The sequence below is a fragment of the Mugil cephalus genome, chromosome 2 (genome assembly GCF_022458985.1).
Source record: "Mugil cephalus isolate CIBA_MC_2020 chromosome 2, CIBA_Mcephalus_1.1, whole genome shotgun sequence".
Taxonomy (NCBI): domain Eukaryota; kingdom Metazoa; phylum Chordata; class Actinopteri; order Mugiliformes; family Mugilidae; genus Mugil; species Mugil cephalus.
Window position 1 is genome coordinate 18,842,874 of NC_061771.1, and position 144,179 is coordinate 18,987,052.

General features: G+C 43.2%; 2 protein-coding genes across 8 annotated transcripts; both read left to right on the plus strand.

Moving 5' to 3' along the window:
* Nucleotides 1-1,620: 1,620 nt before the first annotated feature.
* On the plus strand, nucleotides 1,621-74,688 carry fat1a (FAT atypical cadherin 1a). Of its 7 annotated transcripts, XR_007112378.1 has the most exons (32): nucleotides 1,621-1,957; nucleotides 4,966-8,255; nucleotides 19,977-20,291; nucleotides 29,903-29,964; nucleotides 34,877-35,206; nucleotides 36,039-36,255; nucleotides 37,719-37,787; nucleotides 38,339-38,478; nucleotides 45,309-45,584; nucleotides 45,863-46,073; nucleotides 46,529-50,602; nucleotides 51,127-51,323; nucleotides 51,462-51,615; nucleotides 52,833-53,066; nucleotides 56,677-57,063; nucleotides 58,404-58,618; nucleotides 59,911-60,048; nucleotides 60,249-60,392; nucleotides 61,838-62,035; nucleotides 62,639-63,235; nucleotides 64,222-64,444; nucleotides 64,543-64,674; nucleotides 64,800-64,957; nucleotides 65,669-66,137; nucleotides 66,667-66,820; nucleotides 66,940-67,050; nucleotides 67,199-67,839; nucleotides 68,997-69,128; nucleotides 69,411-69,473; nucleotides 71,190-71,249; nucleotides 71,687-71,722; nucleotides 72,416-72,467. XR_007112378.1 is itself a non-coding variant. In XM_047579627.1 (30 exons), exons 2-30 carry the CDS (start codon nucleotides 4,994-4,996, stop codon nucleotides 73,078-73,080), a joined length of 13,941 nt encoding a protein of 4,646 aa, XP_047435583.1. In that variant the 5' UTR covers nucleotides 1,624-1,957; nucleotides 4,966-4,993; the 3' UTR covers nucleotides 73,081-74,688. The 7 variants fall into 7 exon arrangements, 5 of the variants coding, with proteins under 5 accessions (XP_047435583.1, XP_047435586.1, XP_047435587.1 ...); XR_007112379.1 differs by lacking the exon at nucleotides 71,190-71,249 and having other exon boundaries at nucleotides 72,416-72,521; XM_047579627.1 differs by lacking the exons at nucleotides 69,411-69,473; nucleotides 71,190-71,249 and having other exon boundaries at nucleotides 1,624-1,957; nucleotides 72,416-74,688.
* A 10,429-nt stretch (nucleotides 74,689-85,117) lies between these two features.
* Nucleotides 85,118-121,433, plus strand: mtnr1aa (melatonin receptor 1A a). Its single transcript, XM_047579707.1, has 2 exons — nucleotides 85,118-85,703; nucleotides 119,878-121,433. Exons 1-2 carry the CDS (start codon nucleotides 85,520-85,522, stop codon nucleotides 120,744-120,746), a joined length of 1,053 nt encoding a protein of 350 aa, XP_047435663.1. The 5' UTR covers nucleotides 85,118-85,519; the 3' UTR covers nucleotides 120,747-121,433.
* Nucleotides 121,434-144,179: the final 22,746 nt, after the last annotated feature.

Here is a 144,179-nt window from a genome sequence, read left to right on the forward strand (position 1 = left end):
GCGTGGTGCCTAGTGCCGGCAACTCTTCTGGGTTCACCTGGGGCCTTTCTTGGGTTTGCATATTCTCCTTGAGCCCGTCTGGGGTTTTTTCCTTTGCACTCCAGCTTCTTCCACATTCTGAACATGCACCTGTCTGGTAAATTGACTTAGTAGTAAGAGTATGAATGCTTGTTTGTGTTAAGCCTGTGATGCCCCATCCTTAGCTACACGACGGCTCCAGCGGCCCTCTAAGGATAAGCATTTATAGATGAGGAATAATAACTGGCGTATGAGTATATATTTGTTATTGTCTCCCTTTTTAATGTACCTCCCAGCAGATGAATAATACAATTAATCTACTTGAGGCACAAGTCGAGGGAGGTGTGCATATGTTCCCTGCTGCAAGCAATCTGCAACTCCCTAACTCCCTTCTCTGCTTAGGTTCTCAAAGACGTTTCAGTGCATCTTTTGAGAGGCTCAATTCCCTCCCCGGTTCCTACTGACTTCCTGTCGGTCTCTCTATCTAGTAGATTTCAGTCATTATTAAGGGGCTAAAGGAGTTGCCCAGTGTTTACATCCATAAGGTCTATGAGCCACTAGGACCTGACCCCCAGCAGCCAGGACTGCAAACACTTGTTGAGATCAAAGCGGTGGAAGGCGCCCTGGGCATCACCTGACCTGAATTCAATTAAAGCTTTACATGCAGGCAGATCAGAGGGGAGGCTAGGCGAGAGAGAAAGAGAAAAAAAAAAGCACATACCAAACATTGTCTAGGACAAAACTGTGGGAGAGAAAGAGACTAGTGGAGGGGAGAGATGAAACATTGCACACACCAAAGTTCAGCCCGTCTCACACACATGCACAGACCGAGCTCATAGGTCTCGTTCGTTTACTCAGCCTGTGGGCATATGTGACTTTAATGAGCCAGTGCTGAATGGACATTAGGCAGAGATTCTCACGCTGGAGAGCTGAGTCCAACAGCCCTCTCTGCTCTGCCATTTTTTGGCAGCCACTTCACAGCACGGTGTCGAGTTTAGTTGTTAACCACATGTTGGAGGCGCTGAATGAAGACATTCGCCGAGTGGATTCAGCGATCACCATTATAACACGGAGCAGAATTATAAACAGGATGAGTCGAGAATGTGATTAAAAAAAAATGCCTCGAGGTCGTTGCTCGTGTTGTGGACAGCTACGCTGAGCTATGTATGCGGGGAATGAGAAAGGAATCTGTGACATCTGAGCCGAGCTGGAGGTGTCACGGTCAGATCCCGGATGCCTTTGAGGAGATCTGATGCCCCTTCTTTCAGACTCTGCAGTGACTTTCATGTGCTTTGCCTTTAGGGAATGTGGATCCCTTAGTTTAAGTTTATGCTGTTGGATATTAAATACCTTAAGTTATATTGGAGCAGACATCTATTTTATTATTCATTAATTAGGCTCAATGGTATTTTTCTGCACCACAAATAACTGGATATGCAGGAAGCCAAAACAATACCAGGCTCAGAATGACAGAGATCACTTTCACCACCAGTTATTGATGTGTCTTCCTCTCACTCCGCCCCCCTACAGTAGTCGTGTTACTTTCCCTAAGGGAAGAACAGCAGGCAAGGAAATCACGGCTTTGACATTTCTTTACGATCCCCGTCGTCTCGCGCGCACCTATTAGGGCTGCAATATTTCCGATATCACCTGAAGGCAGCAGCGGCATGCCACTTCACCTGAACAGTTGTGGAGAAGAGGAGCGAGGTAAACCGTAGCCTACAGCTCTGCTGTGCCGAGCCACCATGTGCGAAGACGCTTGAGCGGAGGAAAAAAAAAAGGATTCTGGGAGAGACTGAACAGGAATAAAGAGACGGATCCGCAGGCACAGAAGCCTCCCTCGTCTGAGAGATGCTCGAAACAAATATTTACCCAAAACAGCCAGGATTTATGTGAAAGGAAGTTTGGAGTGACAGCCAGCGATTGTCTAGTTCGGCTGGTGAGTGCATTGAATGATATTATGAGGTTCTTGGATTAGTTTAAAACTAATTTAAAGGACTCTTGAAACTTTGGACTCAGCTCAAAGTATTTTATTGTCAGATGTCTGTAAAAAAAATGTTTATATCAGACTTGTGCCAAACTACCCAACGCGCGCAGTTGGGTACGCACGCGTTGCGCACTCTTTCCCCCTCTGTCTCTCACACACGCACGCAAACACACACACACACAGACACGCGCACACAAACACACAGGCACACGTAGACACACACACACACACACACACACTAGCAGGACAAGTTGTTAAGCTGAATGCAGCACAGGCTTTGTGCAGACGCACCGGCTGGATCACTGCAGTCCGGGAAAGAACAGTGAGACAGCGCCATCAATCGTATAGCAGTCACACTCCTGTTTGCATGTCGTGTAGAGGGAAGGTGGTGCGGCTACTGGTCTGAGAACAAGAGTCGGGATCCCAGTGTGTGTGGAGTGGGGGTTGCACGGGATCCGCGCGTTTGTGTCGAATCCGTTGGCCCCATAAAAAGTCACCACTGCCGGGACACTTCCAGTCTAACCAAGGACAGAGACGTTAGCGAGAGCGCTGAACTGATGTCAAAACACATAAAATGCAACAGCTCGCGTTGCCTTTGAAGTATTATTAGCCAGTTTATCATCATCCCCTAACTGTGGCTTCATTTGCAAGACAGAGGGGTTCGGGTCGACGACGCAATTACGGAGAAGAGAAAGGCGCGCATAAATGATTCCAATTAGTCAAAGTGAAAATGATATTGTTTGCTTATCATCAGCCGAGAGGTCATGCATAAAATAACCAGTCAGAGTAGATGCAGCTGGAGAGGTGATTGCTGGGTTAATTAATTTGGGAAGCAAAGGGTTTTGTCCTTTGTGTGGACGTTTTGCAAAAAAAAAAAAATGTCGCTGTGATTATTGAAATGATTAGTAGATAGAAAACATATACACTGGGGAAAAGGTCACATTAAAGAGCACAATTCTGGAGGTTAAAGTCCTAAATGATGGCAAACATATTGCAACAGTTAGTGCAAAAATAACAAATGAGTAGAAGCTCTTAGATGTACATGCATGGGGGTTTGGAAGTTTTAATAAACAGGCTATAGACCGCTTGTTACTGGAGCGGTAGCAGATAAATTAATACCGTAGTGATTTGCTACAGATCTGGGTATAAAAATGTCTAATGTGGCAACAGAACTGTCAATCCGAGTGAACCGGGTCGCGGGTCCGGAGAGGAAAGGTTGCATCCTACAACCAGCTCGTAAGTAGATCCGGACCTGCGCAGCGCGGAGAGATACCGCTCCGCTCCAGTGCGGGAGTGAAAGGGGAGGTAGTGTGGGAGAAGAGAGAGGCTGCCTGGTGGAGGCAGATGGAGTAGCGGAGAGGAGACAAGTCCACGTATTACCATGCCGACATTTGGACTACATAAACTACACGCAAAACCTCCAAATCTATGAGACTAATAATAGAAGAGGTACGTGAATCGTTATTTCTTTTCCTCCCGTAGCGCGCGTATCGTGTCAGAAAAAGTTGGAGATGGTTTAGCTGCGCTATTGTGAGCTGTGGGAAAGAGACTCAGCTTTCTGCGGCTCTTTGGAGAAGTTTAGCCCCGATTGAAGTGGAGTTGGATGTGCAGTTTTTGATTGCGCGCACATTTAGTCCATTTCAAGATTAGTTTTGGTGCAGTTTATTTTTGCTCGGAAAAGGTGCGGGTGTTTTTTTTTATTATTATCATTATTTTCTTGAAGCAAAATCTCAGCTCAGCACACGGCTGCCATCGTTTCAAGAAGTGAATGGCTCTAGTTGGGGGATGGGGCTAGAAACGAAATAGTCTCGAGGCACCTAACTTATTTTCTTCAACGTTCAACTTTTTTTTCTCTCTATGAAAAGGAGTCGCTGCTTAGAGTTTGCAAAAAGGGCGCAGTGTAGAAACAGCTCAACATTTCGTATTTGTAAATGAGGGGGAAAAAAACGCTACAAGTTAGTTTGAATTTTCCCTTTTTTTTTTTTTTTTTTTTTTTTTTTTTTTTTTTTTACAATGGTCGTCCAGGAGCAGATGGTTCTTTTGTACCTGCAGGCGATACTTTCAGATTTAAGTCGATTTAGGCTGGACTCCGTCACTTATTAACCCCGCATAACACATGAATAACTAAACCCCGGTCGGGTGGTTTTTGACACGCCAAAAGTAAATAATGTAAGGGTTTTATAGGAAGCCTTCGAAGCAGCGCCTCGCTTTTATTTGTCTTTGTAGGCTACGGACTCCCACGCAGAGCCACGGACGCTGTAAAGCGGTTGTAAACGAATGAATCGGCACATAAAAAAATAAAATAATAATAATAAAAAAAAAAACAGTTTCATGTTCTTTTATGACCCTGATTGCACCTTCTGCAAATACAGTCCTCGCGTTTGCTTCTTTTTGTGTCTTTCTCCTGTAAGTGTGAGAAAAGTCCAATATCATTCTGCACAAACTGCGGCTGCTGTATTCATCCTATTGAATTCCTCCTCCTGTGTAAAATCGCTGCCTTTTCATGCAAGAGAAAACTAAAGTATGTATGTTCTTCAACTTGGGAAATTAAAGTTTGACTTGTTAACGTCTCCTCTGAACTGGTTAAGGTGTTCGTGGGCTTCCTCGGTTCCCCATATTTGGCATTTGCCATTGTGCAAATGTGGCTCAGATCTTGTCACCTGACTCACTGCTTCATTTTGCTTCCACATGGAACCTATTTAGCCATTTATCAGCCGAGCCATCGCTTGTCGTGACATTTGAAGGAGTCTGGGAATGGGCACGGGGAAGAAAGGAACGCAGCGCTGTGGCTGTTTCCCCCTGTGGCTCAGACAGGGAGCGATAGTGGCAAATGATTATTTCACATTATTTGCAATTTTAATTCCATTGTAACGACCCCAGTTTATGTCATCTGTCAAATATTTTCATGCGATTACGACACTGAAAATCTAATTATTCGTGTTTTTCTGTTTTTTTTCCAGGTGGTTCTGTGAAGCTCAAGGTACGATAATGGGGAAGCGCTTGGCTCCGCTGCTTGTGCTGCTTGTGCAGCTCTTCTGTGGCTGTGCAGGGAAGCAAAGGGTGGCGCGGTCCCCCTCCATGCAGTTCACCCACTCTGTTTACAATGCCACCATATACGAGAACTCTGCTGCTAAGACTTACTTAGAGAGTCACACCAAGATGGGGATCTATATCACAGACCCGGCATGGGAGGTACGGTACAAAATCATCTCGGGAGACAATGAGAACTTATTCAAAGCAGAGGACTACATGCTGGGAGATTTCAGTTTTTTGCGGATAAGGACCAAAGGAGGCAGCACTGCCATTCTGAACCGGGAGGTGAAAGACCACTACGTGCTTACCGTCAAGGCGTCAGAGAGGAACACCAATTTAGAGTGTCGCACCAGAGTTAAGGTGCAGGTACTGGACACCAATGATCTGAGGCCTCTGTTCTCGCCGACATCCTACAGCATCTCTCTGCCAGAGAACACGGCCATACGCACGAGTGTGGCCAAGGTCACGGCAACTGATGCAGACATCGGTACGAATGGAGAATACTACTATAGTTTCCGAGAGTGGACTGACATGTTTGCGGTTCACCCGACGAGCGGCGTGGTGACACTGACCGGCAAACTGGACTACTCCGAGACAAAGCTGTACGAGCTGGAGATCCTTGCAGTCGACCGAGGGATGAAGCTGTATGGCAGCAGCGGTTTCAGTAGCATGGCCAAGCTCACGGTCAGAGTGGAGCAGGCCAATGAGCACGCGCCGGTAATTATTGCGGTAACCCTGGCCCCCTCCGACGCGGACCACGATCCCACGTATGCCATTGTGACGGTGGAAGACAACGACCAGGGACCAAACGGAGAGATAGCATCTTTGAGCATTGTGGCCGGCGACCCCCTGCAGCAGTTCAAGGCTGTAAGAACCAGTCCTGGGAGCAAGGAGTATAAAATAAAAGCAGTCAAAGAGGTTGACTGGGACAGCCAGCCTTTTGGATACAACCTCACTTTACAGGCGAAGGACAAAGGCAGCCCTCCTCAGTTTTCATCCGCTAAACTGGTGCATGTCACTTCTGCACTGTTCAAAGCGGGCCCTCCCATTTTCGAGAAGGCGGTGTACAGAGTCAATCTGAGTGAATTTGCCCCTATTCACACTCCTGTCACTATGGTAACAGCTGTGCCAAAGTATCCACAGCTAAAATATGCTTTCAGAAACAAAGCTGACAAGAACATGTTTACCATCAATCCGGACACGGGGTTAATCAGTACCGCCGGACCAATCAATGCTGACATTTCCTCCCAGTTCGTGCTAGATGTCATCACCAGTGACAAAAAAGCGGCGACCAAAGTGATCATTGACGTCGTCGATGTAAATAACAATGCACCTGAGTTCCAGCAGACATCTTACAAGGCCACTGTTGACGAGAACGTACCCATAGGGACCAGTGTGGTAACTGTTAAAGCCACTGATCTAGACAAAGGGGAGAATGGCTATGTGACCTACAGCATTACTAATGTGAGTCCCCAGCCGTTTGTCATCGACTACTTTACTGGTGTCATAAATACCTCAGAGGTCCTAGATTATGAGCTCATGCCTAGGATTTATAGTCTCAAAGTCAGGGCATCAGATTGGGGATCCCCTTTCCGGAGAGAGGTAGAGGCATCGGTCACCATAACATTAAATAACCTGAATGACAATAAGCCGTTGTTTGAAAATGTAGACTGTGAAGTAACTGTGCCGAGAGATCACGGCGTGGGAGAACAGATAACAACAGCATCTGCCATAGACGCTGATGAGCTGCAGCTTGTACGGTACTATATCAAAGCGGGAAATGATCTCGATCTGTTTGAACTGAACCCAAACTCTGGCATACTTTCACTGAAGCACACGCTGAGCGAGGGAGAGGCAGCTAAAGTCTCCTTTCATAGTTTACAAATCATTGCAACCGACGGTGAACAGGAGACTCGGCCCATGTACATGAACATATCCGTCGTCACGGCGCGCAAGCCCGTCCAGTTAAAGTGTGTCGAAACCGGAGTCGCTACGATGCTGGCTGAAAAGCTGCTGCAGGGCAGCAAAATCCACACGCAGACTGAGCCGGATGACAACTTTATGGACATTCACTCGGTCAACCGGTACACTCCTGAGTTTGAAGAGTCTTTTCCAAGTGCCATTGAAGTGAAAGAGGACCTCCCTGTTGGGGCCCGGATCGTCCATCTAAGTGCCACAGATGCAGACAGTGGCTTCAATGGGAAACTGGTCTATGTTATTTCAGGGGGAGACACAGAAAGCCGCTTCATAGTAGACATGGAAACTGGTTGGCTTTTGATTTATTCCCCTCTTGATCGGGAAACTAACGACCATTACACCCTCAACATCACCGTTTATGATCTCGGAATACCACAGAAATCTACATCTCGCCTCTTGGATGTTAAAGTTATCGACGCCAACGACAACAGCCCTCAGTTTTTGCAAGATTCGTACTCTGTAGAGATAAGCGAGAGCACACCTGCCGGGACTGAAATTATCCAGGTGGATTCAACAGACAAGGATCGGGGCGATAATGGAGTAGTCAAGTATTCAATTCTGGGAGGCACGGATCACTTCGCCATCAATGAGATAACTGGTGTGGTGACTGTGACAAAGCCATTGGATCGCGAGCTCCACCCATTTTACATCTTGAAGATTGCAGCACGTGACCAGGCAGTGAACGAGCCTCAATTAGTGTCCACGGTACCGCTCAAAATCACCTTGGAAGATGTAAATGACAATCCACCGAAATTCGTTCCGCCCAATTACCGTGTGAAAGTCAGGGAGGACCTTCCCATCGGTACGGTGATCATGTGGCTGGAGGCTCATGACCCCGACATTGGACCTTCCAGTCAGGTACGATACAGCCTCATTGACAACGGAGATGGGAATTTTGAAGTCGACAAACTCAGCGGAGCGTTGCGGATTGTTCAGAACCTAGATTATGAGACCAAGCAAGTTTATAATCTGACAGCGAAAGCTAAAGACAAAGGGAAGCCCATATCTTTGTCGTCCACCTGCTTCATTGAGGTGGACGTGGTGGATGTGAACGAGAACCTGTTCCGGCCTTTGTTCCGATCATTCGTCGAAAAGGGATTTATAAAAGAGGACGCACCTGTCGGGACGTCGGTGATGACTGTAACGGCTGAAGACGAGGACAGAGGACGAGATGGAGAGATTCGATATTCCATACGAGAGGGGTCTGGCCTGGGAATATTTTCCATTGATGAGGAAACTGGTGAGTCTTCTTTGTTCAACATCTGTCATCCATCTCTTCCCATCTGTGAGAAGTTGATTTCTGACATGTATCGTCTTTAAACACTGGCATAAGGAAAGTTTTATGCAGCCAGACTATATTCAGTTGTCTTCCACCGTGTGGAACAATGAGGTAAGAGTGTATTCTAGGAGAGGGGTGAAGTTCCTGATTCCATTCATTTTTCTTCTTCGGGAAAATTGACGGCAGGAGCAGATGGACCATCTGTCTCTCAGACCTGTGTAGACATTCCTGAGTAGTTACCGCGGTACAGAGAAGATTCTGAGTGATTTCACGTCCTCTGTTCCGCAGCCATGGTATCACTGTACAAATAAATACTCATTTATAAAGAAAGTTTCTATTTTGAAATGTTGATACCTATTTGACCAAACGTTTAGAGAAACTAATGGATTTTATAACAGGAACTGTATGGAACTGATGACAATGATATTCTTGTGGATTTCTTATTAGGTTGCAGAAAATATGTTAATACTTTTTCAGCTGCCCAGAATAATTTCAGCAGCTGACTCAAATTAGCTCAAAATAAGCAGTCTGGAATTCTGGGAGCTCATAGCCAAAACCTAACAATCACCTGAGCCGAATGTTTTGGACTTGGCTCTCTGCTCTCCTTTTGAAACTTGGAAACCACATTCTTGGGTGGCTTAATGTGACTTTTCCCCGTTCGAAATTAAATTTCTCTCTGCTCTATACATATTTAATGCCTAAATGAGGCAGTGAAACTCAATGCATAATACATTGATTTCTCTTGGCATGTGTAACCTCAAAGGTTCATATCTACATTAAAAAAAAAGCAGCAAATGTGATTTACCAGTCTGCCTCTGACTTTTGAGTCCTGTAAGGATTCCTAAATTTTTTGTAGGTTAATATTTATTGAGAATAAGATATAGGTGAATTATTCAGTAACTTGACAGCACGTCTCCTCAGTCAGGAAATACTTTCTTTAGCATGAGGAGACGAGCCTTTATGAAGGTTGCTTCCTCGTGGGCTGTTCATCAGCTGTGGTGCGTTTGCAATTGTTCCTGTGATAGAGGTTGGAGATCTGATTTGTAATATCTTTTTGTTTTATGAAGAGAGAGAACCTTGGATGTTTGATCTTCAGCTACTGCCTCTGTTTTCTTGCAAAGTTTTCCTATCTTGTTGTGTTTTTTTTTTTTTTTACTAATTTCCGCAATGGAAGTTACATTCAACTGGGACATGTGATGCATATTTAAAATGAACTGATGTCTTACTGTACAGTTTTTTATACCGTAGTAACATTTCACCAGGGCGTATGACGTATGACAGTTATTGGGAAGCTTGGCTGATTTTAAATGCTGTAACGTTATCACACTGCAAATGAATATACATGCATCACAAAATGACCACGTCCGTACCCCCAAATCATTCTCCCTTTTATCTTTTTCTTATGGATGTTTGGCTGGAGACTTGATAAGTCGCTTAATAATTTCGCCTTATTATGACCTTAAAAGTGCAAGCGTTTAGTGCATGTGAGCGTATCGGATAGGGATGCACTATTATCTGTATTGTGTCTTAACGTACTCACCGCTCAAATACAACCACATCTCATGTAACTTTACAACGACAGCATGTAGACCTCTCGTTTGCACTGCAGGAGTAACAAGAATGTCAGCAGCCGGCAGGAAACATTTTAGGGTAATCATGAGAAAAGTAAAGCTGATTGCAAACTACGCTCTGCTAAAATGTCAAGGCAAAAAAAAAAGAAATGGCTCCTTGAATACAAGCAATTTGAGAAAAAGTCTAAAGAACGAATGCAGAGCAGAGTTAAAGGAGTTTGTTAATACTAGCTGTGTTTCCATTACAGTTTTCCGCAAAATGAAAGCGATATTTCGGAAATTTTGATAAAGTACAATTGCGCTTTGTGATTCCATTGAAAGTCGTCGGAGCTCTAACTGTAAAGTACAGTAAAGTACTATAAGCTGTAAAGTCTCATCTCACAATATCCCATAATTCTTTAAATTCTCGTCATGCGAGACTTCACTTTGAGGAAATGGACTGGTCACATGACCCCCTGCGTCACCTCAGGTGACGGGGACTTCCATTACCCGTTTATTATTATTGCGACATGTAGGTTATTTCTCGGGGTGATGGGAACGCAACAACCGGCAGCGGGGAACAAGCAAGCTTGCAACTGCGCTCCAAAAGCTGTGCGACCTCATGAAAATGCCGTTCAAGAGCCTGTGGCAGAACGTTTCAGCTTCCAGCATCACCACAGATATTTGGACCAGCAGCAACGTCTGTCATCGGTTGAAGGATTGATGAGAAATTAGATTTGGTTTAAGTGCGCTTCTGGAGATACTTACGGGCCATCCAGGACAATAGTTTTTGGTGCAATGCGTGCTTACACAATCGTTTTCTTGTAGCCAATAGAGCAAACTACTCTGTTTGTGTTGATTGGTCTGAGCCCAGAATATTTTCAGCGTCGTGCAGCACAGTTCATGCAGTTAATAAAGTGTGTCTAATAGAGACAGGGCATTACTTATTGTGCCGGTAGTAAACACTGTGTAGGGCACACATCCTGAGAGCTTGGTTGGATCTTCTACTTAATCCCATAGGCCTATATTAAGTGATTATCTGGAGGTGCAATGATAGGATTGTCCGGGGCTGGGTCCTATCATTACGGATTACATCTGAGGTCAGTAGACAACTAAATACAGCCAAGGTGGTGATGCCCCTCCTATGATTTCATGAGATGGAGGGTGTGGTCCGTTGGGCTGCCATATGCGTTGAGAATATCATGCTTCCAAAAGGAAATATAAGCACGGGTGCACACACCGCACTATATACTGCAGCTGCATGTTGTGAATCGTAACCAGCATGTTTTTAAAAGGGTTTAAAATTAGAAAACAAATGGAAAAGCGGTGCGAGGAAAACTGCCAGGAGATACGCACCTTCAGTTTTGAAAAGTTTTATTTTTTTTTTCCAGTGGGAAAAAAAAAAAGGGAGGACAAAGTCTTTTCATCTTTCACTCTATGCCTGTAATCCTAAACCCATGCAACCCATTAAGAGTAATCTTTCTAATGCAGTGTTTTGCTAGCTCTGTCACCACTATTCTTTCAGCTGTCCATCTAATCATCTTATAGTAGTATTAACGTTACTGTTTTCACAAGGCATTGCTCTGGAAGGCATCGAGCTCTGTTGTGGTTGATGCAAGTAGACAAGTGAATCTTGTGTAGTATGTAACACATCTGAATGTTTAGAACCTGCAGAGAAGCCGTCTTTCTAAACCGACCTTCTAGGAGCAAATGATCTTTTTGAGAAATAGAAATAGAAATTCGAAAGTAGTTTCCATTATTACTTTTTATTGTACATATACATCAACTTGGCGAAAAAAAAAAAAAAAAAAAAAACCCACTCGGATTCAAACCACGTCTTCTTCTTTGGTTCAGTTTCCTCTCTGTCACACTGCTCGGAGTTGGAGTCCATGGCAACAGTTTGTCCAGACATTCTCTGTGTTATTAAAAGCTCTGTGGTCACTGGATCGGTGCCACCTTAATTTAAACGTACTCTTATCAAGAGGGCCCCTTCCCATGCTGGACTAACTTAGTCACTCCTCGCTTTACATGGCAGGCTTGCCAAAAGGCAGTTTTTCCCCAGAAGGAGACAAAAATCACTAGAAAAGACACAGAGCACTAAAAGCTTTTGGTTGACGTTTTATAATTAAGAAGTTCAGTAGAAAACAAAGGTCGCTGTTAGCTGTTTGTCCTGGTTTAAGGAATATGTCCACATGCGATGATAGAAAATACTTTCTCTAGAACCTTCTCTAGATCTGCAGAGGCTTTCCTGCCCTCAGTGTCTGGCTACTGTCTTACGTACTGGGGGCTGTAGAGGTCAACCGATATTGGTTTTCAAGGACTGCTGTCAATTTTGAAAAGGCAACTGTAGCAAATGGGTAATATAATGACTTTTTTCTTTGGGCTTTTTTTTCTCTTTGAAGGACCTTTTCTGCTAGGACTCTAAAATCTTTAAAGAGCTATTTGGGGAAAAAAAAAAAAGATGGCTCTGAGATGAATGCACATTGCTCACTTGATCGTACGACTGTAGAATAATCAGAAAGGACGCTGCACACAGTATGTGGGACAATACTGGAGAAAACTCCCACCCCTCCCAGGCTGAATTGTGCCCTGACAGAAGAATATAATCAGTAACTGTACAAAAAGGTGTAGCAGCACTACCGATAATTGCAGCCGCACTGAGTTGGAGACAAAAAAAAAAAGCATTCCTTGGAGGTTAACTTCCTGTTGAAACAGACCAGCAATAAAATGATCTTGTCACGATTATTAAAGCAAGTCTCCACTCCTCAAAGTGCAGCTGACTCAACCTGACACACCTACACCAGGCAAAAATCAACAGATAAAGAAGGCAGGGGACTTTTTTTTTTTTTTTTATCGCCAGTGAGTAATCATGTTTCAATTCTTTGCTTTGTCTGGAACAACAAAAGGGGATTGTTGAAATCTGGAATCGGTGTATTAATGAATCAAAAGCCTTGATAGACAGACGCAGAGGGAGAAAGACGTTAACAGGACGACTTCTTCAGCAGTAAACTGCACTCTTCAAGATCGTGCCCTTAAGAAAATCCCTGACCAAATCATTTGAGGTGCTTTGAGTTGTTTTTTGTTTTTTTTTATGTTGTCTTTAGTGAGTCGTCCACTTGCTAACAAACCCTGAACTCAGCTCACAGCTAAATTGGTGTCAGCTTTTCACCAAAGTATCTGTTCTTTTGACGTCCCTACTCAAAAAGGATTAAGTAATATGTGAGTGCTGAGATGAGTTAGAGTAGACGGGACTAACTTTGACAGCGGATGAGCTGTGAGCGAGCCGCGTCTCGGTTTGAAGTAAAATTATGGAGGTATACAAGGTGACCAGAGCAGGGCGTGTTGAATCTAGATGAGGCGCAGATGCTGATTGTCTAATGTATGCATTGCCCTTTCTTGTTGGATAAAATATGCATTGCCCTTTCACTTGAAGCTGTTCGCAGCCTCTGCTGTGAAAGCGTCCTTTGTGGAGGCAAATGAAACAGTTTGATGCATAATGACAAAAGTACTGTTCCGTTTCCACCAAAAAAACTCGGCGAGTCCTTCACTCCTTTTTCCATCGTCTTCGTGGCAAAGCAAACAGATCCTTTACATCCTTGTTCATGGTCGGCCTTTTGGCATCAATTACAGTTTTAAAAGTGGAAACTGTTGCCCTGTGTCCCTAATTTTCTATTCAGGGAGCTACATGTTGGAGATAAAAGTTGGACGGCGAAGTGGCACATGATTCCAAATAGTCTTTGCTTGAGTGCTGTTACTGTGGAGATGGGACCAGGAATGTGCAGCGGGACAAAGTTGATTGTAGGTTGCTAAATGAAAAACACACTTTCCCCAGTTAAATGTATGCTGTTCTCTCAGTCCATTAAATCTTTTTAAAGAAACCTACAGCTGCCTCGTGCGGAGGACATGCTTCATTGTGTGTTAATTCATGTCACGCTAACATTCAGCCATGAATTAGATCTGTAATTTTTTATACCTGTTGATGTGTATTGCACTTTTTTTTTTTTTTTTTAAGTTCTGTCTTTTGATATTGAGCCCTGAGGAACACTCCAATACAGTACGAGGAGTGGATTTGCTTAATTTCATAAAAATCAATGTTAGAATATTGATTTATTCTTCAGCCACCGCTGCTAAACAGAACACAGTCCTTAGGTGCAATGTTAAACCTAAAGTACTACGGACTGAGAAGCGTTTTGTAAACACTGGCGTCCTCCCTCCCCACAGACACATTTGAACGTCTCCACCATTGATTCCCTAAACTTAATTATCGACATGCTTTTATCCTGTTATTCAAGTTTCACTGACTATTTCGAGCATTTCGTGCTGTCTGGCACTTGACAGTCTTCACCACAAACACACTCGAGTGCAGTGAAGTGGGGTTGCAAAAATGGATGTGCCTGTTAACCAAAAACTCTCCTGACCGCGTTGGACGCTATTTAACATTTTACACTGGTTTTCTGATTTATTTGATTATCGTTCAGTACAGCAGCTATAACATAAATTAAGGATGTCACAGGACAATGTCAACATATTTAGGATTGTAAAAGGTGTAACATTGTGACCACCTTCCTCATATTGTGTAGTTCTTCCTTGTGTCTCCAAAAGAGTGAATGGACACCATGATGCTGTTAGTGGGTCCTATGGGTTTAGGGACGGGGCCTCTGGGGATCATCCCTCAGAATTTTGATCAGTTTGGGGTCTAGTGAATGTGGAGGCCAGGTCAACACCTTGTACTGTTTTGTGTGTCATCAAGGAGTGTCATTGCTATGGGGTGGGGGTGTCTGGTCTGGTCTAGGTGGGTGCTACAGGTCTAAGGAAGATCCACATGAGTGCCAGGACCAAAAGTTTCCCAGCAGAACACTGAATTGTCAGAAGAGGGTCAATGTTGTTTACTTCTTCTGTCAGTGGTTTTAATGTTGTGGCTGATCGTTATACGTTATGCAGTGAATTCAGCAGCTTGGGAAGTATGCTTCTCTTCTCAATAGATAGGTTAGGGTGAATATAACACTTTAAGTAAAAGACTTAACAGTGCAGAGTCAAACCAGCGTCAAAGGACTGTCCGGAAATCTGTTAGACGCGGAGTGAAAGCAGTGGAAGGCCGAGTCAGCGCATTGGTCAAGTCCTTTTGGTCGGATATTTTTCCGTTTTAAACAATAGGACAATTAGCTGTAAATCTTCTTGAATTATATTGCATCATTCATCATCATTCTCCCCCCAGATTTGTGGTCTGAAAGAGCAAACACGCCGTTCCATTGTGAACTTTGCACCGTGTGTTTTTAGCGAATTCATGAACCCATGATGCCAAATGGGGGATTGCGCTGGGACAAACTGTTACTGGATCTGGCCCATAATATGGAGCTATGACTCTGTTACATTTTGTTGTTGTTAAAATGTATGTCGTGACCGTAAGGAGATATTGAACTGCAGATTGGCTCGTCTTCTAGAGTTGTATGTGGGGAGAGTGCGTGATTCTCTGCTCATATTATGGTCTAATGGGATCTTTTTTCCTGAAAGTCCACAGTCTACAGTTGCAATACAGATGGATCAATATTGTTGCAGAACCAGAGAGAGAAGCGTTGTGTCGTGTGGTAAAAAAAAATCTAAAGTAATACAAAGAGTATTGAGTATTGCTCTTTATGAAGCCCTTAGAAATAACACGGTTCCCAGAAACAATGGGGCCTTTGTATCATCCGCTTAATCTCAAAAGCTATCTCAACTGGAATTAACGGCCTTTTAAAAAAAAATAATAAAAAATGGGGAAAGAAAATCCATTCAGTCATGCATCACAGATGTGTAACCACTTAATCAAAATGCATAGTTTTCCTGTTCCTGTGCTCAGTCCTATTCAGGAATGATTTCCATGTTTACTTTACACACGGATTAGGTTTGGGCTTTTTCATGGTTCATTGTCCCTCCTGCCTGTGCTGGTGTTTATACTGTAAGAACTTTCTTGACAGCCATTTTTTCTGCCACTACCAACAGTTTATAACATGCTCAGGGATGCGTGAAGTGGACACGGCTCTCTGGCTCAAGGGGCTCTAACAGTTTGTCCAGTCTGTTGAAGGAGATAAGATAGACATAGTTTTGTGTGATGTTGTATCATCATTATCAATGTTTTTGAGATACATTCCAGTGTCTTACAACCCCTGTGTGCCCTTCAATCAAAATGTAGGAATTGATGTCGCATAGCTGACAGAACTAGCTGATAAACCCACCGCAGGCTTGTCCACATCTCATTAGATTAGCGGGTAATTATAGTGTAACACAAATACAAACATATCAAGAGCAAAACGTCGTGCAAGTAACTTTTTGCTGTGGGTTAGCATCGTTTACACATATGCTAAAATGAACTACGAAATAATTAATTCGTCATTTACATCCATCTCTAAATAATTAATTCTCCATGTCTTCCAGAAATAAAGTATCACATCTACAGAACTGGCTTTTGATGCAGCGATGAGTTTTATTGGAGATGGTTGAGCGAGACGGCTGCAGAAGTTTTACTGGTTTAAATAAATTATTATACAAGCTAAAACACTGATATATTAAATTCACTTGCTAGTAGCCAGACACACATGTCTGAAATAAAGAAATTAAGAACAAAATGTTTGTGTTAATGTTTTAATATCTTTTTTCTTCTAATACTCTCCTTCTCATAGAGCTTTAAGTGGTGGTATTTTTAGACCATACACAAGCTCTTTCAAGTTTTCGACAGTTTCAGACGTTAATAAAATCAGACTTAATGTATTTAAAGTGCAGATCTTGCCCACAGATGTCTGGGAACTAAGGGATGATATGACATCAAGTTGCTGGGTAACAAAAAAGCTTAGTCTAGGACTCTGTATTACACTAGCCTCCACGACGAGGTGGTGGAATTTGAAGCATTTTGCCAAGGCTGTGGAAAAAGAAGGGGGTGGAGGGCACTGAGAAAGTTTATGTACGCATGTGAGCTAGAGGCCTGAGAAGGCTGAGGAATGTGGGGCAGGGGTGAGCAAAATTAATGGAGGTAGTTCAAAGAGAATCCCAAACTTTTTAGCGTCAGAATGAGCGAGGAAGCACAGAGTTTGTGTTGAATTCCCCGGAAAATAATCAGAGTTAGAGCCCAGAAGCATGAGACAAACGGGACTCTGTGAGACATAATCTTGTATTGACAGCAGTAACTAAATTTAAAACTTGCCAGTGGTCGGTTTCATGCAACTCGTCCCAAACAGTTTTCAAACTGTGGAAAACCGCGTCTTCACTTTTTAGATTAGAAACAATAAACTTATTGGTATTTGCAGAGGATGTTGGTTTAAGCACACATATACATAAAATACCTGCTGGTCTCGATAGCTGAACATCTGTTGGCTGTCTGCAGACTCGACCACACTGCCACTGTGCTTCAAGTAGCTTTGAAGAACAAAGCCGGAGGGAAGAGAAAAGAGCAAGGGGGGGGTGGAAATACGGAAAGCAAATCTGGCAGAGGCTGTTGCACAGTCTGTTTTTTTTTTTCTCGTGACCTAAGGGCACATTTTGCTTCTGCCTTACTGGATAGGCTAGGTATATAGGAAGGGTGTGGCAGTCGAATTCTTCAGATTCATCTTTCATGTGCTTTGTTAGCAACCATTCACCCAGAGGCCGTTGCAGATAGCTTTTCACATGCGCCGTTTCATACATTTCGGGTCAGTTTGATATAAAATATGAACAAAACGGAAGTGGAAAGTGTGGACAGTTGCTTTTGTTGCAGTGTTCTGAATGGCAAATACATGACGCTGTCGTCTGCATACTGGTAACTATGGGGCTGAGGACTGCGAGCTTAAAAAGCGTGACCCTGATGCCCTGGTGTCTGCCACTCAAATAGAGGAGCAGTCAAGCATGGGCATCTCCTTGGCCGAAGCACAAAAGATGCCTCATAGTTTCCCAATTGCCTCGTCTTCCCTTTTGTGCTTTGTCTTATTAGTACACGTGCATGAGCATGACTGCCTTCGCTCTGCTGCACCTCTCTCACCACTTTCACCTGCTTATTTATTCTCGTCTTTTAACATTTTTTATTTAATGTTCTTCCGCTGCCTCCCTACTACCTGAAACATTTATCATATCCTCTGGTGTCTCTGCGCAGGATGCCCCGCGTAATCCTTTCTTATTTATGTTGAACATTTGCAATTTCTTTCTTGTCAGCGTCGGTACAGCTGTAATTTAGTCACATTTTTTTCCGTTTCACACGCGATGATGTCATTCTCCCCGTTTCTCTGACTGTTTTTCGCTCTGCGACTCGGCTCTGAGCCGTTACTTTGTCCGTGCAAAAGTGTCTAATTTGCATTCTAGATACACTAGCCAATGTTTTCTTTGTCACTGGACTCTTGGCTTCAGGAAACGTTTGGGACCTACTTATTTTCCCATGGCTGACTACTTGCCTTGTTGCGAGCCCCGAGCTAAGTAGAGAGGCTCTAATGATGACTAATGACAAGAGAGGATCCCAGGAAGAAAATGCAGGGGAACTAAGGTAAAGCGGGGCTCGAGAATAAATGAACTGTGCCTCTGAACTCCCGTCGTAAATTTGAGAATTTTCTGACAAGTCATGTTGGGCGTTATCCCAAGGCAAGAAGCCAGCGTGCTCTCGGTAACACTCCCCTTCGTCGCAGTTCATCAGGTTACATTTGATGAACAAAAGCAACAGCAGCACAAAGGCATCCTATATAAACCGTTTGAAGCTCTGAAACGCTTCTCGGAGGTTTGGTGGAGGCTTCTTATCTGGGCCACCGGGAACTGGGGGTATATTATAGATTCAGACTCACTGCAGACGATACTCGGCGCTGACATGACTCATTTACTTTCATAAAACTCTATTGGAGTTATTAAGGTTTTACAGACATGGAAATCGCTCTCATTATACAGGTTGTCAAGGTTTCTGTAATCTGCAACTTATTTATGTGTTTATGTTGCCATTAAACTTAGCTCAAGTGTACAAGCTATCTGGATAATATTTTGTTGTTGCCATATCTGCAGCTCTTTGTTTTCCTCTATGAATCTTTTATTGTTTGCTCTGATTAACCCTGGCAAGGCACCGAAAGGGGAAAAATAAGTCATTGTGTATTATTGTTTTTCGCTCCGTGTTTTCGTTTGATTATCAGAAGGATGCGTTGCAGTCAACAGGAAGTCAACAACACAAACACGCAGAAGAACTTTGATTTTATGTTGCCGATAATTGAGGAAAATGTTGTCGTCATTATTCGTAACCTTTTCGCTGCCGCCCCTGAACCATTAGCGGGATCGCTGTTTGTTTACGGAATCATCGCTCGGCATCAGGTTTATTGTGACCCATTCGTGCTTGTGTAAAGTAAAAGCAGAATCAATCAAATGTAACACAACAAATAGAGGCCTGTAAAGCTTCTCACGAACGCAATAACACTTAGCCGTGCGCACACGTCCTTTACCCGAAAACTGGGACTCCCACCCCTGCTTAAGGACACACACTCACACTTATCCCTTCCTACAGTTCATTGTAACTACTCAGCACCTGGTGAGTGCTTTTAAGTGGGGTCAGATGTGGATGAAAAGCTCTAAAGCAAATTCACTTTCCTGTTAGCGAGTCCTCTGAAATAACTGAACTGCCAGCCAAGCATTTAAACATCTAAACTAGTCCTTTATCACTCCATCAAGTCGTTCCCGTGTCAAATAGAACCGCGTGTTTATTCAAATTCACGCATTTCACAAGTGCCATGTTTGCTTCGGGGGGCGCTTGCTCCAAACATGTTAATGCGTGTTTGTCAGTCCCATGTTTTCATATATAGTGTTATTTATTTTAGATTGCGGCATCCACCGAGCCACCACTTTTCAATTTAACCACTGTAAACTTATACAACTGGTGTATATGTGTCTGAAAGCTCCTCTGTTTGCTCAGCTGAAGGTTACAGCCCCCACATGGCAGTGAAATGTAAACAGGAGAGCGCCGGCTGGTCGTTGTTAAGATACCACCTTGACATGTTTCAGGCGAGGGGCCTTCGACCAGCCCCGACAACTGTCTGCTCAGGGCCGGCCGCTCTTCAAGCTTCTGTTCTCTTCATTGATTTGGGAGGTCGCTGGCAGTGACGTGAGACTCGGATGTTGCACGTGTAAAAGCGATCCCTAACATGAGTTCCTTTCGCGTCTTTTTAAGGTGTCATCCGGACGCAAGAGCTCCTGGACCACGAGACGACCCCTCACTACTGGCTGACGGTCTACGCGATGGACCGCGGTGTGGTGCCGCTCTCTGCCTTCGTCGAGGTCTACATCGAAGTTCAGGACGTCAACGACAACGCGCCGCAGACCTCCGAACCGGTCTACTACCCGTCCGTCATGGAGAACTCGCCCAAAGACGTCTCAATCATCCAGATAAACGCAGTGGATCCAGACGCCAAGGCCAGCGATAAGCTCACCTACAAGATCACCAGCGGCAATCCCCAGGGTTTCTTTGCCATCAACGCCAGAACAGGTAAGATTGCTGCTACTGGGGTGGAAATGAATGTCTCTGCAGATTCAATTTTACTGAGCGGGAAGTCGTGCGCTTATACTGTATTCCAGGTGATGTGTTCCCTTGAATGAATGTGGGCTGGTGGTAGAATCGTTACGAAGAAACCAACCTATAGGCTAAAGCTATGAAAGGCAGCCCTTTCCCCAACGTGCACCCAAATGATTAAATATTAACGGCAACACGATCTTACATTGCTAAGGTCACAACTCACGCTTTTCAAGTTAGCAGGGATCAGTGCAGATATCCTCCCAAACCCGAACAGCGAACGGGAATTTAGCTCGAAATACCGCATGTGCTCTCCTCATTTAAATGCATCAAGTACAGTAAATGAGGCAACGATTTAAAGATTGCTGTACATATTAAATACCCCTTTGAAACTCCGGGCCAGGATTATACTGATGTGCATGGCTGACGCAGGGTTTTCTGCGAGGTTCCTGTTTCCTTTGTTGTGCAAAGGAAGAGCAGTGTGAACACCGCTTTTCACCCAGAAGAGGAGTGGGTTGAGCCCACTGGGGCTTTTCCACTCTAACACTCAAAAGTGTGTTCTCATACGGTCCTCTGGAAATGGTGTGATGATTAATATTTCATTGGGTCCTTTCAGAGTTGCTGGAGCATGCTATGTTTAGTTGAACGGCAGAAAAGGAGGCTCGTAATAGGTGCAAAGTGAAGCTGCATGTACAGGCAGAGGTTTTCCGTCAATGCACAAAGTGATTCTTGTTCAGTCCTCATTCGTCATTTGTTCTGGGTTTTGTGTTCGAAATGGGAAATAATCCAAGCGCATCGGTTATTTTAACACAGATTGAAGGCGGCTAACGGCCTCTGAAAGGGCTAGTTACTCAGTTAGTTTGCTCTTTCTCACCTAGCTTACGCCCAGGGCTCTCTCTGCCCTGAAAGCAAACGATCCTTAGACTGAGCTGAGGAGCGGGCAGTGCAGCAGTTGCTCCGGTTCGTCTTCGCTAACGTGTGTGGTCCTGTTTCCCAAGGTAGTCGCATCAACAAGCTGGAGTTATTTTTGTTGGAAGTGGCAATGTGAATTTTCTGACCAAATAAGGATCCATCATGTAGCATGCCTTCCACACAAGACTCTCTGTAATGCGGGGTGCTTCCCAACGGAGAGGAAGAGAAAGAACAAATGAGAAGGAAGAAGGTCAACTTAAGGTATTCGCATACCGTGGCCCGTTGTTTTGTCTGCGTGTACGGCAAGATCAGCTTCCATATACAGATAAGAGAAGTCAGGGATGCGGTAAAAGGAAAATGTTCGTCTGTTAGTTATGACAAAGTAGTCATAGCTAACAGCCAAAGCAGAAGCTGAGTGGTGGAGAAAATATCCTAAAAATCTTAGATTTATTTTATACGCCTCTACAGACGCCATGATAAGACGTAGCCGGAAAGGAATGTTGACAGTAAAGAAGAAGCTATTGAACTGAGTGGGTATTTCGTTTTGCCGCGAGACTAGATTTCTTTTTTCTTGACCCGCCGAAGATGACCTTTGATGAATTCATCTAAATAATTTCTCGATTCAAGCCCAGATGCTGCCGTTTGCGGACTTTCATTTATGCCCACAGTAAACTCACAATGCGTCACTTATTTAGCCGATGAATAAAGTTTTCTTAGCCCGCATTCCTGCTCCGAAGCTTACAGCGTATTTACTGTACTGTCTGCTGCGGGAAAAACTTCCCCTTCATACCAGCACACACACACACACACACACACACAAAAAAAAATCATGCATCTTCATGTGTATCTTTTTCTTAACGATGATTAGAAGAAGGAGAGGAAGAGCTCACTGAATACAGAAATGGTTCAGCTGAAGCGGAAGGATGAGAACGATTCATGCATATCAAAGCAACGTTAAAACTTTAATCAGTGGGACACTAGAGCCTTCTGAGTCAGGTTCAACAAAGACGGGTTTAGACAAAAAAAAAATCTTCACTGAATCACTGCTCTGTTGCTTTGATTTTTTTTTTTCTTCTTCCGTGGTTTTGAAGACTGCCACTCTGAGTGAGGGTAGGTAGGTGGGGAGAGGAAACAGGGAACCAAGCGTAGCCGACTTCTAGAGGAGACTTTGAGTTTTACAGGGAGCAAAAAAAAAACAAAACACAACAACATATATTTTATTTACTTCCTGTGGCCTTCAACAAAGCCAAAAATAGCTTGATATCTCTCTACATTATCAACTCAATATGACGTTCTCGCCGCATATTACAGGTTTTTGTAAATGTTTAAATTTACAACATGCAAGTCTCTGTAATTACACGTTCTAAATATTGCATTGGAAGCAAAGGCCCTGTCTTGGCACGTCAACAAAGCTCCACGGAGGGGTGGGAAAAAGGGAAAAGACGCTTGGGCCTATGGTTTTTGTGTGCGTTGTGGAACTTCATAGGCGTGTGTCTCCGAGCTAACTAGCTAGCCTTCTGTCGTGGGCTACACTCTTGCGCTTCGCTTCCAGGCAGCCGGCTCGGCTTCAAACAAATACGAAGGCTTCGCTTGACGCCTTGGGTGGTGTTAGTTGCCCTTTTACCACACTGTCCCACACTGGCTCAGCAAAGCCTGGGATGAAAGGCTTAGACCTACTTTATTTCTGCCAGGTAAACAAGCCCTGCTGTTTTGGATGTTCCCTGGCTTTAATTTGTCATTAAAGTGCGGGGCCGGCTCTGCTCTCGAGCAGAAACTATTGCAGTCCCACCGCCTGAAAGCTTGAAAGCAGGGATTGAAAAGGAGAGAGAAAAGGCACACGGGGAGAAAATTGTGTCATTCGGTTCAGATATGAAGAGGGCCGCAGCAAATGGCATATTTTGTCGATTAGTCGACTAATCTATTGATTATTTTCCACATAATCGATGGCGTCAGCGGGTCGGTTCAGCCTTAGATGTGAACAATGTGTTTTAAATCAGCGTGTCACCAGTTAATTGTTTCGCTTTAAACAATGCCGACTCGCTGTCATAAAAGATGTCTGGCGGCGCTGAACTCATCTGTGGGCCACACCTGTTCCTGCCTCTGCAGACCTCATTTGGCGGCTAAGGTGAGTTAAACTTCCTGGATAATCAGCGGTTCACGTGGATGTGCATTTTTATGAGCTGTGTGTTAAATGTGATCTGGTCGTATCGCAGAGTGATCTAATGTTGTTTATCACCTGGGCGTGAGTCTGATATGAGCGGGGCGAGACGGCCAGTCTGCTGCCTATCTGCTTTTATTTCTCCGTATAAAACAGCTGCACTTTGAACCGGTTCACGTCAGGTAGTTGACATTTGTCGCCCACTTTTCTCCGGATGAATGAGCAACGATTATTAACCGGTGAATCACTCGCTCCCTCTCTCTCTCTCTCTCTCTCTTCTCTGAAATGACTTTGCGGACTTTGAACGGAGGTCCTATGCCAGGACATGCACGTGTTGGGGAAGGGCAACCGAGCCAAGTCCACAACGCACACTCATACAACACACACACCGCGCACAGGAAGCGCTCCATATCTAAACCAAGGAGAGACGGCAGGAGCTGCGATAGCTAGCTTATCTTACTGAATACTCATTACTCAACTTCCTGCTATACATACCCTACCTTTCTGTGTGTACTATTAGTACCTTCTAATGCTTCTCTAATTGCCCCAGTGTTGTCCATCGGCATTTAAGTGCAGATTATCATCAAGTCTGCGTTGTTTGTAATTTCACGCTCCACCCTTAAATAATGGCTCCTGTGCGATCATCACCAGACGATATTGTTTTGAAAAGCTGTCAGGAACATGCCTACGATCGGACAAGGCTGTCTATACATGATTGTTTTTGCCGTTTACGGCTGCTTTCATTCCAGTGGTTAAACTCAAATGAACAAAGACCCAGGTGAGGTCTCGCCGCCGCGCTGAAAGATCTCAGCCCATCCCCTTTTCTCCGCCTGAAGCCAGCGACTCACCGCCGTCATTAGAAAGGAGGGGGGAGGGGGGGCTCCGTAGGTAACGCTTTTGCAAGCTCGTGTGCCATCGACAGGTTTTATGCGCGTTCGTCATCCCCGGGGTCGAATGAAAAGGTAAATGGAAGCAGCCACTGGCGTCTGCAGCTGCGAGTCGTTCGCTTTTCCGCGGCGCTGGAACTTTCGGCAGCGCTTTCTCCGTCTGGGAAAGGGACAGCACAGACACACACACATGCACACACGGGCCGGAGTTATCAGTGGTCCACCAAAAGCCCCAACCACTATCAGGGGAAGTGAGATAGGAAATGGATACTTCCAACAACTTCCTGATGTTTCCGGTGATTTGAGGGCAAACTATTGTCAAAGCTGTCGAAAGAGATTATGGGAAGAAAAGGTGGACGGAGCCTTGACAGAAAAAAAGGTGGAAAGGAACTATTGCGGATTTTCGTCTTAAGACTTCAAAGGGTGGACATGGTGGCCTCTATTCCTTTTAAAGACATTATCTTTAAACAAATCCAATCTGAGACCTTTGTGGCACGATGTCTTTTTTTTTTTTTGTTATATAAATGTGGAACTCATGAACGCCACAGTCTTAGTACTGTGACTGTTAGTTGAGTTCTATGAACACAGATTAGAAAATTAAATTAAGCAAATTCCTCCGAAACCTCGTTGTGGAGAAGATTTTCTTAACATTCCTGTGAAAAGGGAAGGATGAGCTGACATTTGCTCATCTAATCGACTTCACAACAAGTCAACGGGAGAATGTTTTATTTAATGCGGACGACGGAGGCGGCCGACCTCATGAGCCTAAACGCGAGCGAAAACATCGAACCTAGCGGCCTGCTTTCCACACGCCGGCTATTAATACCATTTGTGTAATCGGCGCAGTTAATTTGATTTAGAGTTTGAGCCCTGCAGACGGAGACGCGCCGCTATCACTGTCACTGTTACAGTGAGGTTTGGGGAGGTCAGCCACAGCTCGCGGCCGTCAGACGTCTGACGTCGGATTAGACTCGGTTCCCGACATTAAGTCATCACCGCACAGTCCATTTACAATGGGGAGTGCTTCGGTTTGAATGTTTCATCGCTTAACGTGCTCCTAGTCGGGGGTTAAAGCGGAAATGTTCCGAGACACCTCTGTTTAATGGGCCGAGCCGCTCTTGCCCAGGCGCACGTCAAAAAGCCTGTTAGGGTGGTCTCACCCACTCAGGTGAACCTACACATGCAGCCTTCTCAGATGTGGAAGATGTAGAAAAAAAAAAAAAAGACAAGTATTAGGCTGCCGCTTCTAGGACTGCTGTCAGGGAACGTGCAGGCAGCTGTTACATGAAGAACACCTTGCAAAGGCCTTGTCACACCATAAGCTGGAACAGCAGGTTTCCTCTGCACATCTTCCTGAAATATATTTATAAATATATGGAGGCAAGCGTCTACTTGCAGGGCTAGACGCTGGTCTGTTTTAGTAAGTTCCTACCAGTTGTTTTGCCTGTACACGCCATGTATCTATGGCAATCGAATTATTCCCTTGAAGTGATTGGATTGGATTCTCTGCGTCGTGTATATATCAGGATTCCTACAGGACAAAATCGCCGGCCTTGGCTCCTCCACCGCGTCCGAATGTTCCATTCATTTACCACGAAGCACTGGAGAAACCTGAATCCCCGTAGCCCCAAGTCTTCCATGACGGGACTGTCTTTTGAGATTACTAATAAGCCTCGCAGCTGTGAGGTGCTGAGATATCTCAATCCCAGTGTAAACAGAGCGTTCCCCTCTCAATGCCATAGACTCATTTTCACAAAGACCCCGTGTATGTATGAATGTGTTTGGATTAACTTCCATGGTCCGTGTTGCTTGGGTTTGTTTAATTCCTGTGTGTTCCCGCAGAGGTTATTGGTTGGACTGCGCAGACTTTTAAATGCCATGCCAAGCGTTGCTTCTCCTTGCAATAAAACAGAGCTGTGAGCATCTCTTGTTCAGCAGGCCTTTGGCGACTCGGTTGTATCAAAAAGCCGACGCGCAGCTCCCACTAAAGCACCGGCCACAGTTTGGCTTTAATAGTCGGTATTTGAGATTTGGTATCGATGGCGTCCGCGATAGCGAGAACAGCTACGACGCACAGTGTTGCGTTAGGCACGAACGGGAGACACTTAAACCGCAGCGAGGGAGATAACGTCGAAGTGGCCGCCTGGGGCTGCAGAAACACAAGAACTGTGACGGTCCGTGTTCATTGTTTCCCTCGCAAAAGAAAAACGGCGTCAAATGCTGATTTGTCACAGTCCAGAGCCTCGGTGACACTAAATATTTCAAGGACTTTAAACCGCCGTTGCACCTTTCCAGCCGCTGCAGACTCCTGGCACATTCCTGATTGTCTGGAGCCTCAGCTAAATGTGTGTCACTCTGGAGACTGCTAATCACAGCGGCGATGCCCGAGTGCGAACCAGCCCCAAAAATGTCCTGAACTCCTTAACTCCCTTCAGGCCTCCATTTTGGAGCAGCGGTTCTAGCGCTGAAGGACATGGTTGAGAGTGCCACTGCTGCTTTGCTGTTGATTTTCTCCCCCTCTCAAAACAGCATGGCTATAATTACTGTCGGCCCAGCTCAGCCCACGCCTGGGGATGGCTTTTTGTGTGTTAGTGTGTGTGTGTGTGTGTGTGTGTGTGTGTGTGTGTGTGTGTGTGTGTGTGCGTGTGTGTGTTGTGACAAAGGCTGCGGCTTGGAAGTGCAGGCTACTCCGGTCAGCTCTGGCTCGCTAACCGGTCATTTTATAGTTCCTTAACATTTAGGTAGTGATAGGGAGGTATGCACCTTTATCGACCTGAACACCAATGCCAGCGCAGTCCTGCATAACCTGAGTAACGACGCTTGCAGGATGTATTTAAACGCATAACAATTTTTGAAAGTTGGGTTTTTTTTTTTCAATTTTTTTTTTGGAAAGAAGTTGTTATGATTCTGTTTTTCTGAAAGTGAAATCCATGCCTAAATATTAGAGTGGGTGGCAAGTCCTGTGGTCAGGGATGTGGCAGGGAGCTGGCAGCGCGTCAGACTTGACTGGAACAGAAGCAAACAAAATCTTTTTAAGCCACAACACAGCGTGCATCAAAATAGCCGGGCCCCGTTCGCAGCAGATGCGACGCACTTTCTCGCGTTTCAGACGTTTGAATTTTCTCTCAGACCTTGAACGGGATTAATGTTACATACAGAGTAGAGGATATAGAATAAATTCTGTAAAATTCTAAAACTGTTTTGGCACTGAAGTTTTAATGTCGTACCCAAGATCCCACCAAGACCGACAAGTTTAATATCTTGGACGATATTTCCACAAATTTCTGTCACTTCTTACACCAAATAACGAACTGGTAACAATAATAACCTTTAGCTGCAACCTTGGAAAAGAGAAACCTGTTGAAAACTGATTGCATTGTCTGTTGTTCACGCATTCAGAATAAACCTTCTGATAGGAAATGTTATCTGGAAGTGAAGCGCTCGCTGCTAAAGTCTCTCCAGACGCTGAGGTCTCATCAGGGTATTGTAATGAAATCTGAGCGCGCTGTACTTTAACTGTCGTTATTTTAACTTCAAACAAATAGACGCAGTTAAATACGAACACATTTCCTGCTTGCCATGTTTTGTGTTTTTTTATTATCTTGTGCTCCTTTTCGACCTTAAACATGTTTCCTGTCCTTATTTTGAGGTAGATGTGGTTGTGAAAGAGAAAGAGAGATTTCGCCGTGAACCAAAATACACACTCGTTCTGAACGTGCGCACATAAACAAAAGGAAACCACTAATATGCGGCCCTGTGTCATTAACCCATCTCCCAGCATTCCTGCTGCTGCAGCGTTGAGGTCTAAATTATGTTTGGTAAATGGGAGTTCTCAGAAGCCTTCGCAAGGCAGAACTGAAACCCCCATTTTTGTTTTTCATAGTGGGATCAGGATACAGCCCCCCACCATTTTTTATGCATTGATTTGCTTAAGTTGTGTTGCAGAGAAGCCTGCACAGCTCACATCGCATGCGCTGTCAGTCACGATCGCTTTCGCACTTCGCATTAGGCACTTGATTCGCAAAGAAGTTATAAATTAGAGACACCGCGCTCGGTCTGGTTAATGTTGTCATCTGTATTCTGCCGTACAATACACGCCCAGAGAGCAGAGCCACCTGACACAGCACGCCGGGGAGCTTCAAAGCATCGCCATCCATCATCCCCGGCCTCGCCGAAGCGTGTGAATAATTAGTCGGCGCGGCCTGTTTTGATGCGGCGCGGCTCGAGTGTTAGTTTTGATGATAGCGATCTGTAGCGCGCGAACTCATCCGAACATCCTCTGAAGTTTTGCCGTTCGTCGTGCGACGTGGCGAAGGGTTGTCCGTGCAGCTCGTTTAAACCGGTTTGCGAACGCGCAGACGTCGGCTGCAGCTTCGACAACTGCCGCTTTTTTCTCCTGACCATATACCGTCAAACCTATGTCCTTACAGCTCACTGCGAAGACTGAGTGAAGCCCAAGAAGAAGCAGGGGATGAAAAACAGGGAGCAAAAGCGCCTCGCTCGTTCGCCTCAATCGCCCGTGCTAGGGAGCGCTATTTCAGGACCTCTAAGTTGTGGCCTGCTATTCCCGTTGCAGGCATATGTGCCATTGATGGGTTTGGGTTTCGGAAATCCTTTGCTTTATGCTAATCAGGAGCAGTGTGGCAAGCAGACAGCTCTGGTGCGGTTGAAGCTGGCATGTCTACTCTGCACTCAGTGTCTCTGCAAAGTTGCAATTACACTGGGAGTGAGAACAGAATGCTGCCTATAATGTAGCAGAGAAGCTCTGCTCTGCTCGCTCCCCTCCCCCCTACCTCCCCCTCTTTTTTTCTCTTCTCCTTTCGTCCCTTGTTTGTGAACTTGATTGGAAATCAGATTAGCCAGGAACTCAAAGACTTTCTTGAGACGCTTTTACTTTTGCGAAAACGCCACTTAACAAAGTTCCCTCTGTGTGATACGTGTCACACAACATCTATCATCCTACTTAAACGGGAACCATAGAGCTCAAAAGAGAAGCACAAAAACTCTCCCAACTATCAGCAGGATCTGTTTTTTTTTTTTTTTCTCCGTTACAAAAAGTGCTCAGAGTTGCGGGTGATGTCTCGCCGGCTGTCTATTTATTCAGCTTGTGGAAAAACTGAAAGTAGGGTGTCAAGGCTATGCTGCTGTTTGGGCTCTATTTGCAGATCTTTGTGATATTTCACATATGTAAGACAGTATAATGGGCCGTCTGGCAGCTGCGAAGACCACAGGGAGAACACTCTTCACTCGTGGGTGTCTGGGCAGATAGCCGCCGGGGGTTCGGGTTATGTCACCCGACAGTTAGTGGCAAGATTGTTTTTCTTTCCCTTTTTTGTCAGTCTCATTTAGATGCAGGTTTCTAGTAATCTAGTTTGGTTGTTTTGAGTCTTGCACGTAAGGCGATTGTCTTTTTTTGTAACTTATTTAAAAAAAATAAGAGTCGTGGCCTATCATCATTTGGTTTACATTTGACGTGTATGCCTATCCAGTTATATTCACAATAAGCTTATTGTTTGGTATTATAGACTAGATATCTGGTCTGATCACTTTAATAAAGTTGGTTTGCCGTCTTTGTTTAAGTGGTGCATTCATTTATGTGTCCCGTTAATTTTCTGAATTGTCTTCCACAGGTCTGGTGACGACCACTTCAAGGAGGCTGGACCGAGAGCAGCAAGATGAGCACATTCTCGAGGTAAACGCTCCATTCGGCTGCTTTTTCGATCAGGCGGGAGGCAATAACGAGAAACACGTGTGAGGCTCTTTTATTTGTTTAGCAACGCGCTAATCAGAAACTTTCAAAGTCAGCACGTTGGGTTCCCAGATCAAGAAAAAAAAAACAAAAAAACGAATTTGAACGACAGATCTATTTTCCGTCTCTGAGGTTTGGCATTTCCAGGCATCTCTGGCTGAGTGCCAAGCGCTGCCAACAAATAAAGTCGTGTTGCAAATGCCAGAAAGGAGGAATACTTTCTCCTTGTGCTGATTTCCGGATGGGGTGGGAGGGGGAGGGGGGGGGGAAGATGGGAGGCGTGTGGGAGATCCTGGTGACTGTGCCTTTGTTCTTTCCCACTGTTCCGTCTCATGGATGGAGCGAGCTGGGACAGGAAACTGCTGTCAAACCAACAGGCCGACGTCTAAACTTGTGGGTTTTAATTGAGCTCGGCTCCGTGCTCTTCTGATGCTCCCCTCCCCCTCTCTCTCACCACACAGCCAAGGTTAATAATAGCCGCTTTTAATTGTGTTTCCGGTGCCGACGGGGACCAGATTGGACGCCTTTTAATTATTGTTAAAAGTTGCACAACTCGGTGATCTCTGGGTGATAGTTTCTACGGGAGCATATGGTGCCAGAGCGGTGTCGTATTTCATCCTGTGATTGTACATTCCACTGCACTAATTGCGTTACAGGACTGCGAGTAAATGATAGGGACAAAAGTGTGGAAAACTGGAAGAAAACGAGGGGAGAGCTGACGAGAGAATGGTGCTTTATCTGTTGAATTCAGGGAGACTAAAGGACACCGGGGTCAAAAACCCAAAGCTGCCCCCGTCCAGGGGTTTTGCTGTAAACGTAGAAATGCTTCTTCCGACATGTGGCTAAAAGCTGTTTAGCGTCTAGGTCGGAGGCGGTGTTTGTAGTCTTTAAAAAGGAAAAAAAGAAATTAATAATCACATTTGCACTTGAGCCGAGTTCATGAACGTTAATTTGTCTTATTCGACATCATGCTTTCACACAGACGCTTAATAACCGCATTAAACATTCAGCTCAAACCGTTTAAAGGCTTTAATGTCGAGCCAAATTCAGCACGCCTCTTCTTGCTAATATTCCCAAGTTTGTTTGTTACAGTATATTTATTGCTAAACTTTCGTCACATACTTTAACTTCAGTGGAAAAAGGAGACAGATCTAATAAAAAAAAAATAAAAATAACAAATTAAAAGTTTACTTGTACATTCCTTTTTAATTGGAGCACGGGCACGGATGAGAGAAGTTTTCAAGAAGTGTCTGAGTGAACGCAGCCTCAAAAGGCCTGCATAGCCGTGGCAACTTAAGAGGTTTGCGTCTGTTGGTAGTTGGGAATTGGGCAGGAAGCTCTTTATTGGGCCGCACGTCGGTGGAGCGGCGCAGACACCTTAACCCCGCAATTTGTCGCCCAGGTGCAAGCCGAGCAAATCAAGCCGAAGTCCTGACTAGTGCTGGAGATTTTTCTTTTTGCACAAGCCTGTCGTAGGAGAAGAGACAAAGCATGCGGGGATATGTGGAACATGTGGAGCAATTAAGGTGGGGGCTGTGTCAGCATTGTTTGCACCAAATGCCAAGAAAAGGTGGAGGGAGCACAGGGGGCCTTCTGCTTTTATGATGAGATGGATGGGGGTTGGTAGTCGAGAGAGAGAGAGAGAGAGAGCTAAAAGCAGAAAGGCAGTGGGGGAATTTGAGAGAAGGCAAAGCTGCTCTTGATGGTCTGAGTGTAGGCTCTAGCGGCAGGATCAGAGGCCTTCGTCTGTGGAAGGAGGGGGTGGGTAAATAGCAAAAGTGGGACATGCCAGGGCATGCTGAGGATTCAGGCCTGGGACTGCAGGGAACGCATAATGTAAAAGCAGAGGTGAAGGAGATCTTCGTGTCTGCTGTCTGGAGCCTATCCCAGCACGCCGTAGACGCAGCATGAAGAATTTGACAAAGACATTATATCCTACCAAGCCCCCCCCCTCTCTTTTCTATTGGGTGAGCGTCTAAAATGTCAAAAATAGCAACAGATCGGCATAACACGTTTCAGAGGCCCCCTTGTTTAAGAACAGGGAATAACAGCACACATTTTCAGATCACTCCCAGCTCCTCGCTCTCCTCGGCACAGCTGGCTTATCACAGCTGGAAATAGGTGTGAATGTTGGATTGTCATGGGGGGCGCTGATGGTATTAACCCGCCCTACATGCAGTTTGAACAGAAAATAAATCCTCCAGACCACCTCCAAATGTGGCCAGGGATCGGGTTTCTCAAATGCGATGTCAGTGCGTCCCGGGGGTGTTCACACCGCTTTTACTCTGGCCACTCACAATCGGATTCCCCAGATTGGATCTTAGTGCAAGTAAATGACACTCCATACCAGCAGGTGGCAGTATTGTGTGTTCATCTAGTCAGAAGGGGAAACTTGGATTAAATAGGAAGACATGAAAGATGTTTGTGTTCAGATGGAGATGAAAAAGAAGAATTGTCTGTGTGAAGGCTAGTTTGGAGTACGCATGTAGCCCGCGCCGGTACAAGTCATTTATACTTGTGAGCTCATGAGACTGACTCGCTCTGTAAAAACACCCCCAAACACTAGTTGGCGCTGTGTCTTTTTTTTTTTGCCAGTTGGGTAAGGTTTTGTTTCTACATCCTGCTTCACTTTCAACAATGTCGACTGAAACGTTTGGCCAAATGTTCCTGAAATTTGATGGGTTGTGTTCCATTTGTGTTGATCCGGAACAATCAAAAATAAATTGTGGGGATGGAGATGCGGCAGGAAATACTAAAGCGGAAACGCGCTACTGCCAAGCGGACCAACCGCAGGTCTGTGTCGCCGCTAGGGTTTGTTGTCTGTTGCCGTAGAAACGTCAAATCGACGCAGGCTAAAAAGTCTTCTTGACATCGATTTTTGTCTCCTGCTCTTGTCTCTTACCAATGGGCTTCACCGTCCCATCAGATGTCCAACTAGTACCAACGATGAGCCTGTTTGTTGTGGCCCTAATTCACCCCACTGTGACAGAAATGTTTATACAGTAACAAGCTAACAATATCAATAACAGTTTATTCTTACCATGGAAGATTTCATTACAGACACATCTTACATTGTCTTAAGGTAATTTCAGACTATCTTGGGTGCAGTTTGCCTTCTTGCCTCAGATAAAGTTTTTGAAATTGTTCTAAAGGGACGCATGCACACATTCACGCGTACAGTATATCAGTTTGACTTCATTTCAACGCTTCATATGAAACCTAGCATGTGCAAAGTAACCCTTTGGAATATAGACAGAGGGATTTCAGGAATGTAGCCGCGTAACCGCCAAATAACTCCTGTGATCATAATGAAAATCTTCATTACACGGCACAGGACAGGCATCAACACATCATTCCTCCGAGAGACATTCCCGCTCTGGTTTCTTGTCCTCCCATTTAATTAATTCTGCTCATGTGTCTGGCATGGACAGCTGCAGACACCGGGAGGAAAAACAAAAACACATTACTTTAGTAATTGAAACTATGGAACCGAATGGCGTGCGTCTGGCTCCGGACTCCTGACTGGTTTTAGTGAAGTACTTAGCAGATGGGTTTAAATGACTGTGACATTTGTTATGATGCCCTTCTGCACTCCTTTTGCGGCATGATGCTAGAAAAAAAAACCCCATCTCTGCCAGGGCGCAGACGCACAAACGCTCGAGCCGATTTTTCAAGGAACTCAATAAAAATGTTGTTTGTTCAGGTCAGCCTGTGGCATTTTCCATTTGATTAAGCTCCTCACTCCGGGCACCCGAATGTCCAAAGCCGCGCTGATGTGTTGCATCGTGGCGCAAATTAGAAAGCCTCGGCGTGCCACCGGTAACACTTTATTTCATGAATTCAGGTCCATTAATGATGCAGTTGTTCGATGCCGTCTTTTATAGTGGCTGCTTCTGGGGTTTAAAGAAGCCCCCGGCCTTTAGTTGAGAGCATGTTAATGTTTATTAGCAGTTCAAAATCTCAGTGTGTGAGATTAACACAGAGTCGGAGCAGCTGGAGCCAGCAGACTCAATAGGTGCAGCTAATTAAAAATAATTAGCTCTGGTGTGTTCTTCACGTCCAACAATGCAAGTATCTGTTATCATGATCACAAGCAAACTTATATACACACACACTCAGTAAATATACATGTTGTCATTAAACAAATTCTGAAATTGCTGAAATTCAGCATATTTTGCACAAGTTTTTTAAGAAGTCTTAAATGATTATACCAAGTACTTTAATGTTTTACTTCAAACAGCAAAGAGACAGGCATTTAAGTCGTGTAAACTTCCTCTCAACAAACATCTGCCTGACATTCAAAGACTTGTATTCGTTGGACGGTTGCTGCTCTTTTTTTTTTGTAGTACTTCAGGACTGTCTGCCTGGAGTGTTAGACACTATCATGTCCTCCTGCAATAAAGGAAAGTAGAACAGCGCGTTACTCTTGCCTACTGTTGTGTTTTTTTTTTTTTTAGCGAACAATGTGTTTCAGCATCACAAATGGAGCGGCTTTTAATCCTAGCTGTCAGTCAACACGCGGACAAAGAGGTGGAATGAAAGGGTGGTTCGTCCTTTTTTCCCTTTTTTTTCCTTTTTGGTATTAGTTTTAAGCTTTGCTCTTTGATGGATTTCCGAGTGTCTTGATCTTTAAAGAGTCCCTGGATAGTCGTGCATAATATTCATTAGGATTGATGACATTATTCGCCGCCTCCAGGTTCCAAAAACTACAATTGCGAAAGGAAACAATAGCGCCATTGAGTCTTGAAGGGGATAAGAGTTATTGAATGCAATTCAAAGTTCACCGCTCCGCCGGATAATATTTTTCCCTCGTTTAAGATAGCCTACTCAGTCTGGAGTCTCTGTCTCTCCTCAGGTCACCATCACCGATCACGGCGTTCCCGCCAAATCCACCACGGTCCGCGTCATCGTCCAGGTCCTCGACGACAACGACAACCGGCCCATGTTCCTGGAGAAGATCTACAAGATCCGGCTCCCCGAGCGGGAGAGGCCCGAGAGGGAAAGGGCCATGAAGAGAGACCCGGTGTATCGGGTGATTGCGTCAGACCGCGATGAGGGACCCAACGCTGAGATCTCTTACAGCATCGAGGAAGGAGACGAACATGGCAAGTTTTTCATCGAGCCCAAGACGGGCCAGGTGTCGTCCAAGAAGTTCTCTGCTGCTGGAGAATACGACATCCTTACAGTGAGTATCCAGTTCTTACGACTTCTCTCTACCCTCAGCAAGAGAGTCTCTGAGTGAGCGGCACATTTATTATTCTCCTCTTTAGTTTCCCACTCCCTTCTGTTCCTCTGCTCTTCCTTTTTTTAGTTTTTCAAAATGCAGTTTGTGAGAAAGACAAAATGCTAATTGGTCCACATGCATCATGTTGGACGACAAGTGTAGAGGAAAAATATTCGCAAAAGCGTCGACGACATGTTTTTACGTCCGTGTTCCAAGCACCAGCCAACAGCATCCAATTAGGACCAAGATATCACTGCACTTATGTTTCCTTTCTTTGCTCTGATTCTGCTGCTGTGCTGCCCTGGTTACCAAGAGCCAGATTTGTGCGCCATTGTTGCCACGTCACACTTTGGCCGCTATCAGTTTCACGGCATTGTGGCGGTTGTTGGTTGGGAAATCTTAGAATTAGTTCAATATCGGCGCATTATGTGTGCGAATAACCTCCGTCCGTCAGTCGTTCACCCTTCAGCCTTTTGTCATCGCACTTGGCTGTGATCGTTTTCTTAAATTTAAAGTTGTCCACAAGAGTTGTTTTTCCTGCTGAAAGAAGACACTGCTCACCACAGTTCACAGTACTGTACATTGAAGCCCTCACAAAAGAACACCACACAAAAGGTGTTTTGTTACCCAGAACTCCTGCCAGTGCGTGGAGCCCAGAGCGCGTAAATGCTGGTAGAATTAACTTGTGAAGAGTTTCAGGTAGATGAGCCGGAGAGTGGTACAGAAACTCATTTGCAACACAAGTGCCGCACAACACCGCGTAACACAAACTCTCACTCTCTGCCTCTGTCAGATTAAAGCGGTCGACAACGGACGCCCTCAGAAAACCTCCACTTGTCGTCTGCACATCGAGTGGATTGCCAAACCAGAAGTGCCGGCGGATGCGGCTCCCCTGCTGTTTGAGGAGTCCCCCTTCACCTTTTCTGTAATGGAAAACGACCCTGTGGCGCACATGGTGGGCGTTGTCGCCACCGAATCCTCCGATGTTCCCGTGTGGTTTGAAATTACAGGTACTTCCTCTTCCTCCACAGTTGTATATAGAAATGGCATGAGATTAGTATTAACATAAAATGTGTATGTGCTATTGCTATGGGCATATGGGACTTATAACATAGTTTTTTTAACTTTTACTAATTAACTAAAACATCGTTCCTATAAAACATAGGTCTTCAACAGGGGGGACCCTAGAGGGTCCGCAGAGGTACTGCAGGGGGGTCGCAAAATCTTTGGTTGATTAGACATTTTTATATATATTTAATTTCCCCCCACAAATTTAATTTTCCTTCAATACACATTAACAAGAATCCAACATATTTCACTAAAGGGATTAGGGATAGCTTAATATTGAATGCAAAATAATAATAATAATAATGTATATTTAAATAGCACTAGCCTGAGTTTAATATAGAACACATATAATACGTAGGGGGTCACTACTTAATCTCTCCATCAGTTTGGGGTCCTTGGCCTGAATAAACATTGACCTCTGCTGTAAAATGTATAATTTTATGCAATGGACCATTTGAAATTGCACAGGACAGCTAAACAGCAGCAACATCAAGTGTAAATTAGCCACAGCTAAGCTAACTACTGAAGCTAAAGTATTGTTGGTGGTTGTTCTAAATGAATCCATATTTATGTATCAACATGTTAATAATTAGTTATTTCAACATTACTTAATGAGGTTGTAGCAAAAAGAAGAAAGAAATAGACCTGGTTAGCTACTATTCTGTTAAAGCTAATTAGCTTAGCACAGTCGTTAACTTCCACCTCAGTTTTTAAGTGAGTGGGGAATTCATTCAGTGTGGTGATTTCAAAATGGAATATTTAATATTATTTACAGAATAAATAACAAGACACAAGTTTAAAAAAAACCCCACTTACTGAGAAGTGTAAATAATCAGTAAAGTTCAACAAAAAAGAAAAGTAAAAATACATTTTCCCATAAAGTTTGTGGCTCTGTGTTTGTTCTGTGGCAGCAGTGGGTTCCTAATAAGCCTATCTGGTCCAAAGTAAAGCTCTCTCTATTTTACTCTCCCGTCTGACAACTTACATCCAATTTTCTCAGTTTCGCTGCCTGTGATGATTCTGTTCTTTGAAGAGCAGCGTCTATAACGGAATAGCCTCATGAATCAGTAGGTCAGAATCAATAAATATTGATACCAGTTATTTCAGGCGAGGCAGCTGAGATGCCATGTACTCACTCACGGTTGTTATCCGCTTTGTTTTAAAGTGCTAAAACGTAATCCGTCTACTCTTTACTTACTGTAAAACTTTGTGCATGTGACTATTAAAAAAGAAAAAAAAACAACCTCCTTTTGGAAATGCCTGCCTCCCGTCCCTTCCTCCCAGCCTGTCTTAGGGTTAGTCCTCTAATCAATGTCTGACTGACGCATCTCTTTTCTTCTCTTTCTGCTCTTTTACTGCTTTCCTCTTTTCTCTGGAATGTTCTGTTTGGTTGGATTTTTGCAAGGCGGCATAGAGGATACTGAGATGTTTTACATCCTTCAAATGGCTTGTGACCACAACTGTACAGCAGAAGGTAGCTGCTGGAATCTCCTAATAGGCCATTCAGTCTTAAGAGATCATCCTACATTGTGTGTTGGTGCTGCCCGTCGGCTGTCGTTGACTCGTGTTGTGCCACGCGGTTGATGTTCTGCACCATTTTTTTTTTTTTTTCATTGTAACTTGTGACCTGATTAAGAATTTGATTAAGAGGGGCTGGAAAACTAACTTTGTGTGAATAAGAGCTCCATTTGTGTCCGCTGTTGCATGGTCTATCCCTGGGAGTCCAGAATGCTGTTGTGGGAGCTGGGGTAAAATGCATGAAATGTCTATTATGCAAAAAAAAAAAAAAAAAAAGGTTAGATAAACAACATTAATAACATCAATGTTGGTGTATCTGTTCATTGTTCATCATCTGTGCATCTTCCACATCAGCAGAGCAGAAAATTGATGTTTATATGTCCATCTCAGTGTCCCCATTTAGTGTTTATATAACCTTGCTGCATTGACACAATGAAGCAATGATGTGTCTCTAATCTTTAGTCTTTCCATGTTGTTTGTACAAAAAAAAAAAAAAATATTCCGCAGGTGGTAATTATGACAGCCGCTTTGACGTGGGCAAGGCCAGTGGAACCTTGATTGTAGCGCGGCCCCTGGACGCCGAGCAGAAATCAAATTACAACTTGACGGTGGAAGCCACAGATGGGACACGAACTGTCAGCACCCAGGTAATTGAAACACTAATGAAACGGTTGGAGGCTGATGAGGCAGTTGTCATGGTTCTGTTTTTCCTCGTGCGAGAAGAGACGATGCAGTGAGGAGGGTAATGAGTGAAGGAGTGGGCGCGCTGTCCTGCTCGCTGGGATGTGTTGATGTTGTGATTGGTGTCAACTGGCTGTGGAAAATTGGTATTTATAGGTCTGGGTCTAATTGTGTTAGGAAATCTTTTTACGCCTTACAGATTATTTAGCTGTGTGCGGCTTATAGTTTCAGCGTGGGCACTTTCAATCCAGACTCTTGTGTGCAAAAGTTTGACAGTTAGGAAATCACCAGAGCCTCTATATCTCACCAAATACAGCGTTATATTAATGTCGTAATCAAAGTGAAGAAGTTTTGCTAGGAGGTTCGGTGTGGACGAGAGATTGATATTAGTAGGGGCAATGTATGGGCTGCACAGGTCTTTTCTGGTTGCCTAGCAACTTTAAGTTCTAGAAACAAACAGTAACCAAGTGCATAAGTAACTATAACATTATAATAGTAACTATACTGTTACCAATTTCTCAGCCATCATATTGGTGGACAGAATCAGAATCTACCATTGTCTCATTTCTGATGTGTAGCTGCTTTGGTGATGGTGTTTTTTTGTTTTTTTTTTTTAAAAAAAAGGGAATTTTTGAACTTTTCCACCCACCCCCTCTGCTTTGTCTTTCCCAAAACCTGTGAGGCTCATATTCCGTTTCTCCGAGAGGAACAAATTGGCTCAGGCTTTTGTGAATGGCGCGAATAACTAAATATGGAACAAATATGTTGCTCCCCAGCTGACACCAGAGCTGAACCGCCCCGATAAAGGCTCTTAAAAGGGGACAAGTTGCCTGTGGTTTTTGTTTCGATGGTCATGCCTTGTCCATGAGATTATGAACATTTCTTACATGGTAGTTGGGGACGGAGATGGCGGCGTTCAAAATGTCGTGTCCTTTGTCCTCGGAGGGAGCGCTTCAGAGAACTGTAGCTGAAAAAGAATCTATTTGTTGTCACTCCGTATGAATAAAGCCTTTCATCATCTGGCTGCTGTGCTCCACTGAGCCTCGGATGAAGCGCCGCCTTTACTGGCATTTCGCAGCTCATCCGCGGAAGCAGCGCGTCCTTTAGTCGAGTGCAGAGTTCCTATTTTTCTCAGTCGTGATTTTCGCTTCCTGTAAAGCACTTTCTTAAAAGCCCTGGCAACAGACACTTATTTAAAAAGCCTCTCTGCAAACTGCATCCAGTGACATTTTAGGTCAAGTTAATCACATTCAAAGGTTAAACTATTCACAAGGTCTAATTCTCAGCGAAGGTTTCTTATTAGTGGCCCCAGCTGTACTGGTAGCAACCCTTTTAGATGTAGGGTGATACAATAAAATCTACCAATTATGAAAATAATCGATTTATAAAGCTTGCTTCACGCAGGGCCTGAGGATTTCCTGTATGGATCACAAAGGATAGCATTTGCACTTTGAGAAACTGCTGGATAATCAGCTTTAGAAATGATTATTTCATCACCACCAGCGTCATGCGCTGAACTGAAATAGGTCAAACAAGATGAATACAGCATGAAGTTTACTGACTTTTCCCCGCTGCCTGCAGGTTTTGAATGCGCATATTTGTGTACATGTTGCCGGAGCTGTGACTGATGTGTTCTCTTGCAGATGGTCGCTTGTGTGCATGAGTTTGTGCACCCAGCTGACCACTGCAGGTCAGCTGTTTTCTGTCGAGGGAACGGATTTACTGAATTTGTATGCTCTATAAACCACACTTTGTGATGTAGGCCATCCGCTTGGGGTGTGTTGACAGCCAAGTGGCGACTTGAAGGAGGCATACAGAGGCATTTGTAGAGACTGTGGCGAATTGGGCCAGCTGCAGATAAAGACCTCACTCAAAGTGGACAAATATTATCACAAACTGGCTTGAGTGGTTTTTACATTTTCAAAATCATATACCATAAAGCCCATGAGGGTGCTTTGACAACCCTCCCCACCAGGCCGGTTGCTTCTGGGCTGGTGTGAACACAGTAATTGCCTCCTGAGACCCTGCGTCCTCATATGTGGACGTTATGTTTTAGGTTTGTTGCAGCTTATTCTGCTTCATTTAGACCGGTTGTCCTCATTAAGGAGACGCTTTTGTCCGCCGTGTGCTGGTAACGAAGGGTCAATACACTTATTGATTTATGCTTATTAACTTTTATAGTTTGATATGACATGAAAATTTAACAAATTCACAGGTACTCGTTTGAGGACGTTGGGATTTCATCGTTTCCAATTCTGATTTTGCTTTAAAATAAACAGTTTTATATATTGGTTACACATTGGGGACTTAAATTGTAATATACAGTGAAATAATCCCTGTGTCCACATTTTTTTTTTCTAAAGATCTTAATCTTATCTTAAAGAAATTAAGATGTATTACAAAGAAATGCTCAGGGTCTCAGGAGGTGATATTATTCCAGCAACATGTCCGATCTAAAACTTGTTGATGCGGAATATTGTCAGGCTCCAGCAGTTAGTTGGGTTCGTCTACCAATAGAATAAAATTAAAATAAATAGCTGCTGCACATACTTTAATGTTCAACAAACGGTAACAATATACCAAACTTATATTTTCTCCTCCGTGCTAACCTGTATCGTGAACGATGTGATATCCGAAGTCTGAATTTTCCGAATTAGAATACAGAAGTTCTGAGTTTTCATGAATGCATCATGAGTGTTGTTGGAGAGTAAATTTATGAAGCTAGGAGAATGTGTTCTAACTGCACATAAATCACTTAAATAGTAATAATAATTATAACTAATATTGAATGTTTGGATGTAAATTTTGCAATTTTGAGTTAGAATATGATGTAACTGTTGCACTATAAAAATAGTTTTTGTGCATAAATTGAAACTGAATTAAATGTTTAAAAACTGAACGTGTGCTAGTAACTGGAACATGAGGCACAGAACAGATACAAATGCTTCAATTTCAACCATGACGGATTAGAAAATGTAGTGTCATTAGGGTTCACCAGAACTTTTCCTCGATTATTCTATGAACACGAACCAAATCACGCTTAAAACCAACATTTGTATCACAATACTCTGGAGCAAAATATAAGTGCACAAGCGTCCGGATCCCACCTCAGATACCGGTTGGATAAATTTCTGGAATTCAGCCGACGTCCAGAGGATTTAGAATACAGTGTGCTTCAGCACGTTTCAGTAAAGCCGTCGGAGTGTCCGGGCTATGTGCTTGTATTTGCTCTTTTTGCGGAGGGTTTAATAGGAACTGTCAACACACCTCTGGCTGGTAGGAAGTGCAGGGTTTTCGTGGGTGTGTCTAAGGTTTGTAAAAGGATGTGTCAAACCGCACTGAAATGTGTTCATTCACAAACTGAAAGCGGGTTCAGTCCTTTGCTATTTTTGGGTATTAGGTAATTCACCTAGTTGTACAATATTAACCATCAAACACTTGAAGCGGCCTTATAATTATTATGTGCGAAGATTATACTGAGTAATCATTTCCCCTCGTCTCTGCTCCTGCAAGACAGTGATTCTAGGAAGATTCGGTAGAAAAATAGATGAAAATGAGCCGTGAATGAAGTTCCCCTCTTTCGTATGTTGTTTACTCTCGAAAGCTTTTCACTGCAAATTAGATTTACCCCGTCAGACACACACACATTCAACACACCTAGCGAAAGCTCAAAAGTTGCCTTTATCTCTTCCTCAAATCAAAGTCATGTGGAAGCTGTGCTGCCAGACGTGCTGGCCTATTTTCTCTCTCCTAGGAATGTATTTTTTTTTTTTTTTTTTTTTTTACTCTTTTTGTTCTCCCTCATGTCTCTGTCTTTATATCGTTTTTAAATATTCACTTATTACTTTAGTGTCACGCAGAGATGATCGCTCTGTTCGGGTAGAATAAAGCGCTAAGAATTGTGCTGGACCTGTGTAGGTAGCGGTCTGTGTTAATCTGGTTTTGGGAACACGTTTGGGCGCTCGGTGCCAGCGGCCTCCCTTTGCCCAGAGCCTGCCACCTCGCAGGGGGGGGCTTCCTCTCCTACGTATGGCACAGGAGGACAATGGGCACAATGAAACCTCCCTTGTGCCCTGTTCTGGATACCACACAAAAGGTGTATTCAGAAGGCGCCGTATTAAACACACTATTGTTCTCAAACACCTTTTTTTTTCTTTTTTTTTTAATTGGAGGGACGAACTATGAGCTGAAACTAATTTTAAATCCAACCCTCCGGGGCTCCTATCAGTATGACTGATATCACTGGTGTCACTGGACTGTGGGAGGTCCTCGGAAAACAGTCAGCCATTCTGTTGTGTTTTCCATTTGACCGTCTCCGAAGGCGTCTCTGAAGGATCAGCTGATGTATACAAGGGGTGCCGCATTCCAGCCCGGGCACCTCATAGCCAGGAGCTGCGCCAGCGAGGCAGCCTCGGCACGCAGCCCAGCCTCCCCCACCCTCCTCTCCCTCCCCGTCTCTAGCTATATGACATCCTCCCTTGGCTGTGCAGAAGTACCTCAAGCTGTTCTGCTCGCAATCTGTTCCTTGCTCTCCTGTTTCTCATGTTATCTCATTCCACATTACAAAGACTCTTTATGTCTCACTTCAGTTTATTCTCTCATACTAGCATGTTTTCTTGCCTTCCGTGTCAGAGCGGAGTCGTCGTTGTTGTGTTTTTTTGTCCCCCCCAGCGCTCCTCTTCTTTTTTTGGATTTTTTTTTCTTCTCAAAGCCACAACTTTTATTTGCGTTTCTTTAATTCTCACCCACAGCCTGTGTTTTTCAAAACGCGACCGTTTCCCTGAGCTTTCTTTGGTTTTCTCACTGTCACTCATCTCTCTTACTCTCATCTCGCCCTCACAGCACTTTTTTTTTTTTATTTAGTTTTTTTTATTTTTTCTTTAGTATCTCCATCTGTCACGTCGGTGCCTCAGTCCCAGTCTTGTTCCTCCTCAGCATTCCCAGAAGAAGCCCGTACACAAAGACTACAGAGCTTTCCTCTACACCAGCATTTCTGCCGCAGTCAGGCTGTATCATGCTGCTTTGTGAGGTTTGGGGCCAAAGTCCCTTTGAAGTGTTAGTGGAGCCTCCTCGGAAAGGCAAAAACAAACTTGTGTGTATATTTGGGGTGTGACTGTACAGTTATGGACTTTTCATGCGTAAATGTAGATGCTGCTGACCGGGTCTCATTGCTTTCTGATTCTGGACGGCGCTATCGGCTCCGGGCCACCTTTTGCTCGCTATTCACAACGGCCGACGCGCTATCTGACGCTGGCCAGATTGAGACGCATAGTGCGGCTTCTTTGTGTGGACGTATGTGTGGAAGCATGTTTTATGAGCCTGCGCATGCGTGGGTGCGCATACGGGCATCTGTGTGTGTAAAAAAAGTAGATTGCGAGGCATCGGGGATCCGGCGGTGTATACGATGTCTGGCATGACATGAGAAGACGCGCTTGGAAATGAGACAGGCTGTCACGTCGCTTGTGGGCGCGGGGCCGCATAGCAGCCCCAGTTTTTCGGCTTTGAGTTAATGCCACATTAGAAAGGTGTATTTATTTTACATTGGACGTCCTGATTAGCGGTGTGACACGGGTTGCTCGTGATACATGGCTCGTGGCAAAGCGCCAGATCGCAGCGCTGACGAGCAGCATGCGGCCCCGCGCTCCCCCTGCAAGATGACATCTGCGAGTCTCATCAGCATTGCCAACATCACAGCACACAGCAGATTGTAAATGTTATCGGCCCTGTCAGGTTGAGTCTATATTTGTCCGTGATATAGGCTCACGGAGCTCCACAAACAGTATTATGACAACAAACAGTGGGCAGTTGTTCTCACCGGAGATCTGACACACTCTGGTCGGCTAGTGAGCTTTCACCAGGTCACAGCTAAGAACCCTCTTCAGTCCTTTGACCGTTTCCTTACGGGACATCACCCCCTGGTGTCTGGTATGCAGGTGTCTAATCTGGCCTGATCCCTTTGTTCCCCATGTTTGGCAACGGTAGAAGCCCCTCGCTGGTCCGGGAAGCAGAGATGGCATTCCAGCAGCTCTCCATAATCCTCTGTCGGAAGTCCAGTAGACGAGTGGCTGGTGTTGATAAAACATGCTCCCGGTGGAATTTTACAGTTTGGGGATGTTAGATTCTTTGTTGTGTACGGGGATAAAAACACAGTAGCTGCACTTTATTCGTTCCAAGAAGCAAAACTGGGATGTGTAGAGTCTGAATGTGAATATTTGTGTTTTTATTAATACACTAAAGTATGTGAGCTCTGTGTTTGTTTAGATGCATTGTGGTTATTCTGCATCGATTTCTCTTTTTTTTTCCACCATTACCAACATCAAGTGGCCATTCTGTTAAAAAAATAGCTTTCGCTGTCGTGTGTTGATTGAGTACGTGCCAGCACAGCGCTGCCTATTATTACAAAGCTTAGGAAAAGGATTTGACGTGTGTATAGTTGGTGTGCAGCAAAAGTGAGAGACGCTGAGACTTAAGAGGATGATTAGTATGTCTTTTAGGTGTCTTTTTTTTAGTCCTTCAGTGGAACATTTAGAACTCAACAAGTATTCTTCTCATAATTTAATTATATGTTTACCCATCTAACTTAGCCTTTTCCAGGTTGGTTACCTCTCGTTTACAAGTATTCTCTTCATGCTTTAAATGTTCAAGAGTAGTTTGGAAAACGGAATTTGTTTTGATTTTCCCCAGAAACATGACAACCCCCTCTCAAACAAAATTAGAAAAGACACGTACCTTCAAAAGGATTTTCACATGCACGATCTGGGAGCTGATTAACGGTGATCTTATTTTTCTCCTATAGGTGCTCATCCGTGTCATCGACACCAACAACCACCGGCCGCAGTTTTCTCAGCAGGTGTATGAGGTCAACGTCCCTGAGGACAGACCGGCGGGGACTGAGGTCCTGCAGATCAGTGCCGTGGACAGAGACGAGAAGAACAAGCTGACCTTCACGCTCCTGAGCAGCACTGATCCCTACAGCCTGAGGAAGTTCCGTCTCGACCCAGGAACTGGGACTCTGTACACCACCGAACATCTGGACCACGAGACCATGCACCGTCACGTCCTCACTGTCATGGTACGAATCGGGGAACGCGGACAAATTAGCAGCACTTATGAACTGAGTTTATTTTGGTATCGTTTGCTTTATTTGAAAATTATACATCCGTGAAATTAAGAAAAGTGTGTTCGTTTTGGAGCTCTTCAAAATATGAATAATTTGCAGTTTGATTATGCTCCTCTTCGGCAATGAATTATCCCTTGAGGGTCTCTCATGCCTTTCTCTCGTTTTTCTTCCCGTTTCTCCCACTTTTCCGTCTGTCTGCCTCCCTTTCCTTATAAATTTCTCTTTTCTAGGTTCGAGACCAGGACATTCCAGTCAAGAGGAACCTTGTGCGGGTTATTGTCAATGTGGATGACGCTAATGACAATGCACCCTGGTTTATAAGCACACCTTACTCTGGCCGTGTGTTCGAATCCGCCGCCATAGGCTCGGCCGTGCTCCAGGTCACAGCTCGCGACAAGGACAAGGGTGTTAACGCAGAGATTGTCTATAGTATCGAATCAGGTAAATCCTACTAAGTCCTTGTGCCACAGTTTCTCCTCTTTTTTTCTAATAGTAGAAAGCTGTCATTGTAAATGAAAGCAAATCAGCTCGTAAAAATGCATGAGTCATCATTCCCGCTGCCCACTGAGTTTTTGATCATGAATGAAATACTTTACAAAGAGTGGGAGAATATTGAAGACCTTGTGCAGAGGATCTCCAAGTACGTGGGAGATGGGCAGAGCCCTGTCAGAGTTTCCCACGATGGTTTTCTCCTACAATAGGCTGTTGAGGACATCTGCATGTTTAAAATGGCTGAGATAATTTAATGCGGTTGAATTGAAGCTTTGTTTTGAGTCAAACTTTGCAAAGCTGAAGTGGAAATAATCATTGAACATATCTTCTTTCTGGTACAAATTGTAAAAAAAAAAAAAGAAGAAAATATTATTTATTATGGATTTCTCCTTTTTGTCTTACAGGAAACGTTGCAAACTCCTTTGCTATTGACCCTGTTCTTGGGACTGTAACAGTGGCCAAAGAGCTTGATCGCAGCAGCAAGACAGCGTTCGAACTCACTGTCAAGGCATCTGATAGTGGACTACCCCCACTGTCCACTACAACCACTGTACACATCGTGGTAACAGTTTCTGACAACGCAGCCCCCAGATACACCGAGAAGGAGTTCTCTGCAGAAGTCAGTGAATCGGCTCATCCAGGAAGTTTCGTGAGCTCGGTCACAGCGGTCAGCCAGTCGTCCATTTTCTATCAGATAAAAGGAGGCAACATCAACAACGCCTTTGATGTAAACCCAAACTCAGGAGTGGTTGTGACACAGCAAGCTTTAGATTATGAGACCACCCCTGAATACAAGCTTATCATACAAGGCACCAACATGGCAGGACTTTCCAGCAATGCGACGCTTTTGATCCATATAAAGGACGAGAATGACAATGCTCCAGTTTTTGACCAGAGGGAATTCAAAGGAGTAATCAGCGAGTCGGCCCCTGTCAACAGTATTGTTCTGACCCGTGAAAACACCCCTTTTGTCATTCATGCCTCTGATGCTGATTGCGACCAAAATGCCATGCTCATTTATCAAATTGTTGAACCTTTTGCGCATAATTATTTCGCCATCGACTCGAGCACCGGAGCCATCAGAATCACAACGCCTTTGGATTATGAACAGAGGAGTGCTTTCCGCTTCACAGTCCAGGTCCACGATCTAGGAATGCCGCGACTGTTTGCGGAGACAGCCGCCAATGTTACCATTGAAGTAATTGATGTTAATGACTGCCCACCAGTTTTCAGCCAAGAGCTGTACGAGACAACCGTCATTGTGCCAACATATAAAGGGGTAGAAGTCATTCAAGTCAATGCGACAGACTCAGACTCTGGGCCCAACTCTAAACTCCTCTTCTCCATCTCTGAGGGAAATATTGGTGATAAATTTAAAATGGATCAAATCACAGGCACAATCTCCATACAGAATGTCACACAGCTCAGGAGTAGATATGAATTGAAAGTTAGGGCATCTGACGGTAGATTTGCCACTGTTGCAACAGTGAAGATCAATGTGAAGGAAAACAAGGAGAGCAAGTTAAAGTTCACCCGCACATCCTACAAAGCCTACATCCAAGAGAATTTGTCACAGAAGAAAACCCTCGCAGTCATCGCTGCTGTTGGGAACCAGGTCAATGAGCCTTTGTTCTATAAGATTTTGAATCCTGACAGCAGGTTTGAGATCAGCCGCACATCTGGAGTTCTCTCAACCACTGGGATCCCATTCGATCGTGAAGTGCAGGACACATTTGATGTTGTTGTTGAGGTCACCAAAGAAGATAAATCAGAAAATGGGGCTCATGTTTTAGTAACTGTGACTGTGGAAGATGTAAATGACAACAAGCCTATGTTTGTGAACCTTCCCTATCACGCCCTAGTCCAGATGGATGCAGAGGAAGGCCAGGTCATACGGCAGGTCACGGCAGTAGACAAAGACTTGGGCCCAAATGCAGCTATCCTTTATCAACTGAAGGAGCACCAGGACCACTTCCAAATCAGCCCCTCTGGTGAAATCTCACTCAAAAAGAAGTTCGATAAAGAATCACTAAACACAGACTATGTCGTCGTCGTTATTGCAAAGGATAGCGGCGATCCAGCTCTCTCGGCAGAAGTAGAAGTGCCAGTAACGGTGGTGAACAAAGCAATGCCTGTGTTTGAGAAACCTTTTTACAGCATCGAAATCCCTGAAAACATTCCAATACACTCGCCCGTGCTTCATGTGCAGGCCAATGATTCTGAAGGACCTCGTATCGTGTATACCATCTCCGAGGGAGACCCTTTCAAGCAGTTCTCAATCGATTTCAACACGGGTGTCATCCACGTGACTCAACCTTTGGACTTTGAGACGCACCCCGCCTATAAGTTAAATGTGAGAGCCACGGACTCTCTAACTGGAGCGCACGCCGAGGTGTTTGTGGATATCATACTGGAAGATATAAATGATAATGCCCCTGTGTTCTTGTCAAAGACCTACTACGCCAATATTTCTGAGGCCTGTGTTATTGGAACATCAGTTTTGCAGGTGGATGCCAAAGATTCTGATACAGGTAATAACCAGGAAGTGTTCTTCCAGTTGATTGAGGAAAGAGGGAAGAGTTCTGATTACTTTACCATTGACCGTGACACGGGAATAATCTCAACAGCTCAAGTTCTTGACCATGAAGAGAACCAGCAGCACAATCTGAGAGTCCGGGTAGTAGACGGAGGAGTTCCAGCCCTCTCAAGTGATGTCATCGTGACAGTAGATGTTACTGACCTGAATGACAACGCTCCGGTGTTTATAGAGCACACTTACCAAGCTACTGTCAGTGAATTGGCCCCACGTGGACACTTTATCAGCCAAGTCCAGGCATCCGATGCTGACAGCTCTGACATAAATAAGCTCGAGTTCTCAATTTTATCTGGAAATGAAGATCAGAACTTCGCCATCAACAAACACACCGGCGCTATTGTCATTTCCAACCACCGCAGGCCACACATGCAGCCTCTGTACAATCTCAATGTATCAGTGTCAGACGGCGTGTTCAGAAGCTCAGCCCTTGTCACGGTCACAGTCATGGGCGCCAACTTCCACAACCCCGCCTTCTCTCAGGACGACTATTTGGTGGAACTCGTCGAAAACTCCCCTGCTGGTACCTTGGTGGGAGAAGCAAAGGCGACGGATGACGACGAAGGCATTTACGGGCAAATAACATACCAGATTGTCAATGACTTTGCAAAAGACAAATTCTCTGTCAATGAAAATGGAGAAATCTTCACTCTGGAGAGCCTTGACCGTGAAAACACAATTGAGAAAGTAATTCCTATTTCTCTCATAGCTAAAGACGGTGGTGGCAAAGTAGGCTTTTCTGTCGTCAATGTCATCCTCACCGATGTCAATGACAATGCCCCACAGTTCAGGGCAGCTGAGTACAAAGCGACTATCGCATCCGATGTCCCAAGGGGAACCTCTGTGGTTAAAATTGCTGCTTCGGACATGGATGAAGGGAGCAATGCCGACATCCAGTATCTACTCGAAACAGATGTTGAAAATGTGAAGGAGAGCTTTGAAATCCACCCAACCTCTGGGGTCATTGTCACCAAAGAAAGCCTCATTGGGCTCGAAAATGAGCTCTATGCATTCTTTGTGAGGGCGAAGGACACCGGGAATCCACCCAAACATTCGGTCGTACAGGTTTACATCAGAATTGTCTCCTCAGATGCGCCAGTTCCCAAATTTTCTGAACCGCATTATCGTTACACGATTGCAGAGGACCTTCCCATCGGGACGGAGATAGACGTGATTCAGGCCGAGAGTGAGCAGCCGGTCATTTACAGCCTTGTGAGGGGGAACACTCCCGAGAGCAACGAGGATGAAGTTTTCGTCATAGATCGTGACAGCGGTGCCTTGAAACTTCAGAAGAGTCTCGACCACGAGGCGACCAAGTGGTACCAACTGACTTTGCTGGCCCAGGCCAGTCAGGAGAGTTATGAGATGGTTGCATCCGTAAACGTAAACATCCAGGTGAAAGACATCAACGACAACCAGCCTGTCTTCGAGTCGGACCCATACGAGGCTGTTGTTGTGGAAAACCTTCCAAGCGGAACTCAGGTCATTCAAGTCAAAGCCACCGACCACGACTCTGGAACCAACGGCCACGTCGTCTACAGCCTCGACCCCAAGGAGAACGCTCCGGAAATCTCTGAGCTGTTCGCCGTTAACAGCGAGACCGGATGGGTGACCACCTTAAAAGAGCTGGACCGGGAAAAAACGAGCAAATACACAATCGCCATCCAAGCCACGGACCAGGGCGACAAAGTCCAACACGTCACTGGCACGAAGGTGGAGGTGACGGTGGCGGATGTGAACGACAACCCGCCGCGCTTCACCGCAGAGATCTACAAAGGCACAGTCAGCGAGGACGACCCTCCCCCCAGCGGGGTGATAGCGATCCTCAGCACCACAGATGATGATTCTGAAGATATTAACAAACAAGTGAATTACTTCATCACGGGTGAGTGTTTTTTTTTAACGCGTGTGAAGCTGACAATTAGTAAGCCCAGAGTTTACACTCTACTCCTTTGTGTAATAGGTTTTCATAAACAGAGCTTAAGGGGGATTATATATTTATGCCACTCAATATGACGATAATATCTCATCTTTGAAACACTACACAGTTCTGTTATCTGTTAGCAGTCTGCCTAATCTGCTCAAGCTCCAGGCAAATATTTAAGTCATTATGTTGCAAAAAATGTATAATGATCTGAATAATGGCTTCAAATAAACTTGGGGGGAAATGCTTCCTTTGGTGCTAATTAGCAAACACGAATAGCTACGCCAAGTCTGGAAGTATCAAGAGGAATCAGAAATCGTGTGCACTTTACTTGGTTTGCAGGCTTGCTCGCGTACCAGTAACTGCTGGGTTTAGAAATCAGAATAAGTCTCGTGAAGTGGGAGTCGACACCGAAATTATATTTAGCGGAGTGCTTCCTGCTTCGTTAAAGTTAAAGCTGTGTTTTTCTATTTAACACCAAACAGGAGGGGACCCGCTCGGGCAATTTGCCATCGAACACATTCAGAATGAATGGAAGGTCGCTGTCAGGAAGCCCCTGGACCGTGAAGAGAAGGACAATTATCTCCTCAACATTACCGCCAGTGATGGCATCTTCACTGCCAAAGCCACGGTGGAGGTCAAGGTGCTGGATGCCAATGACAACAGCCCAGTGTGCGAAAAGGTAGACTCCGCTTTCTTGTCATTTCCTCACTCAATTTCAGTTCCTTGTGCTATTATTTGTTCACGGTACTTAAAGACATTTCATCCTCTTCTTCTTTTTTTTATTTCTTCCCTCCCTGCCTCTCTCTCTGTCCTCTAGTCTGTGTACAGTGAGCGTGTCCCAGAGGACTCCCCTGCTGGCAGGCTCATTTTGCAGGTTTCTGCCACAGACGCCGACATCCGCTCAAACGCCCAAATCTCTTACGAGCTCCAGGGAGCTGGATCCGAATTGTTCGTCATTGACTCCGACACAGGTGTGTAACCATGTGGTATTTGTTCAAATGCCGCTCTGCGTGTGAAGATGCTGCGTTGTCTTACGATTGCGAGTGATGTATGTTCTTATTGTTTTTTTTTTTTAACGTTATGAAGCCATCTGTGCCCACAGCCGCGGAGTTATATTCTATTCCAGCTGCGTTGGAGGTTATTTAGATTATTAGGGAGCAGTATGTGGGACGCTGTTGTCAAAGTCTTTCATGAAACTCTCTGCCTCATGCCACCAAATCAAAAAGGCAGCTCAGCGTGACAGGAGTCTTACATTCTACAGGAGAATTGTGATCCCTCGGCAAAATGTTATTGTTTTGTGTGAGCGCGTGGTTCCGCGTGTGAATTATTGTCAGCTGTGGAGGAGGCGAGACGCTCTTCTCGTTCCCAGTTGTTATTTACTCATTCATTTTTAAAGGAGCCAAGAACATTTCCCCGCAGAGCAACTGAAAGACCCAGAGCGCCACTAAAGTACAGCCGCACGCTTAAATTGGATTTATGGCTGCCGTACTTCTTACCTTCTTCTGGCAAATAATTTCTTTTGGGAGACCCTCTAAATCAGACACTCACATCTGGCTGCTGGGACGAGAAAAGGAAACACAGCGCTAGTTAATCAAAAATAACTGTTTTTGGGATGAATGCAAAGTGAGCGAATGAAAGGGCAAAACGTATTGAGCCTGAATATGACAGGCTCTAAGGCAACAGTGCCATCCAGCTGTCCCTCACTATTCAGTCTCTAGTAGCAGTTCTGCTGTTAAAGGGGGGAAATGTTCTTTTTCACTGCAGATGAGTAGGATTGCTGCTGATGAGGCTCTGGAGTTTTCCAGAGAGGTTGTGGTAATGTTGGCTTCCTCACATCCCAGGACACTTCAAAACGGCTCTCAGCTGCCAACTCTGATGTTTTCCTCCGTTTCCCCTCTCTCTTCCATCTCCCTCCTTCCATGCTTCAATTACTTATTCATTCTCCTCTCTTATCTCTTAAAAGCCATTAGTTGTTTGGATGCATTTCCCTTGTTTAGTAGACACTAGAGAGTAGGCTTACAGTGTACACAGTTTGTTCTCTTACGCGTGAAGTCAATATTTTGATGAATAGCTTTTAATGTTGCGTGGGAACCTAATGGATTTTAAGTTGTCGTGCGGATCGGAAACGGCGTCCTCCCACTCTTTGAAGAGTAGGTTTTTCTAAAAAACATTTCCCTCTTACCTTCAGGGGAGCTGAAGACCTTGCAGCCTCTGGACCGAGAGGAGCAGGACGAGCACAGGTTCAAAGTGCGGGCGGTGGACGGAGGCGGCCGGTACTGCGAGGCCGACATCCACATCGCCGTGAGCGACGTCAATGACAACCCGCCGCAGTTTTCTGCCGACCCATACACCGTCACGGTCTTCGAGAACACGGAGACGGGCACGTTTGTGGCAAAGCTGCATGCGAATGATATTGACACAGGTAAGCACAATGAATTTTATATCTAAAACATATCCAGAGAGGAGCCGTTCATTCGGTTTCACTCAAGTGCGCGTGCAAATCTAGCGCATCACATTCTCACGCAGCACATGTGCAGCTGACGTTGACATAACTGTGAGAAATTCACATTCACAGATATCTATGCTACATATTCTCAGCCCATTTTACCGCTTCAGTGGGCTTTAATTTCATGTGATAAAAGCTCAACAAATTTTTTAAAGGTGACTTGCTTTAAAACAAGAATCCTGTGACTCACTGATCCATTAAGACGTAGGTCATCAGCTCTAGTGACTTACGTCTTGGAAACATTAATATATAATAATAACAGCCTTCAATGTCACGAATTGAAAAAAAAATAATTGCAAATTAAAAAACGGTTTTGAGAAAAATTTATTCAAAATGCGACCTCTTACGTGCTTTAAATCCTTTTAGTCTATCTCATTTAAACATTCTGTTCAATAATGTTTTTATAACAAGTCTATTCTACCTGATTACACTAATAAATCTGACTAGTACTCTGTGTAAAAGGTTCCGCGTTTTCCCCTGGATAAACCTCACAGACGCTGAAAGTCTCAATCACATCTGTTACCGAGGCATTAGAAAGTTAATTGTAAGACAGTAGGCACACAAACGCCGTACAAATACGCTTGAAATGCAGTTTGCAGCTACCCGTTGAGTTACCTGAGTTCACAGTAAAATAGTATGCAAATGTAATGCGAGAATAAACTTTTAAAATAGCATCATGGCAAATGCGCATGCATTCTGGCTCACTGCTAACTGGCTATGCACAGGTTATTATCCTTCCATTGTGGAGCTGCATTACACTAAATGGCAAGAGGGACGGATAACAAATGTGAAATTTCATGAATGATCAACCGCTCAAATTAAAAGCTCCATTACACTCTGATGAAATTCTTCTCTCTTCAAGCTGAATTCTCCAAAGGGATGATTGCAATTTTCCATTTGCCTGGTGCAAAGCTACGGGTCACATATTTATCTTAGACGTCTCCTCCTTTCAGCAAACACTGCCAATCACTAAGAGGTTCACACATGGGTAGGTCTGAGAGCTTAAAATGTGCAGTTTAACAGTCATTTAGACTCCTTAAGACCCATCCCCGCCCCTCATCCCGGAAACCGGCGGACCTGCTGTTCCACAGTTTAGTGAAGCAGGACACACTAAATTAAAGGGCCATTTCAGTCCGTTAACTGCCCGAGAATCAACACTGTTCCTTTCTATTTTCTTGTTTTTGGGGGTGGACTGACAGCTTGACAGAGTGAAAAGAAAGCTAGGACTGGGCCCCTTTTAGAGAAGCTTTAAATGGTAGAAATGAAAGAGCTGATATTAAGACGTTTCTTCCCGGAGGCTTTGCCGCCGCAAAACTTGCTTCACATTACGACTATCCAGGATAAAGATACTTGGAAGGAAAAAAAAGGTGGGCCCTGCAGTTTAACCAGCGGCAGTAATAATTTACAGTAACACCCTATGAAAGCAGAGTGGGTTTTGATCAGTATATTTCTTTACACACATTGCACACATGAAAGTGTTTTTTTTTTTTTGTGTATGTCTGTCTAGTAATTGCAAGTGTATAGTGCAAAAATCAGGCATTATATCTTTGACCTAATTCATTCAGGCTTCAATCAGCTGACTTTGCAGCCAACCATGCAAATACAAAGTCTTAACGTTACACTCTTCCGAAGATAAAGTGGATTTATCCTTGGCACTAGTTGCTGGTGCCTTAGCCTCCGTGTTCCCTCTATGATGGTTGATACTTACCCACATTGCTGCTTCACACACAGCACTAAATTCCTTCTCCAATTGTCCCTTGTCCATTATAGTTTCACCTGGGTCAGAGTGCCTCTTTACACCTGGCACTCTCCTCAGTTGTTTTTTCCCATTCAGTTTTCTTTCTTTCGTTTTGTGTCTCACCATGGCAACATCTTCTGTGACATTATCAGAAAATCGTCCCCCTATATAACAGACTGACATCGTGATAGTTGTCATTTATAAGCCTCTTCTCACTTCTCACAGAAACCTGTTGACAACCGTGGATGGATATTTGGGTGCTAAGCTAAACTGTCCATTGGTCTTAGTGTAAAGCTTGGTCACTAGGCACTTTGTTCCCAACTGTGCAGTTGCAAACTGTTGCCACTTCCAAGGCTATTGGCGTGAAGTACACCCATAGTGGAAACACTGCCGTTACGACACAGGTAACCTTAGCAATATCAGCAGGTCGCAATACCCCGTAAAAAGTAGTCTCAACAGTTTTAAGCTAGCTGGGATAATAACAGTATTTCCCTCTTATCTCAGCGGATGCCTGGTACCTAGGGCTGTAAACCTCTGGTGGCTAATGGCAGCTTCCACTCACCAAGAGGTCGCTTGTTACACAGATGCGCCTGGGTTTTCAGATAAATACTGAAAAGAGCATGTTGACACCCACTCAGTGTGTCACTTCCACAGGCCTTACTCTGGACTCTCTCGATATCTGCCTCCAAATCTCCTCTTCTCCACGGATGCAGAGCAGCTCTCGGTAAAAGAAGCCTTTACATGAGGGGCTTCCAACGATGAGTAGCCTCCCTGGGTCTGAATCTTTCATCGGACTGGTCACCAGCTCTTTGCCAGTGGAAGAGTCCAGACTTCCTGGCTCAGGCTTTAACTGTGAAGGCCCTTACAGCCAGAAAGTGATTACTACAGATGCCTCTTTGGTGGGCTGGATCTTTAATTCCTTAAAGATTATATTTTAGATAAAGTCATCTTTATATTTCGTAGCTGTGGATGAATATAAATATTAAAACACATCAATGTTTTTCATGCAAAACAACATATTAGCGTGATTTATGTCATCGAATACATCAAAAGTGTCACTGCAGCCCTTCGGCTTTAATACGACTGCTTGATAAATCTTCTGACTCTGTTTTGAAATCAGATACATAGCCATGTGTCTCTCAGACACATGCAGTCATAAACCTTGTTGTTTAAGCCTGTACAGCTAATCATAATTCAACAGAATTCACTTAACCACCACTAACCAATGATCAAGGATGATCAGACCAGATGAGAAGCCATACAGGCTGGGTCCCCCACGGTAGTGTTCTCCTACAGGATAATGAGATTCACAAGGATGTGGGCACTTACCTGATAAATGGGAATATAATGTCATATTCCAAATGGGTGCCACCTGCAGAAAAGCATTATGATTATTATTGTAATCCGTCTCTGTCTCGTTGCTGGGACCTGCTTGCTTGTGGGAGGACGTGAGTTATGAGGATGGCATGGATTAGACGTTTAGAGCTCCCGTTTATCAGAAGCATTGTGATATATACAGTAGACGTTTTGGACTGAGGAAAGAAGGCGACTCTTTTAATCATTCAAGAATCAATATGCTTGTTTACGCGCTTGTACTTAAACGGGTATTTCTGTTGCTGCCGCCATCAGTCTTATCGTTGATGAAGGCATTTCACTCGCCACTTTAAAGGCTGACGCGTGGGTGGGAGATCGGACACTTACACATACAAGTTATAAACTGAGAGGCGTCAACTCGCAATTGATGACTGATTAAAAAAAACATCATCCTGTTTCTTTTTTTTCCACCAGGTCTCAACAGTGACATCCTCTACTCTCTGGTCAGTTCTGGCGATGGATTCTTCTCCATCGACGAGCACACTGGTGTCATGAGTCTGGAGCGCCCCCTGGACCGCGAGGTGCAGTCGGTGTACGAGCTGAAGGCCCGAGCCAGCGACCAGGGCTCCCCGCGCCTCTCTTCTCTGTGCCAGGTGGTGGTCTCCGTCTTGGACATCAACGACAACCCCCCGGTGTTTGAGCACCGCGAATACACGGCTACCCTGTCTGAGGATGTGGCCGTGGGCACCCAAGTGCTCAGAGTGCAGGCGGCCAGCAGGGACGCCGACGCTAACGGGGAGATCTCTTACAGCATCATCAGCGGGAACGAGCACGGCATGTTCAGAGTGGACCCACGCACTGGTAAGTCGTTGCAAAAAAAAGCTCAACTTCTCCAAAACTTTAAATTATACTAATAAATCTGACTCGTACTCAGTTTAAAAGGTTCCTCCAGTCCCTAGAGCCTCTAGAGCTGCGTTCTAGATAAACCTCACAGACGCTGGAAGCCTCAATCACATCTGTTACTGAGGCATTAGGAAGTTAATTGTAACACAAATGCTTTACAAATATGTCAACGTGGAGTTGAATGTGTTTACAGCTAATTGCTGATTGCTTGTAGGACTACCTAATGTGTGCGGGGGTATTTTATTCATTTTCTTTATCAGCTGAAACACAACTCGTAATGATGTTTTAATGGTGCGTTACCAGTGCCAGTGAGTCTCACTACTGGGCGGCAGTAGCTCAGGACGTAGAGCGCTCGTCCAATAACGCAGGTTGGCGGTTTGATTCCCAGTCTGTCCGTTGTGTCCTTGCCTCCAGGTGTATCCTCCCTGGTGTGTGATTGCGAGTGAGTGATGATGGTGGTCGGACGCTTTAGGCGCCAGTTCTATTATTATTAATTTCACGTGAATAAAATTTAAAATTAACCCTTTGACTGGCATTGTAACCGCACGGTTGATCTTTATCGTAGTAGTAGTAGTAGTAGTAGTACACAATAAAAAGCTTAATTTATCATTTTGCACACATTTGTTCACATTTTCTAGCCATTATTCTAACAATTCATAGTTTGTACCATACGCAAATTTGCCCGTGCGTGAACACATTATATACACAAATATCTAAGCTGTGGCTTTTATACTTTTTGAGATGCAGCGCTTCTGAACAGATGACCATAGCTTGGAAATATACATCAAACAGCTTCAGTAATTATATTGTATGAATCTGTACAATCACATGAACATTTTAATAATGATATGTCACAATACTCAGTTTGCAGTGCACACTATGAATATAGATTAAAAATGAATGATATTTAATCGTGATTAATTGTATTTTTTTAGTGTGGAAGTCAGAGGATTAAGTGCTAGACATTTGCAAAACGCCTGAATAACCATGACACATTCCAGACTGGGCTGGGATTGGCTAGCTCCATCACGGCAACACAAAGACAAAAAAAAATAAATAAATGTGACGTAGTTGCATAACAGAGTCTCATTTTTAAATGTCAGCATCAATGATGGATGACGCTATGACGTGCAGCTGAGCCGAAAGCGTTTGCATGTTGAAAAAGTTTTAGAAAAAAAATGACCTACTATTTGTAGTAAAAGCTGTGAATATGATTTTTACAAACTAAAATATTAAGACAAGACGCTGGAATAAAGTAAGAAATACTGTAACGATGTCTTTCCGCTGTCTGTCTTCAGGCGACATCTTTGTGATCGAGCCGCTGGACTACGAGGTGTCCCACGAATACTACATCACCATAGAGGCCACAGACGGCGGCTCACCGCCCCTCAGCGACATGGCGACTGTAAACATCAACCTCACTGATGTCAATGACAACCGACCCGTCTTCAGCCAGGAGATTTACGCAGCCGTCATCAGCGAGGACGCCGAGCTGGGGAAGACAGTGCTGGCGGTAAGGATGGTCCCGCCGTCTTTAGGGACGTGTTTATGTGCAGCAGGTGCTTGTTGTGATGAATTAACCCGTAATTACCTCATAACCGCAGGCAGGATTTTTAAACTGTTGTCATTTCTTCCTCTTAACCTTCCACCTGCTAAACGTGTCGGCGCGCTCACCTTCTCACTCCGTCCTTCATTTACTCCATCACAGCCTTTTCTCCTTTCTTCTCATTACTCGCCGAACACACTATCGCATATCTGCACCTGTGGCAAACCACAGTCTGGTGGAAGAGCTAAATCAGGACCAATGCTCTTCAGACTCACTGCACCTCTGTTCTGGTGCTCTGTGTGACACACATGCTCAGACGCTTTAATTAAAAGGCATTTGACTCATTAAGCATCTTACCAAAGATAAAGCATTTTCAGCCTCACACAGGTTAAATTTTCACGTTCATTGATTCCGTCCCTCCCCGTGTGAAAGACCTGCTTATGGCCATTTATCTGTGTGTCTAATGTACCTGAATATAAATAATCCGTCAGAAAATTAGATTTTGAAACCTGCCATTGTCCCTACTTGTAAATCTCCACCGCCTGCTGATTTCCCCGGGGAGCCTTGGTGTATGTGATGTTTGGAGGGGTTTATGTTGAAGAAGAAGTAGTGTTGGTGCGTGTTTCTTTTTGTGTGCGTGGGGTTGTATCATTTAGTGTGAGCTGGTGTGTATGTGAGGTGGTATCCATCTGTACAATAATGATGATACTGCTGTTGTTTTTCATTTAAGTTAATCTGTTAATTGGACGTTATTTAGTTTTTGTGTTTTAGGCTAATTCATTATTTTATTAGCCAAGAAAAATATATATTTTTAAAAATTTTCATTTGCATTGTCAAAAACTGGGAAATGAAAAATTAGTCAGAGAATTACTCAGTTAACAAAAAAATCCTATCTGCCCACGAACCATCTCACAGCTTGATTTAAAATCTAAAGCAGGTCTTCACTGATGCTGGTGCTATTTATAAAGATACATTATTTTTATCATTTTGCATCCTACTTAAAAAAAACGTTGAAGACCCTGATTTAAAGTATTTGTATTTTACAATGAATAATCCAAGATGAAATTCAAAAGCTTCTTCACAGAAACATCTAGTAATCAGATTCTCATTCAAACTTTGTTAAGTTTGTATTGCTCTACTGTAAATCTAGAAATGTTAATCTAGGAAAGAAGAAGAATCTTATTAAGGAAATAGGTTTTGTTTTTAGAGTCTGATTGATTATTGATTGATGGTGTCGTCCATGTCTGACTGATTCAAAGGTGATTGCCGAGGACTCTGACGGACCCTCTCACGATCACGTGCGGTACTCCATTGTGGACGGGAACCAAGGCAGCCCCTTCACCATTGATCCAATCAGAGGAGAGCTTAAAGTTGCTCGCCAGCTGGACAGAGAGAGAGTAAGAGCAAACCGCAGATACAATGCTGACTGTTCAGATGCAGTTTAATCCACCGAGGAACTAATTGCATTCTGTGCTGACTCCAATCAGACTCATGTCAGGCCTAATAGGGAAGCTTGTTTACCGATCTCAGCCGCATTATTGCTTCCAAAAGCAGCTTTTCGGATGTATGGTAATTCTCTCCCCCGTCTTTCCTGCAGACATCTGGGTACACTCTGATGGTGGTAGCCTCGGACAACGGGGTGCCCCCTCTCTCCAGCAGTGCCATGATCAACATCGACATCTCGGACGTCAACGACAACCCGCCCCTTTTCTCCCAGGCCAACTACAGCCTCATCATCCAGGTGAGAAGGGGGGAAAGGGGGTTCAAGGTGGATAAGAGTTGCAGAGGGTAGATTCAAGTAGATGGAGAGGAATAACGAAGGAGAGGAGGAGCAGGAGGGGGTAGTTCAGCGGACACAAAGAGGGATTAACTGGGAGAAATAATGGGAGGCTGCGAGTAGAATGTCAAAAAGCAAGTAGGAGGATGAAGCAAGAACAGAGGCAAAGAGAGGGGAGAAAGACGTGGGGAGGGCATTGAAGACAGAGGCTGCATGTAAAGTAAAATGATGCGGAGAAGGAATATAAAGGGACTATGAGTGATAAAAAAATAGGAGGTACAGTGACCTGTTTCTGACTCTCCTGTCCGTTTACGAAACCTAAAAAAAGATTTAAGGGTGAAGCACAGAAACGTTGCAAACAGCCCAGGGTCTTTGGGATTACACATTGTTTTGTCCCCTAACTGGCTCCATTTTACTTAACACGGATCAAAGTCTAGTACAAGATCCCAGTAAAACAGAACAAGAGGAAACACACAGAGCATATATATACTGTTTGTACCACCAGGAGGATCAATGGGTCTTTGTTACTCTTGAGAATAAAAGTGAGTTACAGAAAAAAAAGACTATGCAACTGTCACGGCCTCTCTTACTGACGCTTGTCACAACACTGTGGTAAGTGGCGCAGACAGAATAAGCGTCTACAGTCACAAGATTGACCCTAACCACAACTAAATAACAGATAACCAGGAAAATACTGACGGTGATGCCTGTGGTGTAATGTTTGCCATCTCAGTCGACCACGTCGGCATGGTAACGTGGGATGAGGTTGATGAGAAGGTGTTTGGTTTGTGGTGTGCATTAATCTGACGCCATAGCTACAGCGTCAAACCAGACCCTACGCAGACCCTAACGGGGGGGTGCACCAAGCCAGAAATGTAGCACCTCACTTGGTAGGAGCCTTATTTCTCAGGTAACCTGAGGAGGTTTGGAGATTCAAACAGTTGTGTGACCCGTGACAGTCGCCATTGTTGAAAGTGAAGCAGGAAGCAGAAAAAGTAAACAGAAATAAAATGGCTCACATCATTCTAGGTTCTACGTCCGTGGGTACTTTAAATTGAATCTGAGTGAAGACTTTGACCTGTCGGTGTGAAGAAAGTCCCATCCTGGTCCATTTTATAGTTCTAGCAGCAGACTGACTGCTCCATTCTGACTGTCTGACCAGCGTTGTGCTCCACTGCTAAAGATTTAAACCATTTTATTTTTCTCCAGCTTGGGGAAAAAAAAAAAATATTGTCCTGATGGAGATTTAATGAAATTGGCTCAGTCATTGCTACTGCACGGCAGCTCTGAGTGCATATTTTAACTTAACAAAAAAAAAAAAAGATTTCTAGGTAAATAACACAAAACTGAACAGCTCGTCAACAGGCACCTCAAATATTTAAAACGCACACCTCTCTCGTATCCCACAGGAGAATCGACCAAAAGGCACAAGTGTTCTCCAGCTCACTGTAAGCGATCGCGATGCTTCTCACAACGGCCCACCGTTCACCTTTGCCATCGTGGACGGGAACGAGGGCGATGCTTTCCACATCAATCAGCAGGGAGCTCTAGTGGCTGTGGGGGCGCTGAATAGGAAAAGCAAAGAACACTACCTACTTCAAGCTCAGGTGAGTCACGGCGCCAAGTAGAAAGCAGAGTTGAGAGGTTGTATTGATTTAACCGTCAAGCCACAGCTATCTGATTTATTTGTCTTCCCTCCTCTTCCCTCGCTCTACCCTCACTGTCATGCTCACCAGTTTCCTCAGCTAGTAGCGACGTCTCCATCCATTAAACATTTAAAAAGAATAGATTCTAAATACAGCTCGGGGTCTTTCAAACAAACTCCATGTAAGATGTTGACTTGAAAACAGTAGACGGTGAATGTGCTGCATCAGAATCAATCTCGGAGCATTTGCTTTGATTTGTCTTCATCACGTGTCGCCTTAGAGGAAAGAGCAGAGAGAAACTGAGTGGGCAGATGGGACATGAAATGTAAGTGTGATGTCTTGTTACACATGAGAAGCGCACTCACATTTGAGTCATCATTTATTTTCCCTGCCGAACCGATGATCGTCTGTGCGAGAGTGTGAATATACATGCTCCAGTATCTGCTGCACCTACACCACGTCGATGCAGTTGATCCGGGGATACGGGCTGTGCTAGAGCTTGATTGCCCTCTGCTGTCGGGATAGAGATAAAGCGCGCGTGTCCTTCTCTTCCCTCACGTTCAGGTGTCAGACAGCGGCAAACCTCAGCTCTCCTCCGCGGCCTTCATCAGCGTGCGCGTGATCGAAGAGAGCGTCTACCCTCCGGCCGTTCTCCCGCTGGACATCTTCATCTCCACCGCTGGTGACGAGTACCCCGGGGGAGTTCTGGGCAAGATCCACGCCACCGACCAAGACATCTACGACACCCTCACCTACAGCCTCGCGCCCTCGTCTTCGTCGCCCTCGGACGAGGAGGGCGCCCTGTTTTCGATTTCAGCCTCCGACGGTAAAGTCATCGCCCTGCGGCCGCTCGATGTGGGTCACTACCCTCTTAATGTGACGGTGACCGACGGACGCTTCACCACGCCCGCCGATGTCACCGTGCATGTCCGCCAGGCGGCCCGCCAGGCCCTGGACAACTCCATTGCTGTGCGCTTCGCAAATATCGCCCCTGAGGAGTTTATCGGGGAGTACTGGCGCAACTTCCAGCGAGCGTTGAGGAACATCGCCGGAGTCCGGAGGAGCGAGGTTCAGTTGGTGAGCCTGCAGCCTTCAGAGCAAGGAGATCTGGATGTCCTGTTGGCGCTGGAGAGATCTGGAAGCCCCTACCAGTCTCAGGAGGTAAGACCAGCTACATTCACTGTTTGTTCATGCAGCCTGTGTTGTCCTGCTTTTTATTAATCTAACTTTTGATTACTCCACTTAGAAGTTAACGTTCTATAAAATTAGAAATGGTCATATTCCCCAGAGTAACGCTGCATGTATACTAAATTATTATTGCTGAATGATTTTGGTAATTAATTCATTCAATAATTATTTCAGTTCAGAAATCAATAATCAATTTCAAAATGGTTTCCAATGATTTGATTAACCTTTAATCGCTTATCAGAATTTTATTGTTTTATTGTTGTTGTTTGCACTTAGAACATACAGTCATAAAGAAAGCGCAGTAAACAGTTAAAAGATCAAAGAGCCCAAACGACTAACAATCGACCTTCCCCTCTTAAACCTATTAATAATTATACTTAATGTAGGGATAAATTAAACTGTAATATGGCGTTAGAAGCGTTTAAAATAAAATACTGTTTATAATACAAACAAATTCACAGTGATTCTTAAAACAGATTGTCCTGAATGTAGACACCTAAGAACTTCACTCATGAAACGTGAGCAAGTACATTGCCATTGATACGGATTTTGGCTCTGTCTACATTATAATTCTCGTTCTTATTTCTGAAAATAATGAAGTTAGATTTCTTCACATTAAGTGATAACTTAATTTAAATCAATGGGGAAAAATTCATGAGTCTAGCATTTGCTTTAGCAGTAAGAGAATCTAAATTCTTGTCAGTGACAAAGAGACAAATAAACTTGAAGAATTAGCAAGAACTGGAAACAATAGTAAGATCATTAACATATACAGTATCAAAAAACAACGAGGGTCCTAGAATGGACCCTTGTGGAACACCACATCTCAGTACAGCCAGTTGTGATCGATTACTGTTGAAAGCAATAAATTGTCTCTGCTGTTTAAGTAATTGGCAACCCAGGATCTTGAATTGATGAGCAGAGCTCTAATTTCAGCGCTTTATTTCAACCTTCCTCAGGTGGTCTTCCGTAAGCTGAACTCCTCGGCGGCCGTGATCGAGGAGATGACCGGCGTCCGCCTCGTGCGCGTGGTGCAGAAGTTGTGCGCGGGACTTGACTGCCCGTTGCACTTCTGTGACGAGGTCATCTCCCTGGATAAAAACACCATGTCCACCTACAGCACGGCGCGCCTCAGCTTCGTCACGCCACGATACCTGAGGACCGCAACCTGCCAGTGCGAAGGTACGCCGATTACACCTCGTATAGACACAAACACCCTCGTTTGCTCTAGTGTGCTTTGTCAGAGAGCCTGTTTTGAGAGGAAACATTGTGTCTCTTAGGTGGCAGCTGTCCCGTGTTGAACAACCTGTGTGAGAACAGCCCGTGTCCTGAGGGTATGGATTGCGTGGCCGATCCTAGGGACACCGTCTACAGTTGTGTGTGTCCTGACACCAAAAAGGGCAAATGCTCCGGTAAGATCTCAATCTCTCTCTTCTCCTTACACCGAGGGTGAAAGTAACACAAATACTGTGCACGGTGTCGCATTTCCTGAACGATGTTTTGCTCTTCTTAACACACGTCTGTTACTCGTCATCAGACGGCCACTCGCTGACATTCAGTGGAAACGGATACGTGAAATACCACCTGATGGAGAACGAGAACAAGGAGTTGATGAGGCTGTCTCTGAGGCTCAGGACCTTCTCCAGCCATGCTACCGTCATGTACGCTAAAGGGACTGACTACAGCATCCTCGAGGTGTGTGCGGATATTTACTCGTTCCTCTTCTTTAAAACAGAATCAATAAGCTGCCTTTGTCACATTGTGGGAGGGTGAACTGATGGAGGGCAGGGCACAGAGGAAGACGGCAGCAGGAAACAACTTCCTGACTAATCAAAAATATATTTAAAATATTAAAATAGATTTTCTTTATATGTAATATATTAAATCCTATCATCCCTCAGCTCATCTCTGCATTACCATCCAGCATTTCCATGTCAGAATAACTTAATAAAGTGACCTCCAGTCCCTCGATGCCAGCCAGGCATGTGTGCCAACCAGCTCTGCTGCAGGGCTCAAAAAAGGCATTTTAAAATGGCTTTCACATGAGGGACCATGGGAATGTGGTGGTGGGTTGAAAAACACACACAAGAGCTATTTTAGTAGTGGGAGGGAAACAGAAAGCACTTTTCCACACATTCCTTTTTCGAGTCTGTCTGGTGTAGCTGTCTGCATGCCAGACTTTAGACAAAGAGCCAGCCTGGTTTAGACGCAGTCCATGTTTATCAGTCTGCCATCTACAGTTAGTTTGTTTGAGAGGCTTGGACAGATGCTGTGCAACTGGCACTGTGTGGTGTCAGGAGAATTTAAATGTTATTCGATGTGTCAGAAATGAATTCACAACAGCCGCTGTGATTTATTTGACAAGCGGGTTGATGCTGAACGTTTGCGCGACCGTCTCTGCACTAGATCGTGAACGGCCGCCTGCAGTACAAGTTCGACTGCGGCAGCGGGCCCGGCCTCGTGTCGGTCCACAGCGCCCAGGTCAACGACGGGGAGTGGCACACGGTCTCGCTGGAAGTGGACGGCAACTACGCCAAGCTGGTCCTGGACCGGGTGCACGCCGCCTCGGGCACGGCGCCGGGCACCCTGCGCACCCTCAACCTCGACAACAGCATCTACTTCGGCGGCCACGTGCGCCAGCACACCTCCCCCCGCCACGGGCGCAGCCTGCCCCTCACCAACGGGCTGCGCGGCTGCATGGAGGCCATCGCTCTCAACGGCCAGGAGCTGCCCCTCAACACCGCGGCTCGCCGGGCTCACGCTGTGCTGGAGGACATCGTGGACGTGACTCCCGGCTGTGCGCTCGCGCCCGCTGAGAGCTGTTCCAGCAACCCCTGTACCAACGGAGGGAGCTGCACCTCGCTGCCTAATGGAGGTACACCAGGTCACGCTCGGCTCATTGCACTCGCTTGTTTCTTTCTCTTTTTTTTTTCTTCCCTTGCAACCGGTAATGGTGTTAAAACCGAAGAGTTGAACCTGGCTGTTAATCTGCGCCGTATATAGAAGAAGCTACGCCTCCAGTTTTAATTGTGTCTTTGGCTTTAAAGGAATATTTTTATCATGATTTGGTGTGAATTTCCTGATGCGCTCCCGTGCATCCCGTTAATTTGCAACCAGTGGCGTTCACGGTTAATGCGAACTCGACACTCCTCCATCTGGTTCGCATTAAAAAGCCTGCCAGGTACGGGGGCATAGTCACCTGCCGTCACCAGGAGGCTTTTTGTGAAACATCTGCAAGATGTGTCGAGTTTCACAACCACCAGCCTGATGTTAAAAGAAGATAAAAGCAATTAAAATAATCATTTAACAGCTTATGTCGGTACGATAGTGGGATAATGATTGCAAACATATAGTGTCATTTTCCCGAGAAAATTCTGAGTGTCACTTTCCTTTATCTCTGAAAGGTTACTTCTGCAAGTGTCCTGCTTCTTTCATGGGTGCACACTGTGAGATCGCTATAAGTCCTTGCGCGTCCAACCCCTGCCTGTACGGTGGCACGTGCGTCCCCCGCGCCGATGACTTCTACTGCCAGTGCAGAGGGCAGTACTCAGGACAGAGGTGCGTCTTTTTAATCTCCACAATAGTCTTGCGGCAACTCAAAACCGCTGAATGAAAACCTCTGGTGCAAATTTCACAATTGCTTCACGTTCCTTTGAGTAATCTCGTTTTGAATGCAGGTGCCAGCTGGGGCCGTACTGCCGGGACAACCCTTGTAAGAACAGTGGAAAGTGTATCGACAGCCTGGATGGTCCTGTCTGCGAGTGCGAAGGAGGCTTCCAGGGAGACAGGTAATTTACTTTTAAGTTCAGATTCTCGAATTACACTCACAAATTAGTTTAGTAGCTCAAACGGCACAAGGCTGATGTGATGAAACAGCAGTTATTTACAGCCGCTCGCCCTCCGACACGCCTCGCTGAATTCCATTATGTTGTCCAGGTGTTCGAGCGACGTGGACGAGTGCATCAAGAACCCGTGCGCCAACGGGGGCCAGTGCCAGAACACGTACGGCTCCTACAGGTGTAACTGCTCAGCGGGCTTCACCGGAAAGGTGTGCGAACTCGCCGCCGAGGTCTCTAGCGACCTAGTCACCACCCCCTGGAACATCGGCTTAGAGGAGGTGATCGGCATCGTGGTGTTCGTGTTCAGCATCTTCATACTCGTCCTCCTCTTCATCATCATCCGCAAGAGGGCCTGCCGCAGGTCAAAGGCCAACGGCGACGACAAACACCCCGGGGGTTCAAACATGCCTCACTCCTTTCTCCAGAGGCCGTACTTCGACGCCAAGCTCAACAAGAACATCTACTCGGACATCCCTCCTCAGGTGCCGGTGCGCCCCATCTCCTACACTCCCAGCATTCCCAGCGACTCGCGGAACAACCTAGACAGGAACTCCTTCGAGGGCTCGACTATCCCAGAGCACCCCGAGTTCAGCACGTTCAACCCGGACTCTGTGCACGGACACCGCAAAACGGTGGCCGTGTGCAGCGTGGCGCCCAACCTCCCCCCTCCCCCTCCCTCCAACTCCGTCTCAGACAGCGACTCCATCCAGAAGCCGAACTGGGACTACGACTATGACGGTGAGTTGGCTTCGAAATAATTTAAAAAAAAAAAGGTAGTATCAGCAAATCCCTAAAGATAAAGTAGACGTGAACACAGGACTAGATCAGAACGGCCAGATCATTAGGTACACTAGTGAGAACTAATTAATTCTAATAGAATAGTCCTGGACTAATTCCCCTTTCACGACAGTGTGAGAAAGGTGGTAATTCAACTGTATGATCAGCTTGGAGGATGTAGTTCGTGATACTGTCACAGTGGACTGAAGTAGACACCAATCGGCAGCCTCCAGGTCTGAGTGATGAAGCTCATGTGGAAGTGCAAAAAACTGCAGTTCATCAAGTGGCCACTTGAGGCTCCAAAAGGGAGCAAATGCCCATAGACCCCAAAGTCCAACTTTACAGCATTATTAAACATGTTTACAGCCTGGTACAAAAAAGGGTTTGGTTTCAGTAGTTTGTTTCACTATTCATGACAACTTTAAGTTTAAAATTCTGCATAGTTAAGGGCGTTCCCAACCCACATTTCCATATTTGGAGTATCCGAGTGTGTGTGGAGTAAATCAAACACAGCGAACACGGGCTAATTTTTTAAGGTTCAGAATCCAATGGGTGACGTCACGATGGGTTTGTCCATAGTAAATATGAGGGACACAAAAGTGTTCCTGTTATTTAGCCCCAGGACAACACAATTCACAAATAGACCAAACAACTAGTCTGGTGTAGACAATCTAAACTCTTATGACAAAATGAGTCTGTTTGGATTTCAATGTGACGCCTGTTTCAACTTTTATAGAAAACGAAATTCCATCCGTCTGCAGTTGGAAAGTTCTACAACCAATCAGAGCCATTTTGTTGTAAACTAATTGAGCTCCACGCTGCTCAGTGTATGACCACACACACATCATTAGTTTGGCCCTGCAGACGTTCGCTGAAGCATAATCAGCTCCCAGCGGAGCCGCTCCAGACCAACCTCCCGCCACTAAACAGTCTGTGGACGGCCTGTTGGTTAACAAAACCACCGTCCACGCAGTTGACTCAACAGCTCTCTCAGTTATTTCAAACAAACTGAACACCACAGCCTTCATAAAGATTTTTGTACAGAGCTGTTATGTTAGTCCATTTGTTTTCACTATTACAGTAACGGCATAAAAATCACACTGCGCCTTCTCCTACAGCTAAAGTGGTGGACTTGGACCTGACCAAGAAGCCTGTAGAGGACAGCGCCTGTCACCCGTACAACACCAGAGGCAGCATGTCTGAGGTCCACTCCCTCAGCTCCTTCCAGTCGGAGTCCTGTGACGATAACGGTACGCCGCTGTTGGAAAACTGACCCGCTTCTGCATTTGAGAAATACTAACAAAACAGCACATTTTGGAATAAGTTGTACTTTCATAGACAAATCTGTGAGACTTCACACTGTGATGTGTTCTTTGGTTTGATCAGCTCTTAGGATTTTGCCTCTGTCTTTCAAAGCCTTGTTTGATTTTAACGCTACCGCTCTCTTATTCGCATGCTCAGAAGTGGATGGCCCGGTAGTGGCTCTGGGGTCACGTGTCTTCTTCTCTTTTCTTTTTGCTGCGGGGCTTCAGCTCCCATATGGATCAAATCAGTCCACAGAACCAGAACAAGGTTTTAAATAGGGGGTCCAGCCTGTAAGTCCTCCATCACAGCCGGTGCAGACGGAAGCGATCACAACATTGTGTGCTGTGCAATTCTCCTGGGATTATTTATTTAAAAAAAAAAATACATTCTGACCCTGTTTTCTGTCCTGATGGCTCCAAGTTTACCTGAGTTGAGCTTCAAAGAGTTTGATGACTTTTCTCAAACAGCCGTTACATCCTGTTTGAAGAGACTCACGAGTCTCTGCTTCCTTTGACGTATTTTTTTTTTATCATTTAAGAGCATGCCTTGTCTTCTTTCTTTTTTTTGTTTGTGCGTTTCTTCTTTCAAAAACATAGCTACACATGGATGTTTAAAGGAAACATCAAGGACCGTATCACAACGGTATACGCGCATACTTAATGTTCTCTCATTTTTTTTTCCTTCACATCACATTTACTAACCCTCTGTGCTGCTTGCAAGTCATCAAAGCCTTCCTACGGATCCTTAAGAGTAAAGTGATAGTAAATCCTAATTTGGTTACTTATAGGGCTGGGCGGTATGAACAAAAATATACATATCACAGTATTTTTCAAAATTGTGACTTTGTGGTATCACGGTATATTATTTTTTTTATGCATAATCACGTGTTCACACCATTTTCTACTCGTTGCGAGAGGAATTAAAGCTGTAGATTAGGAGGATAGTAGATTGAAGACTATTTTACTGTGATGATGAGTAAATATTGTAGTATAATCCCACACTAGTAGTAAAACTGGTTTGCATGGCCCTGTGCCTGCTAGTGTGGAAATCTGGGGACATTTACAGCTCAGAGATGAAAAAATTAAATAATTCAAATGTTATCAACATGAAATGAAGAAACGGGGAGAGTTACGATTTAATTAATTCTGACATATCTATTCATATTTAAAGCTATTTAAACTGCTATGTCTCTAATGTCAGTAATGTCAGCTACCGTAATATTTGTAGTCTGTGCGCAGCTCAAATTGGGGACAGCTTTAGCCGGGGGACAGGTCATCTAAAACGTTGACATCTGGTCACCCTAAAGAAAAGAACAAGTCTTCCCGTTATGTCGCTTCATTTTTCAGACCTTTCCATCTTCACCTCGCTAAGCGCTACATTGAAAACGGTTCGGTCTGAAACAGTGTCTCACGGTGTAACGTTCTGAACGCTGTGTAATCAAATACACCAGTATTAGGTATATTAAAATTATTATCATATATAACGAAAAAAATATACCGGCCTTTGGTATGAACCGGTTTAGCGCCCAGCCCTAGTTACAAAATAGGTAGTTTCCTCAGTTATTTCCTCAGTTTGTTTTCTGAACACAGGGTTGGAAATGTGTTTTTATCTCAGGGGGAATTTCACAGATTCTTCCATCTGTACTGTTGATAGCACCCGCTAGCATCTCAGTATGTTGTGATCGTGTGTTATCTTGCACAAAAAAAAACAAAAAACAGAGCCATCTCTACACACACGCACACACACACACACACACACACACACACACTTCCTCCATTGTCTTGTGCCCAGCCATGAACACCCCCCAACCCCCCCACACATTCAGTGTTAAAGGAAAAAAAAAGTGTGTCTAGTAGCCGCAAGAGCTACAACATTTGTGGGAAGTGTCACCCACCACTCCACATGTGTGTGTGTTTCTTTTTTTCCTTTGGTTATAAATGATAAATACATTTGTACTAACGCCAGATCTCTTCCACTCCTTCTCCCCCTCCCTTACCTCTCACAAGCCTCCATAGTGACAGTAATCCACCTTGTCAGCTCTGTTGTTGACACGGTGGAAGGAGCAGGTACTCCTCTAGATTCCATCTGCCAGTAGTTTTGTCCTTGGTGTGTTATGATGTGTAGGTTGTAGAGCTGCCATTATCTTACACTGACGAGCCTCATCCAACCCTGGCGTCTCCTCTTTTTTTTTTATGTTTTTGTTTTGTTTTTTTGAAATCCGGCTGCTAATTAAAAAGATATGCAAACGCTAAATTAAAGCGGCGGCTTTAGGGCCGCCCTCACTATTGATCTTCTCCAACTTTTCATTACACACTTCAGGAAGTCTGTCTAAGAAAATGGCAAACCTGTTGTGCATCCACCCACCTGCCCCTCTCTCCGTCGTGATGTGTCCTCCAGTATCCAATGTCCTCATTTCATTTAAAACTCTCAGCCGATTGTTCTCTGTTTCTAGATGTTAATGTGTTCTTTCTCTTTCTCTCCCCTCTTCTTGCCTCATGTAAAGAGTCTTTTTTGGCTCATGATCTCAAGAACCCAAGAGGTGACTTTTTACATCTTTGTTTGACTGGTGTTCGCCCTCTCTAATGTTTGACCACTAACCCTCAAGCTGATCGAGGAGTGTTTAAACCCGAGCCAGAGCCGGTGTGACACTGATTTCTAGCAGTAAGGTGTTGTGTGTGTGGCTTTTTGTGAGATTTATTTATCACCCCCTCCCTCCCAGAAACGCTCCTCTGCATGGCTGAATGTTTTTTGGTGAAAAAGGTGTTGCTCAGTGACTAACTGGAAAGTGTCTGTGTTACGAGTGTTAACTGCTGTCAAACGCTTAAACCCAGACTTTAGTCAAGACAGTTTCATTTTAAAAACGATTGTAGGTGAACGTAGGTGAGGTTTAGTTGTTTAATCAGGGAGGTTAGTTTGCTCGTTTGAGTCACGTTTTTTCGGCCCACAAACGTAAAAACGTTAGTTCAGCATGAGTCAGTATAAGAAAAGAAATCAAATGTAACACAGAATAACTGAATCAATAACACAGAGAGACAACAGGAATATGTGTCGTTGTTGTGTTGTGAAGTTCATTGTTAAACCTCAGTGTGTTGCTGTGACTTTGACTTGTGTTCCTTGTGCATGGTGTGGATTTTTAACATTAACACGTTGGTGTAAATCAATGACCGGATGAGATTTGTTTCTTACCACTAACGTGCGTCTAATGTGCTTTGGTCTGTCCCTCATCAAACAGGATACCACTGGGACACATCTGATTGGATGCCAAGTGTTCAACTTCCTGGAATCCAGGAGTTTCCACAGTATGAGGTTGTGGAGTCACCCGCCCCTTTGTACAGCGACCCGAACGCCATCGACACCGACTATTACCCCGGCGGCTTTGACATTGAGAGCGATTTCCCTCCGCCGCCGGAGGACTTCCCCGCGAACGACGACCTGCCGCCTCCACCTTTGCCAGAGTACACCGACACGCTGCGCCCCCTCGGCAGAGACTTGGACGCGCCCGTGTCCGGCCCGGGCAGCCCGGGCGTGATCCGCCAGCGTCCGGCTCTGCCCCAGCTCTACAGCCTTAACCAGTACCTGCCGCAGCACTCGTACCCGAGCGACGGGGGCGACGCCGAGGGCCAGGGAGCCGCTTCCGCCACCGTCACCCCGGTTTCCACCATCGGCGCCGGCGGTTACAGAGGGGGCTACCCTTTAGGCTGCAGTCGGGACTTTGACTCCTCAGCTCTGGACAGCATGTCCATGTCTCTGTACACGTCCACAGCCTCTTGCTCGGACATGTCAGCGTGCTGCGAGGAGTCCGAGGTGATGATAAGCGACTATGAGAGCGGTGATGAGGGCCACTTTGAACGACTGGCCATCCCGGCGCTGGACTCCCAACAGCACACTGAAGTCTGACACTGGATCCAAACAAAAGTGCCTGAAGCCACAGCTACACCTTATGTTCTCCCTCGACGCACCGCCCACACTAAACACGCACAGTATGTGGACACACGGTACGACCCCACGATCACACACACACACACACACACACACACACACACACACACACACACACACACACACACACACACACACACACACACACACACAGTGCCTTGTTAAAGTATTCACCCACCCCCGGTGTTTTTCCCACAGCATCATGTTCATCATGGGGCGATGGGAGGAGTTTCTCATGAGCACCAAATTAAAACAATAAAAACTCTAAAAAAAAAAAAATAAAAATAAATTTACAACAAGAATAAATCTGCACAATCGTTTTCTATTTTAACCCGTGATTTGCTGATCGCATCAGTTTTTCCATTACTCTCACCTCTGCTGCTCCTTCAGTCTTACCTTCTTTGTTGAGCCTTCTTTCTGCGGGTGTGGGTGGGTGGCCTGCTTTTGTCAGATTTGTAGAGATGCCTTTTTTTTTTCTTTTTCTTTTTTTTAAATCGTGGATTTAGTGGCGCTTCAAGGGGAGTTTTGAGTTGTTAGAACCCAGGTTTGATCCGTCGTTCTCCTTGGTCCTAGCGGTGCCTTTCAGATCACGTGACAGGTTGATTGCACACAGGTTGACTTCTATCAGCTAATTACAGACGGCTGCACCAGATCTTATTTAGAGCGGGTGAATACACGTTAACTCAGAGGTGAAACACTGAGGAGAGTGACTCATTTTTGCAAGGCACTGCACATGCACACTGACACAAACAAGGAATTGAGTAAAAAAAAAAAAAAAACACACAGGGGTTGTTGAGACTGGTTGGGAAGGCCATTCGGCTGAGACGACGCGAAGAAGCTACTCGAGGCTTCTTCGCCTCCATCTCAGTCCAACTCCTGCCCCTTTGAGTTGGCGGTGCCATTGCTTTAAGTAACTGTCATCATAGTGGATTGTGAGAAGGATCAACATTTCAATGTAACAGGAAAAGCATCATGAAAAAAAAAAGAATATTTCATGAACAGTATCTTTTGTTTCTATTAACAAAAATCAAGCAAAATGTTTTTATACAAGTCCTCATTTTCAATGTAAATGTAAATGTACAGTTTTGATTTCAAAGTTTACTAGGTTTTGTAGATATTCTATGCTTTTATTTTCAAAAAAAGAGTTAAATGGTGTGACATTATCAGCCTTACTGTGCTTACATTCACTAAGAAAAAATAAACATGTAAAAAAAAAAGAGAAGAGCGTGGCTTTTCTGAACACAGTGTACTCGTAAAGTTTATTGTCTCTTGCTCATTTCAAAAAGGGTCTTCAATGAACGACTGCATATTCTTGTGTTGTTGTTTTTTTGTTTTGTTTTGTTTTGTTTTTTTAGTTTGTTTGTACATTTTGACTTTGGAACCTCTTTATTTTTCCACCAAGAAAATGGGACCCAATATATTTATAGTGCAGAGTTATCCATGGACACGTGACTTTTTCAGGTGTCTGTGTGTGTCTGAGCAATGCTATGGTCTTGTTAAGGTTTTTATTGAATACTGCCACAAGCTCACGCTTTCCTACTGGCAATAAATTATTCCTAAAAAATACTCGTAATGTCTGCGTGCGTTTATTTCCTCTGTGTATTCACGGTCGGGACAGAGATGGGGGAGCAAATTGAGGAAACGTGCATTTTTAGAAGGATAAAAAAATATATATCGATCGGTTCTTATTTATGTGAGAGGAGCTGCTGTAGTGTGTAACCTTGTGACTTGTTGTAGTCAAGAAGAACAGAAGCTGTTGTGTTAGTATTGTGATAATCGATCAGCGGTTGGGGCTGAGTTTTGCTGATATTCTTGGTCTGACCTTCAGGCTACAAGATGCTCAGTCTACTTTATTCTTAAGAGAATAAATAAACGTATAAACTTGCTTGCACTAGGGATGTGCGATACCATTATTTTTCTTTTGATCCGATACCAAGTAATACCACGGCTGATATCCCGATACCGATACTTTTAGATGTCTACTTGTGTGTAAGAAAATGACGACTTCTACAGTTTGTGAATGTAATTATGAAAAAATGTATTTTATACTTCTGTATGAGAATCACATATCAGACTTATCTCCAATAAGAGCAATTAAAGACAATCTGCAAATCATCAAACTCAAAATCTGAGAAAATCACATTGAAAAAAAAAAATATCTCAAGAAAAAATGAAAATAAGAGCAGTTGCTCTGTAATCAATATAATTATTTTTGGGACAGACAGATTGGTCCTTGACAGGGCATTTCCTCTTTCTTGCTTTTTACTTTTTGGACTTGGTATCAATATTTTTCATGTGAAGTTTAATTCTAAATAAATACAAGTCTAGATCGGACGTATCGAGGGCTCTGCTGTGTCAATTGAATGGTTACGTAGTCTACGTGACTATTCTGTCCGTCACCACCAAAACATTTGATTTGCAGTCAAATTTCTCTGCAATAACATTGGTTTTAGGACTATCCAACACTCCCCAAAAGTCAAATTCCAATAAGCGTTAACAGATACTCTGATAACAACTGAGTCTGACTCAGGACAGGGACCGTGTGACTGCTCTCGATAACAGTGCTGGACATATTTATCCATTTTTACACACCAACAGACAGTTGTAAAATATCTGACATTCAGTCGATCAGAAACCTAAATGTGCGTTCCAGACGACCACCTGCAAATAAATCTTCAGCTGCAAACACCTCAGATTAAAGTGCAAACCACCTGAATCTTGTAATTTTTCAACGATAACTAAGATAGAGGCAAAGTTAAGCTTTAGTTTTTATTCTTTTAAACTCCGTCAGGTTTGCGTCTCCTCCTCCTCCTCCTCCTCCTCCTCCTCCTCCTCTGCCTCCCTGCAGCTGCTTCCATCAATAAACCCTGGTTGTGTCATGAAGTTGGAGAAACTACATGACCCTGAGTGACAGCTCCAGGCCTGGTCTACCACCACCACCACCATCACGTTGTGACCTCGGTCACGGTTCCACACAGGGTCGACTGGTTCTCCCTCCTGAGCCCTGCGGTGGAAGAGGGACCTTTGAGCCTCCAGTCAGGACAGCGGAGTCACTCCACAGTGGCTGTAATAGGCTGTCTACCACGAGACATGTCTCTCCTCAGCCTGCCTCTAATGAATCATATGGTGTTGCCAGGATGAGAGAGAGACTGACTGACTGACTGAATGAGAGCAGTACTGGACTGCAGGTCTACCGAGTTTGCCTTTGTATGAAGATACAGAGTGAGATGAGAATAATTTCATCCACATTGAACAAATATTGCCCATGTAAAAACAGAGCCACAGATTCAGTGTCCTTGAATCTTGCGTCTCTGCGTTTTCTGTTCTGAGAGAGGTTTGTTTTGAGGCCCCACGATCTCCAGACTTGGCATAATGATGATGAGAATATATAACATCTTGAGAAACGGTACTCAGCTCATGTCCCATAAAACAGCTCAGTTTTTGAGACATAATGGAGAGAAAAGTTTATACCAAACTCTAGCAGAGGCTGGTAATCAAATCACTTTGCGTCCATTCATGTGCTCCTTAATCTCATGCTTGATTGATCCAATTAACTCCAGAAATTGCACCAGGTGTTTTTCTTTCATTAGAAAATTAAGCTATTAATGCATTATTCATATTAAGGATTCACAGAAGCAGTTCTGGCGGAAAGGGGAGGTGTTCTGCTTCAAAGGTCGTGGTTATTAGCTTTCTCCTGAGAGGCTGAGGTTTTTTGTAGTGCCGCCGGACAACCACGAGATGGCAGCACACGCCAACTCATGATGGGATTGTTCCGGGAGACGAAAGCAAGCGGGACGACCCACGGACAAAGATTTTACTCAGTAGTTCATTCTGGCTGGTTGAAGCAACACAAGTCACGAAATGTATGGATCAGTGGGTATGAAAACTAGCCCGGTGATGACCTGATTCCTCCTTACAGCCCTGTCTACCAGTGATAATACTTTTAAATGTCTGCTTTCTGCTTCAGTCCATGTAACCATTCCTCTCCATCTTGGCCAGAACTTTTTTCGTGCAGGATACATTCTGCACTGTTAGTGATTAGAATCAAACTGCACAGCTCCCAACAAAAGCTGCACTGATTGCAGTTGAAATTGTGAAGGCTTGTGAAGCTTGAGCAGTCCTAAGTTAAACTAAGTTGGCATAAAGCCACTGGTGTCTGACCAGACTTTGATGTACGCGTTTGTGTCGATGTGAATGTGAGAGTCAGAGTCGATCCAACTTTTTCCGCTTGACCTCCCTTGATTCGTTCCTGCCTCACGTGCACCTTATCAGACATGAAAATTTAAATATAGTGCAGAGAAATTAATGAATAAAAATGAGTCCATGATTGCATTCCAACCTGAGGATCTCCTCTATATGTTACATTATTTGCTTTGTATAAAAATTCTATTCAAAGTCTGATGTAATTTTTTTTATACAGTGTTTCTGATTCACTCTGCACCTGACTTACGAACGCTGACATGATTACCATGTGATTATATAGTCCATATCCCTCAATTGTAAGTTGTTAATCAAATGATTTCCTCGAAAACCGTCAGTGTCTTGACCGCAAGATTGGTTTTTCAGCAATCACACCTGCAATGATGGCTCACTGTTTGCACGGGGTGTGTGCACAAGACCTTTTCCAAACGCAGGCTGAGGTACGTCGTACGATACGCAAATATCACATGGCTCAAATATCAAGCCAAATTAAACAGAGGTGTCTGAGAGACGTGCAGATAGTGGAAGGCGATGATTAACAAGAGGCTGGAATGTTGTTTTAACATGTCTACACAGGGCTGAACGAGGGAGGGAGCGGGAGAAACAGAAAAGATGGACCTCCTGGGTCTGAAAATCTGTTCAGTCATTCATGAGAAATTATGCTGAAAACCCCCCTCAGACCCAGACACGTCTGATCTATACAGAACGACTCTGGGCTGTTATTACCATCGACCTTAGAGTTTTAGATCGGTTCTAGTTGCCAATATTTCTCAGTAAGTTGTTCAGTGAGCAGAAGGGAGTAGCAGCGGGACGGCTAACCAATCATCAGCTGGAAAGGAAATGGGTCCTAGGACAGGGTTCCTACGACCGAATAACGATCCTCGCTGTTTGACTCAAATTTCGGCTTATTTGCAGAAATCGCTACAAGAATTCCTTCAGTTAGTCAGAAGTTTTGTCCCTCACATTCAATGGTAACAACTTACATAGTACTTTTCTACTTTAGAAGTACTTAAATCCCTTTGAAATGTTTCTCATTACCTCATTTCCATACACACCACTGGCAGATAAGACGCCATGTACGGTGCTAACCTGTCATTTTTGGACTCCTTCCACCACCTGAACCTCATCACAGGCCATGGAACAACAAAAACTTAAGTTAGCCAGCTGTTGCTGCTTGAGTACTAATTTTGCTTCCCATGACTACATTGTTTCCCAGAGCAGCATCATGCTCAACTCTCCTACTGCTGTAGCTAACATGGCAACAATCAGCATACAACAACAGACTGGTCATACAGACGCCTTCAAGGCTCGTGAACCGACCCCTACACTCTCACTCACTGGATGGATGATTTCACCAAAAGAGGACACAGAGGGAACAAAGTCTAGTCTGTCTTTCTTAAATGAAGCTTCTCCAACAAATATATTACAAGAAGTAAGTGGATGTAAATAGTAGTGGAGGTAGTAAATGGAACATCTGCTTGGAAACAGCTGAAACACACAACTAACGTTGCATTAGCTCACGGTTATCATTAGCATTAACGTGCAACAAGAACTCCCCAAATAATGATTAACTTAACATAATTTGGCAAATCATCCATCCAGTGAGTGATGGACGATTTAACAGGACTGCCCACTATTCAATGTGCAGACATTTACATGGACCTAATAGAGAAACCCAGCGTCTGCACGAAAGAAAAGTTGAAGGCGTACAAACCGTTAGACGCCTATTGCACATGTCTTGAATGGACACGTGCAAGGTTTGCAATAGAAGAATTTGAACAATGACTTCTGTCTATATGAACACTGAGAGGCTGTCTTCATCAACCGAAGGCAATACTTTCAACCATGAAAGTGACGCCTCAAGCTTCCCTGTTTGCCTCCAGTTAACACCGTGATGTCACAGTGACATAGGCCATGAAGGAGAAGCCAAGCAACAGTGTGGTCCCTCATAAGACGGGAGCTGATGCTGCTTCCGCTTATTCTTTCTGTCTTTTGCAAGTCTTCTGAGTTTTTAGAAATGCAATAATAAATCCATGGAAAACCTCTAAAAAGAGGCTGATAAAACACAACATTAGATTAACTAAGAAACGCAGGAACGACACAAAAGGTCTTCCCCCGCAAATTAAAAGAGACAACTAATCACAAGTTAGCAATCACAAACACAACATAAATATGATAATGTCTCCCCGGGGGGCTGATTAATTAAATAAGCACCAAAAACAGAAAACTAATTGTCCGTCTCCGTCCCGACTGTTAAACGCTGCTACTGTATTGTTGTGTGTTTGCGCACAATCGTACGCTGTGAGAAAGCATGTGCGTGAGAGCGAGAGAGAGACACATGCAGAGACCACTGACCCCAATAATCCTCTTTCTCACAGCTTTTCCTGGGTGGAGCTCCGCTGTTGTCATGGCAACCGGCCGAGCGGAGGAGGAGGAGGAGGAGGGAGCGACGGCAGATAAAAGCAAACACTCTTGTTTCTCTGTGGGATGTAGTGATGACCAGTGAAGCGGCAGAGACATGCCGGGCCTGTGTCGAGACTGCACTCATTACATTACTTCTGTCTCCTCTCCTTCATTTTGCTGACAGCTCTCTCAAATGAGCAGCTCGGACTGTGTGTGTGCGTGTGTGATTGTGTGTACGGGAGTTCCTCTCTGCACCCTCCTGTCCTCGTCACGGGTGCGTCTATCCTTTCCCTTCCACACACACGCGAAGCACTTTTCTCCCACTCGCCTCTTTCCCCTTTCACCCTTTCCCTCTTCACACCACATCTCTTGAACCCGTTTCTCTGTTTAGAACTGAAACCACTTTGCTCCGCGCACCTTCCGGCCACTTTACCCTGTCCTTCAGTTTTCTCTCTTTAACTCGCCCTGCGAGTAACAAAAGCTCCTTTGAGGGCGTTTCTCTTAAGACAATAGCAATGATTTCTCTCTTGCTGTTCTCAGTGCATTTAAAAATGTTTTACTGATGAAATGTCAAGAATTAGTAGATTACAGTATTCTGCAAATTACGTTTAAAGTTCATTAAAAAAAAAAAGTTGCCAATCAACATTCAGAAAAGATTTAAAAACTTCAAAGGAATAGATATCTTTGAAACAATCTTATGGAATGTTGTGTTTCTGTGAAAGGAACCAGTTTATGGAACAATGAACAAAGAGTCCACACCAAAACTTGCATTTAAGAAAACAATTAAAGACAGTATGTGAAGGAATATAATGAAACATGTTAGTTTGATTGTGTAGTCATGAAAAAGATTTCAATTTTCTGTTTCTGTTTGTATGATGGAATGGCATCTTTGGAACTAAAATGGAAACGTGGCAGTCAGTGTTAGCCGATACCTATTTTATTTTCACTTTATTCTGTTATTATATATATATATTATTTATTTATTTTTTTGCTGTTTGTTGTGTTCTTTCTAAATTGATTCTTAGGGTAAAGGGGCAGATTATATAATATTATTCTTCTTTCTGCTCCCTTTCATTCAGATTTATATTGATTTATATATTTATATTGAATTGTTTTGTTTTAATCAATGAAAGAAATAAAACTAAAAACTGAACTAAAACTAAAATTCAAAGACACATCTTTTCATAAGAAATACAAGAAGTCCCTCCGTCTCGTCTTCCTACCTCTGATGGTCCTCTGAAGACATTGTGTTCATGTAGTAGGTGCATCCTTTTTCTAGTCTTTGCCATCATTTTAATAAAAGTGAACCCACAGATAAGAATCAAAACAAAACACAGTATCCCCCCTAGAGACCACGATGCCTGCTCATTGGGTTGAGTTAAACAGAACGCTTCAGTTATCCATTAGATAAAGGCCTAATTGCTCTGGATGAGTATTGAGTCACAGCGGGGATACAAGGAATCTTAGGTACAGCAGATAGAGAAACTCTCAGCTACTGATCAGTTGTCAGTTGTACTCGTTTGTTATCGAGTGTTAACTGGTTGAGTGAAAACTGACGAACAAAACCAGAACAGCTGGAACAAAACAGTAAAGCAGAAGAAACTGCACACTCTTAGCTCCAACGTGGAAGGTACAGCTTCTTTTAATGAAATGAAATATATATGTATATATGGTTAGACATAACATATTTGATCTTCTGCACATATTTCCATAAGAGGGTGCAGTTCATCAGGACTTCATATAAGATGGAATTTGAAGGCAGTAAGTGACAAATCAGGTGTTGAAATCACATGAATAGAAAGCCACACATTGTACGATCCTTTGGATTAGTATTTTTCGTCATGAGATGCACGTTAGCAGAATTAACATTTTCATGTTAATAGCAATTCAGAACAGAGTGGTTGAGAAGACATTTCCAAAAACCAAGGTGAAACAAACATTTTCCAGGTTCAGAATCCAATGGGTTTGTCCGTAGTGTAAACAGTCAATGAGTGTAACGCAAACATAAGAAAGTACTGGCATATATCAGAAAGCCAGTGTAGCCTAAATTTGTTGGTGTACTTTTTCAAAAAGAAGGAAAAGTTTGCAGACTTCAAGGCTTTCATGGGGGCCTGTCTCCGCTTGGGGCTGTTTCGTTCTGCCCGTGGGGTGGCGCCCCTTAGGTCCCCTCGGCCTGGGTGGTCGGATGCTTTGTACCTGGGTGTGTGGCCCGCCTCTCTGCCTGGGGTCGGGGTGATCTTTGTGGTCACGAGGCTGGGACCCCCCCTTGGCGTGAACGGGACCCCACAAAGGTAGCGTCCTCCTTGCCTCAAGCCTCAGTGTCCTGCCATGTCTCGTCAACAACTTTTAGTGTGTATACGGGCGTGAGTGTGCTTATATGTGTCTGTGTGTATGTATGGGGGTAGTTGGGGGTTCTTGATTTTGTTTCTTGCCGTAATGTTTTATATTTTTATTCGTTTGCACTGTTTGCAGAAAAAATGCTACATAAGTAAAGTTGGATTTGAAGTTTGATTAGATAATGTGCCACAGTCATAAATGGACCTCACCGGATGGATTAAGTTCACACACAATAGTAGAACAGTCATTTACTCTTACAGAAAAAGTTAGCAGAAGTTGAAATTGGCCTAAACTGGATCATAACATGTTCATTTGAAAAAAAAATAGAGCTGTAGTTTCTTCACAAAGTGCAAATGTTCCACTTGTTCCGCTGATGCTGTTAAAGCTTTTATCATCGGGAAAATGACACAAAGATTCCGTCTTTCTTTTCATCCGATCTCCACCTCCCAGTCTCCTCTCACTGTGTCTGACAGCACGACGCATTGTCTCACTAACTGATGTAATTATTCAAAATCGTCTGTGCTGCTTTTTTGTCCCATCACTTTGTTTTGATATACAGTGGGGATTTCTGTAATGTTGTTAGCAGAGATGCTCAGTGTGAAAGAATAGGCCGAGCTAAAATGTAACACAGAGGGACAAATGCGGGGGGATAATGATGGTGTTTTGCATGAATGGAATTCACAATCATTTCATAATAACGAGCTGTTTTTATTTTAAAATGACAAATGATGACTAAACGCCGAAATTGGGAACAAACGAAGTCTTCAAAAGGCAGCTCAGCATTATTTTAGCTAATAGTTTTGTGAAATTGTAGAGAAGTAGTGTAATTACGCTGTGGCGGACAGAAGGAACAAAAGAGGAGGGTCTCAGCGTGAGAGCGTACGAAGGTTTGATCACCGCGTTATACTCGCAAACACGAAAAATTGATTGGGAAGATTTTAACCATATTTTCTGAATTCAGAGTAGCTCTGGAGAGAGGCGTAACCTAATTCTGCCTGAAGAAAATGTCCCGCTACATTTGTGTTAATAGCAAGATACAGATGGAAGAAATTTTAGGTCATTTATTTATTTATAGATTATGTTTTGTAAAGCCAAATAGGTCAGAGCTTTTGAGGCATTACATGTCTGACTCAACATGTTTAACATCAGCAGCTGTGGCTGACTTGGTGTTTTTCTTTTCAGCAGACGACATACATATACAGTGGCTCCAGAATGTCATCTATTAAATATAAGAAATAAATACATGCTGTTATTCAGATGCTTTCAGTTTGTTTTAATATTTTTAATTACTAAAATGCAATCTACGTGAACAAAGATAAATGGAGTCTATGTATGCAAGTCTTATAATCGATACTGCCAAGGAAAAGAAAAGGCACTCCCTGTAGCAAACTATGATAAAACTGTAACATGGCTTAGATCACGGCAATGGTATAAAACCACAGCTAAACCTGTCAATCATCCAGCAGCGCAGTGGCCTCAATAACGAAATGGAAGGAGGTTGAAACCACCGTCGCCGCAATGACAGAACCGTTGCCACTACATGAGGAGAACAGCAAGTGCTATTCACCGCCTGGATAATACCATCCACACAGATAAGCATGGCGGTGGCAGCATCATAGGCAGCAGCTTAAAAGGACGATTCAGAACTGAAGGGAGAATGAATCTAGACAAATACAGAGATATCCTTGAAAGGAAAACTGCCGGCAATCTGAGGCTGGATAGACAGGTCACCTTTCTGCAGGACAGTGAAAGGAAGCACACGCACCAAAGCTATAACGTTGTCAAATGGCAAATCTAACACATGCTGAACTGATGGTTAAGGACAAGACACGATTTTCTCTACTATAATATCATGAATGCAGTTTAAATACAATGAATGATGGAAACTGAAAAGGTGTGTCAACGGCTCATCGACTGCTCATCAGCTGAAAGAAAATACGACACAACTTGAGTAAAGATAAGATAATCCTTTATAGATAACACAACGAGGAACTAAAAAAAAACATCTTCAAGTAAGTGGTTGCTTTAAAAACAATGTTTTCTGGAGCATCACAAGTATATTCAGTTTACAATCACTTCAGACTATGAAAACGTCATTACTCATAAAAGTGGCCACAGCTTTTTTTTTCTGCTTCTGGAAAAACTGCCTGAATGAATAACTGATTTTCAAATTAGCTGCAATAGTACTGACTAGAACTACTGCAGCTATATGATAAGGTGAATTCTGGGTAGGAGGGGGGAGGAGGGAGGAGGGGTGGGGGTGGGTGAAAATCTTTACATGTGATAATTTTTACAAATGATTCATTTTGAGCTATATTATCAAGAAAAAAATAAATAAAAATAAAGCCTTAGATGAGCGGTTTCACTTTTTTATTATGACGAACTGTCGATGTGTTAGACAGCTCAAGAATAGGCTACTGATGCCGTCTGTATGTACGAGGTGGGGGCTGACCCATTTATTCTGAACATCATTAACTAACAATAGAATGATGGCTATAGAAGCTCAGCTCCAGAGAGAGCAGCCTATATCATTTAATGAGACTTTCGATGACGGCAAAAATAAATAATATATATGGACATATATATATAAATAATTGTCAGAGTACTGCCTGTAATTATAGCTGAATAAACTCGGAAAGAAAAGTCGCAATCAACCTAAAATACAGCAATTTCAGACATAAGTGAGTCTGTAGATTAAACAGAAAGATATTAGTATAGTGCACCAAAACTAGGAATATGAAGAATCAATTTTTAAATCAAAAATTTGCATCATATAAAACACCGAGTCACCTTCACCGCGGCATTTTTGTCTCATAGTGTCCGTAGGAATGTGTTTTTTTTTTTTTTTTGTTTTTGTTTTTCGAGATCTAACGTGAATGATCCTTAAAAATAAAATAATGAATGGGCAGCCGAGATAAAGCGAGCGAGCAACCAACCGCAAAAGCCATGAATGAACACGCATCCGGTAAATGAAGAGAAGTAGGACGCTTTCGAAGGCGGTGACGCTGCCGTTCCGCGTGCCGACCACCGAGCGACAGTATTTCTCCCCCTAAATAAATCCGCGCCTCTCCGGACTGTTGGGTCACATGCGGAGTTTGAAGTGGCGGCTTCCAGTCACACATGCGTACCGACAAAGTGAATGGCACACGGGCGCAGAAGTGACACCTAGTAGGCAAGCGGAGGGAGGCGGGACGCTAGCAGAGCCGACCCACAGCAGCTGGATAAAACCCACGCGGGAGGAAACAAGGAGAAGAAGGAGGAGGAGGTGGAGGAGGAGGAAAAGAAGAAGAAGAAGAAGTAGTAGCGCGCGTGGAGAGGATGAAGATGAAACCCGAGGGTGGTTATAGTATCCCGCAACCGCTGAAAGCCTGAAAGCCAAGGCTTCAGGACTCTCTTTAGGAGTCGCGGCAGGTTGAATTCGGCTCAGCTGAGAAAAAAAGTTCCGCGACTGTATACAATGGTTATAAATGGGTCTCACCTGAACAGCTCCTTGCCGGACCCCAGTGACGCCGCCCTGAACCGCCCGCCGTGGGTTACCACAACTTTGGGCTGCTTCCTCATCTTCACCATCGTTGTTGACATCCTGGGCAACCTCCTGGTCATCTTCTCCGTGTACCGGAACAAGAAGCTCAGGAACGCAGGTGAGTTGCGAATTTGGAGAAGTATGCGCGCGTGGTGCCGGGTAGCGTCGCGCGCGTGAGAATCCGCCCGCACGAGCAAACGAAAACAAAAACAAAAACTCGTAAACATTTTTTTATTTATTTATATTTTTGGCCATTATGCGCACTTTAAATTTACTGGAACGTGCTTCTAGGCTGTCGCGTTTTGTTTCGGCTGCTGTCAGTGAGTGTTTGTTTTCGTTATTTAAAACGTTTTAAAAGTTTTAGTAATTAAAAAAAAAACAACACACTTCCAGCGTAGCCATATCTGCCCTCGAGGCATAAAAAAACAACCACGTGAAACCAAAGATTAGCAAATCTCTTTTTAATCAATTTTTAAAAAAATAACAGTTCTCCCTTTTGCAAATGTAAATCAAAGCTTTTTATCGTTGCTGTTTTTCAAGGTCACCACGTCTCTGTCCAGCGCAGAGTCTGAGAGTGATGGGCGGTTGTAATGGACATCCACTTGCTATAGCCTACTTTTGAAGCGGATATAATTTCGGTGACCCACACCGAGTGCGCGTCAGCAAAGCAGGCTCAGAGGAGAGCGATGCGAGGAGAAACACTATAGGCGAGTAGTTATTGACTCAGTCTGAAGCGGAGGGGGGAAGCCCGGCGTTCATCCCAATCGCTGCTGTTTACACTTCACGCTTTTCCCAGGCTTCTCCTCCACCGGCGCGATCCCGGCCGACAGATTTACTGTAATGACGATAATGACCGCTAAATGTTAACATTATCACCCACGGGGATGATGGAACTTTTTTGCCGTGGGTTGTGTGTTTTTATACACACACTTGGCCGCGAATGTAATTATGATATGGGCCGCGGATTAAATTGGGCGCCCCCGAGTTAGGACGAGATTGACACAGCGGTGTTTGCCTTGCTCGGTGGAGGTGGTAAAACACTCATAATTTAATAGTCAGAGGACAGAGTGCTGCTGAGAAGAAGAAGAAAAAAAAAATATCCCAAGGGACTCCTGTCGTGCTCAGGTCCGCTCACGCTAACTGGCAGCTACACACATCACAGTTGTCATCATTTGCAGGCTGTGATAGGGAGGTTTGCTCAACACGGTCCTGACATTTCACTCGATGCAGAAACGTTTGGGTCAGAGTGGATTTCAATCACAGAGAAGCATCTGAGTGATATCGCACTTTATGTAAGGCGTGCAGCCTGGCCTTATTGCTGCTAATCAGCAGCTGTTACACGTTAAACTCTTTGTGCTGCTCGCACACACACAGAAGATGTATCCGTGTGATTTTACAAGTTATGGCGTTGCATATTAATTCGCGGAACAAAGTGCGAGACAAGAGCCGGGATAAATTTAGGAAACCGCATCTTTGAAGTTGTTCCATTAATTATGTGTAATTACATGCAAGGAGGTCATAATCCAAGCAGCACGGGTTTGATCATGCCCTCCGTTAAGGTACATTATCCCCGCGTTCAACACTTTAATGTCGACTGTGGCCTGAGCGTGCAGGCGTTGGAGTTGTTTATTCAGCTTACTGGACAATTCTGTCTTCTCTTTGAATTCCATTCAGCTGACCTGGAAGGAAGGGGGAAAAAATATCTGACATTTGAGGATCAAAGGGAAGTGAGGAAAAAGTCCTCAGCTTAATTGTGTTTTGCGAGTTTAGTATTCACAGCGCGTGTGAATACTAACTAAGGCCTATGCAGACTGGTGACGTAGATCCTCAAGTTCATGCCTCCGAAGCTCATCCGCTACTTTCCATTCAAGTTCTGGAGACGTGCATGCCTAACTTAAGGCTCTCGCAATCTCCTTTTTTCAAAAATCCACTGGGAAATTGTGTGCGAATCGGCAGAACTTATTGATTGATATGAAAACTTTTCCATCCACGCTTTAGTCACAGCTTGTTTCACTGGATCTAATCTTCTGGAATTTGATGCCAGAGTTGATTTATTTGACCACGTATCCCATTTGGACTGAGCCTCAGTCTTAACTCTTAAGAAGAGGGTTTTAACAGCCACGTTTTCTAACCACAAGGAATTCAGTTTTCCCCTTAAGTGGAATGGATGAATTAGGGGGGAAAAAAAAAAAACAACGGCCAGGCATAAATTTTCTTGGCACGAATTAAATGTTAGACGTTGCGCAGTAGTCCAACAACAAGGGACTAAATTAAAAGTAATGAAATATACTCAGAGGAGAAGCTGGCAGCCAATGTGGCCGCATATTGCAGGCGGCAGCAGCAGCAGCAGCAGCAGCAGAAGCAGAAGCAGAAGCACTGCTATCTCTGCATGGCCAACTCTCTGTCAGTGCATGAAATGACCAGCGAGTGACTGAGCTTGAAGCCAACAACACATGGTGAGCGGTCTGGGCTGCGTGGCTGGATACAGGATAAGTGGCTGTGAGCCCAGCTCGGTGCCAATACATCATCTTCAATGTACCTGTCCTGCTGTAGATGAAGGCTTTTTTTTTTTAATTAACACAGAAGAATAAAGAAGTCCTGCCAAGAAGGCATTATCTGAACTGATTGTTTTGGCTGCGTGGCTAGACCGGGCCATATGCTCACGGATTGCAATCCACGAAGGTTTTATGTGTCTTTATATTGTACATAGTAAACCTGTGCTTCCTGACGTGCCGCAACGCCGCAACATATTTTCTTGTCTCAAAGCTCCTCCGTGTTAATTGTCTTCTGTGACAATGCAACACGTAGGCCGATGTGACGTGCCGTGAATGACGTTTGAATTTCAGAGCGTCGTGGTAAAGTGGGAAAACTGAGCAGTCTTCCTCCTCCTCCTCCTCCGCCTCCTCCTCCTCCTCCAGCAGTGACCCTGGGAGTCGTCAGACCTCTTTGTAAGAAAATCATTCTTCTCCGTCCTTATTGCACGCGCTCCGGCAGCACAACAAAAGCCGCGTGTCAAGGTTCCGTCCGACACGCCTGTAAACACCCTGGAAAAAGCCTCATTTGTGTAAGACAGCTTTGTTGTCTTCGCGTGGCGACCTCGAGGCAGAAAACTTAACAAGCTCGGCGCCTCCCGAAAGTTGAAACCCCCGACTTACCTACTGTAGCAGTCACAATCCAAAGTGACAGACAAAAACAAGCCTGGGTGTACCGATACCGTAGTGTGCCGAGTTCTGCCGCTGCAAAACAAACCAAAGAGCTCCACGTCGGAGCAGGGCTGTCTGTTTTTGGAGCGAGATGTGGTGTTTATCCTTTTCCAGGCTTTCCGTGACTTGGCTGCGTGCCGGAAAGGAAATGTTATTTCTGATAGCACATTACACCTCTGGTATCAGTTCCAGCATTATTGGTGCTGGCGTAATGAATATTTTCTTTTGCGGAATTATTGCGGAATTAGGAGGTATTTGCATGTGTCTCTAATTAAAATGAGTGTTTTAGGGTTCTAAATATCCATTGGCTTTGTTGGGAGACGCTAAACGGAAATTGGCTCAGCACTGCGGAGCTTAATAAAGAGACCACTATGAAAAGAAAACAAATCTCCTTGTGTACATGTTATGAAGTAGATGTTGATTTCGCAGCTTCCTGTTTTATTTTCATCTCGAGGAAAGCCTTTCGGAAGACCTGCTTTGTGAGAATCTCTAATCCTTTAGACCGAGCTTTATGAGGGAGGACCTTACTAATCTCTATCAAGACAAGTATGACCGAAGTTGGGAACAAATCGTTTTCTTGGGTTGAATTTGTGACGCTAAACGAGAGAGGTTATTTAAAACGACAAGAGTTGGTGCTGCGACGTCTCTGCTGAGCTGGAATCTGTTTTGTTTCAACGTTGCTTTCGTGTTTCAGTTGCAAGTAAAAAGACGAAAAGTCTGTGCGATTTTCCGACAATAACGTTTTGTTCACGCTGCTCACTCAGTTCACGCTGTGCTTACGTCCCATCTGCGCCACAACCTGCCTGAATGGACGTGTTTACTCCTTATTGTACCGTCTGAAACCACCATGTTCCCTGCACGGCCAAATACCAGAGCACCAACACATTTCTTTTTCTTTTTCATGTGGAGTTTACTACACATTGTGAATAGACGTCTGAAAGCGAGGCAGGCGCTGTGAAGCCGCACTGCATAACGTGTCCTCCGCCAGTCGTATCGATATCGGGTGGATGTATCATGTGTTCCCACCTCTGATGACAAGGCTGCTTCTTTGTGAACCCTGCTGAGCCCCCTTCGGCTCACACAGCTACAGTTTCACCCGCAGTGACTCAGGACAGACGGGAGACGTGAATGCACACAACTGTGTCCTGGAAGTTTTTTTTTTTTTTTTGTTCTTCTGTCTAAAAATAATTTTGCAACAATGCGATCAAAGGCCTTGTTTCGGCTATCCGTAGCTTCAGGGGTGTAGCGAATCGCGATTTTCTGTACACGAGTCTGCACTGGAGGACATTTCTCCCCGTAACCCCGGTTGATTCACTGCCTTCCGAAATGTGAAGCCGTGGTTGTAGGAAATTGTGTTTGCATAACTTATTACAGCTCACTGATAACGGGGACTGATCCAATGAGATAAAAAAACTAAAAATACATGGATACGTGCATGCAACACTTTTCATGAATCCAGCAACAGAAGCCAAACAGTGACAACGCAGAGCTAACGGCTCAACAATGGCTATGGATGAAGGTGATGGATACACCTTTGTGTACTTAACACCTTCAACGCAGAATAGTTCAAGTGGGCCTCATAGTTTTAGTTCGTGAAAGCGGCTCAATAACCGAAAGGGCCCGCAGGTTAGAGTCCTTCTATGCGCTCAAGTTGACATAAGAGGCGCTTACTTTCTGTCTCTTGCAGACATAATCCGATTATATTCCTGCTAAAATAAACATCGTTTCAGAGCAGTCACGTATCTGTGCAGCAGTTCATCATGACTGAAGGTGTTTGTTTTGGATTTTATACCATCCTGGCTATTTATCCCACGGATTGTTATAATTTCCAGTGTAATAAAAAAGAAATATAAACAACCGCAGTGGACGGGGTAATTTAATTACAGCCATATTTGGCTGATGATTGACTGCTGCCTCTTGCTTGCTCTTTAACAGATCCGCGCACGGCTGCTCAGTCGATTCGTCATTTTCTAAGGTGATAAGCATCAGAACGGCGCGGCAGGGTAGAGTTTAAGGGTATAAGAAGCTATAGGGAGATGGTCGGGTGACGGAGGGGGAGGGGGAGGGGGGGCATGGACTAATTAGGGACCCGTAACAGCCAGTAGGTCATGACTTTGCAATTAATTTATAGTTTTCCCCAGGTGAATAAATGAGCATTGAGTGCAGAGGATAAGAATCTCCTTTTTTACTCATGAGGCACTTAATTCAGCTATAGATTAGTTAATGCCCCTGCTGTCAGCCGGGACACACAAAACGCAGCAACCGCTAGCGTGCCCCAAGTCTGCCCTGAACCTGACAACTTGAGGAGTCAGCGTTAACCGCTCCTTTCAGTGCCCTCGTGTATTCTGAAAAACATCTAAAAGACTTCTTGTGTATCCATTAATTGCGTCCGGTTTTGTGAGATGTACTTTAGAGATTTCCCGTCAGAGGACTCTCTTGCTTTCCTAAGGATTAAAACTCAAATATTAGATCACACGCGGATCTAATTAGGCAGCAGATATATGCACAGCTGCGAACGCGCTGTCGGGATCGCGTGGATGATGTTATCGCCGTCTGCGTCGCCCACCCCGTCCGACTTGTTTGCCGCTGCCTTTCATTTTTGAGACGCAACAGGGGAGGAGGTGAGTGAGAGAAAAAGAAAGGTTCCCAGCGGTGCGTGATGGAAGAGATAAAGACAAGAAAGATGAGGCAACAGATTGGTGTGAGTTTTACATACAGGCAGAGACAACAGGGGCGCTGAATGTGTGGCGTGGAGATTTATTTTTTTGTGAGGAAGTGAGACAGAAACTGTGATCTATATTTTAGGGGGTGAGGGACATAAGAAAAACTATGTTGCACTATGTCACTATTTCATGTAATGGATTAGAGCGCTCACTTTATTTTTCCTGGGACTTACACACGATTGTTACATAACCGACACTTTGGACACCGACACACGCCCTCCCCGACTCACACACACACACATACATTGTCCTTTTGACTTGACTTAAATAACTTATTTACTCAACCACTCACTCAAACGCACAATCACAGTTTAATGCACACTGCAGATGTGATAGTGATAAAAATAGCATTTATTCGCAAACGTAATCGGAACATGTTGAGGTTGAGTTTTGTGGAATAGTTTTTTGCTAAATCCTCTTAAGTCCTCCATCACTGCGCTTGCTAACACTGCTAACGAAATGTCAACACAAACCTGCTAATCCCGCGTTATTTCAGTCAATGCCTTGGTGCTGATGGTGCTGTGTCGGCCTGAGGTTAACATAGTAGAAAGGGTTTATGGCTTCGGTCCTGGTGAATCACAGGTGAGCAGGTGACAGCAGCCTCACCTGATTGGTTCATCATTCTTCTTCTATTCACTAAAAGAAAACAGCTCTGTCTGGCTTCCCTTTGGACAACAGTGCAATACCGTGTTTCACCACTCTTTGACCTTAAAATCCTCAGCAATTAGAGACGAGAAATAAGGAAGAGACAAAGTGACACAACAGAGAATTTCCCGAACTGTTAAGAAGAGTGTTTTGTTTATTTGATGTCAGCTACAGTCTGATAAAAAAGAGGGGAAGCATGGCTCCCCGTGGCCTCAAGGAAAAAACGCCACTGTCTGAACCGTCATTGCAGCTCCGTTAGTTTGTTACTTATATGTGTGGGTGAATGATTTCTTCACAGTAATAGCAACAATCAGGGGAAAATTGCTGTGCACAAAGTGTATTTTTCTCAATGTGGCTGGATTATCATCCTGCTGAGCTCAGGCCTCTATCCAGCGTCTTCTGAGAAAGAAAAATCCACCCAGCGAGTGCTCATTTGACATCGTCTACTCTTTACAGGAGGCCTCGTCCTCTTGATGATTCCATGATTTTCTAATATTTGCAGGATTATCTGAACCCACAAAGCCTGCCAGCAGTAATCCATTCTGTATATGTGATTTGCATTTGCTGCATGATAAGAATAGGCAGTATTCCCAGATTTGCTCCTCTGAGAAAACACCTTTCTTCTTCTGGTTTACATTCTGCGCCGCATTCCCCTCGCCAAGTTTTTTTTGCAGCTCATCTCAGTCTCCCACCTTCTTTGTACTCTTCCTCCACCGCCCAGGCTTATTCGCACACATGCACGCTGGATTTATTCTTTTTTTTCTTTTCACTTAAATTTGACCTTCCAGGCTTCATATTCCATGACACCCTGTCTGTTTGCATCACTTTGATCCAACACCCCCACCGTTCTCTGAGGACGTTATGTTGTCAAGCCGCATACCTGTAGAGGAATTCTGCCAATAGCGCTTTGCGTCAAGCCAGTCAGGCAATAACGCTTATCACACAAATCCTGTGGATTCCTGATTATGCAATGGACAAGCGGACAAAGATAATCAAAAGCTGTTGTTTGTGAAAAGTGTTAAACAGTCGCAAGTTTGGTTGAATTTAACACAAACGGGTGTCTGCCGTGTGATCTGTATCTTTTCTCTTTCTCTCGTTCTGGGTCTGTTTCACATGCTCACATAGGGCATGCCTTAACGTCTAAAGGACATTATAATCTGGCAATAAATTCTACAAAAAAAGCATATTTTCGAGCCGCTGAACATTCCCCACCAACACCAACACTCCAGCTACCCCAACCCCCCAGCCTTCCAAGATTCCCTGTGCTATTTTTAATCATTTACAATATTATACAGTGGAAACTTCTCTCCGCTCGATAGAAGCTTGGGATGACGCACATGTGAAGCTCAGGGCAGTGAGATCAAGTAAAACCTAAAGCTCATCCAAGGGGAACTATGCATAACACATGGATAGTGTAGAGTGCCTACAGTAGAGTGCTAACGATTTGATTACGCACACACATACAAGAGGCAAAACAAGCTTCGAGGTTAGAGATGCTGGCTGGTAATGGGAAGGGTGCCAGTTTACCTCCCAGTTGAGAGAATCAAAACAGGGAAGAGCGAGAAACGCTCTCATCTGTGTTCAAGGTGCCCTTGAGTGAAGCACTTCCTCCACCATTGCTAGTGTGTGGACTACGGTGGAAGACTGTGGCTGGACTCGGCAGCTTCCAGCTGTGAGCGCGTCGGGCTGCGTGAGCGTTTAAGCAAGGCACCGACGAAAAAAGAAGAAGGAGATATATCCAGGCTCAATCACACACACACAGCTGAACTGACCTCCTTATGTTTAAGATTCCTGCTTCCTCATGGTTCTGTCATCTCTTATCTTGACACAGGACACAGTTCAGCCACCGGACAAAGTAAACAGCTCAATCAGAGAGCTTTGTCGTTCTCCATGAACCATCGGGATGATTCGCTTGAATGGCATGTAATGATGATTATTATCGGAGGCACGTGAACAACTTTTGATATAGCCCTGTGAACACTGCTCCATTCAGACCGCTGCGTCTGGGTTCACTGTGGCAGTTTGTCACTCAAACACTCGACATTCTTGTACATACACACACTCACAAATAAAAAAAAAGTTTTGTCAACTGCAGAGCATCGAAGCTAGGGCATCATATTCTAAAAATAATCCTAAGGTTAGAGAGGGACAGGGTTGTCTGTGTAAATTAACACGGTTCAGACTAAGCGCGGTCTAAAATAGAAAGTCTTTAGTTCTAGATCACCTAATTTTTGAGCAGAGATCTGGAAATCTGGAAGTGCATTTCTCAGGAGAGAGAGAACATGAACTGATTCTTAATATTAAAATCTGTATTTCCTAAAACCTTTGTGACGACACACATTTATTCCAACAGTTTGCACAAGACAAGATTCAGCCTGATTTTCCTTTGTAGAACTTGTGTGTTATGTAATGACCTGTTGATAGAAATGTTCATCTGTTCACTGAATCTCCGTGGAATAAACTGAAATGTATTCTTTACTTAGTTGCAAAGTCAGTGGATTCTTGATAATTTTTCTTCACAGAACAGTGCACAGCCAGCCGGCGGGTTCTGACCGTGATTCAGTGGTGCTCATCAAAACACCACTGTGTATTAGTTATCTTCAGCCTGTAGCTTACGCCCACTTAGCGCGTGAAGTCAATGGAAATTTCTGTCTTTTAGTTATAGGTTTATATGGACATGAGCAAAAAGCACTGAAAGCAGTACTTCCATGCTAACAGTTAGCATTTTAGTTATTTGGAGGTTGTCAAATGCTGAAGACCTTTGTGCATAGCGGCAGTGTAACAGTGGTGCGCTGTTTTATTTTTAGTAAGGTTTGGTCACGTTTATATTATCTGCTTCATGAAAGTAATTTGCTCTCTGTTACTGGCCAAACTTTTCCCTTTAAGGAAATCAGTTGGGTCAACATGTGAAATATACAGACTGCTGGATGTTGTTGTCGAGCAGCTTACCTTAGACACTGTGTTAATTTGGTCTGTGACAAATAAAGGGAGTTGGATGGTGCTTTAAGTCTCTTCACAAGCAATACTAGGACCACAGGTTTTAGTATCCCTACCACTGTAGGGAGCTGTGAAAATGAAACATATGCCCGAACCTCTTCTAATACCCCTTTCACATTCAAAATACTGGGTTGACATGGGATTTTCAGACCCAGGTCGACTTGCCTTTGGTGTGATTTCATGTTGCCAGCAGTCTCAGGTCTGACCTCCTGCTGTGAGAGCTGTGTACTTGTTTTTTCCTCCCTTTCATACGTCATCACATCATCATTACACATTTAAGTGCATTGAATCTCCTCTTCTCCATGGATGCAGAGCAGCCAGGGAGCTGCCGTGATCGATAAAAAAGTGTGCCATATTGGTACACAAGCTGTGCAGCACAGTTGAAGTCAAGATTCCCCGGTGCAAACTTCAGAACATGACGTAGGGTTAATTCACCTATGCGCTTCCATTAACAATCGTGTAACAACATGTTTGATTTGAAAAAATGGACCAAAATCTCTTCCTTTCAGACATCAGTCTCTTATGGGAGTAGACTAAAACTTGTAGAAGCTCCAGGGCTGCGAGCAGCTCAAAAACAATGACACAGTCTGGCAGGCTAGCTAGTGAAAAAAATCAGAAGGTGACAGGCTGGTACATCAACGTCAATTAGCGGGTCGACGTGGCATTCCTGTTCACATGGCAGCCGAGCCGATAGAACTTTTGCTTTTTTTCCTGTCATTTACTGTTGGTGTTATGTGTAAAATAGAAGGGAAATCTTTAAGGAGTACCTGTATTTTTAATGCAATGCAGAGCTAATCAACTGTAGCATAGAGGCCTATACACTGGTCCATATGGGATCAGATTGGGATTCAGATCAGAGAAGAACTTAAAATGATCTGAATCGGATTGATACCAAAAATAAAAAGACTTGGTTGGGAATCCCCTAATTCATACAGATCTGATGTTCGAGTTCTCTCTGTTACTCCATTGTTAATGACATCGATGACTCATTGCAGTCTCTTGTTCACATACTGCCAGCCTGTCTTTATCTAAGATCTTAAGGCAATTTATTGCATTTCATCTATCTGATTTTCACTTTCATACGGCTGCATAAGTGGTGAGGTCAGATTTATTGGAACAGGACAAATAGTTGGTTCACAAAAATCACACAATCACAAAGATAAGGGTAGTTGTACCAAAATACGTACTACGCAGGAAAGTCAACAGATAAATGTTACCCTTCGTATATAATTGTGTTTCTATGCTGTAGTTTGTTGTACTTATAAGTTCATTATATCGACAATATGGTGATCTTATATCCAGTGCTCGTGGTGTGTAATGATATATTGTTATCCAAGCGCCAGTCCTCTTGTTAATTGCTTGTGCTTTGTGAAAAACAATCGTTCATCCATTTAATCAGTCTAAACACCAACAAATACTCCCATTATTAGATCCTTGTTTTCGAGTCAGAGTCCAAATTAGTTTTGCTTGTTTCTGTTCCGCATTGCTTAAAATTACTTAACTCAATATCCACTTCGTATAACTGCAGTGTTGTGGAAACCGGTCATCATTGTTTTACCCGTGGTATGCGAGAAACCATTGGCCTTTTCCCATTAACATGCCACGTATTTATCAGTGCAGAGGTGTACAGTAGTTCTCAAGAGGCAGATTATCACACACTCTTCATGGCCTGTCACGTTTGTGAAGTAATTAGTCGAGTCCGTCCCTCTCCTCTAATGAGCAGGGGCTTAGTGTGTGAGGCTCCTTCTTCACAGTATGCTTTCCTTTAATGACCCATAAACATGCTCCCTGTGATTATTGTCTAAATGTGTGTATTTTGTGACACTATCAGACACATTCACACATTGTTTGGGTTCATTCCAGCGTACTTTGGGTGTTGTCCAAAAGCAATAGGGAATTATGCATTAAGAAGTTAGATGTCCACACTGTTCAGTGCTCAGTGACTCGGTCTAAACTTCACTCTCTCTTTCTCTGGAAATATGAAAATGAACGAAGAAATTATCTGATATATTTCATGGAAAATATTGCACGCTGTAATAAAACTGAAAATGCGAGCAGATGATGTTATTGCTGTTTTTGGGATATTGATTAAAGAAGTCTTTGCTGACTCTGTGTGCTATCTAATGTCTTGTGAATTCTAATTTTAACTAGAAGAGATTCATTGCCAGATTAGACAGTTTTGCTGTGTTTGCTCTTCACCGAATAAAGGCAGACAAGGCAGGCTGAGAGAAGGTTCAGTGGTCACACAAAAATATTAATAAAGCACAGGTAATATGACATACAACACGTTTTATTCCTTCAGTATATAAAGTCTTACTAAGGAATGGCATTTGGACACTTGAGAGATAATACGTGAGTAACTCAATATGTGAGATTAACATATTGTCCTCTGACAATATACACAGCATATATCTAGTCTGAGCACTAATGAGAGGATGAACTTTTTCGCTGATAGCGGCACACAACCAACGCACGTCATTGATGGGGTCATTAAGGATGTGATTTGAGAATTGGATTCCCTTCAGAGCTGGTCTGATTCCTGAGAACTGGTTAGCACCGACGCTATCAACTCCTCCATCGATGCGTGCACTCAATGAGAGATTTTTAATCATTAATGAGGATGACTCAAGACAAACACAACACACAGTCCCTGAGAGGCGCTTGTTAGCAAACCAAGCCATTCATTAAAATTAGCCTCAACATTTGCTGCGTTTCCATTACCCATAGAAATGTGCAAAACCCAAATATCACAATAAAAAAATGGAAACGTTCACATTTTGAAAAATCTCTCAAACACTTTTACGCTCTCATGAGGTGGTTTTTCAGATGTATCGTAAAAGTGAATTGGAAGCACTTTTGCCGCATTTCCCCGTCAGGGGGTCATGTGACCAGTTCATTAGAAGTCCATTTCCTCAAAGTGAAGTCTCACGTCTTGAGAATTTCAGACAATTGTGGGATATCGCGAGAGTTTACAAGAGTAACAGCTCCAGAATGAAAAAAAATGGGGCAATTAGGAATCGGGGCAGCTGGTGTGGTCTTTTGACAATTCTCTGTGATCCTGTTTGGTTTTCCTTGTCTTTTCTGTTTTTTCTTCTTTCTTTTTTTTTTGTTAAGTTCTTCCTTGGTGTTTCTTGTCTTGTCATGATTGTTGGATTGGTTTCTCTTGTGCGCTCTGATGTTATTAGTTTCACCTGTGTCTCTTCTCGTTACTGCAGCGGTGAGGGATTGAGAGTGTGAGGCGAGCTGTTAGGTTAGTGTTTTCTCATCCAAGTTTTGGGTTCAAGGTAATGCTTAAAAATCCCCTGGATGTGATTTGATTTAACCAATTTCTTTACTTAAATTAGAGGTTACATCAGAACAGATTTTTGGCCCATCGTGCTCTGCTGCTGAAAGTGTTTGGAGAGCTGTGCGTCAAATTGCAATGAAAGCAGAATATGAGAATGGGTTTCCTCTCGTCTTTGATAGTTGGATTTCAGGAAGGGCTGCAGCAGATTCTTAAATACAGTATCAAATCTAATTAATCATTCATCATCTCTGTCCATTAATTCCTCATAGACTAAATCATTCTGTCAAGAGCCCAAATACGGCCCTGGGCTGTAATTTCAGACCAGGTACGTGTGTGTGTGTGTGTGTGTGTCCATCCCTGAAAGGACCTGTCCTATTTACTTTGCAGGTTGAGGTTAGGCTAAAATAATGACATTTAGAAGTGAATACATGTTAACTCTGGATAAACTGCTGAGGTTAGACCTGCAGTGCTGGGGGTTAAGAATGGGTTAATGGCTAGGAATTAACCTGGGGCCCTGTGCATCGGCATTCACACACACACACACACAGCTTTCCTGAACTTTCCTAGACTTTACCCAGAGGAGCTGTATGTGAGAACGCAAATGTCCTAATCAAGACCAGGCATTAAATGGACTTCGCCCAGCTGGCTCTGTGTAATGACCAGTTCAATCCATGTGTGACTAGAGCAGGTCATTTGTCCAGAGACGGCTCGCTGCATTCCCTCTGTGTGTTTAGCTTTTTTTTTTTCTTTTTTTTTTTTGACTTTACCAGTCATTCACTAGTAATTCCATACTAGGTTGTCATTCGTTAGTCATTAAAAATAGAACATCTCCCAGATGCTTGTTTCTATACCTGATTTACTAATGTACGATTATTGATTAGTGAAGTAGTAAAGTGTCAAGGGATCTAGTTTCTCAGATGACTCAGAGAAGACTTTGCTGCTTCTCTGAGTTTCATCTAATGACAAATTGCTTCGGTAGACGGGATGTTGCTAGTACAACACGTCACACTGGGAACTTCTCACATTGTGTAGTCCAAAAAAAACTGTTTGTTTTTTATAATTGAAAAAATAATGGATAGATTTATGATGATATTTATTAGGAATATACAGGGTGTACCCCACGGGTACAGTTATAGAAGATGAGAATGAGATATTTATTAGTTGCAGTTCTTGTTATGCTGAATTGTTGTTTGCTTATTTATTTCTCCAAATGCCTACGGCTAGCCCTCTCAGAAACCAGCCATTCAGATGAATCAGGGTCTATTTGTTCCATGACTGAAACAGAGCAAAATATTTTTATGATGAACGCTGTCTCCTCATGGCACTAATTATGTTTGGTGTCAGTGTTGCAGAATATTTGTGTGTGGAACGCACAAACTGGAAGCAGACGGTTTGTACTGTGGACGTGGGTGGGTGATTGATGTTTGTCTCCTCGCTGCTCTGTGTGTTTAGACACGAGGCTTATTTTACTGTGTATTTACTGGGTCTACTGAGTTTCTATCAACACGCAGATTAGGTTTCAGCGTACATACGCGTCTGTGACTGTACACACGTACACTATGGGTGTATTCACACCAGGCTAATTTAGCCACTTTAAACGTACTTTGGGTAGGTGTGAATACAAATCAGCGGACTCTGATGCGGACCAAACAAGTGACCCGAGGCCACCTCTGCAGTTGGGACTCGGTTCACTTGTTTAGTCTGCACCAGAGTCCGTAACAAACCCTGGTCCGCTTCGTTTGTACCGTGAATGCAATGTGAACCTTTTCAAAGCCAAATGCAACATCTGTGCACCTTTTTGGATTTAACGGGCTTCCGTTTGTAACAATCCACCATACACACAGGGGAGATCTTTTCAGGACAACAGTACCTTTTAGTGTAATTAATACCTTACAAAAAACTGAAACCGCATTTGAAACCACCAATACAACACACACAAAAAAAGAGTGTAGGGCGTCCCGCATTTAATTAACAGATATAGTCTTTTTTTACATTATGTAAATTCAGAATAGTTCCAAATCTAATGAAAAAACTTAAACTTGCCCCACTCAACCCACTCTTAAATGTTTAAATTTTATATATAATTATATTATATATATTATTATATTAAGTTCGTTTAACTTCACGGCTGCCAAGGCCTTGAAGTAAAACAAACTTAATATAATCCATTTGCTGCAGGTGTCCAAAGGAAAAATAAGTTTTGTCCGCAAAAACAAGAAAAAAACAAAAATGTGTCTAACTGGTATACCAAGAACAAAAAAGTTACAAAAAATGTTGTGATCAGTCATCGGCTATTTCATTCATTCATTTAATTCGTTTCTATTTTATACCAAGAATGAGCCGTGGGTCAACGTGGGGCACAGAAGAGACGCACTGCCTCCTCGATATATGGTCAGAGGAGAGCATATATCAGCTGCTTGACGCATAAAAATGCTTACGTCTACGGCCAAATCGCAGAGAGAATGTACGAGGCAGGTTTTACCTGGAATCCAACGCAGTGTCGGCTTAAAGTGAAAAAACTTCAAAGATCCCGCCAATAATTTTTATCCAGAGATTGAGCGGCTACGGGACACACGTGGGTTTGTTAACAGTGTTGGTCCACTTGTCAGAAAATGCAGTGTGAATACAAACCGAATCAAGTTTTTTTTTTTTTTAAAGGTCTGGACCAAAGCAAGTGAACTATCGGACTTTCCTGTTGTGAATACGCCCTATGTTTAAGTGAACTTTTAATCTTATCGTTATAAGCATGGCTCCACACAGAAGAAAAGGTTGAGAGACACTTGAATGGGAATCATACTAGTGATGCAAAAAAAAAAAAGGTTTTAGGCTTTTTAATACAGGGATTAGTAAGAATATGACATTCTGTCTACTCTGCATGAGACTTCAAAGCAGCGCTCTTACATTCAGTAAATATGAAATTACTGTGTCCAGCTCATATGCTTAGAGTGACATTCAGAAGAAATTGGTACGATAAGCCCTTAACCACAGCAATCAAATGTGGCTCGTCTTTTCCGAGGCCCTCAGATGTATGGTATGGACGTCTAAAAACAAGGTTAAACGATGACATTCAAAAAAATGCAGAAAGAATTTCAACTATGGTATAAGGAGATTATACTGAGCTATTTCAGGTCAATTGGGGTCAGATAGGACGATGGAAATAACTGCTGCACAAACTAATCATATATAATGAAGCTCAACAGATGCTGGAGCTTTGGTGTGACCTCAATTTTCCATGGGAACACTGACCATATATCAAAATATACAAACGATTTGTTAGTTTTAGGACAGTTACATAACTTATTATGATCTCATAAAGCTGTCATCCAGTCCTGTGTCTTGCATATTATTCTGATTGGTCACACAACACTAGATATATAGACCATGGTTTTTCACTTAAATGTCACTGCAAACATTAACATAAATTACTGCTTGTGAACCAGTACACTAGTGCTGTTAATGCATGCACAGTGATTGTTTGGTAGGAACCTATAAGCATACGTTTCACTTACATGCTAAATCAAATGCGCATTTCCCTGCGCAGGAAATCTCTTCGAAAATGAAGATGGAGATAGTCACTAGCATGACAAACGTTCCCGCCTAAAGAGCATATTACTTTCTTTGGTGAGATCCAGCTGGTCTCTAGTTATTTGTGCAGAACGGGGAGCAGGCAATGTGTTTGGTTGAGTTTTTTGCTGAAACCAATACAGATGAGACAATAACATGCTCAAAAAAACAACAACACCGTTAGCCGCAAGATGCTAACTGCATAGCCAATGCCAAATTAAATGAGCGTCAGTTCGTGCGGCCTCTTTCTCCGACACAAATCTGAGAAGTTTTCATGTGAACAGTCACGTCAGCACGGCTGCATCTGAGCTAAGGAGACAGATGGCTTTGAGGTACAAGTGAAAACACAGGATGCGTGGTTCATAATGCCAGGCTGCAAATGTTTTACCCTAGACAAGATCCTGAAGTTGTACAGTACGGCAGCTGCTATGGGGAAAGTGGAGCAAACAGCTGTTACGCATAGAGCTACACACACCGGCATCAGCTGTGCAGTAATATTAAGCTCTGATCTTCCAGCACGTATTAAACGTCCTCCACAACTACTGTAGAGTATATTAAAAGCCAACTGAAAATAACTTCCAGAAAACCTCCTGCCATAAATATTTACTATTTTGCAGCCTCATGTACTGTACTTAGCAGTGAGTAATGTCTTCACTGTGTCTTCTCTGTGTTGAACATGGTTGCGGTAATAAAATGCAAGATAATGTAATGTACTCCTAAATTCTACCTTAATGCCTGTATGCAGCTGGCCTGCATTAGCGGTTCTTACTGTGAGTCCAAGTTCTGTCCAGGAATGATGACGTTCAGACAGCACAATGAACAATGAGGGTGTGAAGGTCATGGTGGTTCATACGCTGTATAAAAAGTATGTGACCTTTGGTATCAGTGCAGGTCAGCTTTCTGTTTCTTACCAGTAGATGCTTTTCTTTCTTTTTTTTGACAATTCAGGAAGCAGCTCCAGGGCACTTTCCAGCCCCTATGTTTCCTGTGTTTCAGGTTAATTTTCTGTCAAATAAACCAAACCGTTTCCTCTCATTTGTAGTGGCTTTAAAGACCAAAGCAGGAAATTGGTCCACTCATTCAATGCATGTTTATTATTATTAAGCAATAATAATAAAAAAAAGACATTCTGGGTTCTCCTGAAGCTGTGTTTAGTTGGAAAATAACCTTGATAACCTTGAAGCATGATGAGTGTGCTCATTTTATAATGAGGGCCAGTAACTCCTCATTAAATACTTGCTTTCCAGGGACCTAAATGACATAAATGGGATCAATCCAATCTTCTGACAGGATCAAGCTGCTTGGTAATTGCAAATGGGAATCCAAGCTACCCTGTAATTGGTTGCTGCGTATGTGTGTGTCTGTGGGTGTGTGACTCGAAGAATTGTGAGTTCTTCAATGAGCCTTTCTGCTATTGTTCAACTTGTTTTTTTTAAATGTAATCCTTTGATGAAGATATCAGTTTAAGTATAATTAATATTAAATCTATTTTTAGGTATAGAGTGTGATGTAGGGTTGTTGTAAAAGGTTTAGGACTGTCCCAGCATTCGAGGTTCATTTCAAGGAGAAGTCACTTCATTTCTAGTCTGGAAGCAGCTCAGTCACAATTTTAGTGAAGGAATTCATTATACGTACAGAGGAGTAACAGCAGCGTAATTAAACACGTCATATGACTTGAGTTGATTGTGTTTTACCAATGGCAGCAGTTAAGGCATTTGTCAGGAGGCGGCATAGGTCGTAGGACTATCCAGTTTTGTGCAGAGGTATTTTAAACTCTATGCAAGACTACTTCATTTTAACTGAAAGAGGAGAAAATAACATGTAGCATTTCATGTAAAGTTCAAATTTGTGTCTACAAGCAAGCTAGCTCGTACTATGAAATGATGTAAAGAAAATGACACAGTTCCGAGAGAATAGAAAGGTCATGCACCAATTGTACTAGCTAGTTCCCATGCTAGCATTTTAGAACTTAGCTACGAGGTAGCAGGATTTTCCCAAATAGTCTTTAGACCTTGGTCATCTGCACTCAAACAAGAGACACGTAAGGAGGCCTTAAAGGTCTAGGTAATAATGAATATTATATTATTACACAATTTATTCTAATGCATCCCTGCAATCCTGCACACCGGTTCTTTACTGTGTCTCTCAGTGTTATTATTTAACATTCCATTTTTAGCACGTCCCTATGAATATTTATCTATTTCTGGTTCATAGGGAGTTTTCTCATGTTTGTATCTGTGCGAGCCGAAGCTTTGAGATTGAACAGTGCTCCTCCACACATTTGAGGCTGTTTACTTATGATGCCTGGGAGACTAAATGTGCAAGAAAGAAAAGAGTCTATGTGCAGCAGAGATTACGTTCAAGATGCTAACATGATTGAGTGTGACCTTAATGTTCAAGATGTGTACTGGAAATGATCCGTCTGTGTTTGAGAATGTGTCAGGTGTTATCCACTTCGACAGTGGGCACAGTGTGCGCTGGGTTAGGGTTATTTATTGTTGTTCCACCTGTTAACAAATTCCTTTTAAAGTAGTTTTGATATTACATGTGACCCACGACGACAAACACTGGATCAGAAATACCGCTATCACTGTATTTGATAATGTCAGACTTGTGTGTTTTATCTTTTCAATCATCAAAATTGGCTTGTAATATTGCAAAGCCCTGAGGCTCTTTGTCGTCATTCGCGGATCTGGCAGAGTTTCGGCACAACTAGGAGCGAAATTGAATGTTTCAACACTCTCCATGTGACCCTCTGCAGACAGTACCTCTGTTCATCCATACAGTAGCTCTCTGTCTGCAGAGTTGAATGCGTGCACCCTTACGCAACTGACATGAGTTTTGTTGTCTTTCTCAAACGTTTTCACGTTGTCATCAGGAAATAAAGCAATATCCGCTTTAATATCTGAAGATGTGGATTTCACTTTGCATCCGTTCCCATTTGAATGGCAGATTAAGTCTGTTGCAGCATGCATTAGGTAAATAGGAATGGTAGAAGGCAGGGAAATATCTGAATGCAATCAACCCTGGGAAATTTCTGTATGTTGCAGTTTGAGGTGTAGATCAGATCATTTTTCAGGCCAAGGACCCACAAATTGATGGAGAGATTAAATAGAGACCCCCTACCTACTGTATGTTCAATATTAAGCTCTGCCTAGTGTTATTTATAAATATACATTATTATTGTCATTTTGCATTCAATATTAACCTGAGACCCAAGCTTCTGTTTGCTATGCATTTTTGGTTTCTCCAAGGTATTTGGAATTAGTAGAACCAAAGATGTATAAAAACTAAGCATCATCTCTGAACAAGAAGTGCAAAGAAAACCCCAAAAAACATGGGAATTATTTCATGATACATTATAATAAAGTCACCAGTCATGTGTAACAAAATAGAAAACCGTATCTTTTAATACCTGAGCAAAAGGAGAATTGCAAACAATGATGTCCCAATGTCCTCAAACGAGTACTTTAGTTAACTAACGAGCTAATTAGATGTAGCTCATTACTATTGACAGAATTTGTTAAATTTAAGCGTTAAACTACAAAAGTTAATGAGCATAAATAAATAAGTTTCAACTGTAAAGTCTGATGAGGTTTTGTAGCATTTTTGTCCGGTGATTGGCTGTAGAATGTATCTGGTGAAATGTCCCTGTATGTGGACGCAGGGTCTCAGGAGTTTAAGCTATTCAAACAATACATGTTCAGATTTCAAACCTGTGCAACAGTAGGGTGTTTTACCTTTAAACTTAGCTAAATGTGCCTCAGTAGTTGACTGATAGGAGCGAGCTGCAGTGCGGCGCTCTGTGTGAATCAATATGCAGCTCCTGTATCGCATGTGAATGATTGAAGTACCAACTGAAAGATAACCTCGATTCATCCGTTTTGCTAAAATATATTGGATTCATGTCATTTAAATTTCATTTTTTGGGGGAAATTAAAAAGATATATGAAAAATGTCTAATCACCCAAAGATTTTGTGATGCCCCCTGCACAACCCCAGAGGACCCCCTAGGGTTTGCGGACCACATGTTGAAGACCTATGGTGTAGATGAAACTGTAAGAGCACAGGGACTGATGATTTATTTTTTATTACGTGGAGTTCATTAGCTGGTTTTGGATTTGTGTGTGTGGGTGGGTGAGTATTCAACAGAGATACAGAGACAGAGCAGCAGTGGTCACTATACTGTACTCCAACGCATCCCGTGTGTATGGTTGAACTTTAAGTCTGTCTTCCTCTATCTGGGTCAACCCATCAACCCCCCTGCCACGCTGTGCACCAGCCTGGCCCGGCCCCTTTCAGACAGCTACTCCACGAGACTGGAATCACCTGTGGAATACTGAGGCATAGTTACTGCCACGTGTGTGCAAATGGGCAGCTGATCACTGATCACTGTGTGTGTACATATATATATATATATATAGGTGGGAACACTTTGAAAAATAATTTGTCTCCAGATAATATGTCAGCATTGTGTTCACGTATGCTGTGAGGTGTGTCCTTGTATGTGTTTGTTGTCTGCGTGAAAATCCTTTCACACCGAACTGCCTTTATTTTGACGAATGTTTGCGTCCAAAGGTCTGTTGTGCAACTTTTTTTTTTCTTTTCGATTGTAAGAATATTGATTTATAGAAACTGTGCTCTTTGTGGATTTGTGGAGAAAATCGGTTTTGCTGAAAGTGCTTTCTTAACTCACCTGTTTGCGTCTCGATAAACGATGTGCTGTCAAAAAGTCAGCAGTCACAAATACATTCTATAGCGCTCACAGAGAGACGGAGACAGACAAAAAAGAAAAAAAACATCAGAAACCATTTTAATTGTCTCATTTGCACTTGATTAGAGGAATAGAATTGTTAATTGTTAACACCTGTTAATTAGAAAATGGTATTGGAGCTGAAGCGCCCGGTGATGGCATGCATCTTTTATTAGACAGGCATGACATTAATGCTAATAAAAAGACAGTGACTCTCATGTTATAAAAAAAATACCTTGGTGGGGGATATATAAATAATCTCAGTTTCATTGAAGCCATTTTTTTTCTCCAGACATTTATTTAATTTCTGAGCCGTAGATAGATCACAACATGCAGCGTAACAGCAGCAAGGTCTACTTGCAACATTGACGTTCGATTGGTGACAGTGGAGCTCAGCAGAATACCTTTATACACGCCGTATTTAACTTCCGATAGGTGTTTCTGCAGGCCTTGTCCTACTTAGTAAAAAACTATAGTAAAAAAGACGACAGAATATGCTGCTGTGCACATAACTCATACGAACAAGTGGTGTGTTGCTGTAGCTGAACCACAGAGCGTGGCTCGCTGGGGAGCAGCTGGAGTACTGTAAATCTTAGCAGCACCAGCAGCTACACGAGCTGTGGCCACATGGTCCACCCAAACAGCAGCTCCTCGGGGGGATCCGACGTACAGTATCCTGCACACAGTGACCCAACGCTCATCAAGATCAGCGCGACAGAAATAGCGAACATCTATGACTATTCACTGCCCAACGCAGATATTCGACATCGTCCGCTCTGGTTATGTTTTCTGTATCCTGCTTAGCCACTAGTTCATGACACATGATGACTGCGTAATCAGATTGACAACATGACATTGGACAACTTGTCTAGGGGGCTTTATCTGGAAGACGTGACTGGACCTGTCAGCCCGTGTCAGGCCACCAGCTGTGGGGGTCTGGCTGACATCCAGTGTGACACCACCCGTGGTGTTTTGTCATCTCTGCTCCCTGAACAGAGAAAGTAAGTGTGGCGGACAGGTATTTTCACAACACATGATGCTCAAAATTGCGGTGCTTGCTGAAAGAAGGAGCCGCAGCGATTTGAGATCGAGGATGCTAAGCTAGTTTATTTATTTATTTTGTTTATTTGAAGGTGGGCTAGTTCTGTTTTGAACCACACTGAGATCTTTGTCAGAGTCTCTTCTCTACCCCATTGCTAAAACCTGCACATGTTAATAAAATCAAGTAACACAAGAGCCTGTTAACCAAAAAAAAACAAAAAAAAGGGAAAAAGACGAAATATTTACTTGCACTCTAATATCTGTTGCTGTGGCAAAATTCCTGCCATTGGTTAAAGAGAATGATCCTCTGTTCCGAAACAGAGGACATTGTGTGCTAGCTACCAGAGTGTTTTGCTACCCTGGGAAAACTTTCTGATAGCTAGGAAAAAGCCTTCAGTCCACACACACACACACAAAAAAGAAAAGCAACTGTTTTGACATGGGCATTCAAAAAAGTTTTTATTGAAATTGTTTGTGTGTCTGTGGCAATTATCACTGTACTCAGACATTCAAATGATCCCCGGAGCGCTGCTTTATAAAAGCAGCCCTGGCGCTGAATGGCTAAACTGAAATCAGGTTGTCAGTGCATAATGCTTCTTTCCACTCTGCTGTTTCTGGTCGGCGCTTCTCTAGCACGGAGGGCACACAGGGTCACTTTATAAATCCCTTCTTTCCTTCTCCCACACCAGGGTAGGAATAAACCACTGCTACCTAAACCCCTGCTTCCTTTTTCCTTTTTTTTTCCTTCTGTTCTCTTAATAGCTGAGAACAAATCCTCTGCACCGCAAAGGAGAGTTCGTTTGCTTTATATTTGTATGTTTTATTATTAATGTATGTTGCGCGAGTGTTTGTACCCGTTCTCGAGTCTTGAAATAGCTTTTGTAAGAGAAGTGAGGAGATTAAACCTGCCGGGAGTCTCATCATCCATGGCTGTCACTGGCTTCATTCATAAACACAATATCCGCAAATCCAGTAGTGACCCAGGGACATAATCACTCTGCTTCTTTAAAGAGCTGCCACCATCTCTGTCTCCCTCTGTTTCGCCCTCTCTATTAATAATGCAGTTCAATTGAAGTTCTAACTGCGTGTTTTGTGTGTGCATTTTGTCACATTTCTGCGCACACACCCGGCAGCTGCGCCTCTAGTTCTGCCAGGACAGAGTACCAAGATAATCCAGTCCCTTTTTTTTCCCCTCTGCAGTGGTAGATGGAAGTGTGTGAATTTTTCGAGTGAATGTCAGAGGAACGCGCTACATCCACCACACAGTGACACACACACACACACACACACACACACACATACAAAAATCTGTAGAAACATATCATATCCTCTCATCAATCAAGGCCTCATCTTTATTCAAGACTAAGCTCAAGGTATGCAATGGCAACACAACAAGTAGTGGATCGTGGTCACAATGAATGTTTATCCAATTGCAAATGCTCCTATTTTTTGCTCAGAGATCAGTGCACGTTCTGCAAATAGTTTCTTCTAAGTGGAATTAAAAGTTAAGCGGGTTTGGTCGATGTTATTGTCTCGGTCATTTTCTTTATTTCCATTGTTACCATTTTGTCCCTTTAAAACACTCACATCTTTGAGCAGAGTACAGCTTCCATTAACCTTTCACTGCCAAACGAATACAGCCCTTACTTATACATATTGGCCTGTAGATGTATTTGACTGTACATGTAGGGGCATTATACTCACACTTTACATTTTTTTACATTCACGCTTTTTTTATCTTAAGAACATCTCCAAGCTCCATCCTCTATAACCTCCAGAAACTAAAGATAAAATTGCTCTCATCACATCCACCTCTGCATCCATGGCAACGCCCCAGAATATCTGAAAGACTTCCTCGCCCCTCACGCATCGACTTGACTCCTCCAAATCCACTGCACATCACTTACTTCCTCCTAACCACACTGCAGACCATGGGAGACCGGGCCTTTTGTCTGGAACTCCCCCCTGACCTTCTGAGGTCTTCAAGACTGTTCTTAAACTCCACAGTTACTAGACATCTTTATTTTCTTTTAGGAGCATTTCTTATTTCCTAGTGTCTTTGTTGTGTTTTCTAGGTTTTTACTGTACTCTGTAGCACTTTGAGCTTTTTAATGAAATGCGCAGTGGCTCAGGACTAACCCTCCTTCCAAACATGTCATTTCTCTGTACAATGTCATATGATGACAAATACAGCACTTAACCTTACCCTACCTTACCTTATAATCCTGGAGCAGTTTTTTTCCTCACACATTAACATACATTAAATTAGCATTCCACATTATGCTTTGCTGAGGGTAACATGCTAAGGGGCCTTTTCATTTTCCTTCTGCATATTCACTGTGACCTCAGTAACCTCTTCTTACAAGATATGCAGTTAGTCTTGACTTTTGACCGTGGGTATGGAAATGCCTAGTTCAAAAGTGCAGTTGGGGTCTAAGGGGCACAACATGTGAAGGCTAACGAATTACGACTGTCTCCACCTGCTGACCCATAACGTGCAGGCTGCATCTTACCTTGGGTGTTGTGGATGGAGCCGCCAGTAGCGCTACATCATTTACCAACCACTTTAAAAATAAAGTTAAATACAGTTAGGCCCAGAAATATTTGTAGAGTGTATGATTTGGGCTCTGCATGCCACCACATTGATTTTGAAATGAAACGATTTAAATGCAACGGAAAAGCAGACTTTCAGATTTAATTCTAGGGGTTAAACAAAAATATCCTTTGAAATGTTTAGCAACCATTTCCTCCTTTTAGGAGCTCACAAGTAATAAAATGTTAATTTTTAAGTACTGTTGAGAATCCTTCACAGGCAATGACTGCTTGAAGTCTGGAATCCAAGGACATCACCAAAAGCTTTGTTTTCTCCTTTGTGATGCTTCGCCAGGCCTTTACTGTCTTTTAACTATCTTCAGTTGTTGTTTGTTTGCGGGTCTTCCTGCCTTAAATTATGCCTTAAACAAGTGAAATGTGTGCTCGGTTGGGTTGAGATCTGGTGTTTGACTTGCAATGCAGAATATTTCGCTTCTTTGCCTTGTGTATTGTGAAGTTTCTTCCAATAACTTTGCTGGATTTGGCTGAATTTGAGCATAACGTACAGTGTTTCCTCTACATTCATTTAGGATTGGCCGGCCGCCATTCTTAAATCCTAGCCGACGCTCCTTTAAATTTCTATCGATATTAGTTTCGTCTGCCCAAAGAATGCTTTTCCAGAACTGGGCTGACTTCTTCTGATGTGTTTTGGCAAAGTCTAATCTTCCTGTTTTTGATCCTTATGGTGAACCCTTTGTACTTACTGTCACAAAGTCTTTTGTTTATTGTAGACTTAGATACTGATACACCCACTTCCTGGAGTGTGTTCCTCACTTGGGTTAATGTTGTGAAGAGGGTTTTCTTCACCATGGAAAGGACTTTTGATCATCCACCACTGTTGTCTTCCGTAGATGTCTAGGCCTTTTTGAGTATGCCAATGTCACACCTAGAGTCTACTCCAGGGCTTTTACCTGGTTAAATGATGAAGGATTACAGGACTCATTACTTTACACAGTGTTTAAAAGTGTTTTTGCTCTGCACGAATGCCTCTCCTAACTTTAGAATTGAGTCACAACCACAAAAAAGCAGTGGACAGAAAATGTAATTCTCTCTTAAGCCTCACTTCGACACAGCTGATTGATATCTAGCAGAAGCCTTGAAAGTCAGTGTCAAAGCAAAGCAGATGCTATCTTTTCCCATAGTTGGACCAAGGGTTGTTATTGCCTTGCACTTCTCAGGACCATGGTCCGCACTTTGTTGTGTCGGAGCACGCACACAATATGATGACAGCTCTCAGCTTGTACATCTGGAAAGTGGTTGTACCCAGCAATTTTAGAGAAGGCGGCATTTAGAGCTGAACTTTTTACATTGTCTGAAAATGGAGAATCGACCTCAAACATAAAACACAGGAGGACGGTAGTTTGAGCTTGAGCTTTTATAAGTGTGTAATAATTGTTAATAATAATTAAGACTATTAGTAGAAAGGAACTAAGGAAACTAGAGATGTAGAGCTAATGTAGGATATTTAAGACCTGGATAAACTGTCCTCCCTTAAATTGTGTTGTTGTTTTTTCAAAGGGTTTCTAGTGGTTGCGTGAGACAACTTCACAAAACTAGTAAATATGACAGCAGTGATGTCTTGACATGTTTCTATTGAGACACGGTGTTTGCCTAGGGAGAACCTCGGCATCGACGGAGAAGCTGTTTCCCTTTTTCAAACCAATAGTAAACACTTTTTTGTTGCATATATTCTGTGGTACGCTCCTCTGGATGAGATGGAAAGGACTGTGCTGTAGTTTAGGTCGGGAAATTTCTTGAAAATAGACTTTAGGTAGACGCTGCTCCGTTTTGCTGCAAGCTGAAAAACTGGACAATAAGAAAAGAATCCAAAGAGTCCTGACAGAGCTACAGCTACTTTTTACTGACATTGCACATTTTGAAAGACAACAGTCTAAGCTTTAAACTGCTACTTGCTGGAAAACTTGTCAGAATGTTGAAAACGTCAGTGCAGGAAAACAGGACAACTCTCTGAACCTGGCAGCTGTGAAGTACAACGAAAAATTTAACTTTTAAATCAGTCTAGTGCAGCTCACAGCCAGTATAACACAAACATGAAGGTGTCAGTCTCATACGGTGGTTGCTTTTTTTTTTGTGGGTGCTTTACATTATGGTGATGGATTGTTTTCCCACAGGAAGGATAAACGGCCAGTTACATTAAGAGTAGAGAGTATGTTTATGAATTCAAAGTCCCTCGGGTTAAATGTAGATCAGTCACTAGCATAGATCATTTTAGGATTAATGTCCAATTATGTGTGTTTGTGGTGGTGTCTGTAGGGGTAGGCCACCTTTGAGGGATGGAAGACAGAGTACTACCTGAGGAGCAGACTGTGGTAAACAATATACATGCTGATTAGCACACTTATAAGTTTTAATTTGATTTTGATGATGGGAACTTGTGCAGACAATTTGATTAAAAAGACTAAATTCAATTTGTGAAAGAGAGGAACAAATGGGGCTGGCCTTAAAACTTTAGAAAGATGAAACTAATCCATGAAAAAAATATAAATTTGTGATGTTCAAAGCATTTACTTTTAGTTTCCAGACTCAACAGGATGAGTTAAATAAAAATATTAGTTCAAAAGATGTCATCAAATTGTTCCCTGGTGTGACTGCGTAATCCCAATACGGCCGACTGGGGGTACATTCCTCGTCTTCCGTTTCTTTCGGAATGTACTGTAATGATGTTTTGGAAAACACACCAAACTCTATTTATTATCCTTGACTTTTGGAAAATACCCTCGCTTGCTTTTTTACTGATCTACAGTTTAATTGGTAATTTTAGTCATTTCTCACCGCTCACATTTACAGTAACGAACAGAGTGTTTCTGATCAGCTGTATTCACAAACTATTTTTTATTTAGTTTTATTTAAACTTTTGTTTTTGTGAGAGTGAAGCAGGTAGGTTTGTATCTGTGCTGATGTGGGCATATGGGGAATCAGGCCTTTGACTGTCTTGACTTAAACCCCAGCTACAATGGTTGTTACCACGGAGAACAGCCTCCATAGGATTTCATCCCTGTGAAACAATGACCTGAATCCCTCATGTTGCAAGTACATCGTGCAGGCATAACATTATGACCTGACCGATAGTGACCACCTCCCTGATATTGTGTAGGTCTCCAAATCAGTTCTGACAGGCAACAGGATGTTGTTGGTTGGGGTGTTTGGGTCCTATAGGTTGAAGGGAGAGGAGACTGTGGATCAGGATTATTTCAGTTCATCCCACAGACACTTGATCAGTTTGGGTTCTAGGAAATTTAAAAGTTTCCCAGCAGAACATTAATATTGTGGCTGATCAGTGTATGTCCTGTACGTAGCCGACCGAGAACAGAGTTCAAGAACAAGTCACAAGGAGTTTATTTACCTCAGTAGAAGAAGTGAATGTGAGCACAGATGCAGAAAGATCTTTTTGCTATACAGTATCAAATAGAACATTGTGCCATTTGTACCATGCCACATCTGATCATTTTGACTCTAACTTGTCTGACAGACAAGTCATGAGGACATTAACTTTGTACAAGACCTGTCTGTGTCTCAGCTGCATGCTCATAAGATCTGGCACAGATATGTCATCCAAAAATAAATACGATAACGCTGCTAAACCTACACTGATCAGCTGTAACGTTAAAACCACTGACAGGAGAAGTAAATAACATTGACCATCTTGTGACGATGCAAAGTTCTGCCCTGCCCTGATCCCATAGGGCGCAGACACCACAGGACACCTCAGAAGACCCATGTCCATTCTCTGATGAGTCACTCCCAGAAGGGAAACCTACACAATATTAGGAAGGTTGTCCTAATGTTCTGCCTGATCTGCGTTTACTGAATGTTTGCTGCAAAAGTAGATCTGGTCTTTGCTCTAATGCATCGGGTTGAGGTCAGGACTCTGTGCAGGCCAGTCAAGTTCTTCCACGCCAAACTCATCCATGTCTTTCTGGACTTTTTTTTTTGTGGTCCGGTGCACATTCATGTTGAAACAGGAAGGGATCGTCCCTAAACTGTTCCCACAAAGTTGGGAGCGTGGAATTGTCCAAAGTCTCTTGTTATGCTGAACCATTCAGAGTTCTTTTCACTGGAACTAAGGGGCTAAGCCCAGCTCTTGAAAAACAACCCCACACCATAATCCCACCTCCACCAAACTTCACACTGACACAGTGCAGTCAGACCGTTCTCATGGCAACCACCAAACTCAGACTGGTCCATCAGATTGCCGGATGGAGAAGCATGATTCGTCTCTCCAGAGAACGTCTCCACTGTTCTGTACTGAGTCCAGTGGTGGTGGCGCTTTACACCACCTCATCTGACACTTTTCATTGCACTTGGTGATGTTTGGTTTGGATGCAGCTGCTCAACCATGGAAACTCATTCCATGAGGCTCTGTATGTACTGTTCTTGAGCTAATCTGAGGTCTAAAGGGAAATCTTCTGTAGTGACTGTAGCGCTGACCCTGCCTTGTTATTTTACCAGGTCACTCCCAACTGCTTCCACTTTGTTGTAAAACCACTGACAGTTAAATGGAATATTTAGTAGGGAGGAAATTTCATGACTGTTGCACAGGTGGCATCCTATCACAGTACGACGCTGGAATAAACTGAGCTCCTGAGAGCAAAGCATTCTTTCCCAAATGTTTGTGTCCATGGAAGTGACTGTTATTTGGGTGAGAGAATACTTTTGGCAATATAGTGTACTTGTCTAAATTTTCTGATATATATTAACATTTTAAGAAAGTGTTGAAGAAACTGACATTTGCGAACACCTGTGTGAACTCATTTTTGGAATTCTAAATCTGGTTTGCTGTGTAAATGGGAAAAAAAAAACGCGTTCAACGTGTCTAAGGATGGCCACTTGGGAGAGAGGAATTTATTTCTTGCCAAGTGTGCACCTGTCTCTGTTCTTTGTTGAGAGCCCAGCTTTACTGAGAAATGAAAAGATGACTTCAGGAAGTGATTCAGCTCGGTTTGATATTTTTTTCTCTCAAAAGAACGAAGGTTCGTGATTGACACAACACTAATGGAAACAAGAGATGTAAGACTAAAATCATCTCCCTGACTACACATATGATCAACTCTACAGTCCTTTCATATCACTGCAATTGCTTCAGGACGAGAAAGTGACCGTCCTTTTATGACACGAGAAAGGTAGGTGTTAAGTCCCTATAAAAAATCTGTTGAAAGACCTCAGTGTAGCTGCTTGCAGGCGCCTCACATCCAGCTTGACTGAACTGAACTAGCGGCTATGAAAAATGGAGCAAGTTCCTAATGCAGTTCCTGGCTGAAATGCAATGCAGTCAAATCTGGCACAATTAACACCTGTTACTAAAATGTAATTGGATGTAAGGTCTATTTAATTTTCAGTATGCGTGAGAAACTGTTAAAAAAAATAAATGTGTGCGTGTGTGTGTGGGGCTGTTATGAAGCCTCATTCCATTTTGAGGTTATGCCGCAACACCATAAAATGTGGAAACAGTCAAGCCAAGACATTAAGTGTAAGTGTATGTCTATTTGGCTTACCATGCTTTGTCAAAATTCATTGCGAGCTGCGGTAGCAAAAAAAAAAAAAAAAAAACCTTTAGATGGGCTTCACTTGTTCCTAAATCCTAAGAGAAATTGGTCGAAAGTGTGGGATTGCAGCAATGGAAAAAGGGACGCAGCACCCCGGCCATATCTCTCCTCCAGCCATATGAAAACTCAGAGCGATGCGTCAATCACAGGACTAGTCACAGTGACAGAGACAGTGAGTGAGAGAGTCCAACAGCCAAAAGAGCCGGCTGGCTGTAGGCATTTCACCTTGTCAAGGTCAAGGCTGTTAATACTGAGTGACTGGAGTTTAAAATCCTGCAACAGGGTTGTTATACTAAAGGAAGGAAGGAGGGGGGGTCTGAAGATGACTGTTTACACGTTGTCTCGACACTTCGTCTGAATGTGGAAACATGTTTGTTTTTCTCTGACAAAGGGATGTGTGTGTGCTCACATTCATTCTAGACATGGTCTTAAACTCTTAAACAATAACTACACCTTAACCAAACACCTAAGTATTGATCTTGTGGGAGCAGCTGTTTGCCTGCAAAATAGTGCAATCCTCATATTGGCTTCATGACTAGATATTGTCTACTGTGTCTGTCCTCAGTGATGTATTCACAGAGGACAAAAGAAAAGATGCACCGCAAACCGTGAATTCTGAAATGACTGAATGATTATCTCTTTCCCTTCTCTTTCTGCGTTTCCACGCATCCAGCTTCAAGCAGATGGGTCCACAGATACAGTACGAGCCGGGTTCTGCTTGACCTTCCCCCCATCTTCTTATTTCTTGCTCGGGGGGCTTTAGTCTGCGAGTCCTCCAAAATATCTTGACACAATTTAGATTCTTATTAGTGAAATACAAATAAAATTCAGTTGAACTGAATTGAATAAAAAACACTCGGAGGCTTTGTTCAGACTACCGGCAAATTCAATTTGTTTCTCAAATCAGATCTTTATGACAGACTGTCTGCTCTGTTTGTGAATCTTGAATTGCTTTTACAAGAGACCAGACTGGATTCGCGTGTGCAGATAACGTCAACCCATCTACGTTTGGTGCCGCTACTAGATCAACAGTTCCCATAGATCCTCTCCAGCTCCGCTGTCCCCAATGTTGTCCTGCACAGTGCTCTATTAGTAGCATAAATTCCACTCGGCAGCTGTGCCGCTCTGGGTTTGATGCTATTGTTGTGTGACACGTCATGAGTGACCCAAAAGACACTTTGAATACAAACTGGAGCGCCTTTTGGGTCAGAAACCCAGTTGAAACCACACTTCCTTTGACTTCCACTGGTGATTTCAGTCCGATGTAGGTAAATAAAATGGGACGGCACAGTGGCCTTTATGTGTGGAGTTTGCATGTTCTCCCCGTGTCTGCGTGGGTTCTCTCCACCATCCAAAGACATGCTCGTTAGGTTCACTGGTGAGTCTAAATTGGCCGTAGGTGTGAATGTGAGTGTGCGTGGTTGTCCGTCTCTCTGTGTTAGTCCTGGCAACCTATCCAGGGAGTGTAGGCTCCAATGAGAATAAATAAAATCAAACGGAGTTAGGTCGGCGCTCTGGACAAGGCCTTCGTCCACGTCAGCAAAAATGAAACCAAATGGAGCAGAAAATAATGTTCTTACTTTCCATAAGGGGTCAGACGCCCGTGAGGTCGTCACAAAGATAGCAGGAGCGGACACATTCAGCAAAGCTCTACGGCGGTCGCTGGATCTTGTAACAACAGCAGATGCGTCTAAGAGGGCAGCTGAATGACGAATATAAAAAGGACAAAACCTAATAGGCGCATGTGATCCCTGGCAGCAGAATGGTTGGCATGTTCCTTGTTCTACAGGACGCACTGCGGATGTGTAGTGTTCTTCCAAAGCTCAGGTGGGACTGACAGGTCTGTCTGCAGGTTGGGGGGAGTGTGTCTGATACTGACTGCCCAAATGTCAAAGCAAAAATAACGTGGCCTCGTGCGCTGCGGAGGCTGCTCAGATATACGATATGATGAGTTCCTGGCTGACCTGCAGTAAATGCCTCTTATCATCTGTGACAGGGTGTTGTCACATCTGCAAAGCTGAATCCGGTCTTAAGTACTTGTAATGTGATGCTTTCTTCAATACGTGCAACTCGACTGATACATGTACGCATGTGTATACGTGACAGCTGCGAAAATGCGTTGCGGATCGATGTCGGGGCGCTCCAGCAATAACTACTGGCTAAAATTAAAATGCAAAGGTGCGTGTCATCAAGGACAAATGATTGTGCCTGCACATAGAAGGATTTGCTCTTTTGTCTCGAGTGCACATGGGGTATTTCACTTAAAAGAGAATGACGGTCACTTTCTCCTTGTGTAATAGTACGTTCTTTGACGAGCCATGTCTAATTTTCCCATCAGTTTGGGGACAAAGAATACACTTGTACGTCCTTGATTACTGCCCAGCCTCGCTCGCAATCAGAAACGCACGCTACTTGCCGGCGAGGACCGCTCTCCTTTCATTATTCACCAACATGAAACAGTGACCACCGAATGCACGTTGGGGTTCACACACGCCAAATTATCAGGGAAAGCTACCAAATGTGTTGAAGCGTTCAACCCGAGCGAGCATAATCACTGACACACAAACAATGCAGAGTTTGCAGATGCATTGTACATCCTGCCTCCAGGCCCCTTCCCTGTGGCTTACATAATGCAATAAAAAAAAATTTAATGTCTTGTTTATTTTTGTAAGTCGCCTGTACTTTAATTACCGCTAACAGTTCCAAAAAAATGTAGCACAGGTTTGTAATCCTCCGAACGGTCGTCCTTTCCGCTCCGCGGCTTTCACCTTCCTTTGTTATGTCAGCATGAAATGAAGAGCCCTGAACAATGATTACATACACACGCCACATCTTCGGAGCTGCTGCTGCGAGATAACGCAGTTACGACAACACTTCACTGCCCAAACGAGGAGTTTGTAACTTAAGTAGGACGAAGATGTAAGCAGGCGGCAAACTTTCACTCTTGAAACAATGTCCAATCATGTTTTTCGTCTGGAATTTTATATTTGTACTCTTTCCTATCTTTCTCTACAGCATATGTTTTCAAAATTCTTTGGTTGATTAGACATTTATATATATATATATATATATATATATATATATAGACATATATATTTATTTCTTCTACAAATTTAAATGTATTTAAATACACATTAACATGAATCCAACATATTTTAGTAAAGGGATACATGGAGGCAGAAGACGTTATCTTTCAGTCAGCACTTCACTCATTCAGTGATACAGGAGCTGTGTCAACAGCGCACACACTGTTTCACACAGAGCGCCACGCCTAACCTGTCAATCTAAGCCACTGTACACAGTGGGCCCCGCCCCTATCGCAGCTGAGCCAACAACAAGGCGGCGTATCACACCCTGTCTCTGTCCGGATTAATATATTAATATATTAGCAGAAGAGAAGCTAACAGTGCAGCTCGCTCCCATCACCCAAATACTGAGGTCAATTTAACAACTTCATATACGTATATGATGTTTATGTTTACGTGGTGGCCAGCATACTGTTGCACATTTGAAATAAAAAGAAATGAATATTTGAACCTGGGTATTATTGGAATAGCTTAATGTTGAATGCAAAATACTAATAGTGTATCTTAATAAATAGCACCAGGCCAAGTTTAATACAGGACACATATAGTGGGTAGAGGGTCCCTATCACTCATCAGTTTCAGGTTCCTTGGCCTGAAAAAAATTAAAGACCCCTGCTCTACAGTAAAACAAAAGTGTCCCAGGAAGGTGCTGAAAAACAAGTGCAGGATAAAATCCGTTTGTAAAATTCTAAAATGTGTCTGAATGAAGAATCTGTCAGTCTGAGGATAGATCAACTCCCAGACTCCTTAATTTCAGTGCTCAATGTGCTCCGCTTCTGTCGCCACTGACTCACGAGCTCTTGCGTGTCTCTCCTGTGGGTGTCTGTTCTGTCCGCAGGGAACATCTTTGTGGTGAGCCTGGCGGTGGCAGATCTCGTGGTGGCGATCTACCCGTACCCCCTGGTCCTCACCTCCATCTTCCACAATGGCTGGAACCTGGGCTACGTCCACTGCCAGCTCAGCGGCTTCCTCATGGGCGTCAGCGTCATCGGCTCCATCTTCAACATCACCGGCATCGCCATCAACCGCTACTGCTACATCTGCCACAGCCTCAAGTATGACAAACTGTACAGCGACAAAAACTCGGTCTGCTATGTGATGCTGATCTGGGCGCTGACTGTGGTGGCCATCGTGCCCAACCTGTTCGTGGGTTCGCTTCAGTACGACCCAAGGGTTTACTCCTGCACTTTTGAGCAGTCGGCCAGCTCGGCGTACACGATCGCGGTGGTTTTCTTCCACTTCATTCTGCCCATCATGATTGTCACCTACTGTTACCTGCGCATTTGGATATTGGTCATACAGGTGAGGCGGCGGGTCAAGCCGGACAATCGGCCCAAGCTGACGCCGCACGACGTCAGGAACTTTGTCACCATGTTTGTGGTGTTCGTGCTCTTCGCCGTCTGCTGGGCGCCGCTCAACTTCATCGGCCTGGCCGTAGCGATCAAGCCGGAGGTGGTGGTTCCGCTCATCCCCGAGTGGTTGTTCGTGGCGAGCTACTTCATGGCCTACTTCAACAGCTGCCTTAACGCCATCGTGTATGGCGTCCTGAACCAGAACTTCCGGCGCGAGTACAAGCGCATCGTGGTGTCGGTGTGTACAGCTCGCATCTTCTTCCAGGACAGCTCCAACGACGCAGGGGAGAGGCTCAAGAGCAAACCGTCGCCGCTCATGACCAACAATAACCAGGTCAAGGTGGACTCTGTCTGAACCAGGACTCGGAGACTCGGACGGTTACGGTGATGCTGAAAAAAAAAAGAAGAAGAAGAAAAAAAAGCAGAGAGAGAAAAATACCAAATATAACTCTAAAACAGCTTCTATCCTCTGAGCTGTCCAGACTGTCATACGGTGCTATCTGACCTCTGAACAATCACAGTAAGAGCAGGGGTGCATATAATCTTTGTCCTTTATCAAGCACTTTGGTTTGACTCTGCCGTACCTGTAGTACAGTAAATATATGATGTCTGTTTTGTTTTCATGTTTACAGTGATGATATAAATGTATCATGCATTATATATTCAAGTATTTATTTTGTATGAAATGTCATGTAGATATATGGTGAGGTATATCAGGTTGCAGTGAGAGGAAAAGTAACTTTTGAGGAGGCCAAGAAGAAAAAAAAATTTCTACAAAAAACCTGGTTGAAAATAAAACCGGAAATTTATAAACGAAGTTTTATTAATCTCATTTGTGACATTGTAATACTAATTGAGTCCAGGCAATGTGGGTTGCTGCTGTCATATTATACCCTACTGTCCCTTACATTAGGCCCCCCCCTCTCTCTTTTTCTCTTTCTCTTTCTCTCTTTCTCTCTCTATCAACTTGTGAGCTCGTTATACTGTATGCATGGATATCAGGAATTGTTCATATGCAAAATAAAATCTGATATTGATGGAGGATCTGCTGTCGCCGCGTGGTTAATCCACTCGCGGAGAGGGACGAGTTTGATGAAAAAGTTTCGGCTCCTTATCAGTTAAAAATGCCTACAAAGTTAAATCGTCTTCTCTGTGACTGCGCCGCTCTGTTCGTATGTGCAATCCAAGAGCAGCAACAGTTCTATGCCGTGCGTCCGTTTTGTCTGAATTGTCAGACCGCCGTACGTTTTCAAACACCTGTGTCCGTCTCTGTGTGAAGGACTCTGCTCTGCACACGTCGGCGGGGACTCTTTGAATGGGCTACTGTACATCAGGGCTTGCATGCACGGTTAGTAGAACACAGACAAAGGCATCATGCGCCAAAGCGGAGAATGGCTCAGCTATGCATTTGAAATCCACTTGGCTTACATAACGCCCGCTGACCATCATCCTCAGAGCAAGAGCTGAAAGAGCCAGCCAGTCCCAGCGGACTCCCTGCCCCCTTCTCTATCCGTTTAATCCCAAGAGCCGTGTGCGGTAGGAAAGACTGAATGGGTTGGGGATGAGCAAATGTAAAAATCCCAGGGATTTACACTGTCCCCAAACAGAGTTATAGAAGTAATCTGCGCCCGACGGTTTTTATAGCTCAGGATGTACGACGAAATGGAAGCGAAAAGTCAGGTGTTACGTGACCGGCAGCGCGCGGTTTAGGTTCAACTTCCGCTGCTGATTCAATAATAACAAAAGAAAACAGAACGTGTCCTTCACTGTGACAAGGCCACGGACCAGTCCTCCAGGAGAAAATATCCTACGGAAAACAAAACGCACCGAAGCCAATGACTGCTTCACTGACTGCGTCTGTGTGACCGTGACAAGAAGCATCTCAGTCACTATAAAATGCTGAGAATTCCTTCTCCGAATTACCACCCGGGCCACCAAACAAATCAGCTGTCATTTCAGCTTTATTGAATATACAGTCAAGATGACCGGCAGACACATAGTCTAAATGGAGAAGGGCCAACATTTGGCATTCATGCTTTGGGAAATAAAAAAGAACACGCTTAACGGAGAAAATATACACTCCTTCATAACAAAATCACACAAAAGTGACAGGGAAAAAATGTTTCTATTAGTTTTTTCGTGGAAAAGTATGTATGGAAACTGTTCGGTGTTTTGATATATCCAATCAAGAAAACATCTGGCCTCTCTGAAACCATTCCCACGGATAAAGATGATGTACTTAGAGTTTCCATTTTATAGTCAAAATACACAAGAATAACACCCTGCAATTATCACACCTTTATATACAGTACATGAAGTGAAATGTAGAAGTTTAACTTTAGCTGCCAATGACCACAACCTTATACGGGACTGACAGGTGGAATCTGTCTTATTTAAACCATTTCAGTTTGTTCTGACACTGTGTCAAGATCCACAGGACTCTACAACAGAGATGGAGATAATTTCTGGCTCTCGGAAGGATAAATTTGTATCAGATCCATTTAAACTTAGACATCCCACCGATACCCAGGTCCACTGGTATGCCTCTGTACAGTTTGTCTGTCACCAACACTGTCTCAAAGAAAAGCGTGAGCTTCTGTGTGCAACTGTGTGCAGCACAGCAAAAAATAAATAAATACATAAATAAAAGAAAAGTCAAAAGATTGGGTCCTTTCGCAAACGTCACAACTCTACTCTCCAAAGCCTCCAGAATAAAAGGATGCCTGTAAGCCTGAAAGGGGAATTTAAAAAAAGATCTTGAGTAAATCATCATCATCAACCTCATCATAATCATTCTACACATGGTGTAGACCAGGGGTCTTCAAAGTTTTTCAGGCCCAGGACCCCAAACTGAGAGATTAAGTAGGGACCCCCTACCTACTATATGTTTTCTATATTAAACTCGGCCTAGTGCTGCTTATTAATATACATTATTATCATCATTATTTTGGATTCAATATTAAGCTATTCAAAAAATACACAGGTTCAAATATTGAATTTTTTATTTCAAATGTGTAACATTAGGTGTATGTGGGGGAAAATTAAAACTTAACTGGCTGAATAAAAAAGGCAGGAAAAGAATATAAAGATGCCACCTACAAGTGGAAAATGCAGGCAGGGGGCAGGGTTGTAGGATTTTCTCTTTAAATTTGACATGTAAATATTATTTGCTCTCAGTTTGCTTTGAACATGCTTCATGCCTGCCTCACAGGTGACAGGTGAAGAAATGCAGTGACTGTAACTGTAACGCACATAGCCACCCTGTGACGGCGACGGGTGCCATACAAATGGGAGAGACTCTCCTTCGTCTCCAGAAGATGAGACGTGTCAGAAGAAAAGAGCGACGTTTGTGCATCATAATACAATATGGAAAGCAGGCTTGTGACAGCTCTTTTGGTTCGAACGATAAAGTCGCCAAGACGCTGAACATTCCATTTACGTCCTCCCATTTTTCCCCTCGCAGAGATCTGAGGACACTTCACAGAGAAGACCACAGTCATCTCACTTGCAGGTGAGTTACATCCATCCATGTGACGGTAGTGTATCCTGAAAAGAAATTGCCGCCACTTGCCGCGTCCTCCACTTTCATTTGAAAGGACAGGATTCTTTTTGAAATGGTTCAAAAAGGAGCCACGCGTTTGAAGAGCCTCCAAATTCCAAGAGACAATTTTTCACTCTATATTCTCGTTTTCATCAAATAATGGAAGTGGGTTTCAGATCCCTTTTACTACTGGTTTCTGCTTGACCACGCAAAAATGATATGAACAGCTTCAGAGCCTGAAGACAGAAAAGAGGACGGACTCAGAAATGCAGAAAAAAAGATGAAGATGAGATCAGAATATATTATAGTCTGATCTCTGGTCCTGATGATTATATTCAGCTGACAAGAAACAAACATTTTGCACCTTGGTTCACCATGATTGGATCCTCTTTTATACATCCATTTATACTGCTATTTAACTGTTTGCCTAATGGACTGTGTCAGACCCGTCTGCACCACAATCCCTGGCCACAGCTAAGAGGCTGTGGATAAGAGGTACAGCTGGAGAGGCGTGCCAACGTCTTCACTCTTGATGCTGAGGCTCACATTGGCCTGGTTATGCTGCCGATTGGGTTTCACGCAATTAATGCAATTAAAATAACGACTTAAACGTGTGGTGTCCACTTTGTGTTGACGCCCTCAAGCTGCTTGAGTTGATCACAGATTCCTAGGACACAACATCCACGTTACACACAAGTGTGAGCATTCACTTTCATGTTTTGTGGAATTTCAGTGTTTTTTTATTGTTATTCTTTATTAAAACAGTTTGGTTAAATTTTATTGTGTATTTTTTCCTCATGCAAAAATCATGAAACTTTTGAAGCACTGCCACGTGTCAGAGTTTGTATTATCCTCAGAGTAACTGATTGTCTCCTCTTAAAACAACCCTCAGGTTTGCACAGAATAACACTGGATTCACAACCCATTCATCACGTCATATTTCATCGTAGCAGCCACAGCACTGGTCGACTAAAAATAGGGAGGCAAAGTTACTTTTCTTCATTTCCTTCAGTGTCCCAGAAGCACTGGTGCTTGGACCTTTCCTCTCCTCTGGTCGTGGTGTTTCTGCATGCTGTTTGGGGCCTCATACGTTAGACTCCGTTTGTCACATTGGGGCTGGGACATGCGTTATTTTTCGTATAATGTTCTCCTGTGACAGCGTTTCTCTGCTCGTTACTGACTTGCAAAGTTAATGTACAAGTTGACAAGTATCAAGTAAGTCCAACTAACTAAACAATGCCACTGTGTGCTAATGATACACCGGTGTATCTGATACATCAGGCATAACATTATGACCACCTTCCTAGTATGGTCATAATATTATGCCTGATCAGTGTGTATTTATTTGTTTTTATCTGTCAATCTAACTGTCTCAGCAATGATCCCAACCTGCGTATCAGATTCACCATTAGCCAATCAAACACAAATTGAACATTTGTCAACATTTTCCAAGAGAAGAAGAAACCTCTTTATGAATAAATTAAAACCAGACTCAGATTATACAGCAGCTTGTTCGACTTTCTTAGACTGCGTGAAAACACCGACTGAAGTGGGCAATAAATAAACCAGTCTGCGACTCCGGTGGTCTAAGCCCACCACCACCACCACGGCTGGAAAGTGTGGGCTTGAGATCAAGTACATGATTCACACTTTATTATGTTTTTAAAGCGTCCAGCTCGAGATAATCCTGCATTCAGAACCTACACAAAGCAGAACATCTGTGTCAGGACCAACGAATTGTACCCGGAGACGACGCAAGCGCTCGACGGCCAGCTGGCACGCACATCCCACGTCTGCGTAAAAGGAAGCAAGTCTTCACACAAGGAGACAGCAGTGGATTGTATTCCTCATTCAAAACCGGAAACGGGGGGGAGTTATAAAGTAAACCGTCGTACAGAGCTCCTGAATCATGCTGATCCTGTTGTGATGTGAAAATATTTCAAAGCCCTTTATTATTCTCCGCTGTTTTCCATTTTTCTTCTCATGCGCTGGTTATAAAAAAAAAGTGATTCAAACATTAAAAACTGGGGCTACAGGTGATCACCGTCACCGAAAAATGTCCGTCAGCCCTCAGCCCGGCGCGTCACGGCCCTAACACGACGAGGTTTCCCTCCACTGTGACGCATCGTAATTGAAAATGTGGCTCATGTCGTGAACAGAGTAAACACCATTGAAATCATTATACAAAGGATTTGCAATAGGAAAAAAAAAACACATCAACGCTTCAGTATAGAACGTGTCTGTGACAAACCGCTGACACTGAAAGGGGTAATTACTGATGCATTCCTGGCACAGTGAAGCGCTTATTTTCATATGAAAGCTTTTTGTTTGGATTATTTAACTAGATAAACCTTTTACTTAATGTTTGAGTGACATTTGCATTTTTATTAAACAGCTCTGCTGACCTGAACGGGGAAGAAAGGAGGGGTTATATACGCTTCTAGAGGTAATTTAAATATGATTTCACCCACAGCAAACCCCACAGAGGTTAATCATGTATACATTGAGGTGAGATCTCTTTGTCTGGGTTGTGTTTATTGCGCGGTTTGCCTCACACATGCATCAGCGCCTTTTAAATGTATATTTGCGTCTGTGTGAAATGGCCCTTTTATTTTTATTATGCGGCTCGCATCAACTTTTTGGGAGTGGGAAAATTCAGCGACTGTGGGACAGTGAAAACGGATTTGTTCCAAACGGCTCAGAAAAAGAAATGTAAAGCTATACCTGGGGCCTGTTTCGCTAAGCTGGATTAGGTCATTTGAAGCTTAAGGCCACGAGTTAAACTTCTTCCTCCTTTTACTCCGAAAAAGTTCTCCCTCAACATTTTATTTTTTTAAAGAGTCTGACCAGTGCAGCTCATATCACATGTGGTCTGGCTCATTCTGGTCAGTCACAGGACAAACGGACTCGTTAGGTCATGTGTTTTAAAGGCAATTCCCCTCAAGGAAATCGAACAGAGATTGTGAAAGAGCTCTCAGAGGAGAGGACGTGTGTTTCAATCCTCACACGTCTTCATCTCACTTAAATATAATAATATGATACATTTAAGCTAATAAATGATATATAGTATAATAAATAATAAAAGGCCTACTATATATATATTTTTTTTTTAAAAAGATTTTATGAAAATCCTTTTTTCTTCCTGTCACACTCACTCCAGCGAACACAATTAGACACCAGTCGAAACGTTAAATACCTCCACATCACTCTGAACAGTCAAGTCAATACACTCTTTTGTATAGTTTCCAGGAAGAAACTTCATGGAAGCAAACCAGCAAGTTGTTCAAACATGCATTTGTCGAGATGAACAAAGCAGGGATTGTTCTCTTATCGTTGTGGCATCAAACGTGGCTCTGTCTATGTCCTAGTTAACTAGTAGTTCAGGAATAAAATAAACACTTCTTTTATATTTCCAGGTAATTTGATGCTTCACACTGCGAAGTCTCCATGGTTACGGCCACAGAGTGGCAGGTGAACATGGAGATTAGCAGCATTAGTTCATCATAGGCTTTAACGGCATCTAAATTGTAAAATGAATTTTTTTTAAAAAAAGGTGAAGAGCTGTTGTGCGATTGACCGAACCAACAGATCTGAAAAGCAGTCAGAGATATATTTTTACAGCTATCATCGACTGACAAAGAACAGAGAAGTAAATGGGTCACTGAATTACAAAGAAACAACTGGAATCCAGGCACAGAAAACTGGTGTTGTGGTTCACATTTAGTGTCAGATAATATTATTTTATGCTGTATTTCTGATGAAGTCATACCTTAAGTTACTTTAAATTATGTCATGGAGGGCTGTCAGATAAGTTTGTATATGTTGTGTTTTTGGCGTAGTTACGGCCGACATTACTTAACTATTTCAGTCCCAACAGCAAATAACAATAAAACGATCGTTCCCCCTCGTGCGTTTAAAATCCGGTCGGACGTCACAGTATCGTCTGGCTAACGTTACTTCTCAGTAAACCTCTTGTGTGATCCCGGACGAGCCCCAAATTGTTACGTTTCCATGTATTTGGAAACAGTAACACTGACAGTCCGCAAAGAAAAACTCAGAGATGATTGGAGGCAGTTAAACAAAAGCCGGTGGGGCTTGTGCCAAATAAAATAGACAAATTACAATCAACACTGGCCTAGCTCAACTTAAAATGTGTGAAAAGAAATTAAAACAAAAGGCCTGACAGTCCTGGCTACGAAAACATCAGCACATAATATAAATACAGTCGTGGCAACAACCCATGACCTAATGTGATGACATAGTCCGTCTACGTGTGTAGATGTAGAGGGTACCCCAGTCTTACCCTGGTCCCCAGTCCCCACCACAAACCTACCTATCCAACAAAGAAGTCAGGGAGAGAGAGAGAGAGAGAGAGAGAGAGAGAAAGGTCCCTCCTTCTCTGATTGGCTGGAGTGTGAGCCAATCCACAGCTCTTCACACAGGCTGGCAGCCAACCTTCCACCTGCTAACACATAACAGTTAGCATCTTTTATTTAGCTACATTTACATACAACTGAAATGAATTAAAACTAACTTAAAATAACTGAAACTGAGGCTAACCCACTTTTACACTTTTGAAATCAGGTCCATGTGTCTGTTTCTTATGTGGTAGTTCGTATGGATTGAGTCCAATCGTCCTTAATTTGATCTGATAATCCACATTTGTCCCGGTCTCGCTGTATTTACTGATACATTTCACCATGTTGTTGCCGCTCAGCAACGCATGGCCCCAGGCGGAAGTGACATCAGTGCATACCCTCTGTATTTGCAGGTTGTTTCTGTTCACTAGTTCATTCATTTAATTCATTCATTCAATTCCTGTCACCACATGTCCTTAAAAGGGTCGCAAGGGCAGCCAAGAGCCTATACCAGCTGTCACTGGGCAAGAGGCGGGGTACATCCTGGACAGGTTAACAGGTTCACATCCGCACCTGCTGCCTGTTTAAGATCACCAGCTAACCCACTTCACACAGTGGGAGGAAGCCACAGGAACAGGAGTGGATGTTTGGTCGTGTTTTCTATATTTAGAAAAAAATAAATAAAAATGTTGCTAAAAGGGTTAAATCTGTCGTCAAACTGGTGAAGACGTTTCCTTAATTCGCTCGTGCTTTGTCTTTTTTCCATGCACTTAATCAAGTCGCAGTGCGTTGAGCCACCGTGACCGTGAGCAGTGACGTGCGACGGGTGCAGGCGAATCCAGCCCGACGTACAGAAACCATGTGACTCAAACATCAGATGAGGCTTTGGCTCCGCCGGAGAGGGGAAAACTGTGGCAGATGTAAACATCCATCTGTGTGGGATGATAAGGAGACTGGAACGTCCCACAAATTAATACATAAAGCAAGGATAAACGCCGTCTTCCCATCCTGTTATCTGCTTTGTTTTCCACTGTTTGAGGTTCGACTGGTGCTCTCTTTATGACATTGTAAGGATGTCTCCTCACCATCGCCTGTTTATCTTCAGCCTATCTGAAGCTCTATTGTATGTTTCAAGCAGTGGATGAAAAATGTGCTTTAATGGGGTTTTTCTTTTGTCATTTTTTTTCTTTCTTTCTTTTTTGTAATTATAATTTTTGTGACATTTGCATCACATGCGGTTGATGGAGTTAACAGTGGCTGTCGCGTGACAGACCCTCATCCTCGTCTCAAAGAAACATTGTTCACTTCAAAATCTTCACGCTGATATGGAGTCTCTGTTTTGGTGTCAGAAAGAGACAAATAATGAGAAAAATGTTGGAAACAAATGTCAGACGGTTTTCAACTTTGGATTTTATGCAGTTTTTCTTTTATTTGTACGGCTGAGCCCTGAATTATTCCATCCTGCCCAAAATAACACCGTAATGACTCATATTCGAAGATCCGGGCGTCAGGTGGCTCTCAGCCCACTGCTACATATTTTCTTTTTATTACTTTATTCACTACACGTGGGCTGTGTTTCAGCAGACATGGAACTGGTGCTCCAGTCTCGTGTGCACATGCTGGCGATGACACCACCTCTTAGTGTTCCTGGGAAACAGTGTCGGGGGGATTCTAAGTCTGAAAACCTTGTGCTGTAGGTTCAAGTGACATGCCCGCGCCCTAATTACTAAGATACTACTTTTACTTAGTAAGGTAATTAGATTTTTTTTTTTTTTTTTTTTAAATCACCTTGTAGGCACAGATGAACACGTAAAGTGTAACAATCATTTTAGGTGGATATCACAGAGACCGTGGAACATGATGTTCTTCTTTGCTTTTGTAAAGCATCTTGAGACAGTTTGTAACCTTGTTGCTATATAACAGAGGTCTTCAATGTTTTTCAGGCCCCCAAACTGATGGAGGGATTAAGTAGGGACCCCCGACCTACTATATGTGTTTTATATTAAACTCATCCTAGTGTTATTTATAAGTGTTATCATTTTGCATTTAATATTCAAATAATACACAGGTTCAAATATTCATTTTTTTATTTATTTTTTATTTCAAACTGGCAATAAAAGGGTGGCTGTGCAATTGCCATAAACATAAACATGCCTGACATAAACATACATATAACTGCATGAAATTAAAAGATTCAACAAAGGGATCCATTTTTGCCTGATGGGAGCGAGCTGCACTGGTAGCTTCTCTTCTGCTAATACTGCAGCCTGCTTCTGGGATTTAACCTGGGGACTGAAAAGATTCTCGACTCAACTGAGTCAGCATGTAACGTGCAGCCTCGTGATTGGCTCGGCAGTGATGGGGCGGGGTTTGATTGACAGGTCTGGATTGACAGGTGCTCAGATTGACAGGTCCAGTGTGGTGCTCTGTGGAACGTGGCTGTATCACTGAATGAAAGGTAACGTCTTCTGCTGTATAGGAATAGAAATCGAATTTATTCAAACAAGGTTGAGTGTCCAGATCTCTGAAGTCTAAGCAAAAGCAAAGGCGGACAAGAGTGAGTCTCAAACATTAGTCTGAAGTTGGAGATCGAAAGGAGACCGTTCATTTGAAATGATTTCCACAGATAAAGAATAAAGACAGGAGCTTGATTCCCAGGCAACTAGAGCCGACAGTCAATCAATCAAACAGTGATTTAGGTTCAGAAACTGCTGGTAGTCCCACACCTGACTCCACTCCTGCAGTTACAACACTTTTGGGAGGCAGAGTTGAAATTGAACAGATGTGACTGTAAGGTGGTAAAAACTGATTCATTCCAAACAGCTCAGGGGAGGAGATACCCGAGGCTCTTTTCTCTAAGCTGGATTACTGACCTGTGTGGTCGATTTAAAACCTGGAGGCATCTTAAATATGAAACTCAAGTTAAACTTGCCTTCCTTTAACATTCTGCATGGACTCATATTACACATACTTTAATTCACCAGTGCTGGTTGTCACAGTGCGCTGAGGTTTTGGTTTTGTTCTGTCCGAGTCTCGTGATTTCCTGTTTTATTTTGAAAAGTAACTCTCCTTTCGTTTCAGGTCACTCGCCCTTCCCTCGTGTGTCTCCAGTGTGTCCTGCCTGATTGTTTCCACCTGTTCCCCATTTCCTGTATGGGTGTATATATTGTCTGGGTCTCCCCTTGTCCTTTGCTAGAGTGTTTTGTCTGTTCCAACATGTGGGCACCCCCAGAGTTTCACGTTTTTTCCACAGCTTTGTGCTAAGTAATCGTGCCTGTTTATTTTCTTTGTACTTTGTGTCAAGAGATTTTTGGTTTCCCTCCGTTGGAGTGGTTTCTCTTTGTACAACTTTTACCGTGAACTTTGTACTTGTTCTTTTTCCTCGTTGATTTAACTCCATCCGCAGTGATTTTTTGTTTGTTAAATAAAGTCGTCTTCAGCCGTATCTCATTAAGCTTGGTTATTACACAGATAACATTTCACGTGTTTTGATCAGTTTTATGGGAAATCAATCCAAGTATTCTCTGCACAGTAATAATTATAATAAAAAAGGCCCAAACGTTCCAATCTGTGTGTCTTAAAGTGCATTTTCAGTAAACGTAAATGTATCAGTAGAAGCAAACGGGAACAGAAGACTAGAGAAATCAAATACAAGAAGCAGGGGACTTAAATGTCCACCGAAGCTTCTGCTTCGATGGGAAATAATTTCACACTCAAACATTAGTGTACAATTCTCCCAAAAGGGTCATTTAAAAATACAATTTCTCATAGTACATACGTCAAAAAAATTGAAAAAAAATTGCACATTAGTGTGCAACGATGAGGACGCTGTGACGTTCCGCAAGTTAACACATGAAACTGTGTTTTCCAGTGTCTGAAGTAATGTGGTGTTGGTGGTTTGCAGTGGCACCCAACTGGAAAATTACCACCTGTCTGTGCAAGTAAACAAGATTAGGGTGAGACTGAGGAACGGGTGAGGAAAAATGGAAACGAATGGGAAACAAAAGCAAGATCAGCGGAAGAAAAGAGGTCTTAACAAACAACAAGAACATCTGAATGTTGCACATTAAGCTTTTAGCTTTGCTTTTCTTAATCAGTTCTTAGAATTTAGTGAAACTGCACTAGCATCGGCGCAGCAAACGGATACGAATCGTTGCCTTAAGCTGTGAATGTACGAACAACTCCGTAGTCTAGATGTCCATGTCTTTAAGCGCTCGTTGCATTATTTACATTGAAGTGCAGTCATATTTCATTTAATGTTGGCAGCTATTTTTAGAACAGCAAAAGAAGCGTAGGCACGGAAGGTTATCTGGGTCACATGTTCTTTAATTCAAATACACCGTGTGTGTGTGTGTGTGTGTGTGTGTGTGTGTGTGTTGTGTGACAGAGTAAAACTAATAGACAGGCACATCATTAAAACCACACGACAAGCTATTATCATTGACCACCTTGTGACAATTCAGTATTCTGTTATGAAACTTTTGGACCTGGGATTCAGATGTGGATGTTACTCAGACATGTACCACTCATCTAGACCAGACCAGGCGCCCCCACCCCACAGCAATGACGCATGACGTTATGCCTGCCTCGTGCCTCCAAAACCGTTCTGACTCAACAGAGAATGGCCGACTCATTTTGTTTTCCGTCAGTGTCAGGTGAATTCATTCGAAATGGATCAATGTTCCCGGAACCTCGCGGTTGCACAGAAAACAAACGTAATCACGTTATAACCAGCAGGTTTCTATACAATGTGAAAAGTCAGCAGTTTCTCTTACTTTCATATGTATAGGCTTTGTCCCGATTCAGAGGCTCGATCCTCTTAAGTCCCCATTCGGAGACTAAATATATTGTGATGGGTCACCAAGGACTGTCCCTGTTTCAAAGGTTCCACCAAAGGCAACAAAGAAATGCTTGCACAGCACAACCGCTGTATCCCTTCCAGTCCTCAGTGACCCATAATCCATAGCACACATGTCTGCTGTATTCGATTGTAAATTGAACATGTGATATTATAAGAATTTAGCCATTAATATTTAATATATGAGTACATTCAGGTGGCCAACAGTCAATGGTAAACGTCAACAAGACACTGCAGGGTGTAAATAACAGTGATCAGCGTTACTTCCTAAACAGCCTCAGACTTCACCGGATACGTTTAATGAAAGCAACATCAGGACTGTAGCAAACCTGGGTTCTTGAATTATATAATATATCGTCTTCTTAAGTAGAAAAATGATTGAACTCTAGTTGTATTTCTTTCGATCAGGCTGCTCCTCTCGCTTCCCGAAGTTTGAGTTCGGTTGAGCGCGGCCAGATCTTGCTGCCTGGGTGGGTTTTATTGGTTGGGTGGATCCAGGAGTATGTTTCTGTGACAGTTGGTTGGAACTGACACTGTCTTACCACGGTGGAAGTCAATGAATGAGATGGTACAGCTGCTCTGATTAAACAGGTCAGTGACCATCAGCTGAGAGGCTCGCACACTCTGAGTGAAGGATCTATGTAAACACACACAAAACGAAGCAGACACTACTGTACATACCAGGACGTTCACTGGTTTTATAATGGTTTAGTCCCTGGGTTTTCAACAGGGGGTCCGCGACCCCTAGGAGATCTGCAGAGGTAGCTACTGCAGGGGGGTCCCAAAATCTTTGGTTGATTAGACATTTGTATAAACATATATATATATTTTTTTTTTAATTTTCGCCTCACAATTTCCCCCCACAATTTCAAATTTCTTTAAATACAAGAATATATAAGATAATATATAAGATATATCTTTTATTCAGTCATACAGGAGCAGCCTCAAGAGCGCAGTATCAGACAGAGCACCATGCTAGCCCAGACCTGTCAAAATGTTTGTTTATTAAGTTTTTTGACGTTTTTGGCTGTGTCGTTGGTTGTTGGCTGTGGAGTTCGGCGGAGCGGCCGTTGTTTCCATTGTTATACAGTCAATGGTTGGTACTAGTGCTGTCCGTATCCCCTGAGCTGCCCGGAGTGAGGCCTGAGATCCCTGCTGAACTTCAGAGGAGGTGCTGCGGATGCCAGGCTGGAGTTGTGGGTGGAGGAGCGGAGACGAGGGTTCGGGTCGGTGGTGCCGTCTGTGGTCACGGGGAGCGCGAGGTCGGTTGGTGGCGGAGTGGATGGTTCGTGCCGCAGCGGTGTGTCTGTGCCCGACTTGGGATCCCTCCCTCAGCAGGCAAGAAAACACCATGTGATGACACGATCCATGCCGCTGTTGCTATGCAACTAGTCAAACAACCACATCACCTTGGACACTGTTTTTGCCAACTACTTGCTAATTCGGTAAATTTGTTTGTTTTGCTAGATAATAATTTTAATCTAATATTATTTGATTAGATTTTTTCGTGTGTGTTTGTGTGTGTGTGTGTGTGTGTGTGTGTGTGTGTGTGTTTTGAGAGTGTACACTTTTATGTGCAAGCCACTGTGACAAAGTAATTTCTCTTGTGGATCATTAAAGTCTGTCTAAGTCTAATACTGAATGCAAAATGATAATAATACTGTATATTTGTAAAAAGCACTAGGCCAAGTTTAATATACAACACATATAGTGGGTAGATAGGTAGGGGGTGGAAGACCCTAGATATAAGGGCATAAAAGCTGCTCGAGAAATATCCATAAATTACTGAAGAAGCCAGTTATCACAAAGTACTGTTGTGGCAGAAAGTTGGTCTTGGGGACTGATTATCCTCCAGCAAGATCTATCCAGACTGTTCAGTTTCATTCAGATTTTTTTTTTCTTTGGGTTGAAACACAACTCACAGCAAAATCCAAATGGTGTATTACCATTTTTTTATGAAGAGAAAGTAAAGAAGGATATTTCCCAAAGCTGTGTCTGATCACTGCTCGGTTCACTTCATTCTACATGCATGTTTAATGATATGATAAGTTGCATAAAATAAATGCCAGGCTTATGGGAAGAACACACCCATTATGCCGTCTAAAATACTGCGTAAGATGATGGTGCCATTGAATGTGTTTCATTAAAATTAAAGGCTGTGCATTAAACAGGGAGACACTGCACAATTGAACCAGCGTCTCAGAGAAAATGAAAGAAGTCGAAGGTTTTTCAAAATCGTCTGAAAAAAAAAAGACTGAATGGTTATTTTCGGCCCTCCGTTATAAAGTGGCATATTTAGACCATCCAATCTATCCCTTCGTCAGAGGGATGACGGCGTCAGAATGTGGAATTAGCGATGGCCGCCACGTCGCCTTTGTGAGATGCTTTACTTTTAATGACTGTACTAATTAAGAAGTCCTCCTCGGGTCCTGGATAAACCAGGAAAGGCAGTGATGGATGGGTTTTGAGACAAAGACGGAGAGGGAGCCCGGAAAGAGAGGCAGGCAGACACGCAAAGGCAGCCCCGAAGATAGTGGTCTGCTTTCTGTTTCAGTTCACAGTTGGGGGTCCCTTTTAGCGATGGCTCAGGCAGTGACACTTTCTTCTAATGAGGGAGCAAAACGGCTTTTGGACATGCTGGGAAGCCATTAATAGTGTTAACTGGGCTCGCTGGAGGAGAATATAGCCTCCATGACTTGGCATGTCTTCATTTCAACCTGTTAAATAAAGTAGATGAATTAAAGAACCTCATTAAAGCTCATTATGCCGGTGTTGTCAGTTGTTCCTAGGCTACAATGCAAATTCGATTTAAACAAATGTCTGTATATAAAAGTAGAAAGGTATACTTACGACAGGTGAGGTAAAGATGAAGCCTATGCCACCATGACACGCAAAATAAGGCAGTCCTGAAAAACAACAAAAGTACTACTGCAATGCACACTCATCCGAAGAGGCATCCGCTAAAGCTGGCAGGGGAACGGTTCAAATCCTATCGACAATTAACAACTTTACCAAATGACCTGCAGTAACGGAGAGAACGAGAATTTAATTTTCGGAATTTAATCATCAAAGTCATTAGACCTTCAGTTGTTGAACACGGAAGGTTTAAGACATAAGACAACGTTTATTTATCCCACGTATGGGAAATTACCTGTCACAGTAGTGGAATTAAAATAAATAAATAAAAGATCAGATATATCAAATTTGAAAGAATATACAAAATATACATGAATATAACAGCACTCTGACATTCAGTGTGGGCTGGGAATTAAAGAAATGCTTATACAAATTGCAATATTATAATTGTAAAGATGATAAATGTGGACAGTGAGGTAGTTAGTTTCTTACAACACTCTGTGGAGTACTATTAAATGCTATAGATGGTGCTGACTATCAGTTTATTTTTATACAGGCTTTTTTTATATGAGCTGTCTGTTCTCAGCATCCTGTATTCATACACCATCAAGGAGGGAGAAACCTTTTTTATTATTATTTATTCTTTGCTGTGATAGCAATTCCTGGATTAAAGCTAATGTGCACAACCTTTGTCATCCTCTAGGACTGTAATCCCTCCTCTGACTGCGCAGATTCTTATTTATCTGGAGCGTCAACAACTTTTCTCGAGCTTTTTCCAGGGTCAGCTGTCACAGACGATAACCGTGCAGCAGTCATTGCTGGCGAGAATCATTACCAGTCATTGGTATCTGATGTGAAATGCACCGCTATTGGAATAAACCAGCTTAGACCCGGGTATTCAGGTTAATAAGCATCGTGTGCATTCATTTTCAATTCAACGGGAGTTCAAGTCCGGCACTACAGCTTTAATTTCCTCATGGGGTTTGAGTGACAGTGTTGGTATCATTGTTGGATTTTATGTTTGTATTGTGAAAAATGTCCAGTAGCTTTATATCAAAAGTGAAGCTAAAAAAAATGAAAAAATAGATGTGTTCCATTATCTAGAAAAAAAAATTAATGCATTTGGAACAAAAACAAGGATTTAAATTAAATAAGAATAATGAATCATTAGCAGCACTCTAGTAGAGAGAGGCTCATTTCCAATGGGGTAGAGATGCCACATCCGAAGTCACCTTGTCTCATCTTGGCTAAATGTGATGTGCTACATGGTTTCAGGATCAAACTCCTTCAAATACCTTGAGCGCCGTGTTGGTGCTGTCATGTCTGCCGTTCTGACTTCTATACCCAATTATCTGTCATGCTGTAAGAGAAGATTATTCTGAGCCATTTTCCTCCTCTGTGAGATCATATCAACGTATGGGGCCCCTGCCAGTCACTCTAATACCTGACACTGATCTTAATGGAAAGAATACGCCTCAAAGAGCTTCTTTTTTTTTTTTTTTTTTTTTTTTCTTTAAAGTTGCTGCCAAAAGCTGCACAAGATGCACAGCTGTCACGTATGATTTTCTTCGTGGACTTCTCCATTCATCCATCACAAGTCAAACGTTTTGTCACTTTTGTCAGAATCTTCTTGTCACTTTAGCGAGGACATTAAAATACTCTGCCATGGCATGAAAACCACAAAGTAAATTCTGCAAGAAAGGCTAATTCAAGAGTTCAGTTTGAGAGTTTTTAAATTGTATGATTTGCGCCTTTGCAGATTCATCCAGTCATCCAGGTCATTGTAATCCAATGCACTTAAGTAGAAGGCAACCAGAGTTCTTTTAGAACAAGTGTATCTCATCCAAGATGCTTCCTCTCCTCCGGTTGATTGGTTGCAAGTTCCGGGATTTATTTATTCATGTTGTATATGCTGTCCAACGCAGCAAGGAATCCACAGACCGTGTGTTTCACAGCAAAAGAGAGGCGGCTCGTCAGGTCAGAGCTCAGCAGTCACACCCACAGTACATCTTCAGGATGAGCGGTAATCCTTTATGACTCCCGGCACCCACTGACGGCCCTGCCGAGAATTCGTCAGCCAGTTACAACTGAGGAGGAGTCACAACGTGGTCTCGTTACTTTTGTTTGGTCTCGTGACTTCTTGTTTTATTTTGAAATGTAACTCTACTCGGGTCACTTGCCGTTCCCTCGTCTGTCACCGGTCTGTCATTCCTGATTTCTGATAGTTTCCATTACCTTTATGTGCAGTGGCGGCTGGTGGTGAAATTTGGAAAATCCCTAATACTGATTTAATAGTTATCACCATTAGACCATCACCTACAATACACACAGTTACATCAATTACAGGTACACTATACTTGTTTTTCAGAACCCCTTAATCACCTCTTATTAACACCCTTGAGATGTCACCAAGGTCTACCAGACAAAAGCACAACTTCCCAATGTTCAGTCACATTTTGAATTTTGTCAATGGAGCAAACCGCTGTGAGTTACGGTAATTCAAATACCACGTGCTTTAACGTAACAGCGATACATTCAGGCTTTAAAGGGTTAATGGCAAGACCATTTTCAACTTCTCAAATGTAGTGAATGAAAAGATTGTGCAGTTTAAGCCTGAGACTGGAGAATATAATATCACGATATGAAAACATTAGACAATTACCTGCAAGTGTTTCTATATTCAGTCACTTCCTCAAGTATTAATCAGAAGGTTGACATGACTGTCACAACATTTCAGACTCTGTTTTCATGCAAAATATGTGAAATAAAAAGTGCAACTTCTAGGAAATATCAACAAATTAAGATACATAAATATTAATTGTGTAGCTTTAGCTGAGAATTTTCATTTGCTGAAACTATGGCAACCAACACAGCACTATGGAAACAGTTTCATTTTCAGTTTAATTGAGTCTAAAGATCCTCACCGGGACTTGAACCCTGATGTCCAGGTGTGGTAGTTTGCACTAAAGCCTTATTTTCTAATTCTGTCCGACAAATGTTTCAAATCCACAATTCCTTGTTGGGTCCATGTCGTATCTCCTCCAAAAAGCAGGCACATGAAACAGAAAAGTCAATTCTTTCAAAACAAGCAACACAAAACTTACGATTTTGTTGTTTGTCCCTTTGAGTTATTTGAGTTATTATTATGCCAGTCTCTCAACTTCCAACATTTCCCCCACAGACATTGAGCAAAATGGATAAGAAAGCAAATAATCCATGTCGTTCATGCTAACGTTGACATAGCTGAACTTCTTTTCCATCGTACCACTCTGACACCAGCAGCACTTTTGACCAATGACCAGCAGCCTGAGGGCTGCCTGGATTTAGCCCAAATGATCAGTGAATGATTGGGGCATGGCATGACACCTGTCAATCACTTACAAGAATTAAATGAATGGAAGCGGACTGTATGCACTGGGGCTGTGATAAATCAGCCCATTAGGAGATATTCTGTTTTTCTGGTGCTGATGTTACCATTGGTTTCACCAAAACTAAAAACAATCCATTGTTAGTTATTTAAATTTTTTTTCATTGTGTGTTAGCTTGAGAGGACTTAGCCCTGTTAGCCCCTTTATACCAACCGTCCCAGCTTATGTGTATATATAGTCTGTGTCTCCCTCCCAACAGGTGAACTATCTTCAAGAAAAACACAATGAGGTCCAATTGTCTTCTGGTGATTAAAGGATTGAACGTGATGATTTTTCAGACTCACAGAGACTGACGACCTTCACCATAAGACACCGCACTGTGATGGCAACTTTAGATTAGGAGGGTTGGCCTCTAACGACCTAACCCTTGAATCCATGTGATGCACCAAAACGTAAAAAGTTGTCTTATGGCACTTTAATGTTGCAACAGAAAATCATCATTTTTATTTTACAAAGAGAAATCCTTTTCACACTTGTTTACCCTTGAGCCACCAGATACGAAAACGCACCAACGCATAAAAAGAATCCAAGACAATCATATTTAACCCACGTGTTTCTCATCCTGTCCTGTACGGTGCTCGTACGGGTACTTGGTGTGTTGATCCAAGTGCAACATATGGGATTCACGACCTCTGTTGTACAGGACATATGTCTTCTCCTGGTTGGTGGACAACAGATCCTCCTTTTTGTTTGCCAGGTGGTGATATCTATCTACCATGATGCCAGGCTTTGGTACCCCGCACTGTGAAAGATGACACCCAGAAGGTCAGTGTTAGGCTTTTTGTGTATTTCTCTTTCTGTGTATACATGGTAGAGTGATTGATGGTTAGCATTGAATGTTGCCTTTTGGTGTTCTTCTTTCAGGACAAAAAAAACTCCCATTGGTACGATGGCCCCAAGGAGTAAACACATTAGAACGCACACTTAACCATTCGTCTCACTTAGAGCTAATAGTTATATGGATGATAAATAATAGTTTTTAATGTTGTATGTGTCTCTTCAAGGTTCTTCAAGGAACCAGAGAGAGGCTGAAGATCTGCATTAGACTAGAACATACACAGATGAAAAGACAAACAAGACCAGCAGGAGGGCAGATGACTATTTTGTGGGAAAGATTATTTTTGTCACTTTGGACAAGACAGTAATGCATGCATGCTGCAATCTGGGGTGGCGAAACAAAGTCATTTGGAACAAACTTTTTCTGTTTTCACAAGGTTTTCCATTTCCGTTTTCCAAATTCCTTAATACCCAGATGTAGTGTTACTGTGTTTCATCTGTATTTGCCTCACAAAGTATGTAATGTTAATGTCCTTGTTGTTGTTGGACAGTGACATCATGAAAACACGCAATTTCTAGAATATTTACTGTATACATTAAGGCGTATCGATCTAAGTATCGACATTGTTCCTTTTTCCAATTCTGCACTAATAACTTTTTTCTAAAACAACTGTGTTCAGTAAAATTATTTAATCTTATACTGGTAATTTAGTTTACATTTCAGTTAATTAATGGAAACATATTTGTCCTGTGTTTTATCATAATCAACTCACTGTAGGCAAAGTTATGAAGTTATTCCATGATCATGACATTTCAAGTAAAAAAAGGTATCGATATCAGCAATACTAGAACTGTAAATACTTGGTATCGGATCGATACCAAAATTCCCAGTATCGCCCACCCCTAGTACACATCACCACTCCTCCGTCATGACTTTATTAGACATAAGAGTTTGCCAGAATATGTAAGTGTGTTAGTAGAGGTCCACTGGCTAGTACAAGTGTTTTAATGTGACGCTGTGAGACACGGCAGATTAACTTGATATCATAGCTCACAGTTTAGCCACAGGGGGAGTTAATTAGTGTTTCAGATTGCATTGAAATGGTGCAATGGGGAGGAAGCATAATGGATAAGAACCTAAGAGCAAGATAAATGCACAATAACAGGATAACAATGAATGCTAATTTCTCTCAAAGAGATAATTGTTACCAAGATTTCCTCAGAGCAGGTCAACAATGCTGCCTTAATACTTTACATTGGTTATTGTGAGAGATAAAGTTTGCAGCCACATGGATGTTGACTTTCCACTAAATTAAATCTAAGTTTCTCGTTGGGTAACAGAGACATTTTTTTGTACTGTGAAATGATGCGGTCTTAGAGGTAAACTGTCAGTACATCTCAGCAGAAACGGACAGACCACGGTTCTCCTGTATAATTGCTGCAGTAACTGATCTGGTCTTCTCTGTCTCTCTGCTTTACTTCAGGCTCAGATAAACAGGCTTATCTGGATGGCCCTCACATTGCCAAAATAACAAATTATCTTTACCCGAAAGCACTCCATGCACTGGTGCGTTTCTGTTGCAAAATGTGTGCATGTCTATTTTGTTAAATATGGCACTATTGTATTTGAGTATTAGTATTTAATGTAAATTAGTACTGACGTAGATTATAGCTATTATTATATTAATAAGCATTTCTTTGAACGGTGGGAGGAAACTCTGCCACGTAGCTTCCATCCAGCTAAGATATGGGAGGAATACGATTCCATATTTTAACTGAAGAAATATGTCGAAACTTGGTGCTTTACAGCTTGAAATCAAACGCTTTGTGAACTCGAACCGTTTGAATACGTTCCTAATCTTTTATAATGCTGAAAATATCTCTGCAACCCTTATTTTGAATTTGAATTTTTCTTATTCGCACGCGCAGCACTGTTTTTACTGGGTTTCTCAGAAATTATGTCAGAGTTTTGTTTTTCAGATTTTAAACTGTGTACGTGGTGACCTGGAACATTTCAAAAACTATGCTCTATTTTGAAACTTCTGCAGATATACATTTGAACTCCTACTGTCTTCTTCTTTCGGAACTGGCTCTACAACACAGATTTTCCCACACACAAGGCTTTTGGCAGAGTTTCCTAGCAGCACAGTTTTTACTTTTTTTTTTTTTTGTCTTGTTTTTATGACTTTTTATTGGTAGTAGTGGAGAAAAATGCTGCAATGGAGTGCAGCAGCCTGCGGTGCAGTTAAGACTCTAGCCTCAGCTCTTGGGGCACTCAACCAGGTGGGCTACTGGGGGCAGTGCTCCTTTGAAACTCGGGAACAGACGGTCTAAGGCCCCTCTGCTTCCCGGAGGTGGGGGCATTTGCGCTTAACCTTTTCGCTACATTTGTTTCAGCTGACTTCAGCTGACTTGATGGTCACAGTGAACTGCCGGTGACTGCAGGAGTGGAGTATAAAAAGACAACGGTCAAGTCAGGCATATTCTACTTAGACCGCGTGACTGAGCTGACAACAACGGCTTATCTAGCAGCGTTAGACTCTGGGGCACCAGGCACAGTTCACTTTGCACTATACTTCACTTTTCTTATTCAGTTTTTTAGTATTTTAACTATTTTACCTATTTATCTGCCTTAACTAAGTCTGCACAGATCTCAGGGGGAAATTTATTCTCTCTGTATTACAGTTGTATATATGTTAAAATGACATTAAAGCTTGATTTGATTTGATTTGATATTGTTGCAGATGAACCAGTGCATTTACAGTTGGTTACTGTACCCACAGTTCTGCTTATCTTTCCACAGTAAAATGCACAAACAAAAACCAAAATGATTGACATAACTGCACATCAGTAAAGGCACAACACCTTTGGATCGCAAACGTTATTTTTTCATTCACGATTATTTATGACCATAGGTTTGAAAAGACTGCAGTGGCCTCGTTCCTGCAAAGATTTAATGTCATGCGACGCGGGGATGTTGTGCAGCATCGGCGAAAGTCTGACAATATTCCCAACCAGCGTGCGTTGTTTGATACACAGCGTGCATCTCGTTGAGCCTAAATGAAGCCTAGCGAGCCTTTTGTTTACACGTTGCTGAAGTACAGTCGAACTACATGTCGTGTTTAACAGGTGGAGTTGGAGTGACAGTGTATCTGGGACGTGTCAGTGACTGACAGAGCACTCTAACAGGAGGCACAGTTCATTTTAGTTTATCTGCCCCCAAGCATTGCCTGTGGCAAACACTGGCATCATATAAAATCTGCATCTGATTTTGATCCCATTCAAAATCATGAATATAGTAGTACTGCCAAAACTGAAATGAGGAGAAAATGGGGACACATTTCTTCATGATACCTAAAAATCTATGTTGTTGAAAGAAAGAACAGAAAAAAGACTAACTGCACTTAAACACAACACTGACAAACTGACGCAGTGGATTTTTGTTTGTCACATGAACCCTTTAAAGTAACGAAGAAAGTCTTGAATTTACAAATGAAGATTAAGTGCGACGGGGTTTACAGCGTGCTGAAGCATCCACTCAGATGCGAGATGAGGACAGAGTGACAGAAAAAAGTGTGAGGGCTCCTGCGTATGTGCAGTTGGCTTTCTTGCTGCATGGCTGGCATATTCTCAGTTGGATGAGAGGACATTTATGTGATGTCAGCACGCATTAACCTCTCAGAAAATACATCGGAAACAAACAGGGACACATGTGCCCAGATCCCACCAGCTCTAAGTAACAAGCCTCTGGAAGGAAAGGCTACGCTGGACAACACAGAACAAATCCAAAAATAGAAATGGGAAGACGAAAGTGGAAGGCTTCTTGGTTGAGGAGTAAACACTGGCTTTCTAAGAGCCTCAACAAAATGTAGATCTGATTTTGAATGTGTACATAAGCTGTAGCTTAACGGGTGGGTTCAAAAGCAATTAATAAATTAATATAGAATTTTGTAAACTCCAGGCTATAAAC

Bases quoted from the DNA above. Each gene is read 5' to 3' on its own strand.
- fat1a (XM_047579627.1), top strand. From the start codon at position 4,994: ATGGGGAAGCGCTTGGCTCCGCTGCTTGTGCTGCTTGTGCAGCTCTTC. The intron at 51,324-51,461 runs GTAGACTCCGCT...TCTGTCCTCTAG, and splicing joins ACAGCCCAGTGTGCGAAAAG to TCTGTGTACAGTGAGCGTGT. The intron at 66,138-66,666 runs GTACACCAGGTC...TATCTCTGAAAG, and splicing joins CACCTCGCTGCCTAATGGAG to GTTACTTCTGCAAGTGTCCT.
- mtnr1aa (XM_047579707.1), top strand. From the start codon at position 85,520: ATGGTTATAAATGGGTCTCACCTGAACAGCTCCTTGCCGGACCCCAGT. The intron at 85,704-119,877 runs GTGAGTTGCGAA...TTCTGTCCGCAG, and splicing joins CAAGAAGCTCAGGAACGCAG to GGAACATCTTTGTGGTGAGC.